Source organism: Microtus oregoni, unplaced genomic scaffold, assembly GCF_018167655.1.
Source record: "Microtus oregoni isolate MIOR12 unplaced genomic scaffold, Mior012 000032F_ref0000030, whole genome shotgun sequence".
NCBI classification, from domain to species: domain Eukaryota; kingdom Metazoa; phylum Chordata; class Mammalia; order Rodentia; family Cricetidae; genus Microtus; species Microtus oregoni.
In genome coordinates, this window is record NW_024543091.1 from 16252821 (window position 1) to 16373571 (window position 120751).

Sequence of the window (120751 nt, forward strand, 5' to 3'; positions counted from 1 at the left end):
AGGCTCCATGTTCTGAGCCCAAGTTTATGGCATTTATGATACTGAGGTCATGGTTTAAAAGTCCAAGAGCCTTTCATAATTCTAAGACTATTGGGCCAACATCCTAAGGAGAATATCACATCTGCTAATTTCCTCAGCAGTCATTCACAAATGAACAGTGTCAAGTACAAATAAACAAACAAAAACATTGAAAAAAAATAGAGGAGTCCAAATGACTAGGGTTACATCTAATAACATCAAGAGCAAAACTTACCTTTCCCCAGAATAAAAAAAGTTAGTTATTAATGGCCAGCATAGAGCCCATCCGGTGTCATTAAAATCACTATATATACACTATTTAACGCTCACTTCAGCCTTCTGGTGCAAGCACTGTTTTCACACATTCTTTCCCCTTTCCAACCAGGTCCTGCCTCCTCCCACAGACCCATTCTCACTCTAAATTCCGATTGCTGAGGGCCTCTCCCTCAGCACTAACCACAGTAGGAATGGCAAATTTAACTATATGAGTGCTTGATCAACATCTGTTTAACCTACTGGATCACAAACTTCACCAGAACGATGACATGGTTAAGCTGGTTATTTTTATGTAGCAGTGGTCTTACACAATCAAACCCTTAAAAAATGTCCAGGGCCAGGGGAGCTGGCTCAGCAAACAAAGGAATTACCATCCAAGCTGATGTCCATACTAAAAGCCAGATATGGGGGTCATGAATAATCCCAGTACCATGGCACTAACTCCCTCAAGTTGCCCTCTGACTTACAATCACACCGTGTGTGTGTGTGTGTGTGTGTGTGTGTGTGTGTGTGTGTGAACCTAGACAAAAGTTCACAGGTGGGGAGGGCATAGACCCTTATGCGGGAACCTACCCTTATGCCCAAATCCATGGGTCCCCACAAAAGCCAACAAAGGAGACCGAGTCTCATACGTAAAAGCAAAGAGCCTTTATTTTAATCAAGTTTGCAAACTCAATCTCTCTGCATGTCCAATGTATTGGAATATCCGGAGAGTCCTGAGTTCAATTAGAATTGGGTTTTTATAGTAGTAAAGGTGGGGGTGAGGGGGGTCTCTGAGGTTCAGGACCCGATTGGCTGACATTTGTCTAGGGGTGTTCTGGTGCAGTATGTGCGGCACAGGTGATCTTACCTACAGCGGTTGGAATGTCAGGCATTTCCTTTGAATGGTCTGCTCTTGGGTGGGGGTTGGGTAATCTCAGCCTGCCAGGCATTGTCTCAGGGTAAACTATTGAGACTCCAGACTCTATTTAAATTTATCGATAGCCAGAGTCTCAGGTGATAATGGTTAGAAGTAAAGAACTTCCTTTGGGTGACCTGCCCAGACTTAGCTTCCATGGCTGGCCCCCACCCTACTACTGTTATTTTGATAAATGGACATGTTGTCAAGCTGCTGCTTAAATAGTTACACTTATATCCCTAGAATAGTGCTGCTTCTTTCTGCAATATGCAGCAGTTGATGCAGACCCAGAACTGGCCAAAATACAGAGTGAGTGGTCAGCCTCCAAAAGGCTTAGAGAGCATCACAAAAGAGTCTGTGTGTGTGTGTGTGTGTGTGTGTGTGAGAGAGAGAGAGAGAGAGAGAGAGAGAGAGAGAGAGAGAGAGAGACGCTGTCTTCTAGACATGGCATGATCATAAACTCACAACCACTCTGGTTACCTGCGCACGATCAAGCCCATCAATAACTCCATCACGGACAGGTGAGGCACTCATGAGACTCAACCTCTAGCTGAGGAACTACTAACAATTGATGGGTGATAAGGGAAAGGGTCATTTTTGTGTGTGTGTTAGGGGGCAGTATGGTCACTAGTAGGCTACTCATGCTCTTGCAGGCAGCACAAAGTAGACACAGTGGGTTATTAAAAATGAACATGAAGCTGATGGGACATGTGCTGGTGTTTGGGCCTGGCAGGGGCAAGTTGGAGGTGAATATAAAAATGTTTGCACAAAACTGTCAAGAACAACTACAAAGTATTTAATATTTTTTTAGTGTCTGGTTTAAAAAAAAAAAACTTACTCTCTATTTTATGAGCATGAGTGTTTAGCCTACATGTATGCCTATATATGCCTGGTGCCAGCAGGGCACTGGATCACCTGGGACTGGAGTTATGGTTGAGTGTGAGGGACCATATGGGTGCTGGGAATCAAATCCAGGTCCTCTAAAAGAGCAGCCAGTGATCTTAACTGCTGAGATATCTCTCTAGCAGCTAACATAAATAATTTTTCAAACAATTTGACCAGTGAATGACAGATGGATAACCAGTGCATACATTTTAGCATGTATGCAGAGAATAGGTCATAGAATTCCAACTCTGCTCTGATGGAAGTGAGGGGGGAAGAAAGGGCTAACAAAGATGCTAATATATGTCCCCATGAAAAATGAAAATTAAGAACCATAACAGAACTAAATTAGGAAAAATGAATAACACTTAACACCTTAATTTATAAAAACTGACAGTCTGTGTTCAGAAACACACAAGGTTAAAGCCTATGCCTGAGTCAAGGGCAGAAAAAATAGTAAAACACATTATGACAACTACAGTAACTGGATTACCAGCAATACTCAATACTAATCAGCCTTCAGTCTCCCAAAACTCTTTTCATATAAGACAACCCACACTATAACTAATTATTCTAATCCTGTTATGAAAAGAAAAAGAAAATTCCAAGATAGCTTTTTAAAAAACATTTTCACTGCCAGGGATCATTATCACTTGAACAGGAAAGACGACAACTCCAATTTACTGTACTGAGCTACTTAACATTTACCCCAAAGCAGGATTTGTAAACTTACTGTGGCTAATCTGACCATTACCCACATTCTGATGTTTAACAGAAAAGAGTTCTTTTCCTTAAACAGTTAGCAAGCCACACAAAAAGAAGGCAAGGAGAGCTCAAACAGTTGCTAACTAAGACTCCCTAATGACTGATAGTTTCAAAATTTACCTCATATTCAAAACCAATTAATCATTCATTGGAACTGAAGCAGAATATAATTATGTTAGACTGATTGGTTCATGCTTAATTCCACTAAAAATCATGGAGGTTATAAATTAAGTCTTGAGTAAACCTCTATATGAACTCAATCCATATTTAAAACATTTTTTAATGAAAACATTTAAAAATAGGTAGAGAAAATAGTATAATGAGTTACTAAGCACCCACTGCCTACTTCAAGCAATTATCAACTCATAACCAATCCTTTTTCAACTTATCTTCCACACACTGGCCAACTCCAATTCCTTAGTTATTTCCAAAGAAATCTTAAGACACTAAACATCACTTTTATAATATTTCAGTTTGCATTTCTAAATGATATTGGCTCCCTTTAAAAATGTAACCGCATGGCACTATAACATAACAATAAAATATAGACGGACTGGGGAATGTAGCTCAGATGGTAGGATGTTCGCCTAGCATGCATGAAGCCCTGCGTTCAACCTCCGGCACCTAACAAAAAAATTAAAATAAAATGTAAACACTATCAACAACTATCAAATAAATTTTCACATACCCGTAATGATCTTTAAGTTTTTCCACTGCAAAATCCAAATAAGTTCATCAATTGTCTTGGCAAGCTAAGTTCCTTTTAATTAATCTTTTCCTTTCTTTGAATTTTAGCTCGTCACACAAGATGGGGTTATTTGCTCTGTAGTTTTTTTGAATTCTGAATTGTGCGAACTTTCCCCCATGATTTTATTTGTTCCTTTATTTCCTCCATTTCTAGAAAGCAGTGTCAGTTCTGGAAGCTAGACTGGTGAGCTTGCTCCCGAAGAGATGATCTTCCATTGAGAGTGCAATCCACCTGCTATCTCTTCCAGAGGCTGTCAGTGACTGGGGAGATGAGAGGACAGCAGAATCAGTCCCACCCCCTAATCACCTGAGGGTAAAATGGTGACATCTTAATTCTGTATTTTTTTCTTCAGTTTGTTGGCCAGAATGTCTCTAAAATTTGCATATTCCAAAGGCAAATATGAATTTGTAAAGCTGGGGTTTCAGTCTCTTGAAGATATTTTTACTGTTGTTAAGATTATCTTCAAAGTGCTTCCTGAATCACTGTATAGACCTATGGGGTGACAGAATTCTCTACACCCAGGATTTATCCAAAGAAGTCTGATTCTGTTGAAGAAGAGTATTTGAAGACATAGCTGGGATACCAATTTTTTACCTTCATGAAATCAATTAAACAGAAGTCTTTCACTGCTGTTTCTAGTAAACTTATGTGGCTGCATATTTACAGATTTTCAAAGTGTGAACCCCTCTTTAAGAATTTCTTTTGAAAGATGAAAGACACTAGCACATTTATATATCAACGACCTTTTAAATATCTTTAACGCAAAACTCCAGTTTTAAGAATGATTTATCATTAGGTTTAGATTTCCACAAAGGACTATTTAAAACAATGAGCCATCTGGAACTTAAAGTAAAAATGCATACATACCTCCATAGGGTGCAATCATTACAGCCATCAGAATGGTTAATACAGCATCAATATTTTGTTAAACAGGAAAGGTGGGTTTACAAATTATGCTTTTAATCATATGTATTTACTCATAAACTGTGCCCTCAAATCTTGACAGTGCAAACCAGACCTCCTCTATCTCACTCCTGGCTGCCCATTTCCATTTTGTGTTTAGAATTTGGTGTCTCTAGATCTGCTAAACCAGACAGGACTCCTTTGCCTGCTTCGCAGTTGTCAAAAATGTTCTTGTTTCCATGCCTTTCATTTCATCTGTTCTTTGTTGGACTAGCCCTGCCATTTTCATGGGGATTTCAGGACAGAGAGAAGGTAATAAACACTGCATTCAACCTTCTTATATTTTATCTAGTGCCCAGTTGCTTTTTAATAGAAAACACATTCTGAAAAACTTAGCAACTGTAAAGTATACAATTTCTGATAGAAATAGCAATATGTACATATCTTAAATCACAAAGCATATAGGAACATAGAGTACAAAGGTTCAATCTCTGTCTTAATAAAGAGCTGGCTCCAGAAACAGTACTGAAAATGTTAAACTGGTAGTAAATGCGGAAAGGGAATCAAGTGGAAGTCTTTATTTTTGTTGTTGCTGTTGTGGCTTTCCTGTTTTGAAACTTGTCTGCTCTGTTGCCCAGGCTGGCTTCTATGGAAACAAGCAATCCTGCCTCAGCCTCCCAAGTAGTTGGGTCTACTGGCAAATGTGCTGTACCTGCTTAGTAGTTTTTAATTGAGAATCAAAAATGCTAACACCAAAGCTGCACTCTGGGTTTTGCTTCTGACACAGAAAAGTTTTCCTCAATAATTCTTAACACCATTACTGACCCCTCTAAAGATGTACTATCCTCACCAGCTGCCGTTAACTAGCATCTTCCTTGCTCTCTCAATTTGCTCCCTGACCCTTTAAATACGGAAGATGCCCATCTCCCTTGTACCAGTGAAGACAGGAAGTCTATGTTCACAATGCGTTGGCTATTTCGATGCTCTGAGATCTCAGATTAGAAATACTATATGAGAACTTAAGGATTTTCCAAGGACAAGTATACACACCTCACAGCCACCAAAAATACCAGGTCGAGAACAGCAATTGGGTCTTAAAATGCAATAGCTGCCCAAGATGGGACTTAGGAATAGAAAATTTGGCTCAGTTTAGGCAAATCTTTTCTTTCACATCCCAGAAAATTCAAGTACTCAGAGAACAAAGTACTGAAGATACTGAAAAGTCAAGACTAATCTTAAAAAGCTATTTTTTCCTTAAATAAATCCTTCCCTGACCTGCACATTGCCTAGTGCTATGGAAATTGCTAAATTCTGAAACAGTAATGATTTGTTTATAAACTGGAGTCAAAATTTAGAAAACTACACCAAAATAAATTCCAAACAAAATTTAAGCAGCAATAAAAAAAAAAAAAAGCACCAAATTTGTAATTACCTGGGGTGGGGGTTGGTGAAAATCACCAGTTTCATGGAAAAAACAACTTTCCCCCTCCGATTATTATTAAATAATTCTACTGTGAAAGTATTATAAGGTGGGCACAGATACAGATGCCCCTGATTCCAGCACTTGGAAGGCAGAGGCAAGGGATGGTGAGTTCAATGCCAGCTACACAGCGAAACCTCTATTTCAAAACCAAAATAAATAATATTTATTATGTAATAGATCCAATCATCTATAGCTAGTCTTAATTTTAAAAAAGGAATTTGGGGCATATTATTCCATGAAGAGCACTACTTTATGTACAAAATAATTTCTTTTGTAGGTAACACTATGATATCAATTCTCTACAATAAATCTTACAAGATAGGAAAACATTAGTTCAAAATTTCAAATATATCTCCATTAGACCAGGTCTTATTTTGTGTGGGAGCACTCGGGAAGTGCTATGAATTGAAGATGGAGTCCATGTGCATGCTAGGCAACTAGTCTAGCAGGATTGTTCAGAGATCTTGCATGTAGCCCAGGTTGGCCTTTAACTCCCCGAATCCTACTTTAGCCTCTGCAGTACTGAGATTATAGACGTGCACTCCCAAACCCAATAAATTAGACATTAATAAGGCACATAGCATGCAGAACTTTGGAAACAGAAAGAAGACTGCAGGTTTCCAGTTAGGCTCGGCTCTTCACTAGACAAGTCCTGGAGACTGACTACAGTGAAAAGCAGTGCTGCAGAGTGATTTTTAACTGTGTATGTGTGACAGTGATACCCAATAGGACTGCTCATTGTGGCTCTTCCCTGGGAGCAAGGATGCCTGCACTCGCAGGAGGACACCGTTCTGCTGAGCAGTCTTTCACTCAGTAGGGCAACTGCCTCTGACAGTTCTCTGAGTTCAAAGAGAGGACAGACCCGTCAAATTGATTTCATCAAGTCTATTTATTAATGCATTTCAAGTTTCAAAAAACCTTACATCTTTGCACAATACTTTATTTTTTGCAGGTTTTAGTAAAAATTTCCAAAGTGAACAAAAAAAAAAAAGATACTGTATAAAACACAGTGGACATTAAACTGACAGTAGTATTAGATCTCACTGGTCCTGATCCTTTCATTTTTTTACCACATCTTAATTTGCAGTGGAAACAGTTCAGTGCATGTATCTCTTCAGAAAACATTTAACTTAGACTCAAAATAAAACAAGGCAGTGTACAACTGCCAAAACCCTACCACAGGATAACATTACAAGCAAAAAATGTACATGTTCCAAAGTCTACCACACTCAAGAAGTTACTAAGAACTCTTGCAGAATAAAAGTCATCGTTTCAGAAATGCAAACCCACTTCCAACCTTTGCACAGTCCAAAAACAAAGGCATTTGAATGACTTAAAGCAGTGTCATACACAGCTACCTACTTGTTGGGTTAGAATTATTTATAGTCTATCTGGGGTTTCATGTACAAAATTTGTCTCTAAATCATGTACAAAAAGCTGTTTTGAAAAAAGTCACCACGTACTGTACAAGTTTACAAGGAGAGATCCCATTGTTTCTCTAGCGTTTTTGGCCTTGCTGGCTCGCGTCACATTATGAGTGATTGTGTAAACCTTAGACTCTTAAGAAAAAAAGAAAAGAAAGCCAAACACAGTAATCTTGTCAACCTTCCCTAAATTTGCCTCCTATGTAAAGCCAGGAAAATCACTGCTGTTGACTTCTAATTTAAGTGATGTAGCTGGAAAACAGAAGCAATGAATATGTCACAAGCTTACAGTTTTTAATGCCCCCTCCATTTTCTGCATAGCAATAAGCCTGTTAATACACTAAATGCTTTTGCTTTCTCTTTCTTTAAAAATGCCAATTATTTATATCTGCTTTAAAAAGAAGTTTGTAATGGGACACTGTGCTGTCTACCTTTATTGTTGTTAAAATGGCTTACGGGTTGGAAAAACAATGTCAGAAGGCCTATCTACAATTTCAACTACCTGCCAAGCAAATTACTAATTTCTAGTGGTTACCAATGATCAGTGATGGTGTGCTGAAGAATGGTCCAAATATTTCAATGAAGACACTGATTTTCTTTTTCATATCAGATAAAAACAGAATTGGCAAACTTTAAGTATATGGAATACACAAAGGAATAAGCAGGCCACAAATGAAAATAATTATTTCTGACATAATTCCTACCAAGGCATCAAGGCATGAATAAAATTTCACCTAACAATTTAAAAAGGGAATTGAATTAGGAAGTGTAAAATACTAAGCAGAAACCAAACATTTACATAAAGAACTGACTCTGAAGCCAAATGTTGTTGCTGTCCAGTTCGTACTCCGATCAGCTGTGTTCTTCAGCACAGTCTTTCCTGCTCACAACAGCCATGCGACAAGACAAAAAGATCTATGTAAGAACCAACTCCATGGTAAGAAAAGGGAAAATGATTCTATTTCAAAACTGCCTGTGTGAAGCATTACAGAATCCTGGACCACTGAACACCACCATTCTCTGTTATCCTGAGTATGTCAATTAAACAGTAATTTTTCATTAAGAGCGGGAAAAATTTATAATACAAAGAAACATCCATATTGCAATTTCTGTTTACAATTGCACAGAGAAGTACAGTGTACGTAAGAAATACATGTCTGCATATAACAAGGTATGTACATTGGCAAGTGATATATCCAATGTTGAGGTGGTCGAGCCTCCCAGCCTTGATTGGCAGTTGAAAAAAATATATTTCAATTTGTGATAAAAGTTCATCGAGAGCCAAGTGTGTCTGCAATGAAGAAAATGCAGCAACGAAGAACAGGGAACAGGGGCACATCATAATATTCTAAGACTTTGTGCCATTAGGTTAAAAATATCTGTCCATAAGAAAATTGGGTTCCTTTTCCATCCACCCCCCCAAAATTGGAATTTTCAGGCTTTAAATTTTAAGTAATTCCACCTGGTCTGAGGACATGATCTCTTGCCATTTTTTCTTCAACTATGAACTGTGAGGGTTTCGTCTGGAGATGATGACTTAACAGGTTTCTCTTTGGAGTGAAGTTTTCCCACTGTAGGCACTAGGAAGAACCAAGGCAAAAGCTGCAATTAGCGTCGCATGTGTCCCATTTGATAACTCTCCCGGGGCCTCTGACGCGGGGGCTGCTGAATGGGTTGCGGCGGTCTCCTCCTCTTTAAAGTGCCTGTAACGAAAGCAAAACAGTTTATTGTTCATCACCTCCTATAAGCAAGAAAAATTATTCTTTGTGACTGATCAGCAGAAGTATGTGCCCTGTAACACAGTTTTCAATTTTCTGGTGGCCATAATAAGAAAGTAATAATACTAAATAATTTTAATACTTATTTCATTTAGGCCAATTCAAGTTAAAAACACCAACTTTAACATATATTCAATATAAAAATTACTATAACGTTACACCATTTCATGTTGACTTTAAATCTGATTCGTATTTAATGTTTAACAGCCTTAAGAATTAGACTGATTTAAAAAAAAGAATTAGACTGATTAGTCTAAATTAACAGGTTTGAGGGCAGAATCTATGACTTGAACTCTGACAAGACAAGACACTTGAGGCTGGTCTGCACAGCAGGATGGCAACTAACTCATCCAGTCTGTTGTAAGGACGTGAAGACTATTCCTCTATGTGCTTAGCACTTTTTATGAAGGTTTAACAAATGACAATCAGTTTTCAGAGGTGTTAATACACAAATCAAATATCTGTTCCACTGAAGGAGAATGTCATGGTAACTGTGCCTAAAAGTGCCCTGTTGTTCTTGGAAATGTGTTAAAACATCCTCTCACCCCCACCACAACTTCTGGGCTCTCTTGTCCCAACACAGGAACAGAGGGAAAATACAAAGTAGAGGAAACTACTTTATGTAGGGGATTATAGTTGACTTGACAAGGCTCTCCTAGGAAAGGGGAGATGCTAGCACCCAACCCTGGCTTCCTTGCCACTGTCTCAGGTAATGTCTTCCCCACACATATGATGATTAGCCATTACACTCTGGAGAGGGAAAAGGAGGGACTGTTAAGCCTGACACAAAGAAGCTGATTCCTCTTGTCTTCTTCAAATGCCCAGACTTGATTTATCCTAGTGGTGGTATCCTCCCAAGGGAAAGATAGGGACTACTTGATAGGTCCTTAACATTTAAAGCTACTACACCAAGACTCCCCCACATAAAGATTTGTACTTCTCAGTAGGCCTCATCTAGGAGGAAAATGTGCTTCCGTGCCAGAAACTATTTCAAGAACACAGACATTACAAATAGTATCAGAGCCATTAACTATTCAGAGGAAAGACCAACAATTTAAAAGCAGTTTAACTACCATAACAAAAACAAGGTATGGTAACAGACAGACAAAAACAGGGGGTGGGGGAGTCTACTCAAAAATCAAAATGTTATTCTAAATGTTTCTTGACACACGATAAATCAGCATTACACTGGTAGTCAGTGACTACTAGATTGGACTGACGAACAAAAATATAACCAGTGAACATTTATCAGGTAATTTGTCAACAATAGAGCCCATAAACTCAGTTACTAAATGCCTTGTAGGTGCTGCATCCTTCATCCTCCCTGTCTGAAAGCTCTGGCTCTGCTCACAGCAGCACCCATTGCTCAGCACCTTACCTGGAAGTGGTTTAGGAGGAGGCAACTTTGGATTACTACTTGGAGTGTGAACACTGCAAATCTTGATAAATCCAGCCATTAACATGATCAGGGCAATTCCCATAAGAAGGACTGCCCACCAATGAGCCTGGACAGGAACAGAATTAAACTGTTTTAAGACAACAGATACTAACAACTATCATATGTAGTGTTTACAGCTTCTAAACGCTGAATATCCACATTGGCATTAATACAGATTATTGTAACACTTATGCAATTACTACTCATTATTTCTAGAAAAACAACATTCAAAATGCCTCTATCATCTGAGACTTTACATTACTTATTACCTCTGTAGTTGTGTTTACTCAGATCCTAAAACAAAAATACATGCTGTGCCAAAATACCACCCAGCCACTTTTTATGCATATATAAGCTCTCACATTAGAACAACTTTTATTTTACTTTGAATGACTCTCTGCAAACACCTTTCAGAAATCTGACCCAGAGTCAGCTGCATGCACCACATTACGCTCCTGAGCATGTTAGCATGAAAGGCCCATAACAAGGAGCTCAACTGGCACTCAATGGGCTTGCCTTGCCACCAAGATGAGGACCTAGGTTCAGATCCTTAAAATTCATGTAAAACGCCAGGAGTGAAAGCAAATACCTGAGGAGCAGAGACAAGTGGATCTCTGGGGCTTGCTGACCAGCCAGTTTAGCCAACCAGAAAGCGACAGGTTCAGTGAGAGACCCTACACCAACAACAAAATAGGTGGAAAGCAACATCCAGTATCAAATTCTGCCTCACACATGCATGTGCACATGCAATCCCCAAAGCAGACCACTGACAGAGACAGACAGACACACATAGACAATCTTTCTCTCTCCCTCCCTCCCTCCTCTCTCTCTCTCCTATGATATAAGAGTATTTCCTTAGTCAGGCCATGGTCATCACAAACCCATGCAAGCTTTGCCATCTGTTCCTCTCTGTTGTCCTTCAGTCTGGACGGGTCCCACAGATCCCCTCTGACCTTTAAGACTTTGAACCTTTTGGGACTAGAGAGATGGCCCAGTGGGTAAGAGAACTTGCTGCACTTACAAAGGATCTTGATATGATTCCCAGCACCTACATGACAGTTCACAATGATCTGTAAATCCAGCAACAGAGGATCCTATGCTCTCTTCCAGCCTCCATAGAGCCTTCATCCAGCAACTGATGGAAGCAGAGGCAGAGCTCCCTAAGTCCAGTCAAAGAGTTAGAGGAGCAAGAATATGAGCAAAGGGGTCAAGACCATGATGGAGATATCCACTGAAACAGTCTACCTGACTAACGGGTGCCCACCGACTCCAGCCTGACAGTGGGAGAACCAGCATAGGACCAAACATTCGCCCTCTGAATGTGGGTGACAGTTGCATGGCTGGCACAGACTGTCGGGCCACTGGCAGTGAGACCAGAATTTATCCCTAATGCTTGGACTGGCTTTTTGGAACCCATTCTCTCTCTGGAGGGATACGTTGCTCAGCCTAGATATAGTGGGGAGGTCCTTGGTCCTGCCTCAAAGCAATGTGTTAGACTTTGGTGACTTCCCATAGGAATCCTTACCCTCTCAGAGGAGTGGACAGGGGGTGAGGTGGGCAGGGGGTGGAAGGAGCAAGAGGAGGGGAGGGTTTGGGAACTGGGATTGGTATATAAAATGAAGAGTTTCTTAAAAAAATTAATTAAAAAAAGAAAAGGAAAAGAGGATAGTTTTATTTTTAATTTAAAAATGAACTTAGAAGGATTTATATTACATGTGGCTTGTCATTAGTCTCCTACAATCCTCAGGTTATTTTCTTTCTTTCTTCTGTTTATTTGAAGCAGCGTTTCTGTACAGCCCTGGCTGTCCCTGAACTGCTCTGTAGAGCAGGCTGGTCACAAACTCACAGAGATCCGCCTGCCTCTGCCTCCCTATTGCTGGGAATAAAGATGTGCGCCACCACCACTTGGCTCTATTTTCATTTTTATTCAATGGTCTATGACAGGAGTTTCCAGTTTGTCACTCTTATGCTCACTAATTGCAGGAATTGCAAACTTAAGTGCCCACATGGCAGTAAGGTGCAATGCAATTTAGCCTTCATGCTCAAAGATCTGTTTTTTTGATCAACGATCTGCTTTTCAGGTGAAGTTACAAATTTGAATTTTTATGTGAATTTTTTTGTTAAATACTGCCAAACTTGCTCAGAGTTTCTAAAAACTATGGGTAGACCACACAAAACATGTTGATGGGGGCTAAATCTGGCTTAAAAACCAGGTTTTTTTCCTTCAAGTTATGTATGGCAATTATTGTGTTAGTTTATGATCTATGGGTAAAATGAAAGTCTAAAAGACCAAACATCAGTTTTTGTTGTTTCCCAACTGCTCCAAATATGCAGATATGTGTTCTACTGAATGTGCATTTGGAGACTTGAAGCCTACAATGTACTCTCTAAACTACTGCTTCTATCCTGCCTTAGGTTGTCCATTTTCTATAATGTTCTTTTATTTGCTATAGAAACAATTTTCTGAGTTCCTTTCTTTTTTGTTCTCAGGATGACATCATCCTTGTTTCAGAAGTTTTCTATGGATTCCTATTATTTTTCTATTCTTACTCACTGTCAAGAAACAGACTTGCTGTTATCAGGAGGCAGGGTATAGGACTCCTGTCAGTCTGTCCAAATTGGTCCAGAGCCAATTTTGAGCAATGTTTGAAGCTCAATATTCCTGGAGCCCAGTTGGTAAATACCAGTAGAACTCTTAGTTACTCTAACAACTACTGTATACTTCTGAGTTCCTACTGGGAGCAGTGACTCCTGTAATAATGTGACCAATTCTTAAGCTCAGAGGACAATGGTCATCTTACCCCACTCAAGCTAAGGCCTGGTACTGACACAGCAGCTACTTCCACCTTTAGTGTTCCTCTCATTTTTCTTAAAACCTAGCCTCTAGGCTTCTGTGCTCCAAATACATTCCACGTAACTATGAGTGCTACTGCTCAAGCAAGGGGTTTGATTATGTTTCCTTTCCCAACAAAAGTCTGCTGGATGGTCTAGGGAGTGGGAGAAAGGGACACAAACATGAAACCTGAGTGTAGAATAGAGCCACACAGCTCTACTTAGTTCTTTTACAGTATATATACAATACAGGTAGATTCTAAAGAACACACAGGAAATTCATCCTAGGCAGACAAGCTTCAGAGCACAAAGCTGGCCTGCTTTTAAACAGAGCACTTTAGCAATGAAAAGAACTCACCAAGCTTTACAAAAGACTTTTCAAACTGTTTCAGTGTTGAAGGCTCTTGTACATGTGGCTTTTCCATGTACTTCCTTCTCCATGAAACATTTCTGATGTCTGCTTCTGCCAGCTCTTAAGAATGTAGTTCTAGTATCACCTTCTTTAAGAGGACTTCCCAATGGCTGGGGATGGGGCTGAGTGGTAGAGAATTTGTCCAAAGTAGCTGAGACCCTGTGGTCACTTGCTGCCAGCATCACCAAAATACAAACAAACAACAACAAAAACCAAACCAATAACAACAAAAAAAGTCTTTTTTAAGATTTCTCCAAAAAAAAAAAAAAGATTTCTCCAATACAGTCTGCTGTTTTCTATGAAAAGGACACACAGAATTGAAGTACACTTCTATATCTGTCTTCCATGTCCCAAACTGAACTGAGTTCCTGTACCTAAGAAACCACTTGTTGGGATAGTTATTACAGTGACTCACCATTCTATCCCACTATGGCCCATGTACCTTTTTCTAGTTTGTCTAACACTGACAACGTGGACAGAGATCCATTACCAGAGTCACAACACAGAGATATTTCAGTGCTAGTAACACTCCTTCTTCAGACAACATTCTACAGTGGAGCAACACAAATACTGTAACACTGCAATAAGTAAAGTCTGGAAATAACTGTGGTTGAAACTTGGCTTAAGGGCTAGAAAGATGGCTCAGTGATCCAGAGGATCCAAGTTCACTTCTCAGCTTCCCCATGACAGTTCACAACCATCTGCAACTCTAATTCCAAGAAATCTAATGCACTCTTCCAGCCTTCATGGGCATACAGACACTTCAGGCCAATTCCAAGAGCTTTGACTTACTTGGTCTAGGCCCTGTGGTGCTCTTCGACAATGTTCACCAAGTAAAGTCTAAGGACATCCTAGTTTTGCAATCCTTCCATGAGCAAATGCTCCTATGGTTGTTTTGAAAACAAAGCTAAAATGATGTATGAATTCCAGGACTTCTCCCAATTTCACCAGCCTCCAGTTTTCTCAGAGGCATGGATAATCAAGCTGAGAGCAACTGTAGTCTGTGATTCACTTGGGAACTACTGCCCTAAATCTTCCACTCAAAAAGAATACCAGATACTTAGTATTTAAACTCATAAAGTTAGAACAAAACCTGAGGGTAGAAACTGATTAAAAAGTGAGAAAGTACATTTTGGAGGTTGAGGTAGGATTGGGGCTAGTTTGAGCTCAGCTTGGGTTACATAGCAAGTACCAGGTTTAGGGCTATGATACAAGGCTTGTCTCAAAAAATTGAGGGGTGTGTACTTGGAGTCTAACTACTCAGAGGCTAAGAGTAGAGGGACCCCCTGAGCCCAGGGGTTAAAGACCTAGACACCATAATAAGAAGGGGTATAAGGAACGTTAATTCTTATCAAAACAAAAACTGAAACACAAACTTTTGTCAAACTTAAATAGTCACAATATATCAAGGGATGAAAAAAAAAGGAGGCACATACTGATAAATTAAAAAAAAAAAGGTAAAAGATGGTTCTCTGCAATATGAAACCTAGCCAAAAGGTGAAAAGAGAAACAAGACCATATCAACTATAGGGGAAACTGGAAAAGAATGCCCTTAACTCCCACTTAAAGAACAATTGATAACACCCAGGATTTCAATATATTTAATGGTGAGTGCTCTCAGTCTTCTCAAGAACTACATGATGCCTGCTAAAGCTATGGAGTGTATCACTGCCTCCAAGCTAAACAAATCCAGTAAAGGTATGGAGCATACTGTGGAAAAGCTCAAACATGGCTGTCAAAACAACTCTCCACAAAGAAACAACAATAACAACAAAAAATATTTCCATGGCAATAGGAAGTGTTAAGGTTCTTCCAACTCTACAGAATTTCAGAAGAAGAAAGGGGGACATAAAGCACACCAAGAAGACAAAAGGACACCAGGTAGTACTGGAAACAAAACAGTGAAGGGAGCCCTTCACTTCTTACACAGTCTCTTAAAGCAGAATACCCTAACAGGATACATTACCAAACAAAAAAATTGCCCTGATTGGTAAGACACCAAGACACAAACTATCATTACTACAAAACAAACCTTTTTATGCAAGAAAAGTCTGCACAAAATCAAATGAGACAAACAATGTAAAACATCTCAGCATTTACTGTCTTACTTCTTGACCTGGCAATGCTTACCAAAGCACCCAAAATCTCCTCTCCAGGCACTGGGAGTGGTGCTAAGGATGTTATACAATCATATATATATATATATAATGCTGGCATTATAAAAGATACCCGTTACACTCACTCATGTACAGCAAACCTGTAGAAATTCAGAATTGTCTGATTAATCTATTCCAGAATATAAGATAAGAACATTCTCAGTGCTAATTCACAGAAAGAGATCTTTCATTAAATATACTTTTAAAAAAAGTAATAACCCTTGGAAAAGGGAGAGTCTGAGTTCTAAGTCAATTTGCAAAGCAAACTACTCCATTTTGGACATAGCACATTCTTAAACATACTACTTGCAAGTATGTGTCCGACACAAATCACTTGAAAAGCATGAACATTTAGGTTAATCTCAGAAATCCTTTAAGAAAATTGCAGCTGATGCTGGAGGGATGGCTCAGCAATTAAGAGCACTGATTGCTCTTCCAGAGGTCCTGAGTTAAATTCCCAGCACCCACATAGTGGCTTATAGCCATCTATAACAGCAGTTCCATAAGAACCGATGCCCTCCTCTGATGTACATGCAGACAAAACACTCATATACATACAGTACATAAATACATGTATTCCTCCCCTCCTGATGTACATACAAATGTACATGCAGACAAAACACTCATATATATAAAGTACATAAATAAATATATGTATGAGTGTACCTGTTAAACTGAAACAGGAAAGAAATACGTAAATCAAGTAGCACTTTCCCAAAAGCCCAGTGAAAACACTAATATAAGTACCACCAGAAGTCACCTGCAAGAGACAGTGTAAGCAGCAGAGGGAAGCAGAGTGACTCCTAGAACATATAACAGAGCTTTAAATGATATTCAGGTGGAGAACCCAATCACTGCAAAAGGAAATAAGAACCAGAGTTACTATACATACAGTAACTCTAATATGAATAGGCAAGTGTTCTTCCTCCAACACTGGTGACCACTGCCAAAGTAAAATTAAGCCCAAACATTTTAAGTTAAAGTTTTTATGAATGAAGACTGTACTTACTACAATCCACTCCGCAATATTTTCATAGAGCTGTGGACTAAAAATTGCTTTTTTCAGCCTAGCTAGAGGACCATCAGCATCTACTAATCTGCACCGCATGAAAACATCACAGTAGCCTCTGAAGTCATTACACGGAGAGCCCGGCTGCAGAGTGATAGTCCGACCACTGAACTGCTTGCTCCACTGCAAAGACCCTGTACTGGCACAAGTTGAAGGAGCCACTAGAAAAAGAAGTTCCAAACACAGAGGTCAGAATACCTGGCGGGACAATCTTGGAAAACAAAAAGACAGACAGAACTACCTAAATTCATTCCCATATTACACAGACCTATATAAGTTTGTCAGAGTAACATCATTAATTACCTTAAATGTCAAATATAAACAAACATTAAATCTTGATTTAATGCCCACAATGGCTTTAAAACCATTGAGCTTTGTTTATATAAATTATTACCTGAAGGTAAAAAGATTTGGTTAATACATCATTTAACATTATAAGGACTATATTACAATGCTACATTTAAATTTTTCTCAAGAGAACCAATTTAGCTAGAAAGTATCTGTACAAATTGTGTATCAGTTTAATAAGGGAAACTTAAAGACAGGGATCTTCTCTGTCCTACCCTACTCCACCCATGCCACCACTCTCATGGCAGTTCACCTAACGCTCCTCTGCATGTTTTAAAGGAACCCTCTTTCCCTTTAAAGCTCTGCTAAGGTGTTTCTGATATTGCTGTTTCTTTCTTGTGCTCACTTCGCTCAATCATGATCTTGAGGTCCTTACTCCTAATAAACCTCATTCCCAAAGGATGAAAAACAACTTAATGGCAAATAACAGATTTTGAAAGTAGACTTTAAGCTGATGTATTGAAAATCCTTACTTTTCTTCATGCAGCAAACATGGCATAACTCTTTATCATCTTTGCCATCAGAGCTGGCACAGGTGCACTCTTCCAAGTCATACTTCTCACAGATAGAACCTGCACATTGCTGGGGAAAATGCAAATTTTATTTAATATCTGTGGAGTCAAAACTACTGTCCATAGTAACAGGTAGGTATAAGCTTCAGATGTCAAATAATAAAGTGGGTATATTTAATATAATAAACAACACGGCTAGAGATGAGTCTCGCTGGCAAGCAACTGCAGGCGCATACAAGGTCCTGGGTCTGATCCCAGGCACCACCAAACAAAAACACAGATGACTATCAGAACCAATAATATCATATAAATATACCTGAGAATGAATGAAAGTAAGCTGTGTAATCTTTAAATAAATTAAAAAACAGGAAAAAAACTAAACAAAAGCAGAGAAAGAGGCCATTCCACATTTGTGTTGGTTATGTGACTCCTCTACAAGCAGAAAAAAATAAGTTTTCTTTATGCAGAAAAAGTAACATTTAGCCATGGAAACTCAAAAGATTTTACACTCAGAGAAAATGACCAGATGAGCTCTTTTATTCAGGCTCCTGAAATATTAATTTACACAACTTAAAAGCAGTGTGGATAACACCACATGCCTAGTTGTACTCTTGTGAATACCAAAGACATATGGTTGCAAAGATGAAAGGTGAGTCAGGAACTAACTGTATGCCACCAGGCAATTGTCACATTATACATTCATGGATTTGTGGGGAACAGAGAGGGATATTATTGAATGGGAGCCCCAAAGTAGTTACCTTATGGAGTTTTCAGTGTCAACTATTATTTTGAAAAAGGGGGCTCTATAAAATTTAAATTTAAAACATCTTAAATCAAATACTTACCCCATTAATACACACTTGCGTATGCCTGTTACAGTCTGTAAAGTTGGGCTTGGGATCAGACGCTGGGCAGAGAGCTGTGAATCCATTGCATATGCCTTCCTTTGCACAGTCAGAATCATCCCGGCATTTCTCGGACTTTGACTTGAATGTACACTGTGCTGTACAGCAGGGTCCTTGACTTGGACTAGGAGAAGAGTGGTGAAATAGAGTAAATCTCTTGATGGCTCTGATTTCTACATCATCTTAAATGGTAAGTACATTGATGGAACACAACTTCAAATATTACTACTAACAAACTACTCTATTTGAACATTCTAGCAAGTGTAAAAGAAATGATTAAGCATCTGGTTTCCACAGTCAAAAACACGACAGTCAGCATTTTTACTCAGCCTTTTTGTGAAGTGAATTCAGGATTAAGAAAGTTTTCAGTGCTTTTTTCCACAGCTACTAACATATTAGTCAATTTACAGATTTTTGTACTGAAGCTGCACTAGAATACATGCCTAACCATCTAAAAAGTTTGTGCAAACTATAGTCTATTGCCTGTAACCACGACTGCATTTGACAAGAGAAATAACCATATGACACTAAATCACAGAAGCCTAATGCTCCATTTTACCTAATACTTTCAAGTTAAGACACTATTTGGGCAGAAGATAGTAATGTTTTCAAACTTAGGAACTAAATGATACGTATTTTAAAGGGCAGCATTTTCATATTCTTTTTCTCGATGCCCAAATTATGAATTGTTCCAATTGTCAACAACACCATATGGTCCAGAAAAATAAATAACAATAGAACAAAGCAGGGAAATTTTCCATAGCCTTATGAATCTCTTGACATCAGCATTCAATCTGTCTAACTGCTATGCGTGACCCTGCAGGCATGTTCACATCAGTGGGCTTGGCAAGGCAGGTACCTGCACTGCTTGCCAGGCTTCAGTTTGCATTTCTTCCCCTCTGGCTGGTTAGCATCGAAGCAACACTCATCTTTACACTGGTCACTGTAGCCACAGTCACATTCTTCACCTTGCTCCACCATCCCATTCCCACATATAGGCTGGCCGGACTCTGAAGAAAGTAACAGGACAAGATGGACACTGTATATACACATTAATCTTCTTCAAAATTTACAAACTCAGGGCTGAAGAGATGGCATGACGGTTTATTTAAGAGCCCTTGCTGCCTTTCCTGAGGACCTGATTTCAGTTCCCCGCACCCACATGGAGCTTATGACTCTCTATAACTTAAGATCTAGGGGATCTGACACCATCTTCTGGCCTCCAAGGGAATCAGGCTCACACATGATGCAGACATACATGTAGGCAAAATACCATAAATATAAAAATAAAATAAAATTCATAAACTCTTTAGAACTTTACCTCCAACCCCCCAAAAAGAAAATTTTGATAAGTAAGGCAAAAACAAAATCTGAAAATCAGGAGACCTGTTTTTCGGTAAGGTAGTGCTTACTACCAACAATGAGACCTCAGGTCCCTTTGGGGGCCTCTGTTTCTGTACAGTGAGAGGACTGATTTCATGGGTCCTTCTAATTATGTTCTTTACAGAACTAGTAACTTGCTACTTAGGCGAGATCACAGTTGAGCTTTGCTGACTACACATATGTGTCATAATATGCAAATAAAGTTAGTGTTTTTCTCAACCAGGCAAAAAGGGAAAATCTGTTATAGAAAATTTCAAACAGGGCTGGAGAGATGGCTCAGAGGTTAAGAGCGTTGCCTGCTCTTCCAAAGGTCCTGAGTTCAATTCCCGGCAACCACATGGTGGCTCACAACCATCTGTAATGGAGTCTTCTGGCTTGCAGGCATACACACAAAGAGAATATTGTATACATAATAAATAATAAAATATTTAAAAAAAAAAGAAAAAAAGAAAATTTCAAACATACATAAAAGTATTAAGAAACTAAGTACAATGACCTCCCATGTATGCTTCTCTTGTCTTACTTATTCCCAGCTATTTTTATTTGTAGCATTTTGAAATCACCACACCTAATATGTTGTTCTTTAAGTAGTTCAGGCTGCATGTTTATGTGACAAACCTTTTATAAACCTAACTATATATCATTATCACAGCTAATAAAATCAGCAAGATGCTTAATAACTAAGCTTCTAATAGCCATCAATGTTCAAATTTCTTAAACTATCAGTTGGTCATTAAATCAAGTTTCAAACAAGGCTCTCCTAACTCCACCCCTTCCCTCACAGGAACTTTAGATGATGTATTCTTAAGTTATTTTACTATAGAATATGTTCATCCTGTCTTTTTATTTTTACATCATTTATTTGTTACGGAAGTTAGATATTTTTATCCTATAGAATAACTTTTAAAAAGTGATCCTAACATTGTCAATAAGAACTTTCAAATTTACATTATTTTTTTTCTTGATGGACCAAGTCTCTTAAGAGAAAAAAACAATTATTAATTATTAATATACTCTCTGTAATCACAAGCAGCCTAACAGTACAAGAACAGATCTTAGATAATTAAGAGTTAGAAAGTCTGGTCTAAAAATTGGTGGATAATTTCAATATATTTCTTTAACTTCTAAAGTTCTCATTAAAGCTCGAAATTAGGGTAGTGGATTCAATCCCCAGCACCACTAAAACAAGTGATGTGGGGAAAAGAATCAGACTAGGAATGCTGCTTTGTGAGATAACAAAATCACCTCAAGACATTACCATTTACTGAGAATGGCAAGCATCAAATGCCTTTATTTTCTAGTAAGCAAAACTAACTTCCAAGGGGCTTGTGACTTGCTAGAGGCCATATACCCCAGTATGACCAAACAGATGAGGCCCAGGGGTTCTTAGATCTTAAATCTTAGGTTCTTCTCTTTCTAATGCACCAATTCAGGTTTTAAAATGGGAACTAAATGAATAGAAGGAAATCCACGCCCAGCACAGCCTCATTTACAACACAGATGAGTGAAAACCACTCCCAGAAGATAGACTTACACTTTCGTTCTTAATTCACTAAAGAAAAGGATGGAAATAGAAAACACTATCCTGAGTGAGGTAAGCCAGACCGCAAAAGAGGAACATGGGATGTACTCCCTCATATTTGGTTTCTAGCCATAAATAAAGGACATTGAGCCTATAATTAGTGATCCTAGAGAAGCTAAATAAGAAGGTGAATCCAAAGAAAAACATATAGGCATCCTCCTGAATATTAACCTTCATCAGGAGATGAAAGGAGGAGACAGAGACCCACATTGGAGCACCGGACTGAAATCTCAAGGTCCGAATCAGAAGCAGAAGGAGACAGCGCAAGACCAAGGAACTCAGGACCGCGAGGGGTGCACCCACATACTGAGACAATGGGGATGTTCTACTGGGAACTCACCAAGGCCAGCTGGCCTGGGTCTGAAAAAGCATGGGATAAAACCGGACTCGCTGAACATAGTGGACAATGAGGATTCCTGAGAACTCAAGAACAATGGCAATGGGTTTTTGATCCTACTGCACGTACTGGCTTTGGGGGAGCCTAGGCAATTTGGATGCTCGCCTTATTAGACCTGGATGGAGGTGGGTGGTCCTTGGACTTTCCACAGGTCAGGGAACCCTGATTGCTCTTTGGGCTGATGAGGGAGAGGGACTTGATGGGGGGGGGGGGGGCGAGGATGGGAGGCGGTGGCGGGAAGGAGGCAGAAATCTTTAATAAATAAATAAATTAAAATTAAAAAAAAAAAGGCCAGGCGGTGGTGGCACACGCCTTTAATCCCAGCACTCGGGAGGCAGAGGCAGGTGGATCTCTGTGAGTTCGAGACCAGACTGGTCTACAAGAGCTAGTTCCAGGACAGGCTCCAAAACCACAGAGAAACCCTGTCTCGAAAAACCAAAAAAAAAAAAAAAAGAAAAAGAAAATCTTAGCAGTCACTGAAACTCCAGCCCACTATCTGATCTTGTATGATGTCTTTGGACTCTACAACTAGAACATCCACACTAAGTAAAACACTGACTTTTAAAAGGCTAGCAGTAACTTTGTCATTCATGTGATAAGTAATTCAAGAGAAAAGATCAGAAAATACATGTGCAGTATCTGACACCCAATCTTCTTCCTAACACATACCAATCCATACATCCATTGTTATAATCAACTTCAAAGTTTATTGTGAAAACTCTTACCCTTTACAAGGCAATTCTACATTCAGAACTAACAGTAGTAAGTGACAGAAAAACAACCACCAATGACAGTAACAAATAATTGCACCAATGTAATGTCAATCTACCCTATGGGGGAAAAGTCTTAAAAGAAAAAGTCAGAGATTCTGTGACAAAGATAAAGCAATATACTACTGACTGTGAGAAAACATGTGTAAACCATTATCTGCGTCCAGCAAAGTGGTACACAGCTATAATCTAGCACTTAGAACACAAAGATAAAGAAGATTGCTCTTTATACCAAGAATAAACAAAAAACTCTCCAAGTTATCTGAAAAACCACCAGTTATTATATGAAGAAATCCCCAAATTCAATGGATAAAGCAAAAACAAACAAAAGTATTTTGGAAACAGCTGAGAAACATGAGCAAACGTCTCACCAGAGAAGATAGCTAATAAGCTGTGTGTGAAAAAGTTCATCACTGTCACCAGAGGAATGCAAAATAAAATAAGGAACTATTGCCTCACTCCTGCCAGAATCGATTGATCCAAAAATAGTGAATATGCTAGATTCTAACTCCGATGATGATAAGACTGAGACTAGTCATAACCAGATCATGAGAATGTAAAATAGTACAGTCACCCTACAAAACAAAACAAGTGACCACTATATGGTCTATTAACTAGACTTAAGGTATTTATCAAAAGAATAAAAAAAATGTATGTTCATCCAAAAGATCCTCCACAAGAATTTTATAGATATTTAATTGATAAAAACAAAACCTTGAAAACAGCCAGCACAGCTGTTTTTAGCAAGTGAATAACTAAACAATCCATTAGATACTGAGGAGTACTTCTTAACAACAGAATGGACAAAATACTGATAAAATTTGGATAAATCTTTAGCAAATTCTTCTAAGTGAACAAAGGCATGCCCTAAAGCTATATACTGTACAATTCCATCTATACATTTTCAAAAGGACAGTACTTTAGAAATAGAAAAGATGTTAGTGCAGTAGGCAAGAGATAGCTTGGTGCGGTTATAAGTAAACAGGTGTGGTTATAAGCTGATAACACTGTGTATCCTTGACCCGATGAACTGTTCTAGATCTTGTCTGCGGTGGTGGGACATAAAACTACACATGCATTCAAATTATATAAAAAGAAACTAACACCCTGAGAAGATATGAGTGAGGAGTGTGGAGTGTGCACTAATGACATCATCACACTGATGATACTACCCTACTTGAAAGTTATTACCAATGAAGGTACTAAGCACCTACTGCTTATTCTAACTTTATGTGAATCTATAATTATTCCAATAAAAACTGTATTAAAATCTTATCTGTTTGTAGGGACAAAACTTATCTGGAAGTCTTCCTCAATTCATCAACCCTTCTTAGAATATTCTTTATATACAAAAGTGACCGTGAGTCAATATTTACATTCAAGTATTTTACAATCTTGTGGAAAAGGAGGATGCACAAAAAAAACTTTAAGACTAGGCAGAATATTTGCAATCTGGTAAACATCACAAGAGAGACACACAGCTGAATGTAAGACCAAAATCTGGTATGCTTACACAGTGGAATATTGTTTGCCCTTAAAAAGGAGTGGAGTCGGGACACATGTTATTACAGGGGAGAACCCTGAAAAGCTTATGCTAAGGAAAACAAGCTAGACACACACACACACACACACACACACACACCAAAAAACCAGAAAACATACACTGTATGAGTTCTCTTTGTGCCCACCAACAGGAACAATGAGTAAACTAGATCAGTCCTACAATACAGTTATTCAGCAACAGGAATAAAACATTGTGATGAACCTTGAAACACTATGTGAAAGTAAAAAGTAAAATTCCAGAAAGGGAAAAAGCTATGAATTCCATCTGTATAAAATCTTAAAACAGGCAAACAACTTCTGGTTAAACAATCAGTTAGCAATTGCTTCTAGGAGACTTGACTGCAAAGTGAAATAAAGAACTTTCTGAACTGACAGAAATGATGTTTACAGAGGAAACTTACATTTGCCAAATTCACCAAATGGTACAATTAAGACTTGTGCACTTATATATCTCTGTTTACTGCACACTATCCACAACAGCTCAGCTGTGGAATTAATATGGGTGTCCAACAAGAGGAACAGATGAAAAAACTTCACATATACACACTTTGGGTTTTGGTTTGTTTATTTGTTTTCATTGTTGTTCTTTGGTTAGAGACAGGGTCTTGCTATCTGGCTGGCGTGGAGCCTGCTATGTAAACCAGGATGGCACTGAACTCACAACCTTTCGCATGTTTCTGCCTCCCAACTGCTGGAATTACACCCATGCAGCACATACACAATGGAGTCAGTCAGACATGAGGAAGACAGTTTTTGGTGTTTGCAGGAAAACAGATGCAACTGGAGATAATCATATTAAGTGAATTAAATCAATGTCACAAAGACAGGTATCATATTGTCTTCTCATTTCTAGTTTCTAGCTTTTATACAAACACATAAAACCATGTACATATTGTGACAAGAACACAGAAGCAAAACTATCTAGAAGAACGAGAACAAGAGGAGATGAGGTCAGAAAGAGAAGATAAGAGGTATGAAGATGTTCACTATACAGTCAAATCTCTCTCTCTCTCTCTCTCTCTCTCTCTCTCACACACACACACACACACACACACAGACACAAAGTGAAATTCACTTATGAGTGGGAAAGGAGGAAGAAACTCAAACAATACTGAACTCTAGCTACTGAGATATAAGCTGGTATTTAGATGTAAATTACTCTGCCATCTACAACTCAGTTCCAAAGGGGCAAACAAATTCCTAAGCATTTTGATAAAGCAAATACAGCAAAGTCTTAATTGGAAAACATAGATGGGAGATATTCTTAGAGTACAAGAGTAGACTCTTTCTAGTTTTCTGAATGCCTAAATATTTTGGGCTGAAAAGATGACTCATCAAGAGAAAAACACTTACCACCAAGCTTGACAAGCTAATTCAATCCTCAGAACCCATCTGGTAAAAGGAGAGAACTGACTCCAGCAAGGTGTCTTCTGACCTCCACATACATGCCATAGTGTGTGAAAAAGTTAATAATTAAAATATTGAGAAATATACATACCAACAAAACAGTTGTTTCTCTTCTTCTCAAGCACTTGGCTTATGTTTCTAATACTGCAGAGTGAAAATTTGTTGTTGTTAAGTTTGTCCCCAGACGTTGCTCTTGCATACATGATATAATTACCATTTTCTTTTTGTCCTAAGTTCTTAGACTCTCCTGGTGTGCACTCTGTTCCAGAATCATGCTGCCAAATAGAATATGATGTAACATTAATAGGAAGTAAAATAGGGTTTCCAGGTCATCTGCTTAAGGTGGAATTCTCTCATCAGAAGAACAGTGGAAGTTATACTTTCCTTGAGGAAGGATCTAACAACTGCCTAGGATGGTGGCACTTGCTCACAGAAGGAAAACTAAAGGTCTAAACACAAACTATCTTAGAGCTTTGTAATTTGGGACTAGAACTGAGCATACACCATCATAAAGACTATTGAAAAGAAGCTTCTAAGGTTGGCAGTAATAATATGGATTACTTAGCATTTATTAAAATACATGGTAAATTACTTGCTAAAACTGGTTCAGGAAGGCAGAGAAGAAAATGAAACCCAGACCAGTGCTGGGGAAGGCAGAGTAAGAACTCAAGGCAGTGGCAGCTTCCTTATGAGTGAGTTCAAAAGACAGCTGAGTAAAATGCTGAGTGGAGACAGAAACACAAGTTTTACTTTTAAATGAAATTAAGAAACTCAAGGCATGAGATCAAAACACTACAGAATAAACAGGAGACAGAGTTCTGTGTATGAGCACACGCACAGAAGTGGTTTTGGTTCCAGTAATTTATTCAGGTATCAGAGGCACCAAAAGAGCTGCCTGAATTTTCTCAAAGAAAACTGTACGGAACTGGAATGAAGTAGCGGGCCCCAGCAGCACCTGTTTTCCTGGTACATGGGCACTAAAACAACCCAGGGTTTGGCAGATGCCTTGGTGAGTAAGACACTTGTGCATGCAAGTTCAAATCTCTAGGACCCACATAAAAAAGCCAGGCACAGGATCAGAGAGATGGCTCAAGGGGTAAAGGTGCTTGTCACCAAGCTTGGCAACTTAAATTTAATCCTCAGGACCCAAATGCAAGTAACTCACATGCTCTCTGACTTCTACTCACATGCTATGGAACACAAGCGAACACACACAGACACACAAATAGATAAAATATAATAACAATTTTAAGAAAAAAATTAAAACCAGACATGGTCATGCTTATCTGTAACAACCTCATTTCTGGAATACAAAAACAGATACCAGAAATCCACAAGACGACCAGTCTAGCCCAAATGGCAAGCTTCTAGCTCAGAGAACTTGTCTCAAGGCACTCGCCTTGAGTGTGATTGAGGAAAAACACTCACCATCCCCTTGACTTTTACATGTACACACAAAGGTGCACATTCAGTTGCATGTACCACACACACACACACACACACACACACTACCCTCAATATTCACACTCACACATTGAAAGCAAACCTCATACACAATATCCTCAAGGAATTAAGGTACTCATCATTGCAAGGAACAAAAAATATTAGCTACTAAAATGGCAGTTGTATTCAACTGAATCTTGGTTTGAATACCAACAACATCACTCTCTGCAGACAAAAACAATTCATACTAGGTCACTTTGATTTTTATATTTTTCTCATCAGAGACCTCTATTCCAATCTTACTCTTCCTAATACTGCCCTGCTTTTCTCCTGGGCCCAGATTCAGCCTCTAGCAACTACTTGCTCTGAACACAGTATTAACTTGCTTTATGGTTCTACTCCTTACAATTCAATTTGGTTTCTGATTAAGTATGGTACTAACAAGAGTGTCATCATTTAAATTTAGAAACAGAAATAAAAAGATTCCAAAACAGTATAGCTCTTCATGTGATCATAGAATCACTTGCTACTTTTCAAGGCAGTAAATATTAGAGTACCCAGTTCTACATAAAGTACTAAAATATTCAAACCTCTTTGCAAGGAGTTACATTTTTTTGTTTGTTTGTTTGGAGACTGGGTTTCTCTGTAGCTTTGGAGCCTGTCCTGGAGCTTGCTCTGTGGACCAGGCTGGCCTCAAACTCACAGAGATTCATTGCCTCTGCCACCCAAGTGCTGGGATAAAAGGCATGTTCCATCACTGCCCGGTGAGAGTTACATTCTTAAAAACAGCAAATTGTGATCTACCTGCCTAGTTTTAATTTATTCAGGAATGGTGTAACAGATCTCATCAATGCTTATAGAAGGAAAACAGATTGTAAATAAGGATGCTTACTATTTGCCACTTCAGATACAGGAACAAAACTGACAAAGAAGTAAAAAGACCCCCCCCCCCAACTCCTCTAATACAGACATATACACAAAGGACTACTTTGACTGGAAGCCAAAAGGATTCAGAGTTCAAATACAGAGTAAAGTTTCACAAGTATACTACAACTTCAGTTAGAAAAGAAAGCAACAAAACTACTTCCTAAATTCAAAAGCTACCTTTGGTGGGATAGACTGCAATCCCAGCATTAAAAAGGCTGAGGCAGAGAGATTACAAATTTGAAGTTTCGGGAGGCAGAGGCAGGCGGATCTCTGTGAGTTCGAGACCAGCCTGGTCTACAAGAGCTAGTTCCAGGACAGGCTCCAAAACCACGGAGAAACCCTGTCTCGAAAAACCAAAAAAAAAAAAAAAAAAAAAGACAAATTTGAAGTTAGCCTAAGCTACCCAGTAAGAACCTATCAAAGAAAAGAAGACATAGAGGAAGAGGGTGGCAACAAAGAGGGGAAAAAAGGAGAAAATATTCATAGAAATTTAGAAAAAGATTTAAGAATGTATTTAAAAATCAGTACTGATTAGCCGGGCGATGGTGGCGCACGCCTTTAATCCCAGCACTCGGGAGGCAGAGGCAGGCGGATCTCTGTGAGTTCGAGCCCAGCCTGGTCTACAGAGCTAGTTCCAGGACAGGCTCCAAAGCCACAGAGAAACCCTGTCTCGAAAAAAAAAAAATCATATCTATGTTTCAGTGTGCCTGTGTAAGATAAGCACTGAAGAGTCTAAGTTTTTTAATGGTAGCAGTTAGAAGCATTTGCTACTTATGCAGACCTGGGTTCAGCTCTCAGTACCCACATGGTAAGCTCACAACCATCTGTAAAATCCAGTTCTAAGGGTTCTGACACCTTTTGCTCTATAGACTTGAAGAACCCATCTGGTACAGAGACATATGCAGACAAAACACACATATAAAAATAATTTTTTAAAAGATTTCTAAGTAAGGTAGGCTGAAGCAGGAGAGACATCGGATTTGAAAGGTAAGAGGAGACAACATAGAATATATACTTTGAATTGAATTATGTCAAGGCCTAAATACAAGATAGGAAAACCTGTAGTGATAATTCATTTATATTTTAATAAATAAAGCTTGCCTGAAGACCAGAAGGTAAAACCAAGCCACTAAAGGCCAGGCAGTGGTATCTCATATCTTAATCCCAGTACTAGGGAGGAATATAAGACAGGATGAGACAGGAACTCATTTTCTTTCCGTCTAAGGATTTCTTAGAGGTAAGAACTCTCTAGTGGCTTGGCTGCTTTGCTTTTCTGATCTTCAGGTTGAACCCCAATATTTTTCCCTGGGTTTTTATTTGTGCTACAGAAACCTTATCAGTAGTGTCATCCATCACCCAGCAGAAATCAAGTCAGAGTGGCATGGTTTACGCTAGATTTGCACAAAGACCACTCTGGTAAAAGCAGAAATACATCAGACTTCTCATACTAAGAAGTAGGACCCTTCTCATTTGTGACTACAGCTTTTTACAACATTTTTAAAAAGCAGCTTACAAATACACAATAAATATTTGGGATAATAAAAGTGAATATAAAGAATAACGCAAACCACCGGGAGAAAGTAACATCGTGTGGCAGAGACATAGCAGGAAGGAAGCGGGCAGAACGAGATTTCAGAGGAAGATGTCAAGGTGGAAAGGTTTGGGAGTTTATGTTCAGCTCATCTATAAATCACTCAATAAATACTTATTAAGAATCTACCATGCATATGTAGAATTCACAACATGCACAAAGAAAGAGTGTGATTAAGCATGACAAGGTCATTAAAAGTAGTCAAGTAGGAGAGGAAAAGGTTAGCAAAACAGACAAGGAACAAGAACTAAATTATCTATTAAACAATTTATAAAATAAACAATAATGTTAATTTACTAAATGCCAATTCATTGGCAGTCAGATAAAGATTAAGATGAGAAGTGAGGGGACTAAGGAGATATGGTTGAGCAAGTAAAGTCCCACCCAAATACGCAAACATGAGTTTAGATTCCCAGAACCCACATCAAAGTTGAACAAGGCAATAAGTTGGCAGTCAGACAAATCCCAGGGGTTTACAGGCCAAACAGTCAGACTAGATAAAAGGCAAGCTCCAGATTCAGTGAGATATCCTGCCTTTAAAAAAAAAAAAATGGGTGGCATGTAATGGAGAAAGAAACTTTACACTGGCTTCTGGCCTACACAAACTCAGACTCCACTAAGAATCTGTATTTTGAGCTCCTTTGGAGGTTTATATGAACATTAAAGTAAAACAGGTCAGTCAGGTTTGGTGGTGTATGTATGCCCTTAACTCCAGCATTCAGGAAGAAGAGACAGGCGGACTGCCAAGAGTTTGAGGCCAGCCTGGTATACACAGAGTGACAGACAGCATGGTCTACACAGTCTCCAAAAAAAAAAAAACAATAATAATAAATAAACAAAAATAAAATAAGCCAGGCTCTAGGGCAGTGAAAAGAAATGGTATTGGAAAAAAGGGTATGACAGCACCTCTGGCAAGGCTTGTGATGGAGGGGGCTGTGCAGAAGGGATGTTTTTCCTTGCACCTGAAATTGCAACATAACCATCGACATCAGCCCTCTGCTTATCGCTGATACTTTAAGAACGCTTCTGAAAATAATTTCTCATTTTCTGATGGAGACTTAGACAAGAAAAGTCTGAGACAATGCATTTTAAAAACTTAGAAAACTCAGAAGTGCCTTTCAAAATTTTAAATCACAAGTTCATGAAATTTTTATTAGTTTATTTATTTTGGTGCTGGAAATTAAACCCTGGGCTTCATCTATGCTACATGTGCACTCTATATTGACCTATGCCCTCAAAACCAACAAATTATCCTTTTGTTTGTTTGTTTGTTTTCTTTTTTGAGACACGGTTTCTCTATGTAGCTTTGGAGCCTGTCCTGGAAGGAACTAGCTCTTGTAGACCAGGCTGGCCTTGAATTCACAGAGATCTGCTTGTCTTCGCTTCCCAAGCACTGGGATTAAAGGTGTGTGGCACCACCACCCGTATTTTTTTTAACAAATTATTATGAAAATAAATGATTCCATGTTTACATATGATAAGGTTCAAGTAAGATGAATTTAGATAGTTTTCAAGTGGAATTCCCCAAACATGCACTTGATAAGCTCCATTAAAAGCAGACATAATCTTTAACTATTTCCTACTTCTAAGTTGAATAAATGTTTTAGAGCACTTAAAAATCATCAGAATGGACCAAGTGTTGCAGGGTAGGAAAGACAGCTGTTGTAAGTGCAATAATCATATTGTGGTTATATACGAAACCTTTTTAAAATATGTAATGATGTTTTAATGTAAACATCTTAGCAAAGAAAAAGGAAGAAATGCAAAAAGCAGGTGAGGCAAAACCTTGATAACTGACTAGAGGTCAGCAAATGAGTCCCTATTACCTATAAGCTGCTATTACACAGCCTAAGCTAGGAAAGGCTTTCCATACTTGAAGAACTGAGAAACACATAACATGGAATATGAGACAAAATGTTACCCCCAAAGCCTAACAAAAATGTTCAAATAGGCCCTTTGGGAAAAGCTTGCCAAATCCTGTTCTACATGGTGGGAACATGGCCTATTCTGCTATTTCTTCTTCTGTGTATCAGAAATTTATCGTAAGAAAATGTAAAGTATCAATCAGAACAGAAAAATACACTCAAGTAAATCACAATACTGCTTTAACAGAAACAAAGCTAAAAGACATCATACAATGTAGTAGATTATTAAAAAGAGACTCATTGAAAAGAAATTTGAGTGTATTATGTGTTGGTGACTATTTCAGAACCAGCAAATACAGATAGATCACTTTCTGTCTGAATGAGCCAGGCAGAGTAGGGACTGGCTGATGCATCCACAGATCTTGGGAAGCAGGGACAGGAGGGTCAGGACAAGACTGCCTAGGCTGCATGAGACTCTATCTCAAACTTGTCTCCCCACAAGGAAGCCAGATAAAATTCTGTGCTTTTACAGAATTCTTATTTTCAGTATAGTCAATTACATCGCTGTGCTTTGGCACAGTAACACTAAACATTCATTTATACACTACATGACAGCAAAATATCATTGGAAATAAAAGTCAAGCTAGTCACTTTTTAAATTTTTTAATAATTAGGCTGTACTTACTGGAGATCCAAAGTTATGTCCAACTTCATGAGCAAAAGTAATATGAGAGACTTTAGGAGGCACGTGAGAGCCATAGTTCTGAACAGTAATAATGCCAGTGTTCAACGACTTCTTCTTGCCATCTGAATACAACTTGCTCTTCTCACATATTCCTCCAGAGCTTCCTAATTCAGATTTTTAAAAAATAATAAAATAAAGTAAAAAGTCTAAATTAGTTATATATTCCCCTCCAAAAAATGGGTAAACAATAAATGAAATCATTATATGGAGTTAAAACATATATACTTTTCAATGTAAAATACATCTGGTACCTAAATGACTCAAATACTCCAAAGTTCCGTAGTCCAAGATTTAAAAAAAATTATTTAAAATAAAATGTTAATGGTCCCTGCAAAGAAACCCTAGTACTGAATACACAATCTTTACATGTTTCTCAGCATCAAAGTTTCTGCTGCCATTAACATACCAAAACAAATGTTTTCTTTAAATTTGAATAAGTACACATTTATACTGAATCAAAGCATATACCCCTTCATCTTTTAAATGGAAAACTTATAAATTAAACAAAAGTTAAAATATCCTTAATTACATTCTGCAAAAGTCACATCTACAAACAGAGAAGAGCGTTTAGCATGTGATGGCAGTTCTTCGATTCAATGCATCTATCAAGAGTTCTACTGGTGAAACACTAACTAAATGACACGAATTTAAGAAATAAATTAAAATTTATTAAATTAAATGAAAGAAAGAAGGGTAGAGAGAAGGTGGGAAGAAAGGAAAGGCAAGAAAGGAAATATGGAAGAATACGAGTATCTAGTTTGCTACAAGGTTACTGGACTAGTCACACAACTCTTTAGCAGCTGTGAAATTAAAAAAAAAACTGAATTATGATTTTGCAAGGTTCCCTGAATTCATTTTCAAATTTTAAAAGAAATGACTTATAGTAAGCAGAGTAACCTATTTTGTAGTTTGTCTTTTCATTAACAAGAACTCTAGAGTTCAAGACCAAAATGACAATATATTCATAGCTAAAGGCAGTTACAAGAAATAAAAGAAAAAAATAAATGAGAAAAATCTACTTAGCTGGCCATCTGCCATTCACTTCATCTCAGACTCCCAAATACAGTTACAAACATATGTCACCATGTTTATTTTTTTTAACTTTATAAATATTTTAAGAAGAAATTCTTTAGTCTATGTTCATATTTAAAAGAACGTAGCACAGGTGCCAAGATCCTGGATTTGGTTCTTAGCATCACAAAAATTTACTATTTAAATAAACAGTTCTTCTTATTTAGTATTATTTTTAAAGATTCATTTTTAATTTTATATATGTGGGGGGTGAGCATGCGCACATGTGTGGGTAAATATAGAAGTCAAAAGAGGGTACCAGATCCCTAGGGTTACAGTTCTTAACCACTGAGCCATCACCCCCACCCCAGTATTTTAAAAGACAAAATCAAATTGATTAAAATATTCTGATAATCAAATTATTTCATTTTAGTTTCAACACACTAGGATACAAACATTTTACTAAGCCATTTAAAAGTCTAATGTTTTAAATTCCTGCTAAAACATTTAATAGAAGGCAACTGGAAGCAGAACGGCAAAAGTGGCATGAGTACAGCCAGGCATAGCAGAATATGCCTGTAATCTTAGCGTTCAAGAAACTGGAGCAAGAGAATAGTAAGTTCAAACTAGCCTAATAAGACCTTGTTTTGTTCCCATGTCCTCATAAAAACAACAAAAATCTATTGTTTTAATCCTATTAAATATATGGCAACACACATAAATTTGAAAAACTGTTAGGATTTAGCAAACTGAAATCATAATGCATTTCATGGAAAAGGAAAAGTGAAGAATAAGCCAAGTGCAGAGTTAGCCCACAAAGCACGGACAGCTTTCAGGATGGTCTCTCTCTACACCCTTTTCTGCAAGGAAACAACAGAGAAAACAGAAAGTGATTTATGACTATTTGATCCTTCCTGTTCTTTTTCTGAAGGTTACATCATTCTAGGAACTAGGAAATTAAATTTATGAGTAAGTACTCTAGAACAATTATACACCACACATTAACTCTGAGCAAGTAGTAAATGAATATCTTGTCTTGGTGAAGAATCGTCATGTGAAACTGATACAAAATAACTCCTGTTGAACTTGAACCAGGCACAGAAGACTCCACACTGCACAACAGTTAAAAAGAAAAAAGAGTAAATAGGCACATTTAAAAAAAAAAAAAAAACAACCCGACATATTACTGTATTTTTTAGGTTTAACTAACTTAAGGCAAGATCATATATAAGTCTGAGAATATGCTTCTTAAATACAGTCTCTGTGATTTATATATTGCTTAACCTCCTTAACAACTGTTCTGAGTCTTGAGTTTAATATAATTATAGACTAATAGCATATATTGGAGCAACTCAAATCACACAGGAAAAAAATAAGATACTAAATTTTATTTTATAAACTATGGTTTTTAAATACTGCAACTAGTTTTGACATACTAGAAAATCAATTAGAGATCTAACATCTCGCTAAGTTGACTCTAACTCAAGCTCAGTAACTACTTTACATTATGTAAGGTTATGCTGCAGAGTAATCACAGAGAAATAAAACCTGTGAACAGAATGAGGAATGTTTTTTTCATTCAAACCAAAAGCAGTAACTAACTGAGAAAGCTACAGCCTTGTTCACTTATCTGATACACTGAGACAGGTTATTACAGGACAGAACATACCTCAACAAAACCATGTCGGAGGTGTGTTAAAGAGGTTCAGCAAATGAAATGCAATAGAATGAAGGTGAGCGCTATCTAACTTAAAGGTTTTACTTGTAATCCCAGCACTAATGCTTGGGAAGCTGCAACAAGAAGGTCCCAAGTTCAACATAAATTCAGTGAACCCTCTATCTCAAAAATAATATTTATTTTGTTACAAAATCACTGTATCAAATGATAACAGGTTATCATTTAACCCTGAAGAAAACTGTATAGTAATCTTTCCTGATTTTGGATTGACTTTCTCCCCTGGTGCTGTAGACCAAACCCTAGGCTTTATACATGCTAAGCCAGTACTCTGCCACTGAGCCATACCCCCTGTACGTCTTTATTTGGGAACCAATCTCCTTCTGATTGTGCCACTAAAGGCATGGCATAATTTTAAGTAGGAATCTCCAAGTCAATACAGTTCACTGTGAAGATACTGGGTCTTTGATCAAAGACACTTAAAATAGCACTCAACTACAAGAAAGCCTTAAGTAAGAAAGAAGAAGCAGAGTACATGATGTCTTGATTCCAGAACAAAAGAAAAAGAAGAGATAATTTGAAAAACAACAAAAGATTTAAAGACAAGAAACTTACTATTAATATATTTCAAATCTCATTTTCCTGCATCAACTGGGTAAGCAAAGAGGACTGCAGCTCAAAATCTACATACATACTCTGCGATAATTAACCAGAACATAACATCTTCTCTATTGCCAATTTTTGAAATGTGAAATAACTTCAGAACTTAATGAATTAAATTTAGGGCAAATTAAACAACAGGATAATTAATGAAGATTAATTAGATCAAATAAAAATAAAAGATTAAGAAATACTAACAGACTATTAAACCCAATAAGTCAGCTATGAAGTATTATCTTTAAAAAACAAGATAGCAACAAACACAAGTAAGACATAAGCAAAAAGATGGAGTCTCAAAGGAAGGAAAATAAATTATAATATAAATTAATCTGATGCAACATAATTTACCAAAATGTATTTAAAAAAATAAAAGCAAATAAGAGCCCAGGGCTCTTAGTGCCACTTCTATTCCCACAGAGCCTCAACAATTACTCCACATGATAATGCTGAATTATAGCAGCGTTCCCATGTCCAGTTTCTTTTCTTAAGAAAGAAGAAAATGTGTGTCTTCCAGAGTGTTTTACTCTAAGGAAAAAAAAAATGACAAATCTAGCTGCACTTTTTAGGAGAACAGTGCAGCAAATTCAATCAGGGTTACAAAGAAGCCAAAATGCAGCAGCAACCAAACGTAGCATAACTATAGGCCTTGACCAGGTGGCTTAGCACAACCAGACAAAATTCAATTTATTTTCTTTTCTTGAAGTTGATATGCCCCTTATATTTTTACTTCTCTGTGATTACAAAAGGAAGTGCTTATAATTATTGGTTCTCTGTGTAATGATTTTCATGGGTTTTGTTTTTTAATTTCAGTGTAAACACCTCTGCAAACACATACCTTGTGGTAACCTGAAGCCCCTATCTGGGTAAGATTCTGATTGATTTTAACAGAACAAAGGGACAATGGCCTCTCATTTGAAACCCAGATGAGACATTCCCTATTTCTTTTTAAGCTGGGAGTGAAAAATGGTTGGGTGGTCACTGTTTCAAAAGAAAAGAGGAAAAATACAATACTAAACAGGGCAAATGTACAGTGCCTACTTTTCTGACCTGGAATTGCTGTATTATATGTGACAATCAAGAGCCCTAGAATGTGGGCACATTTCTACCTTGTCTGCCAAGCATATTGCATGTGCCAACTCAGGACATGATCACTTGATTCTTTTGACATTAAGAGCGCCCCATTTGATCCTAACAGGTGGTCAGGAAATGCAAATGTACTTCTGCTCCTTCTTTTGTATGAGGTCACCTGGGGAGTGGCTGCCTTCAGGTCTAGAGTAACTTCACTACCTAAACAACAGAATGCTAATGATTTGATGTCTCAAAGTGTTTCTTTGAGTTATCATTTGTATCATGTTGATAAAGTCTTTTGCTACCCCCCCCCCTTTACATTGGGTATAAAAGCTATGGAAAATTAAATGAGGGCGTTTTAGTAGAAAGAAAGAAAGAAAGAAAGAAAGAAAGAGAGAGAGAAAGAAAGAAATGCAGTCAGTAAAATGTAACAAACCTCTACTGAGAGGCAGGACCTATTATCCTGGGATAATCAAGTAGATTATATATGCAACATTCCTTGTAAAATCAAGTGTATATCAAACTCAAAATTAGTTCAGTTACTGTGGACAAAGCTGCTGGTGTTATTTCAAGGCAGAAACCCTGTATGAAGGCAACTGAAAAGATTCCTTCCTTCCCTCACTCTGGCCTCTAATCTCTCTGCCTATCCTCTCTCTAAGAGCTTTTGGAAAAATCCTTTTAAGACCCAGAGTTGAGGATTTAATAGTCAAGTTAGAGGGCATTTTTCACCTGAAATAACGGGGAAAGGTTATTAACTCAAAAGGAAAAAGCAGAGAAGGGAGAAAAAATGAGGATAGAGGTTGGAAAAAAAGGTCACATTTTCCATTCTGAAGACTCACTCTTCTGTCAATGCTCATGACAGACCAAAGTAGAGTCCTATTTCACCCACGCAAAGAATCTAACAATAAAAACTTACCCAGTGCCATTTTAACAAAATGACTAGTATCACAAAGCGATGGTCCAAATATCCCAAAATCTAGGCATAAATACTAAGCATCCCTAAGCCCACACCCCATCTAATCGTAAGAAAATCATTTGACATCAGCATACGACATCCTACAACCCTGCTAGACAGCATTCTTTAAAACCAGTACGAGGATGGGAGTGGAGAACTCGCCATAACACAACTCTAAAAACTGTTCTAAGTAACAATAAAGCTTCTTTAAAAGGAAAGTAAGCAGTTATGTATGTAAAAGACATGAATCTAATATTTCAAGAAAGATGGTCAAGCTCCTTTCAGGCTGCACATGTCTACTGTTAAAATAAAGACCCAAGGAAATGAAGGTTTTTTCTTTCTTTTTTTCCTATCTGTTGCTTCTTACCAGTTTCTCTGTTCTTTATCTCAATGCAGAACAGAAAAGACAATAAGGTTTTTGGTTTTGTTTTGTTTTCTTTTGACAAAGCAAAAGCATAGTTTTTTTCCTCTTGACTCTCAGGCCCTATTCCAGGCGGCAGGGGAATTTAGTAGCATTTAGTTTTTATGGGAAAATGTAGGTTTCCCTTTTATGATGTCACAAGTACTACTTCTTCCCCCCAAAATTGTGTCAGCTTCTAGAAATGCCAAAATCAGGGTACTTCCCATATTTCTCTTTTAAAATTTTTACTTAGTTATTTATTTACTTAGTTGAGATAGGGTCTTCCAATATAGTCCAAGATGGCTTTGAACTTACCAAGCCTTCTGACTCAATCTGAGAGCTGAGATTACAGGTGTGTACACCACAAGGTCAACTCTTATATCCCTTTCAAAACAAAAAGCTGTTTCATCTATCCCACCATTTGCACTGTTGTGCATCTGATCTTAACTCAGGTTATGTGAATTGAAGTTCTGTACAGGCACAGTTTTTTCCTACTTCAGTAAAACCTAATCTTCCCCCAAGGTTGCTTTTTCTTCCAAGTATTAAGACATTACACAACCTACCTGAAGGTGCTCCAACCCATGCCAGACCAAGAACACCATCATCAAAATCCCGGTCGGTGAAGACATAGGCCAAACAGTAGTCATCATGATTCTGCTCAGAATTCAGCTCCAGGAACTTCTCCACGCCAATATTTGGGAAACGGAAAGGATTTGTAGGGTCCTTTTCATCAGAGGTTGTATTGATCTAAAATTCAAAACAATAATTTAAATAAGTAATTACTACTAGTGTTCTCTACCCACCTCCTCCCACACAGTCCTGAACTGGTCACAGAAACCATAAACACACAAACAAAAAGAACAAAAGGAAAGTAGGACAAGGAAAATGAAATTGAGATGTTCAATTTCTCAGCAAGCATCTGCCAGAGTCCTGAACAGAAGCCATGGAGAGAAGACACTGTACCTCCCCAAGTTCCAATAAGGGAAGTTTGGGTTCTCAAACTCAGCTGTCTAAGTAGGCTCTTTATGGGAGTTCTATAAATGAGGATGAGTATAAAGATACAAAACCTCAGAATCAGCTAATAACTAGAACATCAAATAAGTATGGAATTCAAGACTGATTTTCCTGGTTTTTCTTGAACATGAGTTAAACCTAACTAACTTCTTAATTTATTGTATTTTCTTGGTATACACAAGAATTCTGAATTCTACTTTCAACTCTTCTGTTTTAAACTGTTCTTGCAGATCTTTTGATACTTAGCTATTCTTCTCCACAGTCTCTCCTTCCTAATCTGAAGAACAATTGACAACAGATCTTTACTGAACAACACATTCAAGTGTCAACCTTGTTTCCTCCAGAGATGCCCTCCTAACAGCTTAACCACTAGAGCAGTTCGCTTTCCTGAGAAATCACACCCCAACTGGGTAATAGGTCATATAAAAGGTATATATGAAAGTAAACGTTTTTCTAGAAAGCAAATTTAGTCAATCTGAAAGGCCAGCTTTAACTGATACAGTGAGAATTACAGATTCCTAGGCTCCACACCCTCCAGAAACCAAGAGGCTGGGAGGCAGTATTAAACACAAACACCACTGGAAACAATAATCTAAGGACATGCTTCAGAATTTCTGGCTTAAGTATCAATTAACTGTACACCTTTGGTTATAGTCATTTAATATAAAACTATCCAAAATCAGGCAAATATATATATTATCATAACCCATTAAAATGGGTTTATCTACTTCATATGGAAATAAGTTTTTGACATTTCTTATACTAGCCATAATTAAAAACTGCATCTAAATTTTTGTCAGCTACATTAAAAATGAATAGTTAATTTTTAAGTACTACTGATCTAAACTAAAATGATAATCTGTTATGATGTTCCAAGCTGCCATATTCTTACTGATACACATACATCTTCAGTACCAATCATTTTACTAAGCTCTACCTTTCTCCCAAAGTTGCTAGATACCCACTCTATTATGTTACATTTTATTGTTTTGCCAATAAATCCAATATTCAAACCACTTTTCACATTTACTTACACATTTAAGGATTTCTATTGATTAGGAGTGACTCATAATGTAAATTATATTGCCCTTGAGATAAACCAATGCAAGATTTAATTACACTAGCTTTGAAAGTAAGGAACATCTTCAGCTATTTATATATATATATTGTATATGTACTAAAAGTGTCTAGTATTTATAGTTCTTATTGAGTTACTTTAAGAAAAATATGAAAATATAAAGAAACTTTATGATAAAAATTTTGTAAGAGGATGAAGTCTTTTTAAAACTTAGGTATATCCAGTTAAAAACGTAGAGTCTTAAAAGATATGCACATATATTTAAGAAATTCAGAAAATTATTTACTTAGCCTAATTTATCAGTTATTCAACATTTATTTGCATATAAATTAGAACAATAATTTTCCAAAGCAATAAAATACAACAATAGAAAATAGTGAATATCTAACAACTTTTGGTCAAAGGTAGAGTTTAGTAAATTTATTGGTACTTTGAAGATATGTGTGTATCAGTGAAGAATATGGGAGCCTGGAGGGCTGTAACTGAGATTATTTTAGTTTAAATCAGTAACACTTAAATATTAGCTACCTATTTTTAATATATCTGAATTTTAGGTTCAATTTTTAGTTATAGCCAGTATAACAAAAACGTCAAGAAATTACACTCAGTACCCTATGGTTCTGTTCAACAGGTCTGGAGAGTTACAAACAGAAGAGGTTCTCATAGCCAAATGTAGAGTAACAGCTTTATTTCTTAGAGATCTTCTCAAAATCTGATATATATATATATATATATATATATATATATATATATTGTAAACTGTGAATTTTCAAGATTATAATATAATTGTTTCTCCAATTTCTAATTTTGCTTAAACACTGTATCTATTTTTCCTCTGCTCTAGAATAACAAAAGAGATACATCCAAAACAACATGCACAAGGCAAACCTTAAAAAACTAGCAATAAAAAAGGGGAGAAGTCAAGCAACGTTTATCAGACAAAAAAAGTAGTACTGTTTTACCTCTAGTGTAGTACAGATTAAGGACTTGCAGATTTGATTCTTGCAGTGATAAGTGTACATGTTCATGTGGCAGTCACAGGTTGACACTGGGTGTCTTTCTCTAATACTCTCCACTTAATTTTTGAGACATTTGCTCCCTGAACCTGGGGCTCATCAAACTGACTAGCCAGCCTAGCCAATGAACTTCAGGGACCAGCCTATATCTGCTTTCTCAGTATTGGAGTATGAACATATGAGGCCACACCTGGCTTTTACATAAATTCTGAGCACCCAAACTTGCACAGCAGGTATTTTACCAATTGAACAATCTCCCCAGGTCCCTGAATTTGTTTCTTAAATCATAAACTCAAGTTTGTATGTGTACATGCATACAAGCACACATGCGCCAAGAGTAAAGAGAAACAGCAAGAGTAAATATGATTTAAATTATGTTATTTCATGTATAAAAATGAAGTAAAAAGCAAGTATATTCTTTCTTTGCAAACTTGGTCCTTACTTTTTAATTTTAAGCTTTATTTATTTTTGTTTTATGTGTATTTTGCCTTCATGTATGTAAATTCATCACATGTACGCAGGTGCTCACAGAGGGCAGAAAAGGATACTGAATCATCTAGAATAGGAGTTATAGACAGTTTCTGAGCTATCATGTGGTGCTCAGAACCCAACCAGTCCTCTGAAAGTACATGAGTGCTTTTAACTGTTGAGCCCATCTTTCCAGACCATTTATTACTTTTTAAAATGCCTTTTCTAGAGTTTCTTACCCTTATGCGTTTCACCATGAAACTGATGTTACGGATTCCAGAGAAGTCTGTAGTCTGGTAAATTGTATCAATTGCTTTAACATGACTGGATATCTAGTGATTAAAAAAAAAAAAACATTTTAGGGGTATTGTTGAAATATGAAAACAATTATCAATTTCTTCTTGTACCATCAAGAACTATGCTATACAAATAAATTTTAAAATGTCTATGCTGTATGTTGAACAGAATGGAAAAGATGATTGAGCTAGGACACTGTTTTTCCCAGGCTCTGGCCAATCAACCAACCAATGAACCAATCAGTAAGTGCACCCCTACTTCAGTCCTATTAAAAACTGCTTCATCAGTCCAGCTTGCAGAGTCCCATGTCCCCTTCTTTTTACAGACCTTAATGCCTGGAATATCTTTATTTGTCCTTAAGACTCAAACACTTGTACACGAACCTAACAGTATCAGGGCATGCATTCCTTTCTCAACAATAGTCCTTCTGTTGCTGCACTGGCAGAAATTCCAAAGATTTGTTGATTACTTTCTATGTAATAGGCACAGCCTCAGGGGCCAGGGATAAACTGGTAAATGATATAGAGAAGATTCCTATAAATTAACAAAGGTTTACTATAGTGAGGTATATGGGAGATAAATAATCTGAATTCTAAAAGGGTACTACATGTATTTAAACACGAAAAGGAAATAAATTTAATGAATGATCTCAAGAGTTATTTGTTTACTTAGTTGACTTCCACCTAAGCCCTGGCCATCTGACCACTCTGCATGCAACCTTCCAACTCATCTACAAAACAGCACCCTGGCTACTGCTTACATGTAAATATGTATATAAACTTTCAAAACTTGTTGGCAAGGCACAGAAAATGGCAAAGAAGTAGCATTAATAAGAACATTTCAAAAGCAGTCTCTGCTGATAAACACTCTAAAGAACAGGAAGGCAGGACTGAAGGGTTGGCTCCCAATGCCTGTTCAGTTTTCTCACTGCTTGTGCTCCACTCTCATCTGTAGTGATTCGCGCCGGGCGATGGTGGCGCATGCCTTTAATCCCAGCACTTGGGAGGCAGAGGCAGGCGGATCTCTGTGAGTTCGAGACCAGCCTGGTCTACAGAGCTAGTTCCAGGACAGGCTCCAAAGCCACAGAGAAATCCTGTCTCGAAAAACCATAAAATAAAAAAAAAAAAAAAAGAAAGAAAGAAATCATCTGTAGTGATTCAGGTAATTCTCTAGGCATGATTATATTGCCTGCTTCACAAAGAGTTCCTCCCTCTTTGCCTTTGAGTTTCCCATTTTTAGCCATCTCTACCTTTCTCAAATGGTGACTCCTCCTTAAAGGGTCACTTTTCTTCATGACCTCAATCCTTAGTGAATGACCAAGAGCACTTTATCTTCAAAAGATACTGTGGATATTTAAGAATATCCATGTCCTCTCAGTTTACACTGTCTATCTATAAAGCTGTTTCCTGCTCTTTGAATGTTCTTATTGCTCTCCATTTTTCTTTTATCCCTAAACTATAGCTTATTGTATTCTTTCCATTTTTCACATTTCTTAAAAACCCTCACTGTCTTTCCCACCACCAAAATGAAATCATCATTTATCGCAGAGTACCTCCATCTTCTCAGACACAAATCCTTTGAGTCAAGCATAAATTAAACTTTCTCTTGGTATCTTTAACATAAAAAGACATTTTAAAGGCTACCCTCAAAACATTTCTATTTTTATTCGGATTAATAGACATTACCATAGTTGGTGTGGTAGACAAACCTGTAATCCCAGGACACTTAGGAGACTGAAACAATGGGTTATCATGACTTCAAGGACAGTCTCAGCTGAGAGAGAACTCAAGCCACCCTTGTTCTCAGGGAGAAAGGTGGAGGACAGCTATAAATAATTTTACTTGGAAAACACTATATAAGTACAATGAGATACAAAACAGAAATTATACACTACTCATTGGAAAAGTTCCTGTTTTTTCTTTCGAATTCAAAATAAAAATGGAATTGTTTTCAAAGGTAAGTTTCATACTTGTCTACCATGCATGAGGCCAGCCCCAAGTCCAAACACTTTCCTATCAAAACAAAACAAAGAATAACAAAAGCCTAAGTTTCAGCGTCATCAGCAAATTTAAAAAATTATTTCCTTTATCTTCTGCAGTCCAAAACCTAAACTGGTCTTCCCATCTTCTTTTGCACTTAGTTTACAGACTTCCCCATGGCACAGCTGAAACTATATACTTTCTTTAGCTTTTATTTAAGAAAACAATAGGAGAACTCCTAACACAGTGAGCAATTTTAAGTACCTGGGCAATCACAGCTTCTCGTGTTCCATAGTATTTAAAGAACAGGTGGTCTGTCTGGATATAGAGCTGACAAGTATTTCTTTCAGCCAGAGTTGTGCGCTTTTTCCTCAGGAGCTCGGGACCAATATTAGCAGCATGCTCCTCTTGACGTGCCTGTATGTGGGTCATTTCTGATAATTAGCTTGTTTCACAATTATAGTTTTATAGTTTAGAACACATATGCAAAACCATTTCATATCATATGACTATGTAATATTGCAAGTATTTCTAAAGCCATTAGTGTAACAGGGGCCACTAGAAGTTAGAAAAGAAGCCAGGAATGTGAAGGGTAGCTAGTGGACACCAAAACTTAAAGGGGGTTGCCATGCTCTGGTGTTGTATGGCTAAGTAGAGCAACTACTCTCTACTGCAGCTAATGGCAAACTGCCAGACAAAAGAAATGGTGAAAAGAATTAAGAAACACACACACATAAAGTAGTAAAATCCAAGGAGATGTAAATAATGATGACTCTGATCATCTCACAAACACACACACACTAAAGGTATGTATGCATTACCCCAACTAATATGTACAAACATGTCACTTATATTTTGCAATATTACACATAAATAGCACTTTTATCTACTTTATCCAGAATAGTCTCTGCACAGATAATTTACTATTCAAGTAATTCCTTCATTTTAAAACATTTTCGAAGTGTATTTAAGATATATTCATTTAAATATAAAGTAAGTCAACAGTCATGCATAGTAATTTCTTCTTCGGTTCCCATCTACAGCCTAATCCTATCAAACTCCTAAATACCTAAAAAGTCTGGCATTTTCTATAGCTTTGACATTCCAGCTAAAGCTACCTACCATCTCTGGACTTTTAACTGGTTTTCATACTGTAATCCTTGTGAAAAAGAAAATGTATTCACCTGCATACTATATTTCACTGAATTTCTATTACTCAAAGGACAAATCTTTCAATTCTGCTCCATGAGATCAGTTGTCACACAGCCTCTCTTTACCAACCAACCACTTTCCCTTTCCATGTTGCTTCCAGAAAAGAACCTATATGACCAAGGCCTATTCTCCAAAGTCTAACTATAGGAGTTTTCTATGGTTCTCCAGTACACAGCCTGCCTGTCTCCGGTCTTTCTTAGTATATAATTATGCTGTCTCTCTCAATCTGATTAGTATCTTCCCTCAGATGTAGAGACTGTCAGTTCAATCATTATGTCACTTCATTTATCTATCTTCCTTATTCAGGACAAACTTATATTTATTATTTGTTTAATTTCTGTCCACAACTCATCACTATTACTTCAACCACTAGAATGTAAGTTTTTGAAAAGGAACCTCATTGTGTGTGTCTTGCACTATATCATTATCACCTAATAGCTTTAGCAGAAAGTATTTCTTTAACGAATTACACTACTGTTGAATTCAAACACTCAAAGTTTATAACATCAAAAACATCATTTTAAACCTAATTTGATAGTCGCATAGAATCTGAATTAAATTTTAATCCACAACTCCAAATTTACATTAACAATTTATATTTTCCTTCTCCCTGGACAATTCCCTGTTAATTCATATAAACTATAAATGCTAAATTATGTTCCAAAAAAAAGGAGTAACAGTGAGATAATGAATGTTAATTTGCTTTACTATAATAATTTCATTCTCTCTATATATTTATAATATAGAGACTATATAATAAAGACACATAATTTTTAAAAAGAATTTTAAGTGGTAAAAACAAATTCTACTGGGTTAGTGATATAGCTTAGTGGTACAGTGCTTGCCTAGCATGAACAAGCCCTAAATTCAATTCCCAGCCATGGGGGAGGGAGAAATCAATACTATTAAAAAGCTACAGTCCTAAATAGTACACTTGGAGGAAGCATGCCTTTAATACTAATTTCCTCAGGAGACTTTCATTTAGGTGGTTTCTAGATGATGCCAGTCTGTTTAGCTTGAAAATGACTGAAAAGTACTTCATATGCACAAGTTTGTGTTATACAGTTCATATTTATAATCATGTTACTTCATACATAAAGGATTTGAATGTTAATCTCAGCTACATTTTAAAGATGCATTTACCGTTAAAGGATCTGAATATTAATCTCAGCTACATTTCAAAACTGCATATACAGTTTTAAAACAAAAAAAAAAACAAAACAAAACAAAAAAAAAAACTTCAGGAGAAAAACCTGAATGCTCCAAAATGAAAATATTTTTTGAAGAAAAATTTAAATTAAGTTAGCCTTAAGTGTGAAGGAGATTCCCAAGTAGAGGAGATAACATAAATTAAGTGGTCAAATTTATTAATCATATAATTCAGAATTTCCATATCTTTATTGGGTTTTATTCTTTATCCAACTATTCCCTAAGAAGTGAACTGAAATCTCTGTCATATAGTCTTTCTACTGTTCCTTCTGGTTTAGTCAATTTCAGCTGTATTATTCTGTTCAGAGACAAAACCTCATATAGCAAAACTGGTCTTAAACTCAAAATGGAGCTGAAGACAATCTTGAAATTCTTATCTTGTCTATTCTCCCATGTGCTAAGAAATCAGTATCCAACAAGTGAGCTACAGATGCAGGCACAGCTTTATATATGTTGAAGTTATAGTATAACATTACAACAAAAGAGAACAAAAATCTTTAAAAATATATTTTTCTAATGCTTTCTTACCTGAAATCTACTTCAATATTAACAAAGTATATATAATACTGATTAGAGTTTGAAAATTTTATCTCATATATTTTTACTTTCCACCTTTCTAGATTCCTATCTTTTAGAGGAAGAAGTTAACTTAGTAACTATATAATCCTTTACTTAATAAAATCAAATATACTTTTAAAATTTCACAGAAAATTTAAGAACTTGAGAACACATTCACTGCATTTTCATCCTGCTTCAGTCTCCCAAGTACTGGGATTCCAGCAAGGTGCTCACAACCATGGGCAGCTGCACATATTCTTAAAGTCTATTATTCTCCTGGAGTGTTTATCTAGCCTTTGCTTGGACACTTAAATGGTGTAAAAAATTAGGGGCATGATAACATAGCATAGATTGTTTATGACTATAAAAAGAAAAGATCAATGTGCAATTAAAATGTCAACAGCACTGAGCTTTTATTTAGGGTGAATAATCATCTTGGTTTGTCCAAAGACTCAAGACTCAGTTTTAAAAAGGGAGATCAGCACTACCTCCTTACTACTGCTAAATTATGTGCATGGCCTTTTTGAACATTAAATGAGTATAAATATTTCATAACAGTGGTATAAACGTTTACTAACTCCTAGAACATATTGTGAAAAGAAGAAACACTTGCCCAAGTACATTTCCATGTCTTATGTTTAACAAATGCTGAAATCCTTACCTGTGTTCCTTCCTCTACTCCAGTCATTTGGTACTTTCTCATCCTTTCAAAGACAGAGTGATCTGCACAGCCTCCCTGTGGGCCATACTTATGGGGATAATCTAAAGCAGAAGAAATATCATTGTTACATGTTTAGACAGAGACAGCATATTATCAGTTAAAAATTAACTATCCTAATTTGGAACTGGAGAGATGGTGTAGTGGTTAAGAGCACCTACTGCTCTTCCAGAAGACCTTGGTTCAATTCCCAGTACCCACATGGTGGCTCACAACTGTCTGTTCTTCCAGTTCCAGGAGATCCAATGTCTTCTTCTGGCCTCTGTGGATACCAGGCATAGACACACATGAGGCAACATGCACACCAAATAGAAATAAATTTTAAAAACTGAGTATCATAATTAATGAAGGTCATAAATGTTTAATGAACATTCATGCGAAAGGCACTGTACTAGGGACTTGGACTCCTGGTTCTAGCTTTTAATCTGTGGACAACCTCTGAATTCAAAAACAGAACTATAACCACTCTTTATTTTGGACTTAATTTTCCCACATTAATGAACAGAGCATCTTAAAACTGCAATTTACCTCGTTTTGTTACTTCCCTTTAGTACATTAAATTTCCTACACTACAAATGTACAAATTCCCCCCAATTTGAGCACAGTAAAGCCAACATAAGACTATCTTTGGTTTGAAGTCCTTCTATGAATACTAACTGGCTCAGATACGTGTTCTCCAAAAATACTCTATGGCATGAAAAAAAGTAGATTGATTTTAAATTTATCCCATGTATAATTCAAATCCATGCTACACAAACTAATAACTGTGGTATCATTTGTTCTCCCTTCATGTATTAATTTATCCTCAGCTAAACTGGTTTTGATTTCAAATAAACTATGTAATTTAAGTGAGTCATTTAAGTGTTTATTCTACTTTCTCAATAATCTACAATCTTCTTTCTTATTAAGATTCTCCTTAGTTTAAGAACACATTTTACAATCCAATTCAATAACCACAATTAATAAGAGAACTGACAAAATAAAATGCCAAGATACAGGTAGGAGACAGTATGCACTGAAAAGCCTCAGCAGTAACTGTACAAACCAGGAAAGTAAAACACAACCATTGCCAAGATGGGGAGAGGGAGAACAGAAGGGCACAGTGATCTCGTAAGGGAAATGGGAAAAGAGGAATTCCTTAGGAAGATGGGGATAGGATAAATGGAAAGAGAAGGATACAAAAGATCTAATATGGGAAATGGGGAAAGGCAGGCTCTTTAGGAAGTGGGGAGGAAGGTAAATACAAAAGGAAGGTAAAATAACAATAAGGATATCTAAAAATGCCATTGGGAATCATACTATTAACTATATACTGATGTAGGATTCCCCCATGTATGCTATGAATATGTTTTATTACCATTTGTTAATAAAAAAGCGGCTTTGGCTTATGGCAGGGCAGAATATAGCTAGATGGGAAAACTAAACTGAATGCAGGGAGAAAAAAGGTGGAGTCAAACACACCATGTAGCCACCCAAGAAGCAAGATGTGAGGTAATAAATCATAATAGCTCAGTAGGTAGACCATGAAACTCTTAATCTCAGGGTTGTGAGTTTGAGCCCCACGCTGGGTGCCATTATGTAAATATGGAGACTGAACTTTCATTTCCTGGCCACCCAGACCTGAATAATTACACAAAACTATACTAATTATAACACTGTTTGGCCAACAGTTTAGGCATATTCCTAGGTAGCTCTTACATCTTAAATTAACCCATTTCATTTATTTTATATTTTACCACAAGGTTTGTGGTTTGTTACCTCACATCTTGCTTGTTGAGAGAAGGGAGAAATGATGTAATTATAATATTAAAAAGTTTAAGCAAAGAAAAGATTATTCTATTTCTTACAAGACAACAATGTAGAAGATGATGGATTCTGCTGCTGACTTAGCTGATGTGGTTGTTTGGACAAACATGGCTCCCACAGGTTCTTATACTTGAATGTTTGGTCCCCAGTTGGTAGAACTATCTGGAAAGGATTAGGAGGTGTGTGGCCTTACTGGAGGAGGTGTGTCACTATGGTGTTTTAGGTTTCAAAAGCCTATGTCATCTCCAATTAGCTCTCTCTGCCTTGTGGTTGTTGTCTCAGCACGTAAGCACTCACCTACTGCTCCAGACATGCCTGCCTTTCTGCTGCCATGCTCCCTGCCATCATGGTCATGGACTCACCTTCAAACTGTAAGCCCCTAATAATCTCTTTCTTCCATAAACTGCCTTGGTCATGGTGTCTTCACAGCAAAAGAAAAGTAACTATAACAGCCAGTAACCACAGAAGCAACTGAAAAACCAAAGCTCTAAAAACAAAATGGTTTGCCATATAAACTGTGATATTTAAATTTTTAAATTCCTGTTCCAGTATGATGAGCAATTATTATTTGATTAGTATGTCATGTTCTTATTTTTTGTTTGTGAATCTGTGCATAGTGCTTCTATATAAATTTCTAAGACTGGTATCAATATTTAAGCTAATAAGATTTCATTTTAACATTTACCTTAGGCTAATGTAAGTTTAATGAAGAAAAATATTCAACATTTGATACCATTCTTACTGAACTAAATTAGGCACTCTCCTCCAAAGAGCTGGGCTTACAGTTTTAATTATGAAGTTTCTAAAACTGCTACATCCCCACCCTTCACCCTCAGACACATTCAAAGCTTCCCTCTCACATACTCAGACAATAAAGGACAGATACAAGAGCACATAGATACCATTACTCCCAAATAAGTGACTACTGAAATTAGGAGTTTCAAAAGACAACCACTGTGATTAAATCACTTGCAGCAAGTTTTACAATAATATTCCCTAAATGTCTCCCATACTTAGTCCTTTCCTTTATACTTCAACAACACATACCATTTAAAAAGTATATATCAGAGATGGGTAGTAATGATCTGTTCAACAAAATACGTATTTCTCAAAGACCCTTTTATACTACCATATTAACTTAGTCAGACTTTTAAAAACTACTATTAAAATTAAATACTTTTTGAAAAAGCAGTAATTGCTTGATAAATACTAAACTGAAAAATTAAAATGTTATTTTTTAACAAAAGCAATTTGAATGTCATTGACCAAACTATTCCTCAATATCCTGAGCTAATGTCTGTAGACTGAACTTTGTAGCTTCCCTTCAAGTAAAGCATCACACACAACCAAGTTCTAGTTGAAGTAACTAGCCATGATCCTCCCTGGGTTGTTTTTTTTTTTTTTTCTGAATGGTTGATAGACTCCAACCTGGTAACAGCAGAATGATGCTATGGTTTGAATAAAAAATGTTCCCTACATGCTAGCCAGTCAGCCTGGCCTACCTGGTAAATGCCATACCCATAAGAGACTCTGGACTCTGCCTCAAAAATAAATAAATGAACGAATGAGTAAAGTAGGTAAATAAGTAAAAATGAATGACTAACATATGCATGTATACACATGTATACTGCAAGCACACATACACGTGTGTGTTTGTGAGCATGCGCCACTAAAATAACTTAAAAAATTCCTTAAGGCATTTATTTATACTTTTTAAAGGGAAGCATATAAAAACATGAAAGAACATTAAACAGGCCATTTTTCACAATAAAGCAAGGCAATAAAATACATCTGCAAATACTAACTACGGTAATCAGTGCATTCTGGTTTACTAACAACAACCACTAGTCCAAGAATGCTAAGCAAATGAATTACATTTATAGAGAAGTATGTCAATAGGCAGAATATATAAAAAATTCTTATCTATGCTTGGCAACTGTATGTATACAGCTTCAGAATCCAAAGCATCCAATACAAAGTGAGTGACAAACTACATGAATCTTCTGATTAGATTAATCAAACCAAAACAGGACAACATTATGTATGCAGCTATTATCCAAATAGTCAAGTTCTCAAAAGAAATTTATCATTCACAAATGCAGAAATTCTTCACTAAATGAGGTTAGTGTGATGATGTATATCTACAGACACAATGGTTACACATAAGTCAATGCTATGGGATTTTGTTAGTTTTGAGACAAGATCTCAACATGTAGCTCTGATTGGCCTAGAACTTGCTAGATAGAGAAAGTTGGCCAACTCACAGAGATCTGCCTGCCTCTGCCTCCTAAGTGCTGGTACTAAAGAACTCACCACCATGCCCAACTTATAATGTATTTTCATGGAATCAAACTTGCAAAAACTCCACACACACAAAAAAAGACTTAGTCTAAAACTGTTATATTTTCAGTATTATATTATGAGGATAAAATAAATAGTTCAGCAAATTACAGAAAGTAATGTTAAATTTTAAACAGTGGAAAAACAAAAATGAAAAATACTCATTTTTTAAGTTCAATACCTAAAAAAGTGCACCACAGAGAAAGACTGCAATTGTACAGAGGAAGCATATGAGAGCTGGCTGACTTTCACAGCACTAGCTTTATGTTGAAGTATTACACAGGGATGGATAGTTTCCTGCTTGTCTTTTAGGTCATTTGGTTCTGCTCCTTTTGAAATTCCTCTAAAATCTACATATGTAGACAGGAGTATACCCTACTTGATTTCTGCACCTATTGTTGTCCTATGATTCTGTGCTGGTTCATGGCAGTAGTGGCAGTATGGGTGTGTGATATGTGGTGAGCTTGCATGTGGAGACAAGAGAACAACATTGGGGGTCTTTTTAATCACTCTCCTCTTTCTTCCTTTCTTTCATCCGTGATGTAGGTGGGTCTTCTGTCTATGTGTTACTTTCATTGGTTAATAAAGAAACTGCCTTGGCCTTTTGATAGGCCAGCCCTTAGGTAGGTGGAGTAGACAGAACAGAATTCTGGGAGGAAGAAAGCAGAGTCAGGCAGACACCATGATTCTCCGACCCGAGACAGACGCAGGTTAGGATCTTTCCTGATAATCCACCACCTCGTGGTGCTACACAAATTACTAAATATGGGTTAAAGCAAGATGTGAGAATTAGCCAATAAGAGGCTGAAACTAATGGGCCAGGCAGTGTTTAAATGAATACAGTTTCCGTGTGATTATTCTGGGGCTAAGCTAGCCGTGCGGGATGAAAAGCAGGCCTGCCCGCAGCTCCTTCTACATATCTGTTCCTCCCTCACTCCCTCCCTACCTCTATCTCTATCTGTATCAATGCTTTGCCTACATATATGTCTGTGCATCACTTGCATGCCTACTGTCTGCTGAAGCTAGAAGACATTACTGCTTCTCCTGAAACTGGTGTTACAGGCAGTTGTAAGCTGCCGTGTAGATACTGAAACAGAGTTTGAGTTCTCTGGAAGCAGCCAGGGTTCTCAACCACTGAGCCATATTGTTGGAACCAACCACCACCACCACCACCACACACTTTGATTTTTTTGGGGTGTAGGAGGAAGATGACAGGGTCTCTTGATGAACCTAGAACTCATTGATTCAATTAAACCACCTATCCAGCAAACTCCAGAGATCCTTCTGTTTCACCTCCCCAGTGCTGGAATTACAGGTGTAAGTTGTCTGTTCTAGTTTATTAGATATGTCTTGGTTAGGATCTCTCTTGCTGTGAAGAGACACCATGACCACAGCAACTCTTGTAAAGGAAAACATTTACCTGGGGTGTCTCACTCATAGTTTCATAGATTTAGTCCACTATCGTCATGATGAGCAGACATGGTGCTTGAGAAGGAGCTACAGAAGTGATCTGAACTAGATGTTGCTTGAGCATAGGAGACCTCAAAGTCTGCCCCCACAGCGTCACACTTACACAAATAAGGTCACATCTACTTCATCAAGGGCACAACAGCTAATAGTGCCATTCCCTATGAGCTTATGGGGACCAATTACATTCAAGCTACCATAACATGCATGCTAGGGATCCACTCGAATGTTATGCTTGCATAACAAGCACTTTACTGAGTGAGTCATCTCCCCAGCATTCTTTGGAATGGAAAATCCATTCTGCACACACTCATATAGAAATCACAAAATTGGCACATGATATACTAGTGGTTCAAAATGCAACACTGTAGAACAAATGTTCTCTTATCCTACACTGCACATAATTATTTTCAAACCAGCCAGTAACAACACTGTTGTTAATTCATTGAAAACTCTGGTGATCTCATCAGCTAAAAGAAATGCAAATGCAGACCAAAAAAAAAAAAGCCTTGGGTTGTTTTTCTTTGTTTGTTTTGTTTTGTTTTAGGCGGGGGTTTTCCTATGTAGTTCAGGCTGATTTAAAATTTACTATGTATTCCAGCCTGGTCTCAAACTTAGATCCTCCTCCTTGCCCCCCCCCCTCTCTCTCTCTCTCTCTCACACACACACACACACACACACACACACACACACACACATAGTGATATTTGTATTTTAATAAAGTTTGTTTATAATCAGAATCAAAGTTAGGCCACTAGAGGCTAGGGAGTGGTGTCATACACCTTTAATCCCAGGATTTGGGAGACAGAGACAGATGGCTCTCTCTAAATTCAAGGCTATCCTGGGCCACACAACATTGATCCAGAAATAGATCCAGGTGGTGGTGGTTTACACCTTTAATCCCAGCGTTTGGGAATCACACACCTTTAATCCCAGCATTAAGAAGATGAACAGAGGAGCAATATGGTTGGGCGCAGAGAGGAATAGAAAGAGGGAGAGACAGGAACTCACTGGAGTGTGGAGTCTGAGGATTCATGGAGACCTCACCCTTTTGGTCTGAAGATTTGGTAGAGGTAAAAGGTCTCTCTAGTGGTTGACTGTTTGTTTTTCTAATCTTTAGCTTGAACCCCAATATCTGTCCCTGGATTTTTATTATTTGTGTTACACATACACACACACAAGAAAATGTTTGTTTTGGAGATTTCATCTTTTAGACATCAACATTTGAGATTTTTTTTGGAATGGTGAGGTTTTGGAGTGAAGCGGCAGGGCCTGGCCATTATTGCACAGGCTAGCCACAAACGTTTGAACTGGATTCCCCTTCCTTAACCTCCTTAAGACAACTTGTTATGCATTACTATGCCTCGTTTATATAATTTTTGCTATTTTATACTTTAAAAATTTTGTTCTTTGGGGATATTTCAGTCTGGGACTGTGACAGCTGAGATTATGATTAGCATTGGTTATCATCGATACATTGTTATGGATGCAAGCTATGTTTCATCATTAATCCTAAAATAATCTAACAAATAATATCTACTGAGCATTTTACCTTCTCTATTGAAAAAAGATGAGTTAATACATTTACATACATAAACACATCTATTTGTAACAATGTATACAATTACATATACTTGATAGTAGAGGGAGTTCCCAGTCTTCATACAGTAGTCAAATAGGTACCAGTATTCAGAGTATACCAGACTGCCCATATGAGCTACCACCAGCAGGAATTGAGGGGAAGTCAGTAGAAACTTAACAGAACCAATATCCAACAGGTTGTCTGTCATGCCTAAGTGAAAAGGCAGCCTAGAATTACCATAAAACTGCCTTGCTACTACATCACTGTGAAAAGATTACAACTATCTATAATCAAAAGAGTATGTTTTTATAAAAACAGCTACTCTAAAGTCCATCACCTGGCAAAGGTCAAGAGCATTTTTACCTTTATCATGGAGTTAAGGACAACCTACTGTTAGAAAGAAAATCATCTCCCCCTGTCCATTTCAATAAGCACTCAGGGCTATATACCATTTTCTGTCTTGGATTAGTTAAAAGAAAAAAACAGCTGTTAGATTATAGATATTTATGTATGTATATATATATTTATATGTGTGTGTATGTATATATGTATAATATATGTTTGTGTGTGTGTGTGTGTGTGTGTGCAGATTCCTGTGGCCTCTGCAGCCCTCAAAGTCACGTCCCTTTATTTCTTCTTCTAAGATCTTGATTCACTCTTACTTCCATCACTCATTATAATTCTTTGAAACTACAACATCCATGTTGATGATCTCTCTGGAATATATAGATCTTTTCCCTAGTCTACATTCCTACTTTTGAACTTTCTCATGACTGATAACCAACCCCTTTACAACCTCAACTTTCAGTATCCTATCTTCTGTCCACCATTGCCTATCTAGACAATCCCTCTAGACCCATGAATCATTCAAAAACAATAAACTCTTTTAACACACCAACACCTACCATCCTGTGCACTCTCATAAGAGAGTTTCCTCCTGTGTATTTCTTTTATATGTCACCAAGGATAATAATTATCACTGCATTCACCTGTAACTTCTTTGTCCCTACCCTACTTCCTTGACTCCCAACCAAATTTCTTTTAAATTCAATTCTTTACCTATATACCCCTGGTAACAAAGACTATTCTCATTCAAAAGTCATAACCTGTAGCCATAGCTTTAACTTACCAACACAGCCTGGAACCTCCAATCCATTCTGAAATCTGTTTTCAGTTTCACTAGCATACAGTTAGCAAGAGGCAAACCTTATTTGGTACAGATCATAAAACTGATCCTGCAAACTTCTTGAACTCTGGAAGTGACTTCAATAATCAATGGGAAAAACTGTAACTGTTCTAATGTTTAAATGTCAAAAGGCTAAAACTTCCTACTGTTATCAATGCACATAAAATGAAAAACAATAAAGGTATATTTAATAAACTGTAATTTTAAAATAAAAAGTGTTTAAACATTTAGTGTTTTATTTCTTTGTACTATATATATATATTTATTTTTTGTTTGTTTGGTTGGTTTTTTTGGGACATGGTTTCTCTGTGTAACACCCCTAGTTGCCCTGGAACTAGCTCGGGTAGACCAGGCTGGCCTCGAACTCACAGAAATCCACCTGTCTCTGCCTCTCGAGTGCTGGGATTAAAGGTGTGCACCACTAGCGCCTGGCTCTGTAAATTATATTTTATGTAAGATAAATACATAAATTATTCTGAAATCTTTTTAGGGTAAAATTCCAAAGCAACAAAACACTGTTATATATTTCAAATTCTGCAACAAAACACTGTTATATATTTCAAATTCTGTCAGCACAAAATTTCATGACAGGAAAAGGACAAAGGCCAAGCACAAAAATTTTTCTGTATACTTCTAAAATTTCTAAGAGACTATTTTCCCTGGCTACCACATTAACTACAAAAATGGACAATGACATTTTCTCTCTAAAATTACTAACAATATAATCCTCATTTCTAGAAAAAGCCTTTGTTCAACTAATGAATAAGCCCCCATTGAGATGCAAAATCATAGGATGCACTGCGGTTCCCTGAAAATGCCAAACAGCGATTCTTTCAAAAGAATGAGCAATGAGTGGAGAACATTAGCCAGTTTAAAACAAAGATGGCTTTAGAGTTCCTGCCTTTTCTCCAGTTCCTCTGCATACAAACCGCTTGCTTTTGTTTTGTTGTAGGAAGCACAAATATAAATAACACATACACACATACACACGTACACTAAGGCACCACCTAAGAGAGGAAGTAAGTAGTTGACTTTCAATTATCCACTCTGCTAAGGCAGGATATTTACAGTTTGAGTTATCTGGCCCGTACCACCAGTCACAAAACACCCACTTCAGCACCTCTATGTAGTTAATTAAGGTCTAGGGTTCACCATAGCTCTCTAATAGACAAGAGCAGTTCTAAAATCTGATAATAAGCTATTGATCAACAAATCCAATCAAATAATGCAATCCTTAATATGAACTGAATTTAAAATACAATAACTCCACAGACAGATAATTATATGAAAACTATTGCCATATTATGGGACATGTTCCTTAACTAAGAAAATTTCCATTTACTCCAAAGTTTCCCAAATAGCAAGGACCAAGAGAAAAAAAAAAAGGACCAAGAGAAGAAAGGATGAAGAATGTGAAGGTAGGGAAGGACTCCAAATGCTTCTCTTCAATTCCAATGGACAGGGCTCCTTTTCTCACCAACCCCACTCCCAGTTTAGGAGACATGGGGAAGGTGGAAAGAGCAGCACACATGTCACTCTTCTCCCAGGAAACAGGTGAGAGAGCTGACTCAAGCACATCCTTCCTTCCTCTGGCTTTTGGAACAAAGGGCTAGGGTTGGCAGGGAGGCTCATGGGAATCAGAACAACGGGGAAAATGCTGTTGTATTGTGACCAATTATAAACAGAATCACTAGATTCTGAAATTTAAAAGGATGGAACTTTGCAGTAATCCACCACTGTGTACAATGACCTAAGGAGAAGATCAGCCATTCAAATAATGTAAATTAAGAAATGAAGTAATCATTAAACTTGCTAAAGAAGTATTTGCTGAAGGCCTGGCCACCTATTATGCTCAAAGGCAGTGGAAAAAACCTAGCAGGAATTAGGTCACTAAAAGCAAGCACTGAAGAAGTATCATCCAAGGCCTTTCCTATCACTGTCTCTCTGGATTCCCAGAGGACATAAGGTAAACAGTATTCACAGACTCCTCACCATGATACATTCACTGTTGCCACCAGAGGCCCAACAGGACAAACCATTGACTGAACTCCAGAACAAAAGATAAACCTAAATCCTTCCTCTTAAAGTTTTTTCTTTCTTTTTTTTTTAAATCTGAAGTAGCAGTACAAAACTAACAGAGAACCTGTGAATTGTAAAATTTACAACTGAAACACAGTATGTCCATCTTTGCTACTTGGGACAGCACACCTGTCCACAGCGGTAAGTGGGTGCCTCTAAGACAAAGCCAATATGTGGCTCATGGTTTGTTTTTGTTTTTCTTTTTTCTTTTATTTTCTCAAGTTCACAAGCTGTAGCAAGTAAAAACATATATATATATATATATATATATATATATATATATATATATTGTTGCAAGCTGGTAACAGTTTCTGTAATCACAGACTCTTTTCTCTGGCAGTCTAGAGAAGACCTCTAGTCTTAAGGTTCAAATTCAATGTCACAAACCCCAGGAAACTAAATTCAACTAAGGATTCCTGGGTTTGTTCCACTCTCAGTAAGTTACAGTATTAGATTTTTGTTTTTATTTCATTTTTTTATTTTTTACTTTATTTTATTTTATTTTTTGAGACAGGATTTCTTTTTCTTCTGTGTAACAGCACTGGCTGTCCTGGAACTCACTCTGTGAACCAGGCTGGCCTCAAACTCACAGAAGCTGGCCACCGGCCTCTGCCTCCCAAGTGCTGGGACTAAAGGTTTACATCACCACACCTGGTGTACATTCTTTCACTAAGTGAGAATTCACTTTCAAGATGTATTTTTTGAGACAATATTTCCTGTTTTACATTCATAAACCAATATAGCTGAATTTAATTTTTCCATTCAACAGCTGGTTTCTATGTCTCTTTCTCAAAGACATCTATCATGCAGACATATATTTAAAAAAACAAAACAACTCTTCAATAGCCTCCTACTGGTTTTCATGCTACCAACAATGACTAGAAATCATCTACCATTTCTAAGTGAGTTCTCCAAAAAGCATTTTTTAAATTTCTATTTTTACAGACTATTATAAAAGACACAATCAAAATAGGATCCAGCAGAACTTGCCCAAAACACATAAGGCACCTGCTCTTCCAGAAAGCTTAAACCAATGTGTGCTACTATTTCCCAGAGCTGCATCAACTTACTTGTCAATACTCCAAAAGAAAACACTGATCTTTAAAATGAACAGTTGTAAGATTTGAAGATCTTTTGAATTTAGTCTTCTTACTACCAAATCAAATGTTCACAAACATTTCACCACATTGTACTGAAAACTACACTTGAAATTATACCCAACTATAATATCTAGATTGTACAATAAGTTAATTTCTGCTCTTCTTGTTGATATTATTTATTTATTCAAGACGGGGGTCTCGTTATAAAGTTCAGGCTATCCTGGAAGTCACTATGTAGTCCAGTCTGGCCTCAAATTCTCAACCCTCCTGCCTCAGTCTCCTGAATTCTAGGCTACAGATGTGAGCCATCAGGCCCACTAATTTATTCCTTTTGTAAAATAAATACTGTAAAATAGAAAAGTGAAACAGTTCGCAGAAGAAAAAAATTCAATGTCAATTCCTAGAGTTGTTTTATGACAGATCTTTGATGTTTTTAAACCATCATATGCTTCTGAAATGAGGCATTATAGATCACTGCAGCTATACTTTATTTTATAATTAAAGATATAAATACATACAGACATATATGGTAACAAATCAGAAAAGGTCTTGATCTAAAATTTTCTTAACAAGTTCTACTTGTATAGTTTCTGATTGAATAAGCCTTTTTAAATTTTTGTTTGTGTGTTGTAATTTGGTTTTTGTTTTATTGTTTTGGTTTTTTTTTTTTTTTTTAAAAGACAGGGTATAGTTCTGTTGCCCTGGCTAGCCAGAACTCCCTATGAAAAACAGGCTGAACTTCAAAATTGGAATCTTCAGAACTTGCATCACCTATGTGTTGATATTGCAGATGTTCCTCATACCCTTGGCTTCTTTTGATCTAATTTTTAACTAAATTAGATTTCTAATTAACTATAGCTTTTAAAAATAACTGCCATTTTTTCTGGCTTTCTCAATTTTTCCACCTGTAAAACGGTTGGAGAAATTTATATCTCCCCAGGTGAGCGAGGGGACACACACAACGAAAAAGCACCTCCATCTATCTAACACTAACCATCACACCTGCCTAGGATTGTGTGTACCTCAATGCACAAAAAATTTTGAAAGTTAAAAACATTCTCTAATGTTTTATATTTGTTCCAAATACTTTTATTGTGCCTATGTTCAATATTTAAAACCAAAACAAAACAAAAGCTATAAATTAAATCATGTAGTAGAAAGATAACTAATACCCTTGCTCACAAAGTTCCAACATCACTATTTCCCATAACTTGTCTATCTTAGCTTGTCACAACTCAATAAATGCAAGATTTCCAAATTCCACACTAGCCCTATGTATGGCTAGTAGAATACTTTAAAGGTAATCCTCAGAAATTTGTGTTATAAAAGTGACATTACAATCTGACATCATAAAATATTAACAGTGCTAGTAATCTCACTGATACCACCATCTCATGGTGACACAAAAGACCAGGAAAGCATAGTCACCAATAAAACTCAATTGTGCCAACAATTTCAAAAACATATATGGAATTAACTAATTCCTGTTTATTCACTTTCCAGATTGTTTGCTTGATGTTTGAGACACATTTTCATGTAGTTTGGGCTGGTCTTGCACTTGCTGAAGATGACTTTGAATTCTGATTCTCCTGCCTCCATCTAGCATTTGCTGAGATGACAGGCATGGTGTGTCACCACATCTGACTTATAACTGATATTTTAAAAGTATTAAAAGCAACATACTGAAGCCTCCACAAATAAACCTTCTACATGAATGAAGTCCATCTTTAAATTGTAAAACAAAGTTGTAAGTATCTTAACTTTTAAGTTCATGAAATTATGTGCCTTCTCACTGAAACACAAGAAAAAGGTAGGTACATATAGCTATAGCTAACACATGCTTGAGAGCAGGGGCACCTACATTCCTAAGAGACACAGGCAAAATTCCATATACAGGAAAATAGATAATAAATAAATCTAAATGGAAAAGTAAACCAAACATTCTCTACATAGCTTCATACACTTAATTAAAAGGTGTTTTTAATTCAGAGTTTAAGTATTATTATGAAAATATAACAAGAAAAACTGACTTAGACCTTTGCCTCAGAGTACATGAAAGGCCCCAATAGGGAAATAGTCAAGCATTCCAAAGATGAACACATATCAAAATTACTATTAGAGTTTACCAGGCAGTGTTTTTTTCTTCAAAATAAGCAGGCAGAGAACTAAGTATTTAAGTAAGTATTTGTATCTTGTCATAACTGTAATACTAGGAGAGAGTGTTTTCACTGCTGCAATAAAGAACGGAGCATATATGACTCCTGAATTGGTACCTGATGTAGTGATCAGCATCACATCCAGGTGTGTATCAAAGTACCTGGAGAGGCTACTCAGTGTTTCTGCTGAAAAAGCATCAGCTAATGTTCTCCTGAACAACAACATCATTTTCTACATGGATTGACATCTATACCAAGAGATCCAAAAACAGTATTCAGAAAGTATAGCTAAATTCTAATCAAAACCTTTATATAAGTTCACTTATACACAGCCACAGTATATAAACAATCATATAGCACTTCAGTTGTGAAAATAAATTACTGGCACTAAGATAATTATGTGAAATAATAACATGCATCAAAGAATATACCCTTTCTTCTCATTAGTTAAAAAAACAGCAAGAGGACAGATTTTGGTCTAATGGGAGTGAGGAAAGTGGAGATAATGTATAGCTCAATGAAAACAGTAAAAAGAAAAGATTTCGGTCAAACACAGCAATAGATGCAAATGTGTAATTTGGGGAGGGGTGCAGATTTCAGAAAAGCCCCAGAAATCCTAGTAGCAAAAGATAATAAGGATTTACAGTTTCTTCCCATGGGCACATGGTACAGAAGATGGTGTCCATAAGTCAGATAGGACTCCAAGTCTTCCTTTCCTCACCTATAAAGTTTGCCTATACCTCACAGAGCTACTGAGGATGAAATAATTAACACACATAAAGAATTTTATACAGTGTCAAACAACATTAAACAACAACTACCCTTCTTACTAATGCTGCTTCTTTTAGGATCACCAATACCCAGGGTCAACTAAAAGTAAGTTTACATGTCCATTCCCTAGAATGGGAATAAGTAAACTACAGTTTGCAAGAGAAGTAAGTCCAATTCTGTATTTTTGTTTGGTATGCTTGCTAGAGGTGGTTTTTATACTGTGTGTGATACATATCTGTGTGTGTGTGTGGGGGGGGGGGGTTACGCATGTGTACAGGTGTGTGTGTCATAGCCAAAACTGGATACTGAGTGTCTTCCTGATCGCTCTCCACATTATTTATGAGTCAAAGTCTCCTGGTGAACCTGAAGCTCGCCAATTCTGGATAGTCTAGCTAGCCAGCTTGTTCTGGGAATTCCATCTCTACCTCCCAGATGCTGTTGTTACACCTGTCTGGCTTTTATGTGGGTAATGGGATAGCTTTCACACTTGTGTTACAACCATTTTTATCCACTAAACCATCTCTCCTGTTCCAACAACTCTGTTTTTAATATGAATAAAGTTTAAAATGCATTGTATGAGAACAAAACCAATTCATTTTATTGTAAAAAGTGATGAAAACATTTTATAAACTTTTACATATTGACATCAGTACATTTCCACGTAACAGAGAAGTTATAAGCAAAATTATCTTAAACGTACTACATCTTAAAACCACTACTGATATCTACTAAGAAATGTTGACATAAACAAGATATTTGGAAGTTATGGTAAGACATAACAAGAGGTAAATGTAAAGAAAAACACAGAACCTATGTACACCAGAGACTGACAGGAGGAAGAAAACAGGAGGGAGAAGCCATCTGAGGAATTGTAAGAAGCACAAAGACACAGCAAAGACACTGGCACCAATAGAGAAGCACACAGCAGGACAGCCACAGTAACACAGCGAGAACCAGCAACCTATCTAATCACTCAGCCCAACTTCCTTATCCAGAAAGGCCTAATTTAAGTCTGAAGGCACTTGCTAGGGAACAGATGTCAACATTTTATTAGAAATTTTCTGCTTCACAGATAAGTGTTACTTGAATATTAAAGAAGCAAAAACCACAGAACTTGCATTTGTAAAACAATACATTGTGATAGTGGAGATAAAAACCGCAAAAAGACTAAATTAATAAGAAAATCTTAAGGAAAAGCACAAGCCCAGTAAAGGAAAATTCTGTCAGCAGAAAAAAAAAGCAAAGGAATCCACATTCTTACTTATGGAGGAGGGCTGTAGCTTGGTGGCCAAAAGAAAAATAATAAGGGCTTGGAATACGAGGAGGTGAAGTGGGAAAGGTATCAAATAAGGATGACTAAAAACACAAGCAAGCAGTATTAATAAATTCAAGAGACAGCAAGCAACAACAGTAAGGACATCTGTAAGTAAACCTGGGCTATCCTCCCATCAGAATCAACAGGCTGTTTGGTCAATAGAAGTAAAGAAACTGTCAGAGCTAATGGAGCAAAATAAGCAAAATAATTCACTTCTGCCAGCATATTACTAAGCATGAGAATGAATTATGGATAATAAATTTCTATCTGTAGAAAAGAAAATGAAACCAGGAGGAAGCTGCCAAGTCAAGAAAACAGGCAAAACTAGAAAAATTAGCCTAGATACCTTAAAAAGAAAGAAAAGTATTCAAGATGCATAGAAATTACAGGAATGTGTTTCTGTGTTATTTTAATGGCATATTCTCATAATTGGATAACCATGGAAACACAGAAAATGACAGAATTTAAATATAAAATCTAAATGAATTTTCTATCCTTAAACATAGAAAAAGAATTATCCCAACAAATCCATGGTAAGATTGGAGTCTTACCAAGCTGTGGTCAAGTCAATGTTTCAAGATTCTAAAAAGAAGTACTTAGTGGATGTAAAAATTTTAAAAATCCCATAATAGTACACAAATATTCATACAGAAATTGATATAAGAAATATGACATTATTGTTCCTTCAGCAAGCCACAGACACAGATGTTACGTTGTAATTAAGTAGACCGGCTGATACCAGAACTGATTGCCAGTTCAAGTTGATTTGGTTGATTCACAGTTCAAACAGAATCAGTTGTTTTGTATCAACAGAGATGACTGGCCTGTGCTGACAACTGCCATACCACATAGAATCTTTATTTACTAAATGGAGACTGCTTATTAAGCTCTAGTTGTTTAACCTGAATAAGTTTAGGAAAGAAAACAGCTCAGGCTACACTTGTCTCCGCATAGTCAGGAGGACTCCTAGGCCTTTGCAAAGATCACCTGGTACAAAATGGGAGTACTTACTAATATCATCTTCATGATAAATAACAGAGTGAAACGGCAGAATCCGGTCTTTAATATATCTCTCTGCTGGCTCAATATAAAACGTGCCGCCACGAGTCTGGATGAAACCTTCAAATCTTCCATCAATGACAGACCCATGACTAAAACTTCCTTCTTCACCTATTGACAAACGCAACAAATTCTTGAAATTTTAACTTGCACATTCTGCTTTTTTTTTTAAGTCATTCTTACATTTTTTTGCAAATATTCTGAGTACAAAATGTACTGGAAAATTAGTTTTCACAAAAATATACGAAGCTATTTTGAGGTATGAATAGCAATCAGTATGTAATTGAAACAGACAGTTATGTACTCAACAATGAAAATGGAATGTCTGTCATGATGGTCAAATCCTAGCACCTCGCACAGACAGACATGCAGACAGCAGTAACTCAATAACCAGTACATTAACTTACACTGTGAAAAGCAAGCAGACCCTTTAATAAACTATGTATTCCAGAATAAAGATACTCAAAGTACCTTTTGAAACTTTTCCTAATTTGTCACAAGTGAAACGGACCTTCTAGCTTGACACTACAGTTTTTAGCCTCGTTGTCACCTACAGATCTTACAAATAGATTTTTAAATAGAAAAAAGCCAAGTAGTTCAGAAGTAATAATTTAAACAAAAGCATTTCTACAATCTTGTTTAAAACACTGGACTTTGTTAAGCCAGATGTAGTATCTCACATCTACATTACCACTGCTCAGGAACCTGCCTTGTCAAGTGAAAATGAACTGCATGCTGAAAATTAAGTCAGCTTGGGAGATGAGCGACATTTTGTCTTTTAAAAAAAGGTATTGGACAGATTGGTAATACTATCTCACTATTCTCTAATGAGAGAAATAACAGCAAAGGGGGGAGTATTTTTAGTTCTATCTAAATATAATCACAAAATCTAAGTACCAAAATTAAATGAGATAGAAGCATACATTTTGCTTTGCTTCACTTTGTTTGCTCTGAGGGTTCTGAATTCATGACCTCCCATGTGCTAGGCAAGCATTCTACCTCTGAGCCATGTCTACAGCCACCACCAGCCATTCTGGTTTGTTTAGAGATAGCATCTTGACTATGTTGCTTAGGTTGGCCTCAAACTCCCCCTACCTCAACCTCCCAAATAGCTGATACTACAGACACATGCCTTTAAAGATGGGATTTAAAGTTAAATTTATCAAAGCTTGGGATAGGACTTGAAATAAGTCTGAACACTACTAGCAACAATTACAAGATCCAAAATTTTATTTTTAAAAAATTTTTCTTTCACTAAAAACAAATTTTCTGGGCTCAAAACCAAGCATTACAAGGAGGGGAGGAAGAGAAAAGGAGACGCGATGAAAGGAAAGAGAAAGGAAAGTAGAGAAGAGGTAAGGGAAGAAAAAGGAAAGAAAGGGGGAAGAAAGATAAAAGAGAGGTAGGATAGGTTAGGAAGTGAGGGAAGGAGAGAGAAGAAGAAGGGAGGGGAGGGCAATGGGGAAGAGAAAGGGAGGAGAGAGGAGGAGAGGGAGAGGGAGAAATGAAAGAAGAAAAAAGAAGGAAAGGGAATGACAAGATTGGACTCAACTCACAGGATGTTCTGTAATTCTGAGGTCATCTGTCCCTGATGCATGCTAAGTAAATACTCTACCCATGTGAAATATCCCTAGATTCAGTCTCTCACAATTTCTAAGTTACAGGTTAACATTAGTTGATTTTCAATTAATCACAAACTGTTAAGATTTTTTTTGTTTTTGTTTTGTTTTGTTATTTTTTGTTTGAGACTGTGTGTTATGTCCTGAACTCATACTCCTCTTGCCTATGCCTCCAGAGTACCAGAACTACAGCTATGTGCCATCAAATCTAATCCTCCAAGACATATATATTTTAAATGACATCATGTTTCTCTACAAACTCACTTATATTTTTACTTTTGATGACCATTACCTACCAAAGAGGGAAGAGTTTGCCCAGTAAGACAACTGATAAAGAAAGTAAGAGAACACTAAAAACAGCCAGAAAAATACTTTCCTTTGGCTATGATTACAAGACTGCAAAAAACCTAAAATTTAGTAACTTGGGTTAGTTTTTAGGTAAATATAAAAATGTCTCATTTATCTAGTAAAATAAAAAATTAAAAGCTCTTCTTTAAGCATTTAATTTTTCAAAATGTTATAACTTTGGGCAAAAAAAACTCATTTACTGAAGAAAATTTTGACTGCTCAAACTCAATAATTGAGTACTGTCTTTAGTAATTATTAATGGAAAGTTATAATAGCCTAGAAGACTAAATTACTTTAGCCATATGACTTCCTTGTCTGTTTGTCCCACTTTGCTGACATGAACTTCCTGTTGGGCTAAGTATGTGCCTGTGCCTCCCAGCAACTATGTAAATTGGTGAGAGCTATTTGTTACAAGTGTCAAGAAAGACACATGGATTTTAGAAAGGAAGGACCTGGGAAATCATTTTTAGGTGATTTTATTGCATTGTTTTATGCTAAAATGATCTCTGCTACCAGTTTCCTTTTAGGTTTTTCAATTTTTTTTTCATCTTTTTAAAAAATATTTAAATAAAACCTGGAAATCACTGTTAATTTCTTCCCTGAAAAATTAGAATGTTATAAAAATCATTGAAATTTTTTTGAAAATTCTGAATGTGGGGGTTCATGCCTGCAGTCCTATCCCTTAGGAAACAGGTATGAGGATTGCTAGTTCCAGGCCAGCCTAGAATACATAACAAGATATTGTCTCAAAAACAAACAAACAAGTGGCTGAAACAATTGGAAACTCTTATCACTTGGAAGAACCAAGAGTCAAAGAGTTATAGATTTCAGAAGTGGCACAACATATAATTCACTATTAAACATCATGTAAAGTGGGTTCATAAATGACTTCGTTTTCAAAGACCATTTTCCTATATAATATGCTCTATTTCCTCAGGTTTTGTTTTGAAAACAAAAGAATTTAATTAACTAAACTAATTAATTTTTAAAATTTAATTAACTATTTTAGTTAATTAATTTTTTTAAACCCACAAAATTCCCTACATGCCTTGGGCATGGGAATACTGGGCTCAAAGGCAGGCGAGACAGGTGACTATGTATAGTTCTCATCTCTGCTGGGGCTTGTGTCTCTGCTGCATGCGGTGGTCCAGTCTATGGAAACGTGCAGAAGGGATATACACCAACAGTCGGACATCTTGAATTTCGTTTGTTTTTGTTTTACCAAAGTTGGAAATACATTAAGATAAGTTTTAACAGGGTTTATCTGAGCAAGGGGCATTAGGGACAGAAGTACTTAGGGAAAGACTGGCCTTCTCAAGAGACAACTAGTCCCCTAGACTATCTTGTGATAAATATTGCACTGACAGTCACCTGGGATCAGAGGCCAACCTCTTCTTGCCTTTCTCATAGGTGCATTACTCCTGTCCAGAATTCACCCTCAGGTACAAAGTTGAACAAGGAACCAGAGAAGCAGTGGATTGCTTTCTCAGTCGTCTCTGTATCTTTAAGGAAAAGGTCCCTGGCCAACAGATCTTAAGGATCTGAGAGTCTTCTAGAATTCTTGATACTCTGGACAATCAAATGACAAGACATTCTTTCTCTGCCACTTTCTTCCCTCTCATGATTTATGCAACCTTTTCTTAAATATCTGTCTATATTTATAATATATGTTGCCTTTTGTAGAAAAAAAATCAAAGGAAAGTCTGATAAAGGTCCAACTTACCATAAATATGTCCAGTGTAAATATGAGAGGTATCATAATCAAGTACTTTATTTGATGTTTCTACTTTAAATTCATCACTAAAAAGGGAAGTGTCCCTCTTCATTCGTAGGTTGAATTGTCTGCAAAATGAGACAGGAAAAGAAATTAAAAGGACCCAATCTTAAATGATTTCTTTTACTGTTAAAAAAAAAAGTACACAAAACAAGGACTGTGTCATACAATTTGTCTATTTGGGAAATATATATATATATATATATTTATATTTATATATTTTTATAAATATGAAGTCTCACCAGGCCAGGTGGGACTATAAAATGATACTTTGTCTCAAAATAAAACTAAATTAAATTATAAATTCTGCCTATCTTGTGAAATTGCTTTAAGGATTAGAGATTATAATGTAATGTAGCACACGCTTGGCCTGCAGGAAATGTGAGTAAATGGCAACAACTTAACTCTCATTACTAACTTTTTCCATAATTGCTACAGAAGTCTGCACACAGCAGGATTCCTACCCCTGATCTTTATGACAAATATAACAAAGTGGACTGCTACAGCTTATCTTCTCAAGCACATTTTGAATAGTAGAAAAGGAAGGAAACTTTTCGTTTAAAACACATTACAAATTTGCACCATAGTCATTATACTTGTCTGTGATATAAAAAAAGCGGTATAATATCTGCTTAAGAAAACTGATCAAAAGAATCAGTGGCAGTGACTTCTAGTATAGGAATTATTCTTCTAGAATTCATATGCATTCTTGTATATAATGAAATGACCTCTAGTACAATAGACTACAACAAACTGGCCTTTGTCTCCATTTCCTGTGGCAAAGCCCTTAAAACTCTGGGATCTCCAGAAGAATAGGAGTGTCTTCTTTCCCAATAAAGAGTCCATTTCCAATCACATCAAAGTCTATAAAGAGGTGACTGAACATGGGACCCCCATACAGCCTCAGGATGAATTGATCAGGGATTGTTTAATGTTTGTATAAAATTTAATAACCATCTGTAATCTCTGATCTCCAGGACTGAAATTTCAGCCCTCAGTCACTTAGTCTTTCTGATGATCAGTCCAATTTGAGCTGTCCCATGTTTGGTCATTTCATTATCATAAACAATGAAATCTGATGAGCATCCACAGGTGGTTAGCACATGGCAGTGGTGCAAAGGTAATAAAGGACATGGAAGCTTGATGCTCCCATCTGTCCTTTGCATCTCTTCCATTTAGCTGTTCCCAAGTTGTATCCTTTAAAATAAATTGTTATTAGTAAGTAAACTGTAGGGCTCAGGGTGTGGCTAAAAAAATATAGGGCTTGCTTATCATGCTTAAGGGCTATCTGGGTTTGTTCCCTGCACTAATGAAAATAGGTAAGAATGTGTATGGATATGGGAAAAAGAAATACTTACTGCGGGTGCAAGTATAAACTGGTACAGCCACTATAGAAATCAGTGTGGCAGTTCCTCGGGAAGCTGGGAATCAATCTACCTCAAAATCCAGCTATACCACTATTGAGCATATACACAAAGGACTCTACATCCCACTATAGAGATACTTCTTCATCCATGTTAATTACTGCTCTATTCATAATAGCCAGAAAGTAGAAATGGCTTAGATGTCCATCAACTGATGAATGAATAATGAAAATGTAGTACACTTAAACAATGGAATATTATTCAGTCATTAAGAAAAATTTAATTGTGAAAACTGCAGGTAAATGGATAGAGCTAGAAAAAAAAACCATCCTAAGTGAGGTAACCCAGACCTCAAATGACAAATATTGTGTATTTTCTCTTACATGTAAATATTCACTTTGAAGCTTTCAATATATGTGCTACAATCTGAAAATGCACAGAGGTTAGGTACCCAGTAAGGGACTAATGGGAAAGAGAATCTCAAAAAAGAGGAAACAGAATATAGTGTTATGGAGAGACAAGGGGGAAAGTGGAATAGAAAAATTAAATAGGTAAGGGTATGGGAGAGAAGGGTAAACAATGATAATTGATGAAGGACAACTAACACTAAAAGGCCATTGAAAAACCATACGGAATTCTATTACTATAAAAGCTTCTTAAAATAGATGCATATATGAATCATCAAATAAGGGAGACAATCTTATACCATCAGTATAAGTATATAGACATCTTATACCATCAGTAAAACCTCCAGTGCCAGAAATGGGCTGCTTCTTGTTGAGTTACTGGCCAAAGGGCCACACAGAAACCCCAAGCTAACCTGTTGGTGTGGCCTTACTGCTAAAGACAACACTTACTTAAATCAATGAAAAAGGAGAATAGTTGGCACCTAACTAGAAACTTTACCTCTACCGACTAGCATCCATGGTAGTGGAAGGTATTCTGCAGTTATCAAAGAAGAAAGGTAATCATCAATATCACACAACTACAAACCCTGTGACTAACAACAGTGACCTGCCTGCAAGACAGAGTGGTGAAATATTGGTACATATACTATTGGAGTAACCAACCACTTTCTGATTGGATTTAAAGCCCAATCCATGAAATGTAACCCATTTCTGGTACTGCTAAAATGGCCAAAAACCTGAGAGTAGATCGCAGGACTAGGAGAAAACCTACCAGTATCATTTTGCTAAAGAACATAATAAAATGACTCCTAATGACATACTACTATACCCATAGATCAGAGCCTTGTTTAATCATCATCAGTGAAACATCTTCTTGCAGTAGATGAGATTTAACAGAGATTTACAACTAGACAACATCCAGAGAGACTCTGAAGCACTCAGTCCTAAACGGGATGTTTTCATCAAGCCCATTCCCCCAGAGCTCAGGGATCTATGCATAAAAGAGCCAGAAGTAATGGAAGAGTTCAATGAAGTCATGTCTTCCAGACACAATAGGACTGATACACATATGAACTCACAGCAACTGTGGTAGCATTCACAAGCCAAGCAGGGTCCCAGTAGTGAAAGGGGAAAGAGGACACAGGATCCTACCCCTAAACAGAAAGCTATCTGCAACAGATACTCACTGTCAAAGAAAAAAATCTGTCTCACTGGGTATATTAACCACACTACAGAGCCCTAAACCCAGGAGTAGTTGGCTAACACAAAACAAACACAATGGTAATTTTATCCACTTTTGTTTTATTTTATATTGTTTATGGCATTTTTTTTTTGGTCTTATTAGACTTTCGCTTGTTTGGGTATTTGTTTTTGTGGTTTTGAGGAGTTTCCGTTTCTTGTTTTTTCTTCCTTTTTCTTGTTTGGTTTTTAAAAGAGAAAGAAAAAGAATATAAAGGTGGGTGAGTTATGGAGGTGAGGCAGCTCTAGAAGGAATAGGGGGAAGGAAAAAACATGGTCAAAATATATAAAATGAATTTTTTTAAATAAAAAAATAAGGTAACTGTTTCAAGTTCTTTGATCCATTCTTGAAAATTAACTTTAGGAAGAAGTTGCAAGCACACCTTATTTATAGCAGGTTGGTCAGACCTAAAGATTGCTCAGAATTTACCACTGTATCTGAAGGGTTAGAGGAGGGACCTTTGTGGGTCTGAGCCCTCAAGCTACGAAGTCTACACTAGCTCCACACAGTTACTATCAAACCTGAATTAATTAACTAAATTGTTGAATACTCATTTAGTGTCTAAAGAATAACAAAACTGTTAATTAACACAAGAAAATATCCCAAAAAGCTGGGTGTGGTAGGATACTAATCCCAGCACTTAGGAGGCAGAGTCAGTATCTCTGAGTTTGAAGCAAGCCTGGTCCACACAGTGAGTTCCAGGACATCCAGAGCAACATAAAAGACCCTGACTTAAAAAACTAAAAATTAAAATTAAAAATTAAAAGAAAATACCCCCAAAAGAGTATTCACTCTACAACTGATTGGAAACAACCAATCAAGTTAAAGAAACAATGGTTACCAAAAAGAAACGAACAAAAAACCTGGGGGAAAAAAATCAAATAATAAAAAAATCAAGGAAAAATTTTAATGAAACCAAAAATATTAAGTTTTTAAAGGGGAATAAAAATAAGAAAAAAAATATGGTAGCTTAAATGAGACTAGCCCCAATAGGCTTACATATTTGAATACATGGTGCCCAGTTGATGAAACTGTTTGTGAAGGATTAGGAGGTGTGGCCTGTCACTAGGCATAATCTTTGAGGTTTCAGAAGTGCCTATCATTCCCAGTTAGCTCTCTCAGTCTCCTACTTGTGGAAAGGATGTGAGCCCTCAGCTACTGCACCTGCACATGCCTGCCTGCTGTCATACTCCCTGCCTCTGAAACAGTGAGTTTGCCTTAGTTATAGTGTCTTATCATAGCAAAATATAATTAAGTGTATTACAGGTTTTTAGATTTTTATTTTATTGTTTTATGTATATGAATGTTTTGCCTGCATGTACGCCTGTGCACCATGTTTGTGCCTGGTACATGCAGAAGTCAAGAGAAGGCTCTGGATCCCCTAGAATTAGAATCACAGATGGTCTGAACCACCATGTTGGGGCTGGGAACCAAATCTGGACGTGCAAGAACAAATGCTCTTACCCTAAGCCAACTTCCCAGTCAATATTATATTTTTAAAAAATGAAGAATATTAATGAATACATACATATGTAACCCCCTAAATTTATGCAGAGAAAATTTTAATGTGAGAGACAGCGTCAAAATGTATGTCAAATGTCCTGAAGGATATAAAAGCAATAAAAAGTAATGGCTTAATAGTCAAGAACACTGGTTGCCCTTCCAGAAGACCTAGGTTCAATCCCTAGCACCCACATGGCAGCTCACAACCATCTATAACTCCAGTACCAAGGGGTCCACCTCTTCTGGCCTCTGAGGGTACTACATGAATGTATAATACAAACAAAATACCCGAAAACACAAAATAATGTTAAGAAGAATAGGAATAAGAAGAGGAGTTGGGCAGTGATGATACATGCCTTTAATCCCAGCACTTGGAAGGCAGAAAACAGGCAAAACTCTATGAGTTGAAGGCAACCTGGTCTATAGAGCAAGTTCCAAGACAGGCTCCAAAGCTACACAGAAAAATCCTGTCTTGAAAAACAGGAAGGAGGGAAGGAAGGAAGGTAGGAAGGAGGGAGGAAAGGAGGGAGGGAGGGAGACAGTGAGGGAGGGAGACAGTGAAGGAGGGAGAGAGGGAGGGAGGGAGAAAAAGAGGAGGAGGAGGAAGGGAGGAACTGGGGGTGGGGTAAGGGTAGTGAATGAGAAGGAGAAATAACACAAGGCACCAGACATGGTAGCTGTGTAACATCCAGGTCTGAGCTATATAGAGAAATGCCATCACAACTGTACCCGCCTCCAAACTGTAAAAATTAGGAACTATATATAAGAGGACAAAAAAAGGGCAGAGGGAAGAGTTGAGAGAGGAAGAAAGAGAAAAAGAAACAAAGAGAGAAAGAAAAAGAGGGAGGGAAAAAGATGAAACTAGAAGATGAGAATTTTCCCGCATACGTTTTATAACCATGTTCAAGAACTAAAGCAATGGTTTTCAACCTTCCTAACGTTGTGGCCCTTCAATACAATTCCTCATGTAGTGGAAACACCCAACCATAAAATTATTTCATTGTTATTTCATGACTGTAATTATGCTACTGTTATGAATCGTAAAGTAAATATCTGATATGCAGGATAACTGATTTGTGACCCCTGTGAAAGGGTCATTCACCCTCGCCCCTGAAAGGGCTGAGAACCACAGATTGAGAACCACTGAATTAGAGGGAGCATATTAGCATACTTAGAAGAAAACATACTACAAGAGAAAGGACAATTAAAAAAAAAAAAGATCATGTGATTTGAATGAGAACTGTGCCTCCCACCCCCAGTTTCTCTGAAGGTGCTACTGTTTTGGGAGGTTATGGAATCTCTGGGTCATTGGGCTTAGTCACTGAGGGCTAGGTCTTAAGGTTTGTAGTCCAGTCCAGGTTCTGGCAAGCAAGCAGCCTGACGCTTCTGCTATTATTTGTTATGAGCTACTCCTGCTGCCCTGTCTTCCCCGTCATGATGGACTGTGCCCTCAAACCATAGCCCAGAGAAAGTCTTCTCCCTTAAGCTGTTTCTTATTAGATATTTGATCATAGTAACCAGTAAAGTACCTTAATAAAAATAATATTTCACTGGACAGTGATGGCCCATGCCTTTAATCCCACGCCTTTAATTCCAGCCCTCAGGAAGCAGAGCAGGCAATCTCTGTGAGTTCATAGTCAGTTTGGTCAGCAAAGCAAGTTCCAGGACAGCCAGGACTGTTACACAGAGAAACCCTGTCTCTAAAAACCACCACCACAACAACAAATATTTAAAATAATAATGATGATGATAATAATAATATTATTTCATGATCAATTTAGTTTATTCATGGATAAGGTAGGTCTGCATTTTAAAATCAATGTAATTCACTGTATTCAAAGAAGAGAAAAACACACAATCATTTCATTACAGGAAAAAGCAACTGAAACCTTCAGCACCCACACAACATAAAATTTTTAGCAAACAAGTAAAAGTCAGAACTTCTTTAACCTAACAAAATATCTCCAATATATTGTAGTGTTAAAGACCAATCATTCCACCTCTAAGGTAGGAATAAAATTGCACTTGCCAATTCTTTTCTGCTAAACAAAGGCCCCAGTTAGTACAATAAATTCAGTGTATAAACAAAGAAATAAGCATGCCTTTATTTGTAGATGACATAAAAAATTCACCTATGTAGCAATACTAAGGAATCTACTGGACATTAACAGAAGTAGTGAACCTAACAGAGTTACAGGACACAGGAGTAGCATACCAAGACCAAAATAAACTCCACCAGCCTGTTTTTATACATAGCAGCAAACACATGAAAGATGAAATTTAAGGAACAATGAGGGGGGGGGAATGTTTTTCAATGGGGGTCTTGTTTTATTAGACAGGGTCTCACTATATAGCCCTACTAACCTTAAGATCAAGAGCTATACTTGTCTCTGCCTACCAAATGCTAGGGAATTCACACCATGATCAACTACAATAGTACTTTTTTCAATGTTAAATACTCTTTATTTGTATCATATATAAACCACAGTACATGCCTTTCAGTGGTAAAAGGCAGCATCCTTGACATAGGGAATTCTAATTAAAACCATTAGCATTGTCAAGAACAGACAGTTGCTTCCTGACATTTAAATATTGCCTGTAACAGACCAGTGAACACAAACACTGAAACACAAGAGAGCTTTGTTTCTGAGATGGTGATAGAATTTTCCCAGTGTTTAAACATATTCATATGCCCAGTTATATAAATCTAAGTATAAAACCATTTAACAGGTTTGAGGTGACATATCCATCTGTGTGGAAAGTATAACATTATCAATTAATTTCAACCTTATGTTGAGAAAGGAAGAGTTAGTGATAGTATTTATGCAACTAAAATTGTTATTTTTTTTAAAGATCATATCCACTTTACTACATACAAGTATACAAGTCAATTTTACTTAAATCAGGACTGTACAACAAAAAACATTATTAGCCATTTGTAACCTGAATTTTGGTGTATACATTAAATTATAGTACACATTTGTTTTGTAATAAATAAGGCAGTGGTACTGCTTATTAGTAGGCTTTTTAACATAAGCTATTAAGTCTGCCCTTTCTCCCTTCTTAATCACAGTGAAGATCTCTTTTGTTTTAAGGGATTCTCCAAACACTCCTTCAAGATATTCTCCCCCCAGGTGATATCTTTGCTCTTGTTGGCATCTGTGTAAGAGAATCCAGCCACATGACCTGTCTTCCTCCCAAACAGACCGTGGAGGTTTGGTCCAGTCTTATGCTTGCCTCCCTTTTCCACAGTGTGGCACTAAGCACACTTCTAAACAAGTCTTCTTGCCTTTCTCAACATCGTGCATTTTTTAATTCTAACTCGCACTCAGATGGTCAACAGCCAAAGGCTATGACGCAAAGATGGACACATTCCATTCTCTATACAATAGTATTTTTTTTTAAGTACTTAGGAATAAATTTAACAAAAGATGTACCATGTCTCTACATTAAAAGCTATTTAGAAAAAAAAACTGCTGAAAAAAACTAAGACTTAAATAAATGGAGGCATCAGGTTCAGAATTTAAAGGCTAAATAGTGTTGCTGGGCTGGGAATACAGTGTGGTAGGATGTGTGCTAGCTTAGGACATGAGGTCTTGAGTTCAAGGCTTAGCACGCCTTCCAAAAAGCTATCAACTTTCCAAAATATCTAAAGTTACAGCAGTCTCCATCAAAAGTGCCATAGTACACATGTGAGTGTCAGAAGATAACTTTTAAGAGTCTGTTCTCTCCTTGTTTCAATTTCAGGGACTGAACTCAGGCCAACAGGCTTGGCAGCAATATATTTTCTGAGCCATCTCACTAGCCTAATAGCATATTTTTTTAAACAGAAAAGTCCTTCTTCAAATCACCTTTTAGAAGCTCAATATGTATAATATACACACACATAAATAATAAGCAGAACAGTTTTGCAGAAGAGGAAGATAGAATCAGTTCTGTGCACCCAGGCATCGTCCTCAGGAATTCTAGAGCTCTACAGACTGAAAACAAAGACAAAAATTACCACAAATTAAGCAGAAAAATCTAAGTTTAATAATTTCACAAAGCAAAGAGAAGAGTAACATGAATAGCATACAAATAAAACCAGAGTCTGAATCCGAACCAGTTATCTTTAGCCAATGACCTTCTCACCATATCAAGTTCCCCTGCTTTGGATGTATGGGGAAGCCCTAACTGGCAAAATGTAGGCATTTTGGTAAAAGCCAAAATCAAAGAACTGACTGAAAAAGCATAATCAATGGTGGGAAATTTGAAAAGAATGTGTCAATAGCAGGAATCTAAAAGGAGTAAAACAGGCTGTTTACTCAGAATGCCATCAAATATCAGTCTGGGCAAAATGACCAACAAGGCCTCAAGAAAAAGAAAATGAAAGAGTCACTCCGAATGACAGGTGAGATTAACTTATTTGTGAAACTATAAAAACAAACAAAAAACAGTTGGTAGTTAAATATGTAGGTGTTTGTCCTTTAGTAGGGACAAGCAAAATGTATGTGCTTCAGACCATAAGAAAAGTAACTGGGCTCCTGCAATCACCACAGAATTAATAAAGATAGTTCCTCCCATATTGGTCCATTAGACTTTGTAGAACTAAACTCTTGAGTTCAATCCCCAAAATCCATGTAAAGAGAAAAGGCTGGGCCTGATGTTACATGCTTGTGATCCCAGCACTGGGAAGCAGAGACAGGAGGATCCCTTGGGCTCCTTGGTCAACCAGCTTAGCCTACTTGGCAAGTTCTAGACCAATTGAGTGGCATGCCTCAAAAGAGGTAGGCGAAACCTGGGGAACAACATCCAAGATTGTCTTCTCACATCCATGCTCATTCACATGGATGGACACCTACACATGTGTACACATACAAAAGAAGCATAGGTCTTACAAGACTGTGGTAAGAAGATTGTACTTGTTCAAGTTCCAGACAAGCTTATGCTACAATAGTGAGTTCCAGGCTCATGTGAGCTATATATGTGAAACTTAAAAGAAAACAGCATCAGGAGGCAGAGGCAGGAAGACTGCCATTAATTCGAGGCAGTCTACAGACCTTGCTACAAGAGTCCAGGCTATTGACTTACCAAGGCTGGTAAGATGACTCAACAGGAAGGGCTCTTACTAAACCTTCAGCTTGATCTCCAAAACCCACATAATAAAGGTGGAAGGAAAGAACCAACTCCATAAGAGTTGTCTTCATACCTTCATGTGGTGGTTTGAATGAAAATGGCCCATAGGCTCATAGGGAGTGGCGTTACTGGCAGTGCGGCTTTATTGAAGGAAGATATGGCAAAACAAAGTCCAAGATATGTCCAACCTAACCTACAGAGATATTACATCACAGAACGCAGAACTGCAGAATCAAAACTTAAAACGAGGTTAAACTTGCATTTTACAAAGACCACATCAACTAAATTCCCAAGGCGATTATAGCACATTAGTATTATAGAAGCCTAAATGCATGGTAGTAAAGCCATGGATACATGATAGTTAAAGCAGGAGGTATAATAGTTATATAGCAGGATGCAACATGTCACTGGCTAGTATTTAAAAGGAATACAGGAAAACAGTTCCTGGTACATTATACACTATTACATGAAGACAAGGATTGAGAAACACAAATTATCTGAAATTACTATAAAAACCCTATGTCTTATAATATATCTGCCTTTTCTGCATATTCTTAATATTTCTGCATTCCTTCCTTCTTCTTCGTACCCCCTCCCCCCATTCTTTTCCTCGCTATGACCGTTATCTATGTAAAACCCAAAGTAACACTCAGGTTCTGCATCTCAAGTTCACAAGGGAAAATAGACATATGTGGACACAATAAAACAGGTAATCGAATAAGGAAAAAGGAACAGCTGACATAAATACAGCACTAAGTAACCAATCTCACTTACCCAAATGAAGCCATTTCAGAAATCCAGAAAATTTTATATCTAAGTTACCTTTAAATTAAACTTAAATTACCTTTGATGAATTTATCTTAGAATCTATTGACATATTTCTAAAATACCTTTCTTAAACAACTGCAGTACTGGCACAAATAACACTTTCCACAAGCTTTCAACTTTATTTCAAAAGCAATAGCTTTATGTAGAATTTTTAACTTTGGTCTTGGAAGCCTGGCAGGGTAGTTAACACCTGTAATTCTTGAACTCTGGAGGCTAAGGAAGGAGAACTGCCACAAGTTCAAAGCCAGAATGGTCTATATCGTCAGTTCTAGGCCACCCTGAGATGCAGAGTGAGACCCTGTCTCAAAAAAAAAAAAAAAAAAGATATGGGTTGGGTATATACCTTAGTTGGTAGAGTATTTGCCTAGCATGCACAAAGAAAGCCCTGGGTTCAAGCCCCAACACTACATAAACAAGGTATGGTGGTGTACTCCTGTAATCTCAACAATGGGGAGATGGAGGCAGGAGGATCAAATGTTTGAGGTCATCTTTGGCTACATAGCAAGTTCAACCAGACCAGCCTAGTATATATGAGACTGTGACTTAAAGAAAAAATGTGGGGGAAAAAAAACCACACACACACACACACACACACACACACAGTGTTTTATTTCAGTTTGTTTTTTTGAGACAGGTCTCTCTACATAGTCCTGGCTGTCCTGGAACTCATCAAGTAGACCAGACTGGCCTTGAACTCACAGAGACCCACCTACCTCTGCCTCCTGAGCTCTGGAATTAAAGGAGTGCACAACCATGCCTATGCCTGGCCTGAAAAAAAACAAACAAAAAAAAAAAAACCTTAATATTAAGCAAAATTGAAAGTTTGTTCATATTCTTAGTTATAAAAGAAATACAAAAAGGACTTTAATACTTAAACACACAGGGGCTGGAATACTTCCAAAAATTTAAGTCATAATTGTCTAATCATAATGTTGTACAACCATATTCTTTATGTGTCTGAGCTAACTATGCTATATTCAGCATGTTCCATGGCTAACTTAAGTAGACAAACTTGGTTCTGAGGAGCTAGGCCCTACTTTATGAATAAGATAAGCTCTTATTGATATTTTCTAAAGGTTGAAAAAATAGGGAAGTAATCTAGCCACAATGCATATGACTGGGATATTTTACAGCTGTGACTACAGTTAACAATAACCCAAAGTTTTCAGTGTACTCACTAACAAACCCAAACATACAAGAGATCATTTATTAATCATCTAAAAATTAAATGCAAGTTACTTTTTATCCTCAAAATAATAATCTGGACATAGATATATATTCTCTAGGTGGTGTTATGATACATTTAACCAGAATTTCAATTTGTTTTTTGTTTTTTGAGACAAGGTCTTATTACACAGACTACACTGTTCTAGAACATGATCTGCCTGAACCTCTCAAGTACTGGGGATGGATTACAGTCATGCACCACCACACCTGGTTTTAGTATTTCTTACAAGACAGAGGAAATATATCTAGTAAGAAACATATAATTAATTTCTTACACAACTTCATCATTGTATTTCCTAGTTCAAAGAAAGGGAGACAGATGTTAACACCATCAAACTATCACCTCAACAGGAAGCTCTCACACTATAAGTTTCTACAGTATTGTATCTCTAAAATGCAGTAAGTGTTCCTTCTCCCCAATGACTTCTGCGCACCTTACTGTTCCTATTAATCTATGTTCATGTTTCTATAATCCAGGGCTTAAATGAGGTTACCTTTAACCAGCAATCAAATTATTTTTTTGATGACTACATGCCTGCATGGTACTCATGCAGTAACTCTCACTCATATACACATAAAAGAACTAGGAATTTGGTTTGTCAAATATAAAATATATAATTTACCTAGTAAAAATCTACCTACACAATAATGTGACATCCAAATCAAAGGCAGCTAACTGAAATTGTATCTTCTGCAAGCAAGGAATAAAACAACAGTAGTATATTGGGGAACAGAGTGGCAAGTTTATTTTTGAGAGGTTACTAAAGTTAAAAAGGCCAATGACATTATCTTTTGATGAAGCTAATAAAGAATGGGTAATTTTAATAATATCTAAAACTAAGAGTCATAAAAATGTATTTAGTGTGATAAACTGCTAGCTCTAAATTTTTTAATGTAAAGAAACATCTTCAAATTAATCTTTTGATTAATCTATTAGCATCTTTCCAAAGCACCTAGATCATGTGTAATATACTGAATAATACTAAATACTAAAGTGCTTGCCTGTGAAGAAAAAACAACACATATATAGAAAATAAGCTGAGAGACAGCTCAGTGGTTAAGAGCAAAGGCTGCTCTTGCACAGAACCCAGATCCATTCCCAGCACCCACTAAACAGTTCACAAACACCTGTAACTCCAGTTCTAAGGGATTTAATACCCAGGTCTGGCCTCCATGAGTTTCAGGCACACACTCGGTGTACAAACATACAAACCAGCCAAATACTCATATACATAAAATAATTTCTAAAAAGAAAAGAAAAATAGGTAAGAAATACATGGAAAGGAAGAAAGCACAAATCAAATGTCAATGAAACAGTGAGAAATTTGAAAGTTCAAAAGAAGGGGGAAAGATGACTAAGAGGCAGAATTTGAATTACACATTAAAAGATGATCAGAATGTAAGATAAATGTCACAAAGAACAAACTATATATGCACCTCAGGTACTAAGAAGACCATTCTGGCTGAAAAAGACACCTGAAGCTAGATTTTACTAATAAGCTATGACTAATTTTTTTAAAAAAATATTCAACAAAAAATTTAAAAATCTCTCTAAAACTTGTTAATAGAAAGCTTCAAAGCATGTACGCTATAAGCTGACATGAAAAAGGAAACATTTAGGGGCTCACAGAGTGTTTGTCAGTGAGTGCACCGCAAAAGAGGGTATGGTAGCATTTAGGGAAGAGCCACATTGTAGCCATATATAGAATAATATTAATGAGAACAGGTTGGAAAGTTAGAAATCTACTAGGAAGTAAATACAGATCTCAAGGTTACATCAGTACAATAAGTTACAGTATAATTATAGCAAGCAATACAGAGTGCCTGACCAAGAGTACATAAGAAAAAATGAAGGCTTTAGTCACCCAGGTCTAGCTAAAATCTACACTGTGAAAGTTATTTAACTTCCCTGAGCCTATGTTTCCTCATCTTATAGACATACTTACCTTTGTCTGAGTGTGTGTTAGTTATTTTTAACTATCAACTTGCCACAGCTGAGAATACCTCAGAGGAGAGTCTCAATTAAGGAAATGGCTAAATGAAATTGGCCTGTGGGCATGTCTGTGGGGAAGTGTCTGGATTATTAACTTGACACGAGGACCCACACCATTGTAGTGTGATGGAGGAGAGTCTTCTGTCTATATGTTACTTTCATTGGTTAATAAAGAAACTGCCTTGGCCCTTTGATAGGACAGAAAATTAGGTAGGCAGAGTAAACAGAACAGGATGCTGGGTCGTAGCTCCTTACTACAGCAGTGATACCACCCCTAGGCAGGGATGCCTGCTACCTAAGAAAGATAGCTAAGTGTAAGCCAGTATACAAACCACCTAGCAAGCAGCAACCTCCACGGTTCCAGCTATACTTCTTTGGTGATGAAACGAATTCCTTGGTTGGAAGTAAGGGTATGTGGAATATCAAGCAGGTCTCCCTGCCCTGCCCTGCCCCAAGTGCTGGATTGTGAGCTGGAGTTGTAAACTAAAACGACCCTTTCCTCCTTTCAGTTGCTTTTTGTCAGAGTATGTTACCACGTTGGGGGGGGGGGGAGGTCAAACTAAACAGTGTTAAGAAGACTAATATTAAAATAAACATGAAGGACATTTGAATGACTCTGTGGATAGAGACAATTTCTGTGGAAGCCTGACAGCCTCATGCCTGAACCCCACATAAAGGCAGAAGGAGAGAAACAATGCCACAGAGTTGTCTTCTGACCACTGCATGTGCACTATGTTATGCATACACCCATATACACACACAACAACAACAAATTTTCAAGTAAATGCAAGTAAAACACTGAAAATAGAACAGCCATTTAATAATTAATTTTCTCTTTCTCCCTTAGTTCTCCTTTCTGTGTCCCGTCACAATTCTGTGAAACTTGAACAACATTAACAGGCAATCTGTCTACTGGTTGTTATTACAAAATTAATGCAATTGAGTTAATAAAAGATTAAGTAACTTATTCAATAGTAAATAATTAGTTACTTTATCTGTTGGTACCAGAAATGATACATTAAACACAAAACATACAAAAAGTGGAAAGACAAACACAAGATCTTTTATAAAGGCTAGTGTATGTTTAGAAAACATGGTGCTGATATGAAGGAATAGCTGGTATGAGTTAGCTAAAACATAGCTGACACCCAACATCTGAGGATCTATGAGTTGGCACAAAATGGCTGACTCAGATATCCAAGAACCCCAAAAGTAAACACTGATGTCATCTGTTACATAACTATTTCTAGCAGAGTGCCACTTTTGTGTAATATATGGCCTTGAGATCACAGGTGAGTGCCTTCTCTCTCATCAGCCTGCCTGTGTCTGTCTGTCACCGTCCCTACCTCTGTGTGGTCTATGTGTATATGTGTGTCCCCTATGAGCCAACTCCTGCCTGAGTACTTGCCAGCATCTCGCTACCTAACCATGTTTATGCTAGTGAATAAAATGTGTCTTGCCTGTCTATGACTCCTCACATTTTCTGTAACCACCTAGCCTTCTGTTACCCTCCATCCTTTATAAGCATCCGAGATTAGACCTCATATTCACAATTTTTGAATTGTAAATAGTTACATCCGACTTAAATATATAATAGGGCAATCCATTTCAAAAGACATTTTTACATGTATACACCAAATTCCAGTGGAGGATGAAGTTTTAAACAGGAAGCTTTCCATTAGGAAAAAAAAAAGTTTCTTCCTTTAGCAGACTGAATCAAAAGACTTCAGACACTGTCAACAATAAATTTACTCACCTTCCATGGGCATGGAAATCTAGAAGTAAAAACTGGTCCTCATGTGAAACTGCTCGTTTGGCACGCTGGTGTTTTTGGTGTAATGAGTCCACGTTGTAAGATAATCCTTCATAATGTCTAATATATTTATTTAGAGGATTTCCATACTGACCTATAAAACAAGCAAACATGTAACAGTCTGTATTAATATTATATTTTTGAAGACCTCTTCTCGTTCTAATTAGTCCTAATACATAATTTTCAAATATATATGAATAGTATATACCAACTGTTTTGTTAATCCTGATACTAGGATGAACCTCCCACTAACAACATTCTCACACACTTTTAAACTTATTATGAAGGTGACATTTGCCAGACCTGGTGGCACATACCTTCAATCCCAGTACTTGGGGGGCAGAGATAGGTGGATCTCTGTGAGTTTGAGGTCAGCCTGGTCTACAAACTGAGTTCCAAGACAGCCAGGGCTATGAAGAAAAAACCCTGTCTCAAAATAACCAAAACAAACAAACAAAAAAAAAAAAAGAAACTTATTGTGGCATTAATCACACACAAAAGCTTTTGAATTTGCTGTAAGTTTGTCTTGGATATGCTTTATCAGGCTGAACAAAGTCACATTAACCACATTTTGTTGATAAAAAAATACCACCATAGAAGCCAATTTTGTCACCTGTTCCACTCAGTTTCTACTATGATTATCAGAGTAAAAGATAAGTGGAAAAATAGTATGTCTTCAATTTTCAAGATAAATTTTAAAAAAATAGTAACATTTCCCCCTTCAAGTTTTCTCAAAATTAACCAATGAAATCATCTTGTTCTAAAATTGTTTCGTGGAAATATTTTAACGACAATTTCATTTTATAGTACATGGTAGGTAGTATAGAGCTTTAATGATAGCACTCAGGAGGCAGAGATAGATGTCTATGAGTTAGAAGTCAGCCTGGTCTACAAAACAAGCACCAGGACAGCCAGAACTACATAGTGAGACCCTGTCTCAAACAACAGCAAGTAGATTTTAAAAAGAGGAGGAGGAAGCAGAAGCAGCTAGTCCTGGTTGAACTTTATATGCATTCAGGACTATAAATGTTCTCTCAGTTCTGCCTCAGAGGTAAGATCAACTCTGTTATATTCCACTTCTATCTCCACTCCTCATTCTTTCTAATTTATTCTTGGATCCATATGTTATTTAAAGACTATTATTTAGTTTCCAAATGCTGAAGATTTTTCAACTATATTTTGATTATTTGATCTGTTGTTTTTGTGGTGCTGGGGATCAAGCCCAGAGCCTCATACATACTAGGCAAGGAGTACCACTGAGTACATCCCAGCACCTATTTTTGTTACTGACTTCTAGTTTAATTGTTATATAGCCAAAGAATACAGGTTATATGACATCCTTTCAAATACACTGAGATTTCTTTTATAACCCAGAATAAAATCTCTCCTGAAAAGTGTTACATGTACACTCAAATATAATCTTGCATAATCACATTAGAGCAAAACCACCAAAGAAACAAAATCAAAGGAGAAAGAATCGACCCAACTATGATGGAAACAAATATCTAAAAAAGTTCAGAACAAATCAGAATCATTCTTTGATAACATTGAGAAATTCTTGTTACTTTCCGTTAGTACAATACTGTAATTACATAATAGAAGGTCTTGAATTTTCAAAGGAGTTTTTTTTAAAAAAGTATTTTGGGGGTTAAATGGCAAAATATACATAATTTACACTGAAGTGAGTCTAAAAAAAAAAAGGAAAAAGGGTGCAAATTGTTAAACTGTCAATATCCAGTTCTGGCTAGGATGAAAAAAAAGACAAACTAAATTTAACAAAATGCCCTAACAATGAGAAACTGGACAAAGAAACACATGAGGTAAATTTTTTTTGGGGGGTGGGGTTGATTTTTTTTGAGATAGGGTTTCTCTCTGTAACCATCCTGGCTGTCCTGGAACTAGCTCTTGTAGACTGGGCTGGCCTCAAACTCACAGATCCACCTGCCTTTGCCTCCTGAGTGCTGGGATTAAAGATGTGAGCCACCACCACCCGGCTCAAATGAAGTAAGTTCTATCCTAAATGTCCACAACTTTTAAGAAGATACTTAAGACAGCTGAGTTCAGTGAGGCCAACCATTTAAGACCTGTAGGACAGAGTTGCCAGAAGGAAGAGAGCTAAAATTTCTCAAGTTTTGATGAGTAATGATCTGAATATAAAGAATAAATTATCCCACCACAGTAAATAAAAACCACCAGAAGAATAATTCTTTTTATTTTTTAATTTTTGAGATATGCTATCTCCATGTAGCATCACATGTCCAGGAACTCACTATATAGACTAGGTTAGCTAGCCTTGAACTCACAGAGATCTGCCCTGCCTCTGTCTCCTAATTGCTGAGATTACAAGTATATACTACTGTGCCCAGACAAAACACATCTAACACAGGTCTGATAAATATTCATTTTCATATTACCAAGAGAAGAAAGTCCTAAAAGTATATGAATCACTGGGGATAACCTTCAGAAAAGTAACTTCTTAGTAGTGGGGTACAAGTAGTCATGAACTAACAGATGTTCTAGATTTATCTTAACTAAGCTTAAATACGCATGGTCTTCCAAATTTAAATAACAAATTGGATTTAACTGATTCCAAGCAGTTTAACTGCCAGAAAAGTCTGAATGTGCTTAAAAGAAAGATACAATCAAACACCTCCAAATATAAAAATAAGAATGTTCGGCCGGGCGGTGGTGGCGCACGCCTTTAATCCCAGCACTCGGGAGGCAGAGGCAGGCGGATCTCTGGGAGTTCGAGGCCAACCTGGTCTAAAAGAGCTAGTTCCGGGACGGGCACCAAAGCTACAGAGAAACCCTGTCTCGAAAAAACCAAAAAAAAAAAAAAAAAAATGACATAAAAATAAGAATGTTCTTTATCCAACAATTACCATGCATATAATGTGTATATGTGTGTGTGTATGTATTCTCACAAAACTAAAATAAAAATCAGTCCTTAGTAACAGAGATGATGTTTGTAGAAGAGGTTGTAAAAGCAGTTATTAAAAATAAGTCCCATTAAGTTAGGCAGTGGTGGCGAATGCCTTTGATTCCAATACTTGGGAGGCAGAGGCAGTCAAATCTCTGAGAGGCCTGCTTGGTCTACAGAGCGAATTCCAAGATAGTCAGGGTTACAGAGAAAACCCTGTCTCAACCCCCCCCCCCCCCACACACACACACACACTACTTAAACAAGAAAACAAATATTTTGGAGAGGGATAAAAAAAATATATTTATAACTCTAAGTCAACACTACGCCAAAAAGAATACATGTAAAAACAAAAACTAGATAAAAGCAAATCATAGGCTAGTGGTTGAAAACTAGAGGTCAACAATGTTGAAATGAACTGTAGCAAGGAAACACCAAAAAATCCAGAGGAAAAGACACATGCCACACAGAGATACATGGGTAAGAATGAAGGCACAATTCTGTGCACAATCACAAAGTAGGAGTTTAAGTTCTGCCAAACTTACAGTCAAAGATCCTATAACCAGTTAAATGAAGGGTCTTGGAAGTCAAAACCAAGACTTGTTTGGATATCAAAGCTTCTAAGCTAATTCTAGACCTGTACTACTAAAAATGTAAGAAGACAACTTTCAGGCAGGAAAAACAAAAACAAAACAAACAAACAAAAAAATAGGGAGATGCAGAGATGGTTTAGCCATTAAGAGGGTTTACTGCTCTTGCAGAGGACTTAAGTTCCCAGCACCCAAAAAGCAGCTAAGTCTGTAACTCTAGCTCCAGGGAAGCTAATACTCTCTTCTGGCCTCCAAGGGCACCAGACATGCACATTGTACACATGCAAGCAAAATACCCACACACATAAACAAATAAAATTTAAAATTGTTTTTAAGTATTCATAAAAAAAGTACAGAATAAATACAACACAAATCACAGACAACTCAAAATATTCCAATTTGTTCTCTCAGAAATTTAAGTATCATCACTGTTCTAGTAATTTCTAGTAAACTATTAACCCACCTTTTAATAATCTGTTGTTCCTAAATATCTCCATTTTGAACAAGACAGAGTAAGAAATAGGCAAAAAATAAAAGATCAATTCCAGGTATGAAGAGACATTTGTAGAAAAACAACTTCAAGAAAATGCATCAGTTAACTAAGCCATTTTTAACAAAAGAACACTTCTATGATCCTCTGCTCACAACCAAGAACTTCTTAGAACACTGGTAGGTCTGACTCTGCATTTAAGACCAACATCTAAAAATGAAAACCTGGAAAACCAACTATTTACCATATAATCAGATAAATACATTAATTTTTTTTTTACTGTTTTGTTTTTGATTTTTGCTGTTGTTGGTTGATTTTGAGGGGGTTGTTTGTTTGTGACAGGGTCTCACTATGGTCTGCCTAGCGTGGAACTCATTTTGTAGATCAGACTGGCTTTGAACACACAGAGAGGCATGCACCAAACACCCAGCAGCATAAACCCATTAACTCAACACTAAGATTAGAAATACACTTCTGTGCATGTATTAATCCTATGAAAATAAATACTTTTCCATGCACAGATTTTGCATTTCCTATGACAAGAGACCACATTATCTAAACTAGATAAACTAGACTAGAGCAAGGGTGCACCCTGGGGAATTGTTAATAGGGCAGATTCTGGAGCACCCTACAACATCTACTGACACTCCCAATAACCCAGTGTGGTAGGTAATCTTGAATGTTGCCTTGACTGGATTAAGAAACATCCAGAAGATCAGTAAAGAGCCTGTACTGTGTTTGTACAGATACTGTTAGATCATCAGGGCTCTGACATAATCAATGCTCTCAGCCACCGACAGAGTTGAAATGCTACTGTAAGGAGATGGAGCTATGCAAAGGTGGGCCCTATTTTGAGGAAGTCACTCACTGGGGGAATGCCTTTCAAACACCTATTTAACTTGGCCCTACAACCTTCTATTACCTTTCCTTGTTTCCTGGCCACTATGAAGTGAGCAACTCTGTTTCATCAGAATGTTCGGTCTGCCTCACCACAGGCCCAGAAATAATGGCAGCACTGGCCCATGGATTGGAACCTCTGAAACTTTAAGCCAAAAGCAGCCATTTCTTCTTTAAGCTGATTTTCTCAGGCATCTGTCATAGCAACAGAAAGACATTGTCTAAGCCCAAAGTTGATTTCCAAAGTCATCCATATACACATTCAGGCTTAGGAAGCACTGCAACTTGTCTTCATGAAAAAATTTCAGACTTCAGCCCAGGAGCTATTTCCCCTTTTATCTACAGAACTGCTTGAAGCATCAACAGGGCTAAGGACCACCAATGCTTCTAGGTAAAAGAACTGGTAAAAAAAAAAAACAAAAAACAAATAATGCAAGAATACATAACCTATAACCCAAAAGCCAGTTTTCAGACAGTATGTTTTTAATACAGATAAGATCATTAATTTACTTGTTTTTCTACCACTGCTTTTGTGCAACAGCTGAATAAACTTGTCATCCTAGCACTCAGAAGGCTGAGGCAAGTAGAGCGTTACATAATGATACAGAAGTCACTAAAGACACTAAGTTTCTTAGTGTTGACTTAACTACAATGCATCCTTTTTTCTATTGCAATAAGAACACTAACCTGAGACCAATAGATCTCTGTGCTAGTTAATCTTAGTGTCTTCCTAACTAGATTAACAAAGACTTAGAGATAGGGCAGGAGAGACTGTTCAGAGGTAAAGAGCACTGGCTGTTCTTCCAGAGGACTGGGGTTTGACTCCTAACACCCACATGGTGGTTCACAACTGTCTGTAACTTCAGTTCTAGGGGATCTGATGACCCTCTTCTGACCTCAAGATACCAGGCATCCATGTGGTACACAGATATACATGCAGGCAAATACACACACATAAGATGAACTTGCTTTTTTATTTAATTTAAAAAATAACTTTGAGAGCTGCCAAAGTGCTATTTCTGGGTGTGTCAAGGAGACTGTAGCGTGAGTCAGGGATGTGAGTGTGGAAGATAGAAACTGACCCAATCAATGTGGGCAAACATCACCAAATTGCCAATTGTTCATAATCATTTTCTTCTTTTCTCTCTACGATGGACTACCATGAGACTTCTCAGCCTCCATAACTAAAAGCCAAGTTCCTCTAATAAACTTCCCCTAATACAGCTAGGTCATCCAGATCCATTTATCTGTCTCTTATTGGTCTTATCTCTCTTGAGACTCTTAGGAGAGAACTTGTAAACACCATGATTATGCATGAAACTTCTGAAAATATTTTTCATTTTCTTTCCTGGCATTGTTTCTGTTTCTCATATTTAAATCTCTCAATCTACTATGACCTTATCTGTTTTTAACTTATTATACTACACTAATTAGGATTACCCCAAACCATTCACCAAACAAGAAACGAGGGCACTTTTACTTTTCTCTCAACTTTAGTAAGAATACCGTTAGTTCGTTGCATATTCATAAAATCATGCTAATGTTTTCCTTCCATTTCTATTTTAAAAATCTAGTATTTTAAAATTCACATCAAAATCTGGCTAGAAAACACACACAAAAAAAACCTTAAAGCTTCGTTCACATTTTACATCTTAAGAAGAAAAATTAAAATCCCCAAACTACAAAGGGCTATTTTATTTTTTCTAAGTACTTTAGTTGTAGGATTTTTTTTGTTTTGTTTTGCTTATTTTTAATGAACACTGACAGCCTATTATATATGGTGGGAGACTATCCTGCTGAGGTAGTTTTTGCTTAATTAAATGCTTAATTGTGACAGGAAAGATGACTTAGTATGTAAAGCTGCTTGCTAGCAAACCTGGTGACCTGAGTTCAATCCCTAGAACCCATGCAGTATAAAAAGAAAACCAACTCTCAAATGTTATCCTCTGACTTCGACACACACTATGGCAGGCTCATAACCCCATCCCACTCCCATTAAATAAATAAATAAATGTAATTTAAAATAAATTTATAAATTAGCACTTGATTTAAAAATAGGTAAGTAAAATAAATGCTAAAGCAAGCTTGTTAACTTTACATCATGGTTACAGAAAAAAATAAAAACAACAACAAAAAAACTTTAGAGAACAACTTAAAGGAAAAAACATTTAAACACGATTTCAGAGGGTCGGCCTACCACGGCAGAGATTGTGTGGTAACACAAGGCAGCTCACATCATCGGCCAGGAAGCATGGTAGGATATTTGTACCCTGTGTGAAGATATAGTGGTTTAATAAAGAGTTGAACAGCCAATACCTAGGCAGCAGGTCTAGGCAGGATTTCTGGGGAGAGAAAGGAAGAGGAGGAGGAATCGAGGGGCAGGAGAAGCCAGGAGACACAAAGAGGAAAAGGGAAACAGAGCAAGATGGAGAGAGGTAAAAACACGTGATAGAATATAGATTAATTTATATGGGTTAAGTTAAAAGAGCTAGTTAGGAACAAGCCTAAGCTATAGGCTGAGCTTTCATAATTAATAAGTCTCCATGTCACTATTTGGGAGCTAGCTGGTAGGACAGAGAAAGATTCATTACAGCAGAGAAAATGTTTCTCTCTTTTTTTCCTTTGATTCCACCTAGGCCCTAACCTACTAGATGGTAGCACCTCCCATATTCAGAGTAGGGATGACCACCCCCATACACCCAGACTCCTAATCTAGGAATCAAGATGATAATCAAGGTTAACATCACAATAATAAGTTGAATGTAGCAATAATTAAAATTTATTGAGCACTTGTTATTTGCCAGGCTATGCACTGCTCTGAACTTTTCTATTTGATCCACCAAATGGATCTACTGATTAAAAACTATTAGGCACTTTAAAGAAACTGGTGGTTTAAGATATCTGTAACAAGTCCAAGGGTGCGGAACAAATCAGGAGCAACATGAGGAAGGTAAGTGAGGTATCAATGAGCTCAAGACACACAGCACATTTGATTATCTTCATAAAGTCAGGCACCATTCATGATGGTTCTGTGACTACAAAAAAAAAACAAAATAAAAAAAAATCAGTGACATGGCCTTCAAAACTAACATCTACCTTTAAGATATATTTTTAAACCCACATATAATGAAATACTAAAGAGGAATGGAATGTACTTTTTATAGATCAAAAGTATGTGTATACCCTTGATTTCCACAGCTAGTAATTGAAATTGGCATGGTTTACTCCACAGGAACCTGAGCCAATCTCCAACCCCTGCACCACTTACCTCAGTCAGACATCACAGAATTGCCTGTTTCTACATGCAGAGTCTGGACTGACTCAACTGAGCTTGTTCTTATACTTTAGAAACTAGTCGGGAACTCAAAAGGTAAAGACAGAACACAGGTTGTCATCAGGTCTCACCTGCCTCTATCGAAACAGAGCACAGCCTCCAGCCATCCCTGGCATAGCTCTCCAGATTTCCCCAATGCCAATGTGCCAACTGTCTACTCCAATTCCTTGCCATCTGCTCTAGCCCTGATTCTTGTCACCTGTTATTCTTCCAGTTCAGGTTCAATCAGTCTATAGATGCCTTGGGACTAACAATACTATCCTTCCTATAATATCAACCTAATCAAGAACAATCATGAATCAGGCCAAGCAACACCGCACTCAAATAGAAATCTAAGACTTTGTGTTTCTTACAAATCATCTTGTAAATCCTCCTCAGAAAAACTGTTCCCATAGATACTGAAGTATTCCCCCTATGTAATTGTATTCAATCTCTACACTTCTCATACAATACTATCTGCTTAGAATAAAATTCCACACTTTAAAACTGTAACAAACTCCAGTCAGGCAGTGGTAGCTCACACCTTTAATCCCAGCTCTTGGGAGACAGAGACAGGCAGATTTCTGTGAGTTTGAGGCCAACCTGGTGACACAGAGAGTTCCAGGACAGCCTGAGCTACACAGAGAAACCCTGTCTTGAAAAAAAACCAACAAAACAAAACAAATAACAACAAGAAATAGTAACAATAAACCTCTCCACTTTTATCCTTATAATTCCCAGAAGCAAGCAGCATGTACCATAACTACCATCAAAATATGTGAAAATATTAAAAGTGCTGCCTTTCTAATGTAATGTCATCTTTGTCTCTCTGTGGTGCTGGGAACTTTTAACACAGGAACCTCATGATTGCTTCAGCCCTTCTAGTATCAAAAACTCAACCTAAAAACAATTAATAGAAAACCTTCCAAAAGATGTACACTAATGTCAAAACTTCATCAAGGAAAGCATGTCTGCTTGGCTCAGAACCTAAGTCTCCAGGGTAATTCTAATTACAGGTGCCTATAGCTACCATAACAGTAGCTTTCTTTACATACCTATAAAGAAAGAAAGAAATTTGCTGCAAAGAAATTTCAAACTCCAAAACCTCAAAATGTACCAAACACAGAAAGGTTCAAAAGTATCTCAACAGTCAAAACTATGGACAAATAACTGACCTCTTTTTTTGGTTCTATTCCTACCCTTCTACCATCTACCCTTTACACAACAGAGCAATGCTATTCAAAAAAAGTGTAAGTATGTTAGCCTTCCAGACTTAAAGTCTAAGCTACAGCTTACGAAGCTGAGTGTGATCCTTGTAAGAGGCAGCATTCCCTCCACCCAACTCCTACCTATTCTCATCTTATCCTCCCCCACTTTTCCTTCGATGTGTAATATCTCTATTCATCACCTTTCTGTCATCCTGAGTTCTCTGACCACCCTAAGTAGACATTCCCATCACTCACACTATAATGTCCTACTCTGGTATTCCTTTTGAGTTCTAATGAACATGTACTACCAGCCTCCGCCATTAGAATAGAGTCACAAGTTAAATAGGCACTTTGCTCACTGATGGATCCTCAGCACCTGGACAACAGTCAGGTATAGACATGGTGGTGTAGACCTTTAATCCCAGCTCTTGGGAAGCAGAGAAAAGAGGACTTCTATGGGTTTGAAGTCAACTTGGACTGCACAGTAAGTGTTGGCCAGCCAGGGAGATATAATGAAAGTCTATCTCTAAAAAAGAAAATAGTGATCAATAAACACCAATATAAATAATTAATGAACAAATGTATTCAAATGTTCCATGGGAAGGGAAACTATATTTTAGAGATTAAGAGTCATAAACTAATCACTCGAAAACATGTGATCCTATGAACCTAAGTATCAGAATACATAACAAGCCTGGCAGTAGAATAAAATTTATTCCAAAAGAAAAAAAAAGAAAGAAAAAAAAAAACTTCTAGTCAGGTGGTGGCGGTGCACACCTTTAATCCTAGGACTTGGGAGGATCTCTGTGAGTTCGAGGCCAGCTTGGTCTACAAGAGCTAGTTCCAGGACAGGCTCCAAAACTACAGAGAAACCCTGCCTCAAAAAACAAAGAAAAAAAAAGCTTCTACATCTATGTGCAAGAGAAGAGAGGGATTATTTTACTGCTGTTGTGAATGTAGTTCAGGAAATTTCCATGCAAAATATCCATGTAACTTTCACAACTGTATGATGTATTTACTTCACTATGCCTCAGTTTTCCCATTTGAAAAAGGTATAAGATACCTGTACCTATACCTTAAAGTGACATTATATGTATTAAATATGTGTGTATAAAATGTTTAGAATGGTGTACAGCACAGACTACCTAAGAATATAATAAGTTATTATTAAAAACTACTGCTAGACATGGTGACAGATACCTATAATCCCAGCATTAAGAAAGCTAAGAGAGGAAGATAAGATAATTCTGTTTCAAAACAACATATTTATCCTTTTAGCCTATTTTTTTTCAGTGAACTAATACATGCTTTAAAATGCTTTCAGGGACTGGAGAGATGCTCAGCAGTTGAGCACTGCTCTTTCAGAGAGAGGATCTAGATTAGATTCCAAGCACCTACATGGCAACTTACAAGTGTCTGTATCTCCACTACCAAGCAATCTGACACCTTCTGGCCTCCATGAGCATCAGACACACAAGGACTGCACACATACATGCCAGTAAAACACCTAAACACATAAAATATACTCAAATGGGAAGACATAGTTGTTTTTAAAAAGCAACTTAGTTCTTATAGAAACAATTCTAACTCACTCTACCTCTAATTAAAAGGGCATATAAAAGTACTTAATAAATAAAATGAATACTCAAGCAAAAATAGCAATCCTGTTCTATTCTAAAGTTGATTAGAGTATGACTGAAGCACAGCTCTGTGGTAAAGTGCTTCGCTAACATACTGAAGTCTTAGGTTTGATCCTGAGCACCACTCAAAATGTTAAGGGGGTCAATGAAAGAGAAAGGACAAACATGAATCTCCGGAGGCTTTTCCCCCACTACACACTCTCAGAAATTTGGGGAGTCTTACTAATTTGTAAAATGAAGAAATTACTGACTTTATGATTCATCTATTCACACAGCACATACATGCTGGATACACCTAGTAGAGTTTTGTGGCTTTACTTTAGATACTGAGAATAAACATTAAAAAGTTACAATATATAACTACTGATCTCCTGGAGCTTTATTCTCAGATGATGAACAATAAACAAAGCTATAAAAGTTATTAATGGAAGAAAGATATGGGAAAATGGTGGCTAGATAAGCCCAAGGAAGGAATTGATATTTTTATATAAGGTAACCTGGATGATTAACATAAAAAACAACTCAATAGAGAACAAACCCAATATGTGAATGTCCATACCACTACTGAACTACATACTCTGAAATCATTAAGATTTTATTGCTTTTTTCTTAAAGTTTCCAAAATAAAAGAGCGCTCATAATGGAGCCATATTCAGAAATACATGTTCCATGCAAAGGACCAGAAAGTACAAAGGCCCTCATACAGGAGCAAATTTGGTTATAACAGAAATGAACAAGAGATGCAAAGGCACTCATACAGGTTTTTACAAACTTGACTTTTACTTACAATGACGAATTACTTGATAGGTGTATTATTGTTTATTCAATTGAGATGTTTTAATTGAGGTAAAATTCACACAGTAAAGTCTTGACTTTAGTCACTGTGAAGTACACAACCACTGGCGGGTTCTGACTGCTAAGCTGAAGAGAGACTGAGTGGGACGGATGCAGGGAGAACAATGAGTACATATAACAGTTACTGAAGAAAGATGACTTTAACCTAAATCAGGAGGACACTAGTAGTGAACTGGTGGCTGAAATCAACTACTTAGCAGTACAAAGCTTGTCTAGGCTACAGAGAAAGTAACTACTAACAAAGAAATTATGTCTTCCAAAAGCTTGCTTCTATTTTAACATGGAATTTATAGTTCACAATGAAAATATTCCCCTGCCTTAAACTCTTTAATTACATCAAGCAGATCTGTACAAAATGAACAATCTCCTAAAGACTAGGAGTAAAACCAAAAAGCACAGAGCTAGAGTATCTTTTCACTACTGATGTACTACCAGACAGGGACCAATGAACAAGTTAGCAGGAAGGGCTCAGAGGACACCAACCACAGGCCAACGGGATAATGGCAAAAAACTTGTCTAACATCCAATCCACAGAGCCTAGGGGTTGATACTCAAAATTGAAAAAGAAGTTAAAAAAAAGAAAGAAAGAAAGTTGCCAACTCAAACTCCTTTTATCTCCAAACACAGAGAATATAACTGAAGGTGTTCCAGTGTAACCTAGAGTGCAGAAGGAAATGTCCCTTACCTGAGGTCAGTGGAAAACGGCAGCTTCCAATGAAGGGCATTTCTAGACAACCCAAGTTTTTCCATGTGCCATACATCTTTCCACTTGAACTATTGCTAATTTCTCTCCACAGTTTAACATCTTAATCAGGTTCATTCTTATCAACATCTTCATCGGGGTGGCCACAAAGATGTCATAATCTCAGTACTGCGTCTACATTAAGTCACTCCACTCTGGTTGTCAGGTAAGTTATCTTTCTCTGCTGCTACGTTATTTCACCTACACAAAAAGAGCATGCCAGCAGCATCTTGCCTTCTTTTCCTTTGCTGTGGATTTCAGAAACCTGACATTGTACAAATACACAATAAAATGCACACAGTGCCTAACACTTTACAGGCCCAGTGGAAATTTTGAACATTCCCACATTTAACACACACATACACTTGCCACCACATCTGAGGAACTGAGTCCAACCACTGAGCCTAACAGGGTGGAAGGAGAGAGCCATCTACCCTACAAGTCATTCTCTGATCGCCACACAACTGCCATGGCATGCACACAAATAAACGAATGTAAAAAAGAATTTTAAAAAACACCCTCTACCCCAATTACAGAAGTATACTGTGAGCCGGGCGGTGGTGACGCACGCCTTTAATCCCAGCACTAGGGAGGCAGAGGCAGGCGATCTCTGTGAGTTCGAGGCCAGCCTGGTCTACAAGAGCTAGTTCCAGGACAGGAACCAAAAGCTACGGAGAAACCCTGTCTCGAAAAAAAAAAAAAAACAAAAACAAAAAACAGAAGTATACTGTGAAAAACACATAAACTGTCTCTCACAGCCAAGAGATTCTCTCTTTGATCAACCTTTTGAAGCTGAGTATGCTAGGGTCCTGGGTCCAATCAAAGCACTGCAAAACATTATGAAAATAAGTAGATCAAGAGTGACAGTGCACACCGGTAATCCCAGCTATTAGCCTACCGATGATGGGTTAATAGCATCACTTTTAGACTAAAAAGCAACATTACTTAAACATTTTTCCCTATCTATAATCCATTTTTTAAAAAAGTGATTTATGTAGGCACTTAGTGCTATGAATTTTTCCTCTTAACACTGCTTTCATAGCATCCCAAAGGTTAGGATTCTGGGAAGTCTTTAATTTATTTCTTCCTTGACCCAGAGGTTATAAAATTGAGCACTGTTCAATTTCCATGCGTTTGTAGACTTTCTGCAATTAGTTGTTGTTGTTATTGTTGAATTCTAACTTTAAGCCATGATGATCTGATAAGATACAGGGGGTTACTCAAATTTTTTTGTATCTGTTGAGGTTTGCTTTGTTAGCGAGTATGTGGTCAATTTTAGAAAAGGTTCCATGCTGAGAAGAAGAAATATTCTTTTGTGTTTGTATGAAACATTCTATAGCTGTCTGTTAAGTCCATTTGAGTCATGACATCTGTTAATTCTCTTACTTTTCTGTTAAGTTTCTGTCTGGCAAACCTGTCCACTGGGGAGAGTGGGATGTTGAAATCTCCCACTATTAATGTGTGGGGTTTGATGTGCAATTTAAGCTTTAATAATGTTTCTTTTACATATGTGGGTGCGCTTGTATTTGGAACATACATGTTCAGGACTGAGATTCCATCTTGATGGATTTTTCCTGTGATGAGCATGAAGTGTCCTTCTCCATATTTTTTGACTGATTTTAGTTTGAAGCCTATTTTTGTTAGATATTAGGATAGCTACATTCACTTGTTTCTTAGGTCCATTTGATTGGAAAATCTTTTCCCAACCCTTTACTCTGACGTAATGTCTGTCTTTGAGGTTGAGGTGATTATACAATCTTAAGAATGAGAGTCGGGAAGTGGAGGTGTATTGCCTTTAATCCCAGCACTCAGGAGGCAGAGGTAGGGGATCTTTATGAGTTTGAGGTCAGCTTGTTCTGCAGAGAGTTCTATGACAGTCAAGGCTACACTGAGAACCTTGTTGCAAGAAAGGAAGGAAGGAAGGGAGAGAGGGAGGGAAACGGAGAAAGAGAGAGAAGGAGGAAGGGACAGGGAGGAGAGGGAGGAAGGGAGGGAGGGAAGGAGAAGAAAATTTACAAAAATATTAACATAATGAATCTTCTACTTAACAGAAAACCCAATTACAACACATGAAAAGGTAAATAAAGGACAAACTAAAACTGGCACATCTCTAATGCCTCTAAAGAATTACCTGCAATCAAGTTATTTCCAACACTTCACTTACATTAACTTCAAATTCTGATACTACATTTATTAAGTTACTGTCTCACTGCTGTGGCCTGGCAGTCTAGCCCACCAAGGAGAGGAAGATGTGGTGCAGGAAGCTCACACAGCTGGTCACATGACATTCATAGCCTGGAAGCAGAGAGGAAATCTAGAGCTCAGTCTCCTTTCTGGTCTTTTGTTTTGTTTTGTTTTGTTTACAATCAGGCCAGAACCCCAATCCATAGGATGGCACCACCCACATTCAGGGTTGCTCTTCCAACCTCTGCTAAACCTCTTTGGAAATACCCTCAGATACCCTCAGAGTTGTGTGCATGTCCCAGGTGATTACAATTAGTCAAGTTGGCAATTAAGGTCAATAACGTAATTTCAAGAACATTTTCCAACATAAAAACAGATTTTCTTTCTTTTCAAACCATCAACTGTACCTCAAGGAACATCCTTGACCAATGTTCTTCATGCTGATATATATTCACTCTGAGAAATACTACACAGCACTTACAAAACTGCTCTCTTGTATAACAAAAGTAGACTTCTAGGAACTGTGTCCTATATTCCAGCAATATAACAAAGCACTCTAAGGCACTTAGTCAAACCATTTCTACACTATGACTTCAAATTGAAAACAGTATCCATTTCTTCACCAGAAACAGTCAAATAATCTAGAATCAACTATCTACACCTCACAGTTACAAGTGAAAGTTCAAGATAATAGGGTACATTTATATTAAAAGCATATTTCAACACATCCATTATTAAATAAGTTGGACTCTTATAAATAAAACAATAAAGCCAGCCAGACCAGAAGTAAAACTAAGTAACCCTTTCACAAATTACAACCTGAATCAATCAATCACTCAGGGCACAGAACATGAATGATTAAAATCCACTGATTATTCTATTTCTATCATTCACTTAAGAAATAAAGTTTCAAAATTCCAAAATGGAACCATGTATATCATTTAGATTTTTATGCTTATATCTGAAAATGTTTCATATACTTTCAAATAAATACCACCAGTACAGATGGTAATCTACATAAAGACTGTAGTTTTCAACCTACATACATTATTCTCCCACATAGACACAAGAAGTTCCAGCCACCATTTCCATTGTTGCTGTCCATCTATCTGGCATTTCACTCTAAACCCATACCCAATGCCTCACTTTCCACCCATGTCACACCTGGCTGGGAAGTACTGTTCTATTGCTTATTCTACACATGAAGGATAAAGACTCTTTGGATTACTAAGGGATTTGTACTACCGTATGGGCAAAATCAGATTCTACAGGTCACCAGGGAAATTAAACATATTGAGCAAAATAAAGTTAAAATATGTAAGTAAAATTAATTTCCAAACCAATTTGTAAGTACAAATAACTATCTACTGCCAAGGCTGGCAGCCAAATAGTTCCAGATTAAATACCTAATCCTTATTACTGTTCACCTGGAATTCTGATAATATATTGTATTAATTGGAGAGGGTACTTTCTAATATATTACAAGAATATTTAATTTTAACAAAAATCATTATGATATTTATCTTCCTATTTGAAGCTATTTCTATAACACTGTGAACAAATTCAAGGGCTGCGTCACCAGACTACAACCTTGCTTAATGAAAACAGCTATGTAACATGCATTCAGGAATCTAGTCTACTCACTAAGCAATGCTGTTAACAATTCTGTGTTTTTCTGAACTTTTTAAGTATTTTGTGTATAATGTGTATGTGTATATGTATATGGGGTGTGTGTGAATGTAAATTTGCCACGGTGGATATTCGAGGACAACTTTTGGGAGCTGGTTACCTCTTTTCGCTGTGGATTCCAGAGCATAGCTTGTCAGGCTTTTTTAAAAAAAAAAAAATGAAAAATGAAAACAAAAACCTGCCAGACTATTCATCAGCTATAATTCTGTAGTTTAAATAAAACATTTATTATAAATCTTGATGTGAGCTAGGCTTTGTGCTAGGTTCTAAAACACATAAACTAAGAATAAAATCACAGGAATGGGTAGATTGTTCAGTTGATAAAGTGTTGGCCACACTAACATGAGAACCCCAGAATACATGTAAAAAGCCTGATGTGGTGGCACATGCTTGTAAACTTAGTGTTGCAGAGGTGGAGACAAGCAAACCCCTGAGATTCATTGGCTGGATAGCCAGCCTAGACTATAATCAGTAATCCCCAAATCCCAGTGAGCGTTTAGACACAAACACACACCTAGATTCTACATATGACAGAAAACATTCAATATGTATCTGAGTCTGGCTATTTGTTTAATATGACAATCTCTAGTTGTATAAATAGTATAAATACAACCATTTGCCTAAAATTTAAAGAAAATCTATTTTCCCCAACTTATTTCTGGAGTAGAAAGTTTACAGTCCAAACTTTCTTTAATCAAACTACTCTTTTAACAAGAGTACTAAGCATAGTCTCAAATTTTAGAAGCTAATTCTAACAAGATAAATTAACAACAAAAATGGAGGACAGAGAGACAGTTCAGAAATGGGTCAGCAGTTAAAAGCACTAGCAGCTCTTACAGAAGACCTGAGTTCAGTTCTCAACACCCACCAGACGGCCTACAACCATCTATAATTCCAGACACAGAAGATCAGATGCCTTCTTCTGACCTTCACAGGCACCAGACACACACATGGTGCACATACACACATACAGGAAAAACACTCACATATAAAATAAAAATAAACCACTTTTTAAAATCTTCAAAGCTGATCTCTCCCCTCTGTCCCGAATTCACTAGACTCCTACCATTCAACTCTCTAGAACATTACTTCCCTAAACACCAGTCATAGAAAATTGAAGAGCAGTGCAAACTTTTAAGCAGTCCCAGGAAGAATGATGGTATCAAGCCCCAGACTGACACTCTCCCCCACCTTCTATCTAAAATCAAAACCTCAAGACAATTTCAACTTCAAAGACTAAGATCCTTAAAAGGCTTGCTTACAAAGCCACTCTCCAATGTAAAATCTCCTAAGATCTCAACTTAACACTAAGTCCTCAGTACTTTTTGTTAGCTTAACATTAAACATTTGCCAAGTTTTACCAGTGCTATTTCAAGTGTGTATGTGTGTGTGAGTGTGAGTGTGTGTGTGTGTGTGTGTGTGTTCTGGGGCGCAATACATGAGAATGTCAAAGGACAACTTATGGGAGTTGGTTCATTCCTTCTACCATGTAAGTTCTAGGGATCAAACTCAGGCTGTCGGGTTTAGTGGCAAGTGCCTTTACCTGCTGAGCCACCTTGCCAGCCCTCATAACTTTTTAAATCTGTATTTTTACAATGACTACTCTAACCTGAAACTAGGCCACACAATTCATCAACAGCTCACTTACTCCTAATTGTATCACATCCCAATCACTCAACATGGATACTGATTTCACTCCATAGGATTCTGCCTCCTAGTAATAGCCCAGAATATGAACAATACAAGTCCAGGTCATTACCGCCTAGTTAGCAAGGGCCTTCCTGCCATTTAAAACTCAAAGATCAGATTATTTTCCCAACTAGTCTTTGAAATGGTAAGTTCACAATTTGCATATAACCAAGTGTACCAGGCAATCTGGAATCAAAGAGATTAATTCCAACATGTTAAATTAACAAAATCAAAGACAATTGTTTTTGTTTCTCAAACCTAATTCCTAAATCTATGTGCATCATCATTCTCTTTTACTTCACAAACTGCCCCAGCTTGCAGAATGACATCTCTACAGTTCATCAAATTCCACCACTTCACTTGCAACTACAATACATAATTGGAACTGTATATTTACATCCTGGCATTTTATCCACTTTGATAAATTTAGTATTTCTTACTTTTCTTCTCATTCAAACTGCTGCTTCACAACTCTAGATACACAACAATCCCTGGTTCTTACTGGACATCTTGCTCATTATTTTGCTGGAACTGTAGTAAGCTCAGGATGAATTCTTTTGGTGGCAAAGGAAGAGCACATTATCTGAGACTGTTCTCATATGCATTTCTGCAACCTACTTAGATCAGAACTATAGCAACAATTACTAACTCAAGACCATCTCACTGCTGAAAAATAACATTTCTGTCCATGTAGGAATCCAACTGATAGGAATTACTGCAGCTTCCCCACTCCTCACTGACATTGCTTCTTTGTCTCCAGTATAAAAACTGACAACTAGGGTGTGTGGGTGGGGAACAGGGATATGGCTCTGTGAGTGAGAGCACTTGTTAAAACATGAGGACCTGAGTTTAAATCTCCAGCAGACAAATAGAAATCTGGGTGTGGATATTCACACCTGTAATTCCTCTATTAGTGGGTACAGAGAGGCAAACTCCAGCAGGAGCTCTGTCACCAGTCAACCTAGCTAAAAAGACAAACTTCTGCTTCAGTGAGAGAACCTGTTCCAGGGAATAAGGTGGAACAAAATTACAGGATGGCACCTGGGGTCTTTCTTTGGCCTCTGCAAGGTGCTTATACCAACACAGTCACACAGATACAATACATATAGTAAATAAATAAATGAACAAATAAAATAACCCTTTAAAAACACTGACATCTGGACTAGTCAGCATTACCACTGCTAGATTGTTTTTAAGAACAAGCCAACTTTGTATAAGTATGGTCTGAGTACAACTTGCAGGAGTCAGTTCTTTCCCCCGAGTGGATTCTGGGGATCTGACTCAAGTTCTCAAGACTTGAAGGCAGAAACCTTTATCCATCTGAACCATCTTGCTGGCCACAAGCCAACTTTTTAGAATTTCCTGGAAGTATTACCAAGTAATAAATAAACTCTTCCTTAAACAACAACAAAAATTAAACCTTGAGGCTCTACCGAACCTTGTCACACTGAGCTGCCTACATGGAAAGCAGACCAAATACCAATCAACTGCTACTATCTGAAGTGTCTGCCTCTGTAATCTGACCTTGGGGCTCCAACTTGAAGCCACCATATACTTCTCTGTCCACAGGCTTTCCTAGTTTACAATTTTTCTCCCCAGTTAGTAGTCACATGGCCTCTCAGGGAAAGGCATCAGTTGAGATAGCCAGTAAGTACCTCTGTTTTGCTCCCCAAGAGTTCCCATATTATTGGGATTCACACAGGTTTAAACTAGACTACTGAAAAACTATATCCCACAAGATTGAATATACCTGTAAGTTCCAGTGCTATAGTACCAAGTGATTACTTGAATTCAAGAATTTTAAGATAGCTTGGACAACACAGCGATTATGTGCTACGTACATCACCAAAAAGAAGAAAAAAAAACAAACAAAAACACCAACTTCATGGGGCTGGACAGATGGCTAAATGGCTAAGAGCACTGGCTGCTCTTTCAGGGGACCCAGGTTCATTTTCCAGCACCCACGTGGTGGCTCACAACTGTATGTAACTCCAGCTCTAGGGGATCTGACATCTTCATAACAAAGCATATAAAATAAGTTAAATAATTTATTATTAAAAAACCACCAACTTTAGTAAAATTTTTCTAAACATTGTAATTAAAAGACTGGGCTGTAGATGCAGCTCAATGGGAGAACATTAGTAATAACCTGGGTTCAGTCTCCAACATCAAAGAGAAAAAAAAAAAGAGAAGGGGCAAAGAGTTAACTTCACCTGGACCTACTACAATCCTAGCTACTATTGAGAAAGATTACAAATTCAAGGCTTGTCTGGTCTACAGACTGAGTTCAAGGCCACCCTGAACAAGTTAATGAGACCTTGTCTCAAAATTAATCATAAGGGCCAATGAAATTGGCTCAGAAGCTAAAGCCTAACAATCTGAGCTCAAGTCCCGGAACCCACTAAGTAGGCAACAACTTCCAAATGTTTTCCTCTGACCTCGTAAGTGTGCTGTGACAGGTACATACAAGTAAGTATGTGCACATGTGTACACATACCACACAAAGTAAATAAGTAAATAAATAACTTTTTAAAGTTCAAACATTAAAAAGGGTTGGGGACATAATGCTTAGTAGTCAAATGCTTTCCTAGTGGGGGCCAAGTTGTTCAATACTCAATACTGAGAAAAAGGGGTAAAAAGGGAAAAAAGGAAGAAATTTAGGACAAATTAAAAAATCAAAACTAGAACAGAGTTACTATAGCACAGGTCTAATAGTAAATAAATTTAAAAAAAATATGAAAGTTTCTAACATTCAGCTTTTACTGAGTTTAAGTACAGAAAACATATTTTCTCAATTTGCAGTTTATATTACTGCAGGGAATATTACAATAAACATTTTAAACTATGTGTTTCCTAACTAACACATTTGTACCATATCCCAATTGTTGAGAAACTAAACAAAGCAACCTCAGTACTAAACTCTACAAAACCAAAACATATATTAAAAAAATAAATAAAACTACGAAAGGTCATTTACTTTATTCCATAGAAAAGTCAGAATTTCCACTTTGCATGAAAGTGGTAAATATGTCTACTCAGTTTTCTCATAGGGGAAAAAGAAGCTAATTTAAGATGATAATCTGGTTAGATATGGCAACACACCTCTAATCCCAAGACTCCTGAGGCAGAGGTAGAGACAAGAGGATTAAGGGTTCCAGGCCCCTCTGGACTCTACGGTGATTCAAGGCCAGGTTAGACTTCACAGTAAGGTCATGCCTATCTTCTACTCCCCATCCCCTGAAAATAACATCCTCAAATTTCACAAGGAAACCTAATCAAAAGGCTATATGATTAAAACCACATATAATACCAAAAAGCATAATCAATTACAATAAATTCAAAGGAATAGTAAACACGTCATTTCAATAATTTCTGGGAAAATACACAGAAACTACAAGAAAGTCCCTGTCCCAGTCATTTTTCCCATTTAAGAAAAGACTGAATTTGATTTGTTTTGGACAGTAACCACTGATGCATTTTAGAAAGCTATTATCTAGGGGCTGAAGAGATGGCTTAGCGGTTCAGAGTAGTGGCTGCTCTTCCAAAGAATTCAAGTTTAATTCCCAGCATCAGCACAATAGCTCACAACTGTCTGTAACTCCAGTTCTTGAGGAATCTAACGCCCCCTTCTGGTCTTGGAAGGCACCAAGCACACAAGTGGTACATAGGCAAAACACCCATATACAAAAAAATAAATCTATTTTTAAAAAGAGTTTTCTTCTTTAATTTTCAATTAAAATTTAAAAAGCAGAAAGGGGGTAATTTGTGTTCTTTTGGGGTTTTTTTGGTTTGTTTGTTTGAAACAGGTTTTTGTTAGGTAGCTCTGGCTGTCCCAGGACTATGTAAACAAGGCTAGATTTAACTCACAGAGATCCACCTGCCTCCACCTCTGAGGTGCTGGGACTAAAGATGTGCCACTACACTCCAAAGAAAGAAAGATTTTATATAGTCTGGCATGGTGAAATTCACCTGTAATCCCAACACTGAGTAAAATGAGGCAGGAGACTACAACTTTGAGAACAGTGTGGGCCACACAGTATAACCCTGTTCCAAGAAGGAAAAGAAGGAAAAGAAAAAACAAAACAAAACAAAACAAAAAAACAAAAGGCAGGTCTTAAGGTACAGAGAACAGTAGGTTAAAACTTTAGCCACTGAGATTTCTATCTAGTCTTAGGTAAGCCAGACCTGATGGTACAGACCTATAATCCCACCTACTCAGAAGGATCCCAAGCTCAGACCAAACTTAGTGAGACTCTGTCTAAAACAAAAGGAGGAGCGGCAGGGGAGACTGGGTATGCAGTTCACTGGTAGAGTACTTGCCCAGCATTTGGGCGGGGGGGGGGGGGGGGGCTAGATACCCAATCCTCAGTACCCAAAACAAAACAAAAGCTACTGGTTTATGTTTGAATATTTCACCACTTAGCAGACACTAGAAATAGTATCCCTTCAAGCGTACATTTGTTTAACTTTCATAAATGTTTAAAGGAGAAACTCCTAAACAGTATTCAATATATGATGAACATCAGAGAAATGTCCTTTGCGTTCCCCCATCCAACCCTTCAGGTTAAAGTCTTCAGGAAAAAGAGATCCAATAATACACAGTATATGAAGGTCTGAAGAAAGTTATTAAAAGCACACTGGGAAATAAAAAGGAGTGCCTACTATGCCCATTCCCTTCAACCCGGCCAACAGAGGTCCTGTACACAGAGATGAGAGAGGCACTGCTAATATTGGGAATGACTTGAAACTGGTCTTGTTTGGGTGACAGAGTGTGTTGGACTCTCAAACTCTAGTTAAAAAGATAAAAAGTCAAAGTTCTTAAAGGCAAAGATTGAAAGACTATCTTTCTATACTCCCACTTGCTGGCAGAAGAAAGTTCAAGCTTAAGCACTGATACTTTAAATTCTTTAGGCTAAGTGTTCAAAAAGTTTGTTTCTGTAGAACATGTATCATACAAAGCAAAGCATTTACACCAGATTTTTAAATTAAAACATATATACATACACACACCCAAAGTTCATTACATGGGTGACTTCATCAAGCCAAACATTACAGGATTAACTTCTTGCTATAAATAATACTTTCTGAGTTCTCAAGAACACAAAATAATTTTTCTTTCTTTTTGTTTTTTGTTTTTTGATTCTCTGTGTAACCCTGGCTGGTCTACTCACTCTGTAGACCAGGCTGGCCTTGAACTCAGGGATCTGCGGGTCTCTGCCTCCCAAGTGCTGGGATTAAAGGTGTGCGCCACCACGACCCACAAAATAATTTTTCAAAAGAAGGTAAAGATTTTAAATTTCCCATTCTTGTGTGCAGTAACAGTCAGTGATGCATAAAGGCCTGCACCTGTAGTCTTAGCTACTATGAAGGCAGGAGGATCACTTGGGCCTAGGAATTACAGCATAGCAACATCTGTTTCTCAAAAAAAAAAAAAAATCACACATTGGTTAATCAGAATAATACCAGTGCGTTCCTAACCGGTCTCCAAATAACTTTAATTTATTTCATTTTATTATTATTGTGTATGGTGTACATGTGTGAATGTGGGCACAGGGAACTATGGCATGCATGTGGAGGTCAGAGGACAATCTTCTAGGAGTTGGCTCTCTCCTTCAATCAAAGGATAGGGGCTGGACTCAGGTAGTGAGACTTTCAAAGCAAACGCTCCCATCTACTGAGCCATCTTGCAAGGACACAAATAACTTTTTAGATGCATTTTGTATGTATGTTTTAACACTTCCATACAGACATTTTATAAACTAAAAATACCATAGTATCTTTCTACAAATACAACATAGGGCAGGACAACTGCTAATACAGAAAGGGAAACTAGGAAAGTTTGTTTTATTTTTTTTATTTTTTTTTTTTAAAAATGTGTAGCCCAGGCTGGCCTCGAACTCGTGATCCTCCTGCCTCTGCCTCCTTCAGCAAATCCTACCGGCGTGCGCCACCACAACCGGCTGTTTTATTTTTTTAAACATTTTATTGTCTCCTTCCAGCTTCCCATCCCTCACATAAGTGGAGTAAGAAAAACTTCACACACAACAGTGATAAACAGACAAGATGAAAGCAACCCACAGAGTTCAGTTGCACTTAAACATGATTCACACCTTAAAACTCTCTGTACTGCTACAGCCTACCTAACCATACAGTCAACTTTCCCATGCACTAAAGCCAACACCTACTCAGCCTGAATGCACAGTAGCCTACAAAGCATCACAAAAACATACAAACTTAGCTACACTTGGCTCAGATTAGATAAAAACAACATAGAGTACAATAAGTTAAAAATAAATACAGGAGAGCTTTTGTTTTTGTTTTGCCTTCAAGTGGGAGTCTGAACCCAAAGCTTTGTGCGGCCTTGCTACTCAGAAACACAAGTTATACAATCTTGGTATCAATACGTAAGTGAAACTTTGGTGTTGTTACGTTTTTTTAAGTTTTTAACACAAGCACAATGAAAAGTGGTCTTTGAACCAACTCTTAGTGGAGTAAGACACTCCAGAGTTCTGAATAAAAGTCTTTACCCACAATGATTACGCTGTCAATTTACTTTTCCCCCCAGAGAGCCTACACTGGTTTGTTTTCCTTAATAAAAGGCATTTTATATCACTACTTATCAGTCAAAGTGTCTCGTGTTTGTCTAACTTTTTATTACCTCACAGAGAACAGTGTCTAATTCCTGGCCATAATCACAAAAAGTGAAAAACACCCAGCCCGGGCTGCAAACAGTGTTTAGACAAGAAATACAAATGTTAAAGAAACTCCTTACAGACAGTTTGAATCTGGTTCTTTAAAAGAAGGAGGAGAGAGAGAAAAAAAAGAAAGAAGGAAGGAGAGAGGGAGAGAGAGGGAGAGAGAGGGAGAGAGAGAGAGAGAGAGAGAGAGAGAAGAGAGCATCTACTAGTGGCTATCATCTAAAATGTGTACCTAATAAATGAATAGTACAAACGACAGCATAAGTCTGAATACACAAAACCAACTTCAGAGTAAGCAGAAAGCAGGACAGAACTAGGTTGGGCCCTGAGGTTCTAAGTCAACGAGACAAAGGGAAGAACACGAACAATACACTACAGAAAACACTAGGATATTTTTTTAAATTATCAAATTAGGCTGCAGACAAACATCCCAAGCACTCTTGCATGTTATGGTTTTGGGTTTTTGTTGTTGTTGTTTTAAATTCCATGCTTTTAAGTTAAACTTGAGCAGGATACCTCGATGGCAAGTCAGCTTACCTAAAGTAAAGCACTTTCTCAAAAACAAAATAATAATGTCTGTCCTAGGAAACACTGGGAAGGAAAAGTCTCTCAAACTCCAAACATCAAGAAACTGCCTACTTTAAGCAACTGTGAACTCCAATTTGCTAGGGGAGAGAGCACCATTTGACAATCCCCTAACTACGCGGTAAGTCTGCTCCACCTGAGTTGAAGGAAACTCCGCAAGTTGGGTCGCCCAGGAAATAAATGTAGCTCTTGCTTCTCTAAGGGACTCAAACAGACGGCAGGATGGAAGAGCATTCTAAAACGGCTTGCCGCTCTCCTAAGTCAACTAAAGCCTTGCCCCAGGGCGACAGAGGAGACGCACACTCCGGTAGAGGTGACACACACAGACACACACACTCCGGCGCGCTGGCTGCAAACACTCCGAACCGAGCGCGATGGGGAGGGAAGTTGCCCGAGCGGGACACGCACACCGGCGCCCGACACCCAGCCCGGCTCCGGATCGCCGCGCTCGCTCGCTCGCTCCCTCTCGCCCGCTTCCAGAACAATGCACGCGCCGCGCTCCCAACCTCGCAAGTTGCTGCGAGTCTGCGCGGACCCCAGGGCTCGGACCCGGGCAGGGCTGAGGTGGCTGCGGGAGTGTGCGAGGGCGGCTGGCCTGGGCTCCGCGGCTCCCGGGAAAGCGGAGCGAGAAGCTGGGCTGGTAGGGCCGCCCGGCCGTGGGGGCGGGGAAGGCCTGGCCCGGGGCTCCGCAGCCTGCTCGGGCCGCCGCCGGCGGGAGCGCGGTCGGGACGCGCGGGGGACAATAGCGCGCGGGGAGCGCGGCTCGGGGTCGGCTGAGGCGAGCTGAGAGAGCTGACAGAAGCCGAGGAGACCTGACACGCGCGCGCGGTCCGGCTCCGCGATGCTGCGCTCGGCCGGGCCGCCGCTCCGCCGCCGCCCGGGGTCGTGTCTCACCTCCCAGCCCCGCCGCCCAGGAGAGAAGAATTAACACTGTCGGCAACACCATCTTCCGCGGCCGCCGCCTCCTCACGGGTTAACGGCGGTGCATCGATCCTGAGGGAGCCGCGACCGGCGCTGGGTCCCGACGAGCCTTCCCCGGCAGCTGCACCGGCGAAGCGCCTCCCTCTCGCTCCACTTCAGGGGCCCAGCCGCGCGCCCCGCTCCGCCAAAACAGGGCCCTCCCTCCCCTTCGGCCTCTTCCTTCCTCCCTTCCCCGCTTCCCTGCCCTCGCTCTTCGCCTGGTCTCTGCCCCTTCCCTGAGCCGCGGCCCTCCGCCTCCTTCCTCGCCACGTGACGCGCCGGCACCCAATGCGCTCGCCAGGCCGCGCCCCTGCCTCCCGCCCCGCCCGGCTCCCCCAGGCACCCCGGGAGAACGCGCATGCGTGCCGAGGCGGGCGCCTCGGCCGCTAGGCCCCGCCGCTGCTTCCTGTCCGCTGGCGGAGAGCTGGGATTGGCCTGGTGGGGCGGGGCGTCCCGTGGCCCCGCCCACCGCCCCGGGCGGGAGCGCTCTTTTGCCTGTGAAAGTGCAGCCCGGTTCTTCCAGCTGTCGCGGACTAGTCCCCGGGGCTAACGCCCGAGCCAGAAGCTCTCCGGAGGAACGGCTTTCCGCCTCTTCGCCTCCAGGAACGGAGAGGTTTTTCGTTGCTTTTTTAATCTGTCCCTCTTGAAGCGCTGCAGCTGCCAAGTAAACAAAAGCAATCCCAGCAAGCACTGATTTTAGCCGCGATAGACTACAGTGTTGGGGACCTAACTAGGAAAGACCCAACAGGAAGAAGAGACGCCCTAAGGGGTACTTTTTCCTGAACCCTTAACAAATTTATGTCACATACTAGGCCTTAGCCATGGCGTGGGTGGGAGGGGAGACGGAGGTCTTTGATCTCCAGCTTAGAAAATGCCCCTTTGTTAGTCTGTCCCCTCATACTGCCTTCACGCCAACTTCTACAAAGCTGGTATTTGGCGTCTCATTAACTCACTTTGATTCTTTGGTCTTGTATGTCAAGAACCACAGCTTCTCAATGATACTAATTTTCCTCATCTTTTTAGTATTCTGCTTAGGTTGACTCCCAGAATACAGAGTTTAGATTATAGATAATAAGAATAAATTGAAATTCTTTTACTTCTGCTCTATATATTTCCTACAACCAACATCGTTAAGTCGAATGTGGTTCTTTAAATAGAACAAAAATAAAGGCGAGTATACTTATCCCGCCCCCATCTCCCATCATCTATCTGTGTATCCCAGGCTACCCTTTGACACATTATTTAATCAAGGATAAAGTTGAACTTCTGCTCCTCCTGCCTCCCATCCTCCATCGCTGGGATTATAGACATGCACTGTCTCACCTTGTTTAGAGAGTATGCTTATGTTCTTTGTTTTGATAAATGAATTACTGTTTTGTTTCACATTGCTAAACTCAGTTCTACAGTCCGAAGTTCCCACATCCTCGTGATTATCCTGTCCATTCGTTTCTACTAAGGTCTATGAAATCAACACAGAATGACTGAATGTTGTTATTTCTTTTTCCTTCCGTAAAGGATCTACTCTTAGGAAAGCTGCCTCCAGACATGTTGCTTATCACATGTGCTTTCTACTTCTCCCTTACAGAGAACTTGTCATGAGTTTGCGTTTTCAAGTTATTAATCCATCTTTGTGACAAATTTGGTGTTAGGCAGTAGTGTTTATAATCAATCCCAGTAATCATAGGCAAAGAGCATTTTCTTTGTAAATTCAAAGTAATCACTAAACTTACATCTGAGATGCTGTTTCTTTTCTTTGTAAAACATGATAGCACTACACTCCCACATCACAATGAATGACACTTTCAAGCTACAATTTTGGATCATTACTTTCCTTAAAGTCTTACTTCCATTACTGGCATTTTGCAAGTCAAGAGGACACTGAAAAATGCAACAAGGTAAGGTCTTCCTCTATACCATCCATTACAGACCTACTTGGGTTTGACTCCCTCCCCTGCCATTTGTAAGCTCATTGACTTTGGCCAAGTTATTCAAAACCTTTTGTAACTTCAACTTCCCTTTTAAAATGAAAATTGGCTTTTGTAACCATTTTTTGATGGATTAAATTCAGATTAGTTACTATTGTAAAGCAGTTACAAGTACCTAGCAGGTAATTGTTATACATTAAATAAAATACATAAATGCTATTTTCCTTTTTCCTTTATTTTTAACTGTGTGTGTGTGTGTGTGTGTGTGAGAGAGAGAGAGAGAGAGAGAGAGAGAGAGAGAGAGAGAGAGAGACATGGCCCACAGTAAGCATGAGAAGGTCAAAGAACAACTTAATGGTGTCAGCTCTTTCCTTCTGCCTTTATTTGGGTTCCACATGACACAGGTCATCAGGTTTGTGCAGCTAGCCTGCCAAGAGTTACTGTAGCAGCGTTGTTTCTTAGTCAATAAGAGACGATTTTGATGCTAACAGTAGCAGGTTTTATGTTTTGTTTTACTTTTTGTTAAGACCTAGACCATAAAAACTGTCTTTAACTTATATCTATAAGACATTTTCTAGTAAACAAATAGCCATGTATGATATATCAGGCAAACAATGTTAAAGAAAAATGCTTGCGGCACAGACTTAAGACCAATATTGGCTATGTAGCAGAGGACAACCTTGCATTTCTGATTCTCTTACCTCTAACTCCTGAGAGCTAGAACTACAAGCACATACAGCTAGGGACTGAGTCTAGGGTTTTATGCAAACTAAACCAGCACTCTAGAGCTGAGCTACATCCCTAGCCCAGCAATTTCCTTTGAAATGTCCAACTCCTACTAAACCACCCGCTGATGTCTCCTTGTCAGCCAAACTCAGGAATCTCTTTCGTTCCTTTTCCCTGGTCACAGCATATTCATTCTCTCGGGAACCAGAATTGAGAGTAGGGCCAGATGGCTGGAGAGAAGGATCAGTGGCTCCAGAGCACTGGCTGCTCTTCCAGAAAACCTGGGGTTCCATTCCCAGCATCCTCAGGACAGCTCACAACTGTAATTCCAGTTCCATGGGGTCAGATGCCCTCTACTGGTCTGTGAGGGCACCAGGCCGACCCATGATGCACAGACATGCAGACAAAACTCTCATGCACGTAAAAATAGATGTTTTGACAGCCAAAAAAAAAGTGGAAGCCGGGCAGTGGTGGCATACTCCTTTAATCCCAGCACTTGGGAGGCAGGGGCAGGCGGATCTCTGTGAGTTCGAGGCCAGCCTGGTCTATAGAGCGAGTGCCAGGACAGGCTCCAAAGCTACAGAGAAACCCTGTCTCGAAAAAAAAAAAAAAGTGGGGTCATCTTAGAGTATCACATTGTCACCTGCAGTCAGTCACCAAGTCATATCGAGTCTTCCCTTTCTTGTACCCTTCAGCTTTCCCTCTCTGCTCTTACCCTGCTTTGGACAATTATTTTCTCTTGCTGAGTCAGATACAGGACTAGCTCATCTCCCTTCTCCAGTTTCCCCTGCTTTCAAACCTCACTTTAATTCATAGCAATCTGATGCCACCTCATCATTCCTAAAGCCACTCTTGCTAGAGCCATCAAACATCCATCCGTTGTCAATGGCAGTAGACACCTCCATTCCTTATCTTACCAAACCTCTTGGATGGTTGACACCGTAAAGACAAACTCGCTCTCATAGTGTTCTGGAGGCCATTGTCCCCTCCTCGCTTTCCTCCTGCTTGGAACTGAGCTTCTGTCTTTGTCTTCCCAGGCCTCTCTCCACTCTACCCCTTAAATATCATTGGTCCTCAGGACTTGATCATTTGGCTTTGTTCTCTAAACATTCTCTTCCTTGGTTAGTTCTTATGGCCATCATGTGACTGTGACTAGGCTACAAACTCCATACAAACAAAACCTGGGTCTGCCTTGTTCTGGATTCTACTCTGGGTCTTAGCATGTAGTCAGCCTGTTCTCCTGGACCTCTGTCCCAAGTCCCCGCCCTATCGATAGCTTAGCTGCCCTACTGTTTTTAAGCATGTGCTCTTGGCTAAGATAAAGAAATCTAGGAAGCTGGAGCAATGGCTCGGCAGTTAAGAGCACTGGCTGGTCTTTCAGAGGATCTGAGTTCAATTCCGAACACCCACATAGTGGCTTAAACCAGTCTGTAACTCAATAACAGAGGGTTCAGCCCCATCTTCTGGCCTCTGGGAGCACCAGGGATGCATGCACATAGGCATGTCTGGGTACATATGTAGCCATACACATGAAATAATAATAGAACAAAATCTTTATTTTTGTATTTATTTATTTTATGTGTATGAGTGACTTGTCTAGTCTTCATGCATACCAGAAGAGGAAGTCAGATCCCGTTATAGACGATTGCAAGCCACCATGTGCTTGCTGGGAATTGAACTTGGGACCTCTGGAAAAGCAGCGTGTGCTCTTAACCTCTGAGTCTTTTCTGCAGCCCTGACATCTATTTTAAGGTATCTGGGTCTCAGTTTCCTAGTCATCATAATGGGGAGAATAATACTGCTTACCAAACAGGATTGCTGCTAGAGTCCAATGAGTTAACAGGCGTAAAGCACGGAGACAATGCACAGTGCATAGTAAGCACTATAAAATTCTAGGTGATTCTATTATAATTACATATGTAATTATCTGTATTGTTCACTAGCTCTTCCCTGGTGTTAGACAGTCACACCATCAAGTCTTTGTTTCCAGACCTAGGAATTGAACCCAGGGTCTGGTGTGTACAGGTCTACCACTGAGCTACAACCCCAACCCTTTCCTTCTCTTCCCTGGAAATGCAGCTCAGTGGAGACTTGTCAGGCACGCAGGAGATCTTAAGTCCAACTTAGCACCAGGGGTGGAGTGTGTGTGGCAGGGGTGGGGGGAGTGTTAATAAAATAAAAATAACAAGGGCAAAATCAGAGTAACAGGAGCTGACGTTAGAAAGGAAGTGGGAGTTTAAATCACTTAAATAATCACGCAAAGTCAGAAGCTCAAGAGTGGCAGAGCCAACCAACAAAGTTAGACTCATTTGGAGAACAGGCTGACTTTAATCAGTACAATGTGTCGCTGTTAACAGCGGTTAGTTTCCCAAACACACCACTCGCCACTTCAACACCTTTGCACATGTTCTGCCCTCCCTCCAGGAGTGCCTCTCCCACTCAGCCCACAGAGTCTACAAAACGAGGCTCAGAAGAGCCCCTCGGTGATGCATTTCTTAGTACACTTTTTTGAGGGGGGATTAGGATTTTAGTTTTCATGAGAAAGAGGGATTCAAAAAGAAAAGCATAAAATACATTTCTAGAAAATAATAAAATATGCTGTTTACGACTATAGGCATTTAAACGTATTAATTTCTGGCGGGGCAGTGGTGGCACATGCCTTTAATCCCAGCACTCGGGAGGATCTTAGTGATTTTGAGGTCAACCGGTCTACAAAGTGAGTTCCAGTACAGCCAGGACTAAAGCCTTGTCTTGAAAAACCAAATGGTAGATGGAAAGATAGATAGATAGATAGATAGATAGATAGATAGATAGATAGATAGATAGATAGACGGGCAAAAATAAAATACTTACCCTGGGTTAGGTGGTACTGTCTATACTGCATACACTAACTGAGTATATGCAATGCTCTGAATTTGATCCCTAGACTAATCAAACATTCTCCCCTCTCTCTCTCCCCTCTCTCTCCTCTATGGATTAACCCGTTTGTAATGCTGGGTTAAAACCACTCTCTCCCTAATTCTCAATGACAAGTGTGATTCCCATATTATAGGTGTTTTAGAAAGACCCACACAGTATAGCAAACATATGTCCAACACACACCTATTACATTTCAATACTAGTCTGGGCTAAGTTTGAGTACTTTATTCAAAAAATAGAAATAACATCTTCCTGCCTAAAATTCTAGTATCTTACTCAAAACTTAAAAGCCCCCACAGACCTCATCTGTCCCCGGACCTCTCTCTTTTCTCTTGTTCCTCTCCATTCGGTTAAACTGGTCTAGTCTTGGTCACGTCAAAAACATCTCCAGCTTTTCTGCCAACACATTTCTGTCCCGTTTCCTTTCATCTTGTAGTCTTTAACTGAGCCTCTCCAGGGCAGGGCACAGTCAGATAGATGGCTCAGAGAGCGTGTCACACTCATAGACACCTTTAGTTTGATTTGAAGTGAATTTTTAAAACTTCATTATTCATTTGAATCAAACAGTTAGGAGCTTTCAAGGTAGAGCCATGATTCTATGCAGACCTAATTCTTCTACCTTCCTTGTCAGGAACTGAGTAGAGACTGCCCTCTTTGGACTGGGCTTGTCCTCTGTCACTCTGGTACTCATTATTCCCATTAGTGAACTTCCTATGAGACCTTTGGTTTAGAAACTAGACCAACTTCCGGATAGTCCTTGATTTTGCTTACACGTACATCTCTGGCTCCAGTAATCTCGATCACCTTTTAGTCCAAAACACCTTTTACATTTAGCCTTCTTCCACAATTAAGCATGTGTTACTTCCTGGAAACTCTATTATTGCCTTGACAGCTGACATCAACAGGTACTAAGGCAAAAGCAAAGGACCAGAAAACCTTACAGAATGGCAATGATTATTGTTGTTCTAAAATTCAATGAACATTTATTCTGTTCTTACTATGAGTATTCCCAGATTATCAAATAGTAGTCCTGATATGTTAATGAAAACCTTTATACACACAATCCTGTTTGTTCTTTGTAACAGTGCTATGAGGTAGATACACTGTGATCTGTTTTACAGATGGGGAAACTGAGACATAACAGGTATGATAGTTAATTTTCATGGTCGACTTGATTTGGAATCACCTAGGAGACACACGTCTTGGTGAGTCTGTAAGAATGTTTCCAGAGAGATTTAGCTAAGGAAGGAAGATTTACTCAAAATGTGGGCAGCACCATCCTACAGGCTGGGGTCCAGACTGAATAAAAGGGGAAAGAAGGAGAAAGTCCATGAGCATCAGCGTTTATATCTCTCTGTGTTTCCCAACTGAGAACACAATGTGACCAGTCACTTGCTCCTGCTGCCATGCCTTCCTTGCCATGGTGGACTGGACCTCTCAAACCGTGAACCAAAATAAATCTTTCTTTTCCTAACTTCTTCTTGTCAGGTATTTGATCAGAGCAATGAGAAAAGAGAGTAATAACCTGGCTTCTAACGTGTGTGTGTGTATGTGTGTGTGTGTGTGTGTGTAGAACCTGCAAAAAAAATTCATACAACTCGATAATTGTAGGCACTCAAGCACTTACCCAAAGCCTACATGTGTCAAATGAACTTCTATACAATTATACAATTAGACTTTCTGAAGCTGGGGAGCTTTGCTTTGGATTTTACACTTTTATGATCAATTACGTGTGTATGTATTTATCCACCACAAAAAGAAAGAAAAGAAAATCTATGACGGTTAAAACTAGAATTAGATTTTCATGACTCTGCGTCCTTTCCCTGTACTCTGTCTTTTCTCGTCATCCAAATATGACCCTATCATCTAATACAACCTTCACTCCGAGTCTCGTAGTCTAGTCACTAGATTTACTTGGTAAATAAAGATGTATTGTCATTGCTATAGTCCAAAACCTACTTCTTAGCTTGTCTTTTGCTTGTTTGTTTGTTTGTTTGTTGTTTTAGGCTGAGGAATTACATCCAGAGCCTCATGAATGACAAGCACACATTCTATGATACTTCTGAGCCACACCCTCAGCACCTGAAGGTCCACAAACATGACTTTAAACAAAACTTTTATTTATTTGTGGAAGTGAAGATGTACCATGGCAAATGAGTGGCAATCAGGGGACAGCTCTTAAGTTCCTCCTGTCCACTCTGTGGCTCTGGGGATAAACTCAGATCATAAGGCTCAGTGGCAAGTACCTAAACTCACTAATCCATCTTGCCATCCCCATTCCTCAGGGCTATCTGAATTTACCAACTCCCAAGGACCAATGAATGAGAACTAAACTCTTAAGAGAGGGGTCTTTCAAGGTTACAGGCATGGTCACATAGTGTGCCAGTGATCCCAGCACTGAGGCAGCAACGTCAGGAGGACCACCATCAATGTTGGGTCAGTCAGAGGTACATATTGAGACTGTCTCAAAATAAATTCCTCAAAAACATCTTCAGGTAGATTTTCATCTTATCAAGCCAATGAATTCATCTTTATTATCAATACTTGAGAAGCTGAATCTTAATTGAAAGTCACCTAGTGACTGTCACTGGTGCCAAAGAAATGCACCAAGTGATTTTACTGCTCAGCTACCCAGCTCTCCAACTTGCCACGCCACCATAGAGGTCGTTTAGGGACCAGGCAGGTAGATATCAGGACACTCGCTTGTTCAGGAAGCTCTATGTAGATGGTGATCAAAAGCACACTGTGACAAACAAACCCATGTGCATTGGGACGATCCCAGGAGCCATGCTCACCACCATTTCCCTTTCAGTAACTATGTTTTCTTCAGCACTTCCATAGATAATTAGGCCAGGCTTTAGTTCAGTTTCTAGGTTTTACTTTGTTTCTTTTATTTATTTACATGTGTACAAATGTTGTACCATTTTTTTAAGATTTAATTTTTTAAAATGTTTGTGTGTGTGCGCGCGCGCGTGTGTGCGTGCGTGCGTGCGTGCGTGTGTGTGTGTGTGTGTGTGTGTAAATGCAGATGCCTATGAAATTCAGCAGAGGCATCCACATGCCCTGGGGCTGGAGTTACAGGTGGTTATGGACCACCTGATATAGGTTCTGGAAACCAAAGTTAGATCCTCTGAAAGAGCAGCAAACACTCTTAACCTCTGAGACATCGCTCCAACCTTCCATCTTATTTATTGAGATGGGGTCTCTCACTGATCCTGGAGCTTGCTGATTCAGCTAGAGGAGCTAGCCAGTGGACTCCAGGGATCTTCCTCTCTGTGTCTTCCCAACACTGCTCTACCCAGCTATCTTACTGTGGTTCTGGGAGACTGAATTCAGACCCCCATGCTTCTGTGGCAAGCACTTTAATGACTGGGCTATCTCTCCAACCCTATTTATTTACTATTATATATTCATTTCTGGGCTGAAAATTGTCCTTGGGACCTCACATATGCTGAAAGAATTCTACCCCTGACCTTCACTCTCAACCCTTAAACATAAAAAAAAAAAAATCCCATCTCCTGGGAACTACTACAAATAGCTACGCTGATTCTTTTTATATTATTTGGATTTTTGATTTTGGGGTGGGAGGGGTCTCACATATTCCAAGTAGTCCTACAATTGCTGTGTAGCTAAGGATGACTTTGAATTCGTGATCCTCCTGCCTCCATCTCCCAAGTACTAAGATTACAGACATTTTCTATCATGCCTAGTTTTAATTTAGATATTTAATTATCATTGGTGACTTAATTCCTATCACTTCCCAATCTGCTTGGCATTGCCTACAAGGGTCATATTTTCATTTCATTTTATATACTTACATTGTATCTTTCTAACTAGACTGCTATTCGTTTGAGAGCCCCAATAATAATGATGAGATATTTGAGCCAGGAGTGTAGCTCAGAAGGAAAGTACTTGCCTAGCATGTGCAAGGTCCTGGGTTTACTCCTCACTACAACAACAGCAGAACAGCAGTCTCAACTGAAAATCTGTTCATAATTCATTAATGTTTGCCCTAAGTTTCCATTTAATTTACAAAATACTATAACATGGGCTGGAGAGACGCCTCAGTGCTTAAGAGCCTGGAGGTGCTTTGGCACCTTCTAGAGGACCTGGATTTGGCTCACAGCACCCTTGTTGGGTAACTCACAGCTACCTGGAACTCCAGTTGCAGGGGATCTGATGCCCTCTTCTGGCTTCAGCAGGCACTGCACACATCTGAAATCCCATCATGTATACAGACATGTGGATAAATAAAAAGAAATATAACAAAAAGAATAAAATCATTTAAACTATTACTGTCCCTTAGGTTTTTTTAATTTTGGTCTTTTTTAAATTTTTTTTGACAGGGTCATATGTGTAGTCTAGGCTGGCCTCAAATTAAGTAGCTGAGAGTTACTTCAAATTTCTAATTCTCTGGACTCACTTTGCAAGTACTGGGATTATAGGCACGCACCACTCCACCTGGGCACATTCTCAGGGCCCATCCCCATCATCCCCCCTTTTCTTTTTCCTCCTTCTCCTCTCTCTCTCTCTCTCTCTCTCTCTGTCGTTTTCTTTTTACAAAGAGTAGCAATTAAAGTTAAGTAAATTGACCTACCAAAACTTAGAAAATGAGTGAACAGATGGAGCATGTTCTAACCAGGTCTGTGGGCTCCGTTCGTCATACTTTCTGGTACATTAGCCTGCGTCCATGTTTAACGTTCTCTTCTGTGCTCCCCAAATAACAATGTTATAATTAATTAAGGAGATGTCTCATGCAATTATGAAACAAAGGTAGCATAATTATTACTA

The 120751-nt window shown here is 37.9% G+C and overlaps 1 protein-coding gene and 1 pseudogene across 1 annotated transcript; both read right to left on the bottom strand.

The window, feature by feature from the left end:
- Nucleotides 1-6843: 6843 nt before the first annotated feature.
- Nucleotides 6844-110616, bottom strand: Adam10 (ADAM metallopeptidase domain 10). Its single transcript, XM_041679534.1, has 16 exons — nt 110325-110616; nt 83874-84024; nt 68390-68508; nt 64652-64810; nt 47782-47882; nt 44406-44558; nt 42105-42197; nt 38853-39036; nt 32461-32624; nt 26041-26224; nt 19707-19857; nt 18788-18971; nt 17904-18012; nt 17023-17243; nt 10554-10680; nt 6844-9100 (listed from the first exon to the last, which is right to left on the bottom strand). Exons 1-16 carry the CDS (start codon nt 110374-110376, stop codon nt 9006-9008), a joined length of 2247 nt encoding a protein of 748 aa, XP_041535468.1. The 5' UTR covers nt 110377-110616; the 3' UTR covers nt 6844-9005.
- Nucleotides 75852-76262, bottom strand: LOC121465941 (annotated as a pseudogene).
- Nucleotides 110617-120751: the final 10135 nt, after the last annotated feature.

What these genes read in the sequence shown, in the direction of transcription:
- Adam10 (XM_041679534.1), bottom strand. Translation starts at nt 110,376, where the DNA reads ATGGTGTTGCCGACAGTGTTAATTCTTCTCTCCTGGGCGGCGGGGCTG. An exon ending in GACATAACTTTGGATCTCCA is followed by an intron (nt 26,225 to 32,460) that starts GTAAGTACAGCC and finishes TCTATTTGGCAG; the next exon opens with CATGATTCTGGAACAGAGTG. An exon ending in CGCAAGTGTGTATTAATGGG is followed by an intron (nt 18,013 to 18,787) that starts GTAAGTATTTGA and finishes CATTTTCCCCAG; the next exon opens with CAATGTGCAGGTTCTATCTG.